Below are 107,528 nucleotides of genomic sequence, written 5' to 3'. Positions count from 1 at the left end.
GGGGGTGGGGGAATGGGATAGACTGGTGATGGGTGGTAAGGAGGGCACGTATTGCATGGTACACTGGGTGTTATACGCAACTAATGGAGCATCGAACTTTACATTGGAATCCGGGGATGTACTGTATGGTGACTAACATAATATAATAAAAAATCATTTAAATTTAAAAAAAAAAAGAAAAGAGTTGCATAAGTGGTCAAGGGAAAAAAAACATTATAAGCAAAGAGAATAGGGGTGCCTGGCTGGCTCAGTTAGTAAAGCATGTGATTCTTGATATTGGGGTTGTAAGTTTGAGCCCCATGTTTGGTGTAGAGATTACTTAAAAATAAAATCCTAAACAAGAAAAAGAAGGGTTGCTTTGGGCGACTCAGTCAGTTAGGTTCCAGCACTTGATCTCAGCTCAAGTCTCAATCTCAGGGTCATGAGTTCAAGCCCCATCTTGGGCTCAACACTGGGCATAGAGTTTGCTTTAAAAAGAAAAGAAAAGAAAAAAGAAAAGAAAAAAAGAAAAGAAAAGAAAAGAAAAGAGAATAAAACATACCTTTAATGAATATCGACACAAAAAATATTACCAAAATATTAGTAAGTCAAATTCAGCAATATATAAAAAGTATAATACATCATACCATGCAGAGTTTATCCCAGGGATGTAAGGTTGGTTAGATATTTGAAAATCTATTAATTTAATTTTTGGTTAGTAGTATATAGGAGAAAAACCACATGATCATTTCAATAGATGCATAAAAGGTGTTTAACAAAATCCAACAGCTATCATGATAAAATTCCCAGCAAGTCAGGAATAGAAGGGAAGTTACTCAATCTGAAAAAGGGTATCTCTAAAAAATATACAACTAATATCACATATAATAATGAGATATTGAATACTTTCTCATTTCATGACTAAATGGAGAATGTTAACTGTCACCTCTTCTACTCAACATTGTACCAAAGGTCCTAGCCAGTTTTCAATGGCCAAAAAGTGACATANAAAGCATGTGATTCTTGATATTGGGGTTGTAAGTTTGAGCCCCATGTTTGGTGTAGAGATTACTTAAAAATAAAATCCTAAACAAGAAAAAGAAGGGTTGCTTTGGGCGACTCAGTCAGTTAGGTTCCAGCACTTGATCTCAGCTCAAGTCTCAATCTCAGGGTCATGAGTTCAAGCCCCATCTTGGGCTCAACACTGGGCATAGAGTTTGCTTTAAAAAGAAAAGAAAAGAAAAAAGAAAAGAAAAAAAGAAAAGAAAAGAAAAGAAAAGAGAATAAAACATACCTTTAATGAATATCGACACAAAAAATATTACCAAAATATTAGTAAGTCAAACTCAGCAATATATAAAAAGTATAATACATCATACCATGCAGAGTTTATCCCAGGGATGTAAGGTTGGTTAGATATTTGAAAATCTATTAATTTAATTTTTGGTTAGTAGTATATAGGAGAAAAACCACATGATCATTGCAATAGATGCATAAAAGGTGTTTAACAAAATCCAACAGCTATCATGATAAAATTCCCAGCAAGTCAGGAATGGAAGGGAAGTTATTCAATCTGAAAAAGGGTATCTCTAAAAAATATACAACTAATATCACATATAATAATGAGATATTGAATACTTTCTCATTTCATGACTAAATGGAGAATGTTAACTGTCACCTCTTCTACTCAACATTGTACCAAAGGTCCTAGCCAGTTTTCAATGGCCAAAAAGTGACATAAATGGATCGATTGTAAAAGAAAAAGTTAAACTGTCATTTCTTTACAGACAGCATGATTGTTTACATAAAAACTACTACAGAACCTACAAAAATGTTACTACAACCAATAAGTGAATCCGACAAGATTGTAGGACATAAGGTCAATATACAAAAATCAATTATAGGGCTATATATTAGAACCAATAAGTAAAATTTTAAATAAATTTTTTTAAATTGAAAACAACTATACATAATCATAAATACAAAACACTTGAGAATAAATTTGATAAAAGACATACAAAAACTCTACATTAAAAACTATAAAATACGCTGAGAAATTAAAGAAGATCCAATTAAATGGAAAGACATACCAAGTTCATAGAATGCATGACTCAATATTGTTAAAAATGTTTGTTCTTCCCAAATTTGATCTCTATATTTAATGCAACCCCAATCCAAATCTCATCAGACCCTTTTGAAATAATTGACAAGATAGAATAGCCAAGATAATCTCAACAATAACAAAATTGGAGGAGTCACACCACCTGAGTTCAACACATACTAGGAAGCTAAAGTAAAAAAGAGAAAGTGAAATTATCATAATCGCCATGCAAACCTACTGAATGATGTAGCTGCATAAATATTTTTTAAGTCTTATTTTAATGTAGCTGATCATTTCTTACTTTTGGACGAGAACAGCTATGGCAATAAAAAGAATGGAGGCAGTAAAGCATAATACAGTCTTTTTCAGAGTAAAAGTCATATATCACTTGTCTGAATATGAATTTAAGTGGTACACAAATACAATTATTTTTTTAATAATCATGTATTTAAAGATCATCTCATGCTTAAAGTTACAAAAAACTTTTTTTTTTTTTTTTTTTTTTTTTTTGGTATAAAACATGCTCATACAGGAGTACCCGGCTGGCTGAGTCAGGAAGGCATGTGCCTTTTTTTTTAAGGTTCTGTTTATTGAGAGAGAGAGAGCGCGCACACAAGTGGGAGGGGCGGGGACAAGCAGACTCCCAATGAACAGGGAGCCCAATGCAGGGATTGATCCCAGGACCCTGAGATCATGACCTGAACCAAAGTCAGACACTTGACTGAGAAACCCAGGTACCCTGAGCATATGACTTTTGATCTCAGGATTGTGAGTTCAAGCCCTACATTGGGTGTAGAGATTACTTAAAATCTGATTTCAGCAAGAAGCCTGCTTAAGATTCTCTCTCTCCCTCTGTGTCTCCCACCACTTTCTCCTTTCTGCTCTTACAAAAAGAAAAGAAAAGAAAAAGAAAGAAAGAAAANTTTTGATCTCAGGATTGTGAGTTCAAGCCCTACATTGGGTGTAGAGATTACTTAAAATCTGATTTCAGCAAGGAGCCTGCTTAAGATTCTCTCTCTCCCTCTGTATCTCCCACCACTTTCTCCTTTCTGCTCTTACAAAAAGAAAAGAAAAGAGAAAGAAAGAAAGAAGAGAAAGAAAGAAAGAAAAGAAAGAAAGAAAGAAAGAAAGAAGAAAGAAAGAAAAGAAAGAAAAAGAAAGAGAAAGAAAGAAAGAAAAAGAAAGAAAGAAAGAAAGAAAGAAAGAAAAGAAAGAAAGAAAGAAAAAGAAAGAAAGAAAATTCTCTTATTAAATGTAATATTTCTTTCTGGGGGCACCTGGGTGACTCAGCCGGTTAAGCAACTGCCTTTGGCTCACGTCATGATCCCAGGGTCGTGGAATCAAGTCCGACATCAGGTTCCCTGCTCGGGGAGAGTCTGCTTCTCCCTCTCCCTCTGCCCCTCCCCCCAGCCCCTGCTTGTGCTCTCTCTCTCTCTCTCACTGTCTTTCTCTCAAATAAATAAAATCTTTTAAAAAAATTTCCTTCTGAAATAAACTTAAGTTTTAAAAACGCAACAGATTTATGGACAAACACAGAAATGCTAACACCTCATTATAGAATTAGGCAGACTGACCTACCCAATAACTGGCAGAGCAGGAAAACCCAGGCTTCCCCTCTCACTCAGAGGCGACTCCTTTTATTGCACAGGAGAAAGTAGCCCAAAAAGCGTGTTTTCCACAGACAGGTTGGCTTCCAGTTCACCAATCCAGTAACTAACGGGTGGGGAGGCAAACCAGGGTTAGAGAGGAACTTCCGCACAGGAACATGAGCGGTCGGGAACAAGTATGTCCCTCCCCAACACACAGGACACAGACATCTCAGTGTCCTTGGTCCCAAATGTCGTCACCGTGTCTCTGTTGAATGTAGTGGCTGCCACCACTCTCATGGGAACAGATTCCAGGTGATCCTGCCTCAAATTCAAAGTTCCAAATCACAGAACTGAAGCTATGACCTCACCCCATGGCTGCGAGAGAGGCTGCGGAAGCAAGACTGTATCTGATAGCGTTTATTTCTATAGCGTCAGTCCTGCAGCGGAACCCTCTAAACAGAGAAAACGGAGGAAAGCTTGCTGGGCAGACAAAAAGCCATACTCTACGGAGGAGAAAACCACGTCCCGGGAAGTGAGGTAACTTGCCAAGGTCACCGGGCAAGCAAGCGGTTTTGCATCACGAGATCAGACACTTTCCGACCAAGTGCTGGGAATGAGAGGCTTCAGGAAGGAATTTTGGTTCTTACATGTGACAGAGAAAATTTGTGGGGGAAAAATAAAAAGAAACACCAAAAAAAGATGCAACCCTCAAGAACCAGAGAAAAATTATGTCCCAGCCTGAATCTGTAGAGCTCTGGGTGGCCCAAGGCTACATGGAGGAGACACTTTTCCCTACTTTTTCCAGGAAGATGGGTTGTACAATGTGCTTTTTTTCACAGTGATGTGAGAATTCCCAGGAAATTGGCTTTGTGTTTTTTCCCTTGTAAAATTGGTGCTTTACTGGAATAATTGCCTTTTTCTTTTAAATTTTTTTTCTTCCTCCCTCCCTCCCTTCCTTTCCTCTTTTCTTCCTTCCTTCCTCCCTCCCTTCCTTCCTTTCTTCCTTCCTTCCTTCCTTTCTTCCTTCCTTTCCTCCTTCCTTCCATCCTCCCTCCCCCCCTCCCCCCCATCCCTTCCACCTCTGCTCCTATACGACTCTTTGACAATGTGGGGCTCTTTCTCTAGTTGTGGAGTCTGTGCAAAGAGAAGGGGGCTCTGTAGCCCAGACCTGCTGGCCGTGAGTACCACCCTTTCCGTAACTCACATTCTGAGTGGCAGAGGTTCTCCCCCGTCATGGGCGTCTGGGCTGCTGCCTGGATCATCTCCACCCAAGTTATTCAGAGGCTGCTTTAGGGATTGCATTGGACAGCTAGTGAGCACTCCCACTTGGCAGGCCTGCCCTTGGGAGTTCTTGGGGTAGAGACAAAAGCCAATGTCCTCAGGACATGCCCTGCTCCCCTGTGTGTACTTTGTTCATTCTGAGACTTAATTTATTCTTCCGGTCTCCTGTTGCACAAGACCTGTACAAATGATCCAGGCCACTTCTTTGTTTCTCCCTGAAATACGGCTTTTGAAACCTTCTATTGTTTCAAACAACTTTTCTGCTGTCTTTTGAGAGAAGGAGAAGATTAGGTCTGTGTCTTCTGGTTGGATACTCTCCCCACAGCTCTACCTGGACCCATCAGAAGTCCAAGGACAGAGCACACGACCAAAGCTCCTACTAGTGATGACACCCAACAGGTTAATAGAGTTAGAATTTATAGTTGAAGCTCAAGGACAGCAACCTCTGGGGAGGGGAGGGGAGGGCAGCAGTGGACAGGAGGGGACTTCAAAGCACATTTACATAACACTTTACACAATAGCTAACAATAGGATCCAACAATAATCCCACCTTACAGATGAGGAAACTGAGAGCCCCAGGCCAAGGTCACGGAGAATAAGGGGTAGAGTCGGGATTCTAATCTCAGCAGTCTGGCTTCAGAGTCTGTACTTGTAACTTCCACGTTGAGAACCTCTTCCCTCCCCCAGCAACCCTGGTCACCATGACTAGAACCTTCCAAGAGAATGCTCACTCTCCAGTGTCTCCCTACCACCCTGCTTTATTTAGCCAGAATGTGCTTCTTGGAGTTAAAAACCCCAACTGCCGTTGGTAGAATGGGAATAATAATGGTACCAGTTTCAAATGGTTTTATAAATTCTAAGCACATGGCAAACAACCAGTAAGTGAGCATTATTATTATAAGCTAGAAAATACTGGCTAAAGATGAGATGTCTCTGGCATCATCGGTCTAGAATTCTCCATTACTGTTTTCCCAGTACAAATACAAACAGGTTGTTCATCATTGTACTTCTGTATCTCACTCCGAATTGCAAATTAAGAAATTTCAGTTCAGTCATTTAGGTGGAAAGAGAACCATTTCTGCCATCCCCACAAAGAAAGCTTGGGAACCGTTGGGTCAGACCCACAAGAGGGCCCACCAGGCAAAAGATCTGTATCTTGGTCTCACCAGTTGAGCTTTGCCCACACACATTAATTCAGACGAATAACAGAACAAAAGAAAGTACACAGTGTATTCTTTCATTAATGGGTTTATTCATCAGGAAAGGAAGCGAAGAATAAACACTGCCAATGAGAATAGCCAGTGTTCAGGGAATTAAAAGACACTTTTGCTTGAACGTGCTAGAAGTTTAAATAACAAATAATAAATTATCTAAGTCAGTAGCTTTTAAAGCATGTTCAGTGGAGCCCTGGAGTTTCACAAAGGCACCTCGGGGGCAGGGCTGAAGTTAGTCATCGTCCCACTGCGTGAATGTTAACTGGCAGAGGAATGGATGTACCAAGGTTCTGAAGCAGGGGAATGACTTTGAAACAGTTGCTCCAGAACCTAAGAGGTCATCAATCCTGAATATGTGTGACCTTGGTCAGGTCACTTCCCACTTCTGGTTTCTGTTTTCTTCTCTGTCCAACAAGGAGAATCAGTGATGGAAAGGAAACAGAATTCTTTGGGTCTAAAACTCTGAGATCATAGCATGACTTGTGTTCCTGACAATGTCTGCTTCCAACAAAAAAATAGTGTAGGATTATCTTTGTACCAGTCTTCAAAGCCAGTACGTCTTTGACATTTCTCAGTGATTGCAAATTCTAGCTCTTCCATTTGTCAATTTGTTCAAAACCAGGTTTGTTTTGTTTTGTTTTTTTCACTCCAGAAGTGTTTAGTGAGTGCCCTTCAAGAGCGAGGTACTGGTCTAGGTGAGGAGATGAATAGGGCCAAACTTCTCTGTTTTCTCCAGGAGCTCCCAGTCCAGTGATGAGCTGGGTAAACCCACTTGTGTCATTTTTTGGACAGTTTATAGATGTCTCCTAGGTCTGGCCCTTCTGACTAGGGATGATTATATGTTTGAGCCAAAGATCAGAGAAACTGCTAGAAAGAGGGAGACCCACGTTCCTGGCCTTTTGAAGGGTTTCCAATAAATACCTTCTGGCTCAGAGACCATAATGCTTGAGCCTGAAAGCAGCCCATTCTCCTATTACCACCTCTTTGGTAAGTGCAAAGTACCTTTGATTCCCAGATCCCTTTGGTGGTGGGCTGGTTGGCAGGAGAACATCGCTCGTAAGGCTCTCTGATGCAGCCTTGTTTAGCAACCATATTTCACTCGGTTCAAATGGATCACTGTGCATAGTTAGGAATGGCAGCCTGTGTAGTAAACTGATTTAGATTAATCTGGACTGAAATTCTAGCCCCATCTAACTGGCTCTGTGCCTTTTGGCAAGCCAGTCAACTCCACTGAATCTTATTCTTCCTGATCTGTAAAATGAAATTGCAGACATCTCATGAGGTTGTCGTACGGGTAAGGACTTACCAATACAGAGTGCCCAGGATCTGTTTATGCCTGGTGAGGACTCAAAGATTGGCGGCTCTTTTTATGATCAGCTCTGCAAAGAGGGCGTGAGTCACCACACTGCCTGTGAATGGAGAGCTCACTGGACCAGTCCTCTTAGATCATTGCTGGAACTTGAAGGAATCACTGTAGCGCTGAGCAGAGGCTTACAGATGTAAACTGGGTGGAAGTCAGGGAAGCCCAGAACCACAGAAGGAAGACGTTGGGGTGAAGCTGAGTCAGTAGTCCGGCCAGATCAGTTGACAGAGCGGAGATCTAAACTGGCTTCAGAAAAGGAACTTTCATGGCCTCACATCAAAGAAGATGTCAATGGTTGACATTAGAACTATTGGAAGGTGAATGGATGAGGCTTTTTTCCCCCCATTGACCTGCTTGATTAAACCAGTGCTGTTTGGAAAGCCACATCATCACCATCTGGAACATTAAGCCAGAAAATCTCAACAGCTGGAGGAGGCCTTTGGTGTACAGAAGAAATCCCGAACTGGAGCTTGGCGAATGCACCCTGGAAAACGGAGGAGTCTTCTTCCCACACTGACATTTGGAGGTTAAAATCTGCCAGCTCAGAGGTTGTCACATCTATTTCAACCTGTACGGCATTGAAGATGAAATTTCACCTCGTTTTCTTGGCTTTTCTCAAACATCAGACACTAGAGCCGCGCTGAACCCACACTCTTCCATAGCAAGTTTGCCAGCACTGACTCTTCAGGGGTTTCAGAGTATTTGCCAACTTTCTCCTCGAAATAATCTTTTCTTCTGGTTTTTGGAATACTGCTCTCATTTTCCTCCTCCCTCTCCACCTGCCCTTTTCCTTTCCGTTTTATACAAGCCCCTCCTCCCATTGCCTCCAGGCCTTCTCAGATCCGCTCCTCTGCTCCCTCTGCCACAGACGACACCTGATCAATCTTTTGAGTGAAGGAGAAAAGCTTTCCCCTTCTTCCCCTTTGGGTTCTTTGGCTCGTCTAATAACTAAACTGACGTAAGACAGATTAACAAGAGAAAAGCAAATTTAATTTTGTATGTACAGGAGCCCATAAAAACAAGATTCAAAGAAGTGACCAAAGCAGGCAGCTTTGTTAAACTTTTTAGATAAGAAAGTAATAATACATGTGTGAGGAATTAGCAAGACAAAAGAGCTTGGCCTTGGTGTAGCAAATTAAGGAACAAGTAACGGGGTTTGTTCAACAACCCTCTCTGCGCTAAATTCCCTCCCTCTGGTGATAAGGATGCCCCTAACCTCCTGGGACAGGGAGGGTACCTTTCACAGGACAGATTTATTTCCTCTTTGCAGGGGGACAAAGGAAGGTCAGAGTGTCCTTTTCGCACTAGCTGTTTCTAAAGTAACTTTGATTCAAAATAATCAATTTGCCAAAGTGGCGTATTTTGGGACAGCGTACTGTGCTGTCCTTCCTTGCGTAGGTCCGTGAGAGATCTACGGCACGTCAGGGACTTGCTGACTTGGGCAGAAGCACCGGATCGTAGGTTCCCGGGTGATATTTTTCTTTCTCCCTTTTATCCTCTAGCTGACCTAGGCTGGTTGTATTCTTAAAATCCTATTGCTCGTTTGGAAACTTACGAAAACACAAAGTTATAAGTAAAGAAATAGAAATCACCTATAATCCAGAGATAACCACTGTTAATATTTTGGTTATTTAAAAGAGAATTCTTTCACTATGCTGATTTCCATCACTATCCTCTCACCGTCATCTTTCTTCATAAACTCATTATCGTATTTACTACTTTATTTCCTGTCTTCTTTGCTATGTGTTGCCCACTGCCCCAGACAATGCCTAGCACACAGGAGGGGTACAGTCTGTTGAATAAATGAGTCTCTCTTCACACACGCAAGAGTTGAGATTGTATGTATACGATCATAGATTTTTCTTCGTTTAGCATTATACTCTCTTCTTGCCACTGACTCAAGCATTTCTCCATCATCTGGGACGACAAGTGCATTCTTTTATGAATTGAGAGAATCCCCAAGGGTCTATCAGTGGCCTCCCATTTACTTCTTCACTGAAGATGAACACTACAGACCTCCAGGCTTATTAGAGTAAATCAAGAGCAAAGCTTTGGGAACTACAAACTTTACTAGCAGGTGGATGCTGACACTATTCTCAACCCTTACAATACTTAGTTTCTCTTAGCAGAGAGCACTCTTACGTTTGCTTTATCCAGGAAAGGCAACCTCCCCTTTGAAATCTTCCAAGAGATGCTATTAGATCCTTTGAACTCTTCCTGAAATAGTGGTGCATTGTCCTTGGAGAATGGAGGCATGCTGACACCAGAATTAATGTCCAGAGAACCAGAGAATGGATGCTACCATTTCTAAACTTCAGTCCCAAATGGGGAGAAAGCTGTCGGGTGGGAAGGTAGTGGCTGAGCAAAAGGAGAGCGGAATCTGTAATGGGCGTGTGAGAAGGGGTAAGGACAGAGAAAGGGAGAAGGTACACTGTAAGGAGCATGGGCTCAGGAGATAGAGCAGGGCTCCCATCCCATTGCCCAGTCACCAAATGTGCGACTTTGAGTGACATGTTTAGAACTTCAGGGCTCAATGTACTCATCTTTAAAGAAAGCAATTACCAATAGATAATAGTGATTACGATTAGGCCTTTCAAGATGTCTGTGCTCAGAAACTCTGGAACATTACAGATGAAAAGCACAGTATCTCAGTATCTGAAAGTGGCTGCTAAAAGGAAGTGGTCTCACTGGAATGAACAGGAGAGGTCCGGGTTACTTTGGATGACGATTATCAGAAGAACTCATTTTATTAAGTAAACTCAAAACATAAACATGTTACCAATATTGACACTGTAAATTATTAACTCTTATCTGCTCTGAGGGTTCCTGGCACTGAGTTGTGGAACTCTTCAATGTGTGTTTCCAAACCCTAAGTTGTCCCCAGATTTACTCCCCTGGGGTAAAATGAAAATAAAGAGAAGACAGAGTGGTGAAAAATTTTTTTAAAAAGATACCAAAGTATAAAGATAGGCAAAATGATGATAAAAATCCAAATTAAAACTAGACCAGAATATTTACATATTTTATTAAATCTTTACAATCAGTAATTATAATCAAATACACAATTATATACAAGGATTATATACATTTTGCCCAGACTTTTACATCACAGTACATAGTTTCCCTTAGAAATATTGTATACGTTTATCACCAAACAATAAAATCCAACAACAGTAGTGTTACAGCACCTGTTAGTACAGACATCTTTTTCATAAATTACATAAGAAAATATACGGCTGTAAATTGGGCTTTTAAAAATGTCTTTTATAAAATCTGAACATACAATATTTCATTCACAGAATGTTTTTTTTTCTATGTTCTGACTGAAGCCTTGTGCATAAAACGACCGGTTGGAATATTTACTAAATCAGCTCCCTCCACCCCCCACCTCCAAAATTATAAGACTATCTGAATTACTTCTGCTGAGCTTCCTTTATGATGAATCTGGCATAGGGTTTGGTGAGAGAACAAATGCTGGTTTTATTGTAAAAAGGGCTATGATGGTAATTTAAATTTTTTTTAAATTCTCAAAATAATTACATTAGAAACTAAAATCAGAGAGCACACAATTTTTCATTTTACTCTCTAATACTGTGAAGAAAAAGGGGAAAGTATAATGTCAAAAACCAATTTGTTCTGAAACAACTGTATTCTTGTTGGAAGCCTACTAAAGGTTAAAAACAAAAAACAAAACAAAAAAAAAACACAAAAAAAACCCACCCACCCAACAAAATATCCCATCCTAAACATATCCAGTAAATTACAATTCTGTCATACCTACAACTTTATGGGAAGATTATTGCAAATTAGGGTGTATCATTTCAAAAGACTTTCATAAGCAGAAAAAACTACAGCTATTTTTTAGTAGGTAAACAAGTTAAGTTTTAAAACTTGAAAATACCTGAATTAAATACTTGCTCTAATATCTAACTTCTCACTTTCAGATAAAATCCTTACTTGATTCCAGGTTTGTAAACATTGTATAAATCCTTCTTAGTCAAACAATTTTATGGCTGTGGTGATCACTTCAGCTCTGTTTCTATGCAGTCAACATTTAACTGAGGTAGACCAGATGTTTCTAAAATTCAGGGTCTCACAGAACCCCCTGAATATTTAAGAAGTACATAAAATGTCTATCAAAGGTATTTAAAAAATAAAACATAAATAAAAACACCTAATGCTGTTGGAATTTTTTAATGAACTCAACTTCATGGCAGTATGTCAAATAAGAATGTGGAGTTAATGATAACGTTGGGAGTTTTGAAGCTGATCATTCACCTTCTTAACTAGGGAAAAATCAAGTATGATTCCTTCTGGGTGTTAAGTATAACTTGTTAAATTTTCCTTTTTTTTTTTTTTATTTTAAGGATTCACTTTTCTAGAAAAGTGAACAAGTTGCTTCTAGACTTCAATGAATGGCAACATCTCCCCCTACTGGCCAAAGGCAGAGCTAGTAAGCTGGCTCTCACACACCATGAGATCTTCGCTGGGAAAAAAAAATTACGTTGTTTTGATAACTTAGAAAAGTTGGATTTAGACAACAATGGCTCTAAGCTACAAATATAAAATCAAATCAATGTATATAAGGCTTCTGTAATCAAAGTCTTAGAGGAACATCTGCTCCTTTTCTCCAAGCCCCAGTCCTATAAATCAAGGCAAGTCAAGTAATTTAAGCTTCAGCTATTTTGGCAGCTTTGCAATTAATATAAACAAAGCACTATGTCTATCCTTCCGTATACTGTATATATTATAGTTCTATCTTCTTACACCAAATTTCACATGCAGAAAGACTAAAATATCCATTTTAGTGTCAGGTTTAATTAAGGGCCAATAAAGGTCTTATAAGACTACTCTTCCCCACCCTCCCCCTCCCAAAAAGTGAATTCTCTATTAGTTTTATTATTCACTGACCCAATTACACTTAGCTGGAATTTTTGAAAGCAGCTATTTATCCCCTTATAAAGAATATGTTTACCTGGGATCTAAGACATACTGTACATGAATATACATAACTACAATACAGCACTGCTCTTCTTTTAACAGCTCCATATACAGTTTAAGTTCCTCAGTACCTCAAAACTGTGTTTTAAGAAAAGATTATTACGTAATGTCACGGTAAAGAGAAAGAAAATTAAGTCTCACAAATATTCCTTTAGAAGTGATTTAGTAAGCTTTAAAAAAATAAATAAAATGAATAAAACCATGATTTTAACTACAGGGCTGTCTACAGGATATCAACAACAGTTTTTAAAACTTAAATGTGGCCAGCACCAGACTGCCACCAAAACAAAGAAGGAAGATAAATTCTCATTAAGCTACATGGCTATATGTTAGTTGCTACTGTGTAAGTTTCTTACACAGGTTACCATAGATTAATTTTCAAGTCTGTAACAGAAGGAATATCTGCTTAAAAAAAAAAAAAAGTTAAAAAAAAATACCTTAAAAACCATGATTCAACAGAAAATGTGACAGACTCCTTAGGTGCATCTTTACAAACTATAGTTTCAAAGAAAAAAAAATAGTAGTTTCCCTAGGATTTTTAGATCACTACCACAGTTTTATTATGGCTCCCTAAGATAGAAAAATGGAACAAAATGTATTCAACCATTGGCGATATGGCCCTTGTGGTTCAAATTGCATACTAAACATGGGATGGAGTAAGGCTGATGGCTAGAGGTAATCCCCTCTAAGAGAAATGAACTGGAGAAGATTTCTAATTTACCCGACAAGGACAGAACTTTAAGTTCCATTTCAGAGTAGTCACGGCTTTCCCTACAGAAGGCCCAATGGCAAGTTCATATTACATTAGAGTTTCTCCCTTGTTCCATTTTTCTTAAGTAACCAATTTCCATAATATATTATGTGACCTTTTTACCTGGTCCCAATGATTAACCTTTACACAGAGAACTCACTGAGAAAGTACACTGGCTTCACCTTTGGTTTAAACGAAAAGGACATTGTTAAGAGAGAAAAAATCAAGTCGTCTTGATCATTTGTTAGACAATGAAGTGACGCGAGCAAAGGCTGTTTTCATCATAAATGCATTTGCTTCAGAACCACTGAGGTCACTCTGAGGGTTTTTGTGAAGGCAGCATAACCAGAATGCCCACAATACTCATGTGTCTTTTCCCAAAAGAGCCTCTAACCCCAAAACCAAGAAAGCCAAGCTTCCTTTAATTAGAAAGCTATACAAATTCCTATTCTCCACTCCACCATTAACTGAATGTGTTTGTCTATCCAGAGACTGCAGAAATCTGGTTCCTACGAATGCCCAGCAACCTTTTCCTGGCCTGAGGTGCTGCAGGGTGGTGCGACGCTGTCACAGGGTGGGGATCAGGGTGGGGGAGGGGCTGTGAGTTTCCATTTCTGATGGGACAGTTTTAAGCAAGGTCAATTCTAACATGGCATGCTCCAGATGCCTATGGTAACCATCTCAGTCAGAACATGGTTGCTCGTCACCAAACTTAACGACTCCCATTAGAGAGCCTATTAGTATCCGGGTGTCTGTGAACCACAGTTTGCCTTTTCTTTTTAAATACCTACCACCAGATTCTTTAGTGAGTCATAGTTCATCTTTCTCCATCATTTCAAATGCTTCTATATCTTCATTCCAGTCTGCTAATATGGAGTCTATAGGCTGGACCTTTTTACCCCAGCTAACATTAGGACTGGAATCTTCCTCAGTTTCTGATTGTTCTTGAAGTTGGTTATCTAAATCTGTACATTCACCATCAAGACTTGCAGTCTCACGGTTTTCCGTGGGGTGAGAATTCTGTTCAGAAGCAGAAACACTTGCAGCATTGTCCGTATCTGCTGGAGATGATTCTGGTTCTGAGTTTAGAGAACTTTCCTCAGGAGACTCTTGATCAACCAAATCAACCTCCTGAGAACTTGATGTAATCTGTTCAGCACTCTGATTCTGAGAATCATTTTCGGAGGATGGTTGTTCTTCATTTTCCATTTCAGGGTCTGTATATGAAAGAAACAAGCTTCATGCTACTTTCCCACTCAAAATATTTACTTTTGCAGTTTTAAGAGCATACTGGTTTTTGAAGTAAAATGAAGAAATAAAAGAGAAAGAAAAGCATTTTAATGAAGAACAGTGAACATTAACATTGAAGAGTAAAAGTACTGCCTTCGAATAATAATGTAATCACATTTTTCCTGTATATGCGTTTTGTAAAATGTGACAGTACAAAATAAATACTCTTCCAAACTGAAAGGAATGACTCTAATAACTGTAAGACTGCCTTCAGTGGGGATTAGTAAATGCCAAGAAATACACTAGATAATATTATTAAAGTGCATATAAATTTGCACTATATTTCTAAAATTTATTATTAAATATCTAAATTCAGGAAGGCTTGTAAATGAAACAGAACATATGAATAAATTTTAAACAGCACTTCTATGTTTTAAGATAATATTCTTTTGAAAAGTGAAATTCCACTCAGTAAGCCATGATAATGCTGATAATACAAAATTATGGATGAGTTGAGGGTATTAATGAGGTTAGATAAAATATCTTCATAAAGACAAGCAAGAACTGAGATTATTTACAAAACTTGTATCTCATTATTATAGGTCTGTGACTTGTAAGATATCATTTTAAAATTCACTGGAAGGCTGAAGAGCAGGTTAACCCTCCTGTACTGAATATACAGTAAACCACTAGAGGCAGTCTGTTTAGTGCTCCTACAAGAAAGCACGTAAATCACACGGATGCCCCCTGCCGCGTCCTCCCAGTCTCTGGCGGCAGTCAGCAAATAGCCCCGAGTGTCCCCTCTCTGTGTGCAAGCACTTTGCAAGATGCTAGGGATAAAATGAGGCAAAAACCAAACACCAGACCTGACCTAATGGATCTTTTAGTCCGGTTGGGGAAAACTTTTACAAATAATCAGACAAATAAATGGAAAACTCTGTAACATGTTTTATGTTGCTAGCGAAGCCTACAGGGAATAGGAAAGAATAAGGATAGTTGAGGGTTTCCTTCAGAAAGTGACACTTGAGCTGAGATTTAGTGTTAATGAGTCAAAGAAGGAAGGGAAGATGGACATATTATAAAACCAGAAAAACTAAAGGAAACAGGCATGCAGGAAGGTACAGACAGGTACGTTTATGTACACGCTGATGAAGTAGGATTACTTGACTAGGGAAGCTTAAGTTCTTGGGGGCTGGGGGAGTCCCCACTCTCTCTCTCTTCTAAGCTGTGGAAAAGGTGTACTTTAATTCAATAATTAGAAAAACCATGGTGGGGACCAAAGAAGAGAAAGCAGGAGCTGGCCACTCATTTATACTAGGCTACCTTAAGTTCAAGGGAAAACAAAAAGAAAAACCTTCAGGTTTTTGCTAGATTGCATTAATCTGGTTTAGAAGAATAGGGAAAAGTGTAATACTGTCTCATCTAGTAATAAAAATTGTGCTTTTGGCAAAAAATTACCCTAGGGATACATATTATGCAATATATTTTGGCAATCTAGCTAATACAATAGGATAAGAAAAAAGAAGAGCCAGTGTAAATGTAGGAGAAGAACAGATCGAATTGTATTCTTAGACAGTGTTGTATACTTAAACTCAAAACAACTCTTAATTTTTAAAAAATACCATTAAGATAATAAAAAAACTTGATACAGAGGGTAAAAATAAGATAAATGGCAAATAACCTCTCTATAGTAACAACTGGTTAGAAATAAAATTAAGTACCCTTTTCATAATAAAAATAAATACTGTAAAACGATTAAATTTATTATGAAAGGTACGAGACCTACATTACTTAACACCATAAAATTTTAATGAAAACATAAAACAAGATCTGATTACATTTACAGGTAAGTGTATGTTCCTGGATGGAATGTTCTTAATATTTAACAAAAACTTATTTATATGTAAAGCATACAACTACACAATTCCAAAATGAACCCCATTTCTAGTTTCTTTTTTTTCTTTTGGGACCAGATAGAACTATTCGGAAGTTCTTATGGAAGAATATACATTGAAGAGAAGTCAAGAAATTTTGAAAAGAATTAGTGAGAAGAGAGTTGCCTTCTCAGGTATCAAAATGCATTCAAAATAGTGAACTTTTATTATTGGCATAGGAGTAAACAAACAGATTAGTGGAAAAGAAGAGCAAGTCTGGAAACAGGAAATCTGTAAGACTATCTGATAGAGAGCCAAGAGGCAGCAAGGAGGAAAGTAAAGATGGTAGAGGGAGAAGCAGGAAAGGCAAGGAAGGAGTCAGGGTCCGTCACACTGTTTCACAGCTGTGCCACGGTGCGGGGCAGCACCCAATATGGCGCACCAGAGTTCTCGAAGCGTTCGCAACTACATCACTAAATTCAGAAACGGTGTATCGGAAACACAGGGAGCAAAAAAAGAATGAAGAAAATCTCAAGATATAAAGACAAGAAATTGTTAAGTTTTAATAATAAAAGGACAAGGGAGCCTTGGCAAAGATTTAAGAGACTGGATGTTCTACCATCATTCATGCATCTGTACGGCCAGCATTTGCTGAAAGCAAGGATTATAGAGATGCAGCAGGTACAGAAGCAGGATGTAATATGAATGTCAAAGTAGAACTATATTAAAAAGACCCCTGGGGCACCTGGGTGGCGCAGTTAAGCGTCCGACTCTTGGTTTCAGCTCAGGTCACGATCTCAGGGTTGTGAGACTGAGCCCCATGTCAGGCTCTGCACTCAGCACGGAGTCTGCTTAAGACTCTCTCTCCCTCTTCCCCTCCCCCTGCTCTCTATCTAAAATAAATAAATAAATCTTAAAAAAAAAAAAGACACCCTTACATTTAACCTATGAGAATAAGAGAAAATTCCATTAAAAGGTGGTATTTAAACTGGGTATGCAGGATGGCTAAATGTCCTCAAAGAGGAAATGGGCCATGGGAATGTGGAGAGGGATGGATAAGCACTTCAGAAAAGGGAAGAGATGTGCAAATGCAAAGATGCATGAGAAAACATGCCAGGTTGTAGAAGGTGTGCAGAAGGGTTGTAGAAAGAAGGGTGAGTATCAATTCGGCTTAACAAGAATGTTTCAGATGCTCCTTTCCAGGCAAAGAGGTCTTCTGCATACATATTAAATTTTGCAGTTCAACTTTAGGGCAGATTCACCCCAATCAAGTTCAGTGGGGGATAGTCTTAGGAAAAGTAACACTGCTAGACTTAAATCTGGAGCAGTTCGAACCACGGGACCTTTCTTTTCTTTCCATTTTCTCTGTCCACCTCTTTATCAGGTAGATATAAATACAGGAGTAGCCCTGAAAACATGAGTGTATAGCTCTCAAGGCACCACAGCCTGCACTGTAACGCACAAGCATGAGAACGTGTGGCACCTTGAAAATGCTGCTTTTCCCCTTGAAAATACTGAGTAAAGGAATTTGATTCTCACTTATAAACTGTTGCAATTTGGATCTAAATGTAACAGCACAGTGTCATTTGTTGGTGAGCACAGGGTTGGAATAATTCTTATCTTCTAGAAAGATGCAACACATGAGAGACATGGTATTAAAACTTCCATGGATAGTACAACTTCTAGAAGTACGACTGGTCTGACCCAAGGAAACAATATTTCCACTCGATAAATTACTAATGCTTTACTTCTGAAGAATATGTAATAAGATACCCGAACATTTTTGCTAGCAGATAGGACTATGGCAGATATTTCTGTATTAACGGCTGGGACTTCTGATCAGAATAAGAAAGTGAGAGTGGGAGTAGGGGCTTGTTCTGGGACTTCTATTTTCTCTACCAACATGTGGAAAGAACTGCTCAATCAAAACTGTGTGACTCTATAAAGGAAGTATGTATATGTGAAATAAGATTTTTAAAGAGCAATCTGGAGGACATGTTACTGTTTGATTTTAAGGATGCTAATTATTGGGCATTACTTATATAATCCTACCTAGTACCCTTGATGGTACAATATGGTTCATATATAGCTTCACATATAAATCATAGCATATGATTAAAAAAAAAAAAAAGGTGCCTTCTTAGCATTCTTCAGTGCTTCTCAAAGTGTTGCTGAGTGTAATTACCTGGGATGTTTGTTTACAATTTCAGATTCTGGTCCCTGCCTTCAGAAAGTCTGATTCAATATTCTGGAGTAAGACTCAGGAATCTACACTTGTAACAAAAGCATCAGCATCAGCTGATACTGAAGAGAAACACTGAGGCACGCAGTAATGGCACCGGACAAATTAATGACAATGCTACAGACATCAACTTCTTAGGGTATTTTCCTAAGTGAATAAGGTAGTTGATTTAATAAAACTATTATTGAGTTTCTGTTACACTGATAATTTTGTTACATTGATTTTGTTAATACAGTTGTACAGTTCCTGAAAGAGCTACATCAAAAGGGGAATTTTTAAAGACTTTCTGCCAAAAGATCACTCTGTAACACATCACAGTTCACTAACCTTAGAAACCAGCAAAACTTAAAAAAAATGTCTCATTTACATAAAGCCCTTTTACTGCATGGTCCTTAAAAGAATACTGTTAGATAATGTTTTTTGTACAGTAATCCCCCCCCTTTCCCACGGTTTCCCTTTCTGACGTTTCAGTTACCCTCAGTCGACCCTGGTCAGGAAACAGATGAGCCTCCACCTCCCGACATAGCATCAGAAGGTCAACAGCAGCCTACCACTAGGTCACAATGCCTGTCATTCCCCTCACTTCATCTCATCACGTAGCATTTTATCATCTCATATCACAAGAAGGATAGGTACAAAAGTATTTTAAGAAAGACCAGATTCACATAAATCTCATTACAGTATATTGTTATAACTGTTCTATTTTGTTATTAGCTATATGCCTAATTTATAAATTAAACTTTATCACAGGTATGTATGCATAGGAAAACATGGTACATACAGAACAGTATACTATCCACAGTGTCCAGCATCTACTGGGGGGTCTTGGACTATATCCCCCACGGGTGGGGGTGGGGGAGAACTACCTCTAGTAGAGTTTATCTTTTTCTCTTATTCTCTTTCTGGTATGAGCAGCACATAGCACATGCTTTACTATAACCTCGTAGTCCTAATCCCATGCACCCCTACACACATACGAGTTTTTAAAACAAGCTATTTTAAATGCATTATATTCAAATAAAAGTGATCAAAATTAATGCATGCCAAAACGTCTTTGTTAGACTGACTCTTACATGGACCAGTAAATTCATCTATATTATATGGATATGTAATTCATAGGATTTGTTATGACAGGATCAATAAAGAATTATTATTCTGGGACAGCTGACTAGACATGAAAATAATCTAATTACATTAATTAAACCAGATATTATCATGGTATCCACTGAAACAAATTATATATATATTTGCACATGCGTGTGTGTATATCTACACATACACACATACATATATACATATATATAACTTAAAGCTTATTAATGCAAGATACTTACTACTATTAATAATGTAGCTTGGAATCATTTTACCTTTTAATATTGCTGCTGAAATTCCAATGGTAGCACAAAATAGGGGGGAAAAAGCAAAGGCATTAACGAGTCATATGGAACAATAATTTGCCTGTGTTTGATGTGCCTAAATGCATGTATGTAGGAAAGAAGATCTGAGTTGAGAAAAAAAGACTCAGGAAAAAAAAAGTCAGGAACACAGGAGGATTTAAGATTAGAAATCCTCTCTATTCTGTTCTGTTTTTATCTATACATCCTTACATAAATTCATCCTACTCACTTCATTGCTCTTAAATAGTGGACGCGTCAAAGAAGAATAAAGTAATACAGGAAGACAAGACAAAACACTGATTTGGCTAGTACTAGATTATCGCAAAACTTTTTACTGTTTCACTTGGAAGTTATACTGAACTGAATCGGTTTCCTACCTAGCTGTCAAACAAACATCCCCAGGGATTCAACAACCCTGCACAAGCCCCACAGCTTCAGCCATTCACGGGTAATGAGAGAAGTACAGTTCTCTCTCCAGATGCCTCCAGTGGATAAGGAGGACTGCTCCCATAAGCGGGATGGCAGTCTATGTCTGATGTGTCACTCCCCCTCACTTCTCCTTATCACTAGGCTTCAAACTAAAAAAGAGTACTAGTAAGACCTTGCATTTATACAATAACTTGGGTTTCATCTGGGTTTCAAAGAGCCTTCAAGTTACTAACAAACATTTTGGTCTAGCGAGGACTAATATATTGTCATGAGTTAAGGCATGCTGCCCTATTCTTCAGACATCAGCCAATTAGCCAGTTGTAACTCTTGTAACTTATAAATCCCTAGTGATAAACTTACAGCTCAGTGGAGAGAACCTGCTAGATTTTTATTGCCTTCACCAAGACAGTGGTCATTTGATAACTGGTGGCCTGCTGAAACCTAACTACTATTATATTGTATACAATACCATTTGATACACTCTTTTTATTCCTTATAAAAGAAATGTAAGATGCAGTACCAGTAGAATTGAATGGTGAACATTTGTGGATGTTTAAATCGGCTCTCTTGATATATTAGCTGTATTTTTTATCACTGGGCAGAACCAGAGCAAAAATGATAAATGACATATAAAAAATGTAATTCTAAAAACATCCTAAGTCAACAAAGCAAAATAAATGTTTTACAACTCTTATTTCCAAAAGAGGAGTATTTTTTGAAGCCATCTCCTATTTTACCAGCGAACCAAAAATAACTTTCTGTAACTCACTTTTGCTATCAAACTAGTAAAATTAATGCTAAACTGAGTAAAAAACACATGATTTTTTACCCTTACCTCTATCTTTTGCTTTGTCAGAAAGGAGCACTTCCACCTCCTCATATTCCCGGATGGCATCCAATATGATACTTCCTTCTTTACTGAATAAGAACAGCATGGGGATCTTGATGTCATCTGTGTCTTTTCCATCACCTGCCATCTGGAACAGAGGGGCAGTATCACTGCTGCTCCCCTCATTGTCATCTAGCCAGAAAACGAATACAGCAAACATAAAAACATCTGTCCATTAAAAAGACCTATAGACCAATCTTTAATACTTTTTCCCTTGTTGGCAGCACTTATTTTATGCATCAAGAATCATAAAAATGAACATACTTTTAGAGCTCACTAATTCTACTCCAGAAATTTATCCTGAGGAAAGAGCTCAAAACAAGCAAAATAATCTATGCCTAAAGTAGTTTCTTGGAGTGCTATTTATAATTGTGAACTGTGAACTATTATAAGCAAATTATAATTACTTGATGGAACACACAGAAACCAGAATATTATTATTACATGAAAAAAGCAGAACACAAAATTCTATGATTATGACTAAAAACTTCCATATGCTTATGAAAAAGCCTAAAAATAGAAACATTCAAAGACTTAGCTTACAATGATATAACTATGAATGAAATTTCACTAAGATTTCCTTTAATGGCATTTACCAAACTATTAACTGATAGTTCTTGTTTCTATACTGTCCACAAAGAATGATGATCGTGGTTTTTTCCTCTATAATAGAGTTGAGGTGAACACTACTGATCTTTTATACCGGTGGGGTAACTGCAGGAGAACTAACTGCTCAATACTGTTTTACTGGCACATGCCAGATGAAAAGACTGCCTGTCCCTTCTTGGAGAGCCTGCTCCGATAGGCCCCGCTAAGTGGAGAATACCATGTAGGACCCGCCTCCTTAGCAACAGCCGATCAGACAAAGCATGGCCACCTGGCTCTAGGTCTGGAGGACCCGGAAGTGGCACACAGAAAGACTATTTCAGTTAGCAGTGGGTAGTTATCTAGTAAGGGGACACAGGCTCAGGGCTGAGGCTGCAATTTTAAAAATGACCGTTTTGGAACTAATGAGCAAAGAGGGAGCAAGCTGGTGAGAAGCCGGAGAATGAAGCAGAACTGCAAAGAGATGCAGAGAAGAGAGTCTAGGAAGACCCAGAGAAAAGAGAGAGACGGAAAAACTCTACTAGCTATCATGGTTCCTGATGATTTTTACTCAGCCGAATTTCTTACTCTTGCGTTCAATTAAAATAATCCAGTTCCAGTAGTAAACAAACCTCCCTTCTTAAACCAGCTTAAATCAATTATTGTCTCTTGCAGCCAAATGATTATTCTAAGATAATTTTTACTTTTAGTGCTTGTGATAAAAAACAACTAAGCCCTAATTTGCTCATTTATATACAATGAAAACCAGCAAAATCAAACAAAATACTTCATCAGAAACAAAAAACATAGGAAAAAGAAGTTCTAATACAAGAATGTTTCCCTTTAAAAATGAAATTTCCGAGTAAGGATCATTGCCTCTTACTTGTTTACCCACTGAGCTCAGCAGAGGATTCTGCCACTAACAGCTACTGAAGAAAACAAACTCGACAAACCTCGCAGAGTACAGAATACCACGAGAATTCGACTTATAGGGAAAATCTAAACTACTTCATATGTGCTCCAGCCTCTATTTTTTATATTTTATATTTTATATTTTTAAAGTCTTGGTAAAGAAGTGTTCAAAATGATAGTGATGACAAGCGATTAAATTCTCCAATGAAAGAAATCTCAGCACGGAAAACAGCCAAGGATGGAGCGATCGTTTAAGTTGAGCAGCAGCAGCCTTTTTCTGTCACTGGTGAGAGTGAGTATTTTAGGCTATGCAGTTCTTCTCTACTCCATTACCATTGCTCGAAAGTAGGCATAGACAAAATTAAACAAACTGGCATGGCTGTGTTCCAATAAAACTTTTATTTACAAAAACAGACAGTGATGTGGACTTGGCCTATAGGCTGTAGTTGGCCAACTGCTGATTTAAGTTATTAAGCAGAATTTTTCCTAGTACTTACTTAACTAATGAAATCTATGCGCTCAGTAAATCAACACCGGAGTGCCCATATGGGATAAGCAAAAGGAAGAGTAAATAGTTACGTTCACTGAAATAAATCCTAGTATTTTATTTTAAATATCTCAATTATTTTCAATGAAGTAAATCCTAATATTTAATTTTAAATGCCTTAATTTTTATTTACATTGAATTGAAAAAGGAAATCTATCCTAGTAAGAAAGAAAAAATTCAAAATAGATTTCCCCTGTGAGAGAAGCTATAAAGCTTAATTTCATAATTAGGATGTGACCTCAGGTCTTGTAGTTCTGAATATAAACTGTACACTTAAAGCACAGAAAAACTGGGGGGACCTGGGTGGCTCAGTCAGTTAAGTGTCTTGACTCTTGATTTTGCCTCAGGTCATAATCTCAGGGTTATGAGATCGAGCCCCACATGGGGCTCCCCATTCAGTGGGGGCGTCTGCTTGAGATTCTCTCTCTCCATATGTCTCTCTGCACCCCAAACCCGCTCTTTCTCTCTAAAAATAAATAAATTCATCTTTAAAAAGAAAAGAAAAATTTATATTTTCCCTGGCAGTCATGGCCTGCTTGTTATAAGTGATTTTCTATGAAAAATAAAAAAGCAAAACACACTGGTTGAAATACAGAGGTAAATGATTTGAGTTTGTAATTTCAGCAGAAAAAGACCAGAGGAAATAAAAATTTGCTAGCAACTAGTGCTTATACCTATGATATATAAGCTATTAGGCTAAGAAATTTTGTATATATTATCTTCAAACCTTACAACCACCTAAAAGATATTTTTTTTTTTACCACTTTCACTAGAGCTCAAAAAAATATTCTACTGAATAAACCAATAAACTAAAGCTGGGCCAACGTTACACCATGATTTTGTGGCAGAGCCAGGAACTGCACCCCAATGTATTTGACTCCAAAGCCTGCATTTTTTGTGGAGGAATGGATATTTTTAATGGCTCCCCACTGGAGGTGGCAGTGTGTAATTCTTGCCCTTAGAGGGCTTTGGATGTCAAAGCACATTTTCTTATCCACGGTGTTGGGTGCTTTGGGGTGCCCCAACGTACACACCTATCCCCACGTTCTTTTATTGGCATTAATATACAGAAACCCAAATCCAGAATTTCAAAAAAGACATACAACACATAGAAATTAAGAAAGTCACTGGATTCCCATCAAGTATGCTGTCTAGTGAAGTAAAAATAATATGATGAATTCTGCTAAAAATTTTGACAAATACAAGGAAAAATCCTAAAAATGATCTCTTCCTAGTCAACACAATGGCACAGAGGATTACTCACCAATAACAATGCCACCAATGGCACCAGCATTCTGAATGTTGCGTGCCTTTTCTGCAAACATGCACTGTCCTCTTTGTATCAAAGCGATTTTTCCCATCACTGCCTCGGGGTTAGTAAGCTCTGAACAACCATTGTATGGTTTACTGCTTGCAACAAATCCTCTTGTCTGTCAGAAATAAAAGTAACTGAAATATCCTTTTATCTTCTCAAATCACTATTCAATACAATTCACTATCTAGAACTTTAAACAGACTATTTCTTTTCTAATGATAACATATCCAATATACATATAGCGTAAGTTTTTGTTTTGAACATTTTGCACATCACAGTACCCAACCAACATTTTACTGGGTTGTGCAGTTTATAAAGCATTTTTACATAAATTACTAAACCTGATCTTTATAACAACTCTAAGAAAAATAATACATATCTCCATTTTACATATGGGGAAACTGAGGCTTGGGTTACATAATTTGCTCAAAGACACAATGTTATCAGTAAGTGGTTGGAATCTGTAGGCAGATTCACCTCATACCCATACCCACACTTAAAACAGCTGGGAACCACTTTTAAACCATCACTTGTAGCCAGAAAAATTTTTGAAAGAGGGAAAAAATGGATTTAGTCTACATAAATCTGCAAGCAGTTCTTCCCAGAAAAATTAAATCCACCAGAGAAGTGATCTCAAAGATACCAACGTAAAGATACTTTACTATCCCTCTCTCTCCTAGAATGCGAACTCCACGAGGGCATGATCTGCACTCACTTTATAAACGTGATAGACAGCTAACATCTAAAATAGTGCCTAGAATATAGCAGTACTAGGACTCAAAAAAGAGTTGAATGGATGAGTCAATCTATAAGCCTTTACAGCTTTAAAATACACACACAAAAAAAGGTCTCAATTAGGGGGAATGGAGTTCAAAGAGCACTGGCTTTAGATTATCAGGCGACTTGGGTCTGGTCCCAATATGCAGCCCAGTAGATGAACTTGTGAACTGTTTAGCAATGTAGGTGTTTGTTTCCTAGGTTAAAACTAAGGGGCTGGGCTAGCTTAGTGGTCTTCCAAGGTGGCTCAGTGGAACTGCAGTGTCACGCTCTCCACAGTCACCTGGCCAGACCATCTCCACTTTTAGCTGTGTTCTACCTTAAGGCTCCAAGTTAGATTTTTGTTCAACAAAAGGTCGTTGTTAAAAAGTCCAAAAAACCATTTTTAAATAAATTAAAGATACCAAATTAGAGAACAGGCCAAGAATTGGACAGTATCTGAACAATATTTTAAGTAAAATTCTATAAGCATATTGTATACAGAAATTATGACTCAAAATTTTCAAGATATGCTTTTAACTTTTAATCTACTTTAATCTGGGAGAACGAATATTTGGGTTTTAGATTAAATATTTAGGTTTAATAAATTAAAACCACTAAATTAGACTAAGCAATTAAGACAATACTTACACAATGCATTCAATTTCAACAAGCATATTTTAAGTATACACACCTCTTTATGTTTAGACAGATCTAGCCCAAACTGAGCTGGTCCAGCAGTCAACACTACCCTGCCAAAAAATGGGTGGGAAACAATTTGTACAGCTCGTGGAGGTAGCTGCTGTTCTTTTTGTTGCTGACTTGACAGTTCAATCATCTCCTGCATGAACCTCAACCCATCTTCAGCATCAATTGAACTAGCAGCCTAGGGAAAAAACAGATTAATTTTATCCTTTCTCGCAATGAAAACTTTCAACTTTTTGATGTCTTAAATATTAATGCACTATAATCTACTCTAAAATTTACCCTTTCAGTTTCAGTCCCTATCAAATATTTATGGCCTGATTTGTCCTAAAAATATTACTTCTGGAAATATTTTCTGAAAGTAACATTTATAATTTTTTCAACGTCTCTTTCACTGTTCTACAAACCACTTCTGATACAAATTGAGAACTGGACTTCCACCAAATGCTGAAATGCTTACTTTATTTTTCCTCTGCTTCCCCTTTTAAGAAATAAACCTCATACTTCCCTTTTTTGGAATTATGAACTAATAATCACACTAAATTCAAAATATATGTATCAGGCGTCTATTAAGATCCCAGCACTTGACTAGGAACTGGGGAGAAAGTCTTTCATTTTAAGAAGTTTGTATCTAGAGGACAGACATGTAAATTTACCTATGATAAAATTCTCAACTGGGAAATTAGACTAGCAGCACAGATAAGGGAATGATTGATTCTGCCAGTGTGGATCTGGGAAATATTTAGAATGATATTTGAATTGAGTCTTAACAGAGGAAAAGCTGAAGAATGCCTGACTTTACTGGAAAAAAGGTAGATTCCTGACACTTAACAAGAAAAGTCAATTGGACTTGACAGGAGTTGGAGGATAAGAGGGAACAGAGAGGAGTTGGGAGACAGAGACAAGTTCAAGCCTATTTGGATATGTCCAGTTTTGGTGACTTAAGAAAATGATGTTAGGGTTTATTGAGATGGCAAACAAAAAGGAAGAGAGATGGACTGAGGGGCAGGAAGAGATAATTAATTCGGGTTTAGACAGACTGAAACTGAGATGCAGACACATGTCATACATATGACAGGCAGATTAAAGCTGATTTTAAGAGTAAAATTAGGAATCAGGGTTACCTATGTATATCTAAGAAATCATGTGTACAAAGATGACAGCTGAGCTTGTAGAAACAGATGTGACTGCTTAAGAAGGATACAGAGAGAAAAACGTATGATCCAGATTCTCTGATAGTGCCTATGTTGTGTGGTTGTGCCAAATAAAGGGAAGTTCCAAAGGAATCCACAAAGCAATGAACAGAAAAGATATATGGGAAAGATATATATGGGATATATAGGAAAGATATATGTTGCTGGAATGCCCTGAAAGTCAAGAAAGGGGTAATGTTTTAAAAAGGGGTCAGTCAACAGTTACAGAAAAATTCAATCAAATAAAGATTAAGAGGCTACTGCGTGGTGTAAGTGAATGTAATGTCACTAGAGATGTCACTCCCACTACTGAGACAGTAAGTGAAACGTAAGGAAGCAGGCAGAAGACTCTTTAAGAAAGGATGGATGTGACAACAGAGATGAGAAAGAAATCAGAGGGGAAACTAAGGCTGTGGGAAGGTTGAATTTGAGATTAAGGGATACCAGGTATGGTTCCATGTTGAAATTCTTTAGCAAAATGTGTTTTCTCAGAATCAATGTACTAATAAGGTGAATAAGGTAAAAAATTAAAAGGCCTCATGTTATGAAAGCTTTTAAAGCGAAAAAAAAAATTTTTTTTCCCAAAAAGGCATGCTATTTTTCCTAGGCATAGACAAATACTTGCAAATTTTGATTTCCACAATGAATAAAATACTTAGATTCAGTAGCTTTTTGGAAATTAAAATACTGTAAACTACAGAGATATTAAAACTAATTATTAGCTTTTAAGATTTGCTCTAAATAGTGGAGAGACAAGGTTCTGAGAAACAGAAAAATCTGGACTTGAGCTCTACATTTGACTCTATTGACTTAAGCAAATTACCCAACCTATTTGTGATTTGATTTATACTATGAAGGGACTGAATTACATGGCTTTCCAAGATACTTCCAAGTCCTAAAATTCTGATTCTCTAACTATAAATCATATATTAAAAGTTTAGAAAGCCAAATGTCATTATCTTATGAAAGCTGATGAGACCAAAAAGGGCAGAGATGGTATCTAATTAGTACAGCAATGGCTTACTTGGATTGCATGTTGAACCAACTGGACTCTCCCATCTTTGAGGTGAATCAAACTCACCCCCATCTTCTTCAAGATTTCTAAATGTTCAGGGTTAGTGGCCATGAAATCTCTGGCTCTCAGAGGGGGTTTAGCTCCACTCCTGAAACTCTCCTCTCTGCTAAAAGTAATTACAGGCAAGGCTTAAAAAACTACAAATCAGAACTGGGGAAAAACCTAAGACAAATAAAAATAATTTTAGATATTTGCAAAATTGCTAGTTTTAGAACTAATGAAACTGGAAAAACTGGAATAGCTATTTTCCCATATATAACTTAGGTTATTAAGTTATACTTAATATACTTTATACTTTACAGTTACCAAAGCATACATATTATCGACAAGATTATATTAGTCAACAGCCTTATAACTATCTAATAGTACAGAATAGGTTGGCTTGGGGATTTGTTATTATTGATTTCTTCCTTGAAAAACAAGGTTCTCTCCCAATATTTTAAAAGCAAAATAATACTTCTATCTGTGAATAATAACACTCACTTAAAAAATTTTTTTTAAATTTCTTATGATGGCCTTTCCAATGTAACTATTTGGGAAAAAATGAACTCATTAAGCCAAAAAATTTAATTTAAAAAACAAGAATAAGTACTTCATCAAAAAATAAAATCAAATAAAACAGAAAAACTATATTTTCACTACATAGAAACCATAGATTAAAGGAAAAATACTTTCTACATATACAAGACATGTGGAAGTATTTGACAAAACTATTCTGTGTAAAAATGAACTACAGAAGTTAAAAACTATTATATACCACCCACTGACTATTAATACTTAGTTCATTAAACAAAATAACCACCAAATTTCCATAACAAAATTTCCATAATAAAAAAGACATTACTGCAGAATAAACTTTGCCATCTAACTTTACCAATGAATAATTTTTAATTAGTAATAACTACATACTTCAGTATGTCTTTGGTCTAAGTGAATGTTTTCTTGGCTGTTATATGTTCTTTATACTCTCTGTCATTTACTAACAATTAACTTCGTTATTAACAAATACAAAATAATACATCTTACACTCTGATGATGCCTCTAGGACAGCTCTTATCCACCACATTTTTCAAGGGTTCACGAATGCTCTGAGCATACAATGGGTCATTAGGGAAGAGAATCTGAGTGTTTGGACAAGTCCAATCAAAATTACTGTCATCCAGTTCTGTATATTCTGAAGTCTACAATATAAAACAATATTACATAAATAAAAATAATTATTTAACACTATAGTTGGTTCAAATGAAACATTAAGTGAAACCTAAGTGTATACAGGATAAAACAATAAAAACAAAACAAGAATACAATAAGTAGTAAGTGTATACAGGATAAAACAGTACAATAAAAGAAAACAAAATAAAATAACAAATGTACTTTCCTCCTACCATACATATATTTATTGAATTCTATTCATGGATTACTTTTCACTTGGAAAAATAAACACATGAAAGAGAATAAGACATTTAATTAAAAAACATAACCTACTGTATTCTTCTTAGAGATGCTTTGATTTGTAGTAGAGAGCCAAAGAGGTAACAGATGAGCTTCTGTTGTAAAAATGTAATCTTCTATGTCAAAAATAATGTCTTCTTTATCCGCAAATAACAGGTAAAGATATTTAAACATTTCAGCCAAGAAGAAAGAATCCATTCTAAAATAAAAGGTCACAAATAAATCTAAGAACATAAAAATATTCAAATGCCAACTCTCTGAAACAGAGTTAAGGTCAATAAACATGTCTATACCAATTTAGATGTCCAAAGTACTATAGAATCTATCTACCCCCAGTGGTAACAGTCTTGACGCCAAGCATATTCCAAGGAAATGAAAAAGACCAGATGGGCTGCCTGCCACACAGGTACACTAAACCTTGTCAACATACAGACAAGATTTTCCTGTTGGCCTTCCAATGAAGGAGAGTTTTCCATTTCTTCTACAGAGAACCAACAGCAGGGAGGTAATACAGATAAACTTTACTACTGAGAGCCACACAAGAACTCAATTAATATTAAACTGGATAAAGTAATACAATTTTGATGGAGTTCATTATGTAGCCATTTAAGTGATAAACAAGGCGGCTTTAAAGGTAAAGGAAATCACTTACAAAAAATTAAATGAAAAAAGTACAACACAAAATCACAGGGACTATCATTATAACTTTGTAAATATTTAAATACCTGTTAAAAGAAATATAGAAGAAACAAAGGAGATAAAAATATATGTGACTTTACAGATTTAATGTTATAATGCTTTAATAAACATTTTAAAGAAAAGCTTTAATAAAATTAAAACTGGCAGAAATAGAGCACAGCTGTTACATGGAGTTAAGGTAAATGGAATTAATTACATTTACTACCTCCCAAAGCATCCTACGTTTTGGCAGTAATAACTTGTAATTTACTGGACAGATTGCATAGTTTCACACCTCCAGCCAAGCACAAGTCCTAGCACACAGTAGGCACTCAATAAACATTTACTAAATCAAAAGCAAGTTTTAACAGTATTACTAAAGAATGAACTAGAGAGGCAATGAACATAGAGGTAAAGAAACGGGCTTTGGGAATAGAAAAGACTTTCCACTGACGAGCTGTGTAATGATGGGGATATTATATAAGGACTGTGAGCTTCAGTTTATTCTTCTGGAAAGGACATAGTAGTAACACATGCCTAACACTGGGGCAAAGACTAAATGAGATACTACAAATCCATTAATTAGCATAGCACCTGGCATATGTAGGAGCTCAAAAACAGAGCTATCATTATTTTTCCTATACATCAATGATGTTTTGTTTTGGAACAACAACTCACCTGTAATGTTTCAAAACTTTTTTGAACATTTTGTATGTTAATCTTTTCAGAATAGATAAAACACTTCCTGTCAACCTGCAATATACTTACGATAATTTAACTTTTTCTGGGGGATAGTTATTATCATGAGCAAATGCTAACTTGAGAAGTATAGACTGAAGAGCAGGGTGTTGATTTTCGGTGAATTCTAGAACTGATTATGAAACATGATTTGTAAACACTAAGAACAAAGAAATGGTAAGATCACTACAGTATGAGTTGGGTAAAGCTAGCAAACTGGGTATCATATCATATAATCGAATTTGTATTAAGAAACCACTAACATATACACAAATGCAAACACATATGCAATAAAACTGTCTGGAAGACTGTCTATCAAAGAGCCAACAGTGGTTATCTTAGGGTGAGCAAGTAGGGAAGTGTCTTAGGGAAGATTTTCATATCCTTTTTGCCATTTATATTCTTTCAGTGATTGTTAAGGAACATACAGATATTTCCATCTTGAAAATAGTGTGTACGTATGCTGGTGAGCCAGGGGATAACACCAGTAGATCTGTAAGGGAATAAGCAACCAGATGCAAAGAGCTTGTTACTTGAAAGCTCTCAAGTGTCACACCATGAGGTACACTAGTCATGGTCCTAATCAGAATTCTTCCCCAACAATTTAGACGGAAATTTTTTAAGGTGTGTCCATCTAAGCTGCAGATCACTGAAAACAGGTAATAGTACGTTAGATGACTGAGATGAAATTCAAACTCTCTTTTAGGCCTAGAAAACACACACACACACACACAAAGCCCAACAAAATCAAATTTTGCTAAGTATAAAGCTCTAAGTTTACACTAAAAAAAAAAATCACTTGCTCAAAAGCAGGATGGAGAATACCCTTTTGTCAGCAGGCCACAATTAAGTAACTGAAGTCAACTGGCCACAAGCTCACTGTGAGTTAAGTATAATAAAGCTGCTAAAATATCTAAAGCACATCTAGTAACACAGAATGCTGAAGATTAGGAGTTCCCAAGCTTCTGCTGGGCCAAATGCAGGAGAGATACAATGCTGCCATGAGGAACGGTGAGCTGATGAAGCAGTGATCCTCAAGTGGATAGAGGGTGTAAACCCATCAGCCGCTCAGAAAATGAGCAACCTCACAACTGTTTTGAACAGTGATGTTTTGCCAGCACATCTTCAGTATGGTTAATTCTGGGCATGATATTTTAAGAGATACTCTATACATTGGAATATAATCAGACTGGGGCAAAGGCAGTGGTAAACGGTCTAGAAACAATGTCATATAAGGAATGTTTGATAGGGAAAAATAGAAGAATGCTAAATTTAGAAAACTGGAACTCTCTAAATAGAATAAATCATGCCTTCCTCTGTAATTCCTCAACCTGTTACTCTTTTTTCTACTACAGCACAAATCATATGGTTGTAATAATTTCTTTACACACCTATCTTCTTCACTAACTACAAGTCAAGGGAGGGCAGGAACTGGTTCTAATTCTTCTTTCCATCCCCACACCTAAGTGCAGTGCCTGGCATACAGTCGGTGCTTAATTATTGTTCCTTGCATGAGTTGCCAGAACAGCATTGTGTTCAAGAGCCAATCTGCCTTGATAAGCATTCTGACTTAACCGTCCTAATCGTGTGACCTTAGGTAAGTTCCCCAACTTTTCTGAGCCTCGGCTTCTTCATCTATACAATGAAGATTGTAATACAAATTACACTTCAGAGGGTTGTTGTCAAGATCGAATGCATTAATAAACAAAGCAGGGGCTTAGTTAGAAGAGTGTCCAGAATGTAGGAAGCAGTCAATAAATGTTAAACACACAGCCTATCTGTTTTCATTTCTTGCTGGTATCTGCCTGCCTACTTCCCAAAACCTATCCATTCTCATCAGCTATGATCAGGGAAGTAGGTCTCAAGCCTCATTAACTATTAACTAAATACTCTTGAGTGAAGGACTAAGGGACAACTCCGAGTAAACGATGAGAGCTGTGTCTCACCTGCCTCTAGTCCCTCTGCCTGAAATTACTTTTACTACTTTTCTCTCATCCTTGCTCATCCTTCAAGATACAGGAGACTCCAGAAACCTTGCAAGGACTGTCACATCCCAAACTTCAATATGTTTCATGGCACATATACAATGTTGTAACGTCTATTTACCTGCCTACTCTCAGTGATTCAAAGATGGAAAAAGACATGTCTTCTATCTTTAATCCTCAAAAACTAGTTAACTCTGGCACATAAAACACTTCATAAACTACCTGTGGAATGAACATTTGGTAACCAAATAAACAAACATTAGTGTTCATTAGAGATGTGTTGCTAGGTTCCGGATGGTTAAAATAACCAGATAAGTAATTCTGGGATAACTGTAATGTTCGTGAATATCACAGTAACCAAAGTATGCTTTTCAAGCTTGAGTATTTCATGCCATCCACATCTATCCAGTATCCGATGAAAGAGAAATTGCCAATGGTCTTCCCCAGCCCTCCAAATCGGCAAGAGAAGAAGAATACACACATTAACCAAGATATACTTTGAGGAATTTTTGACTCAACACAAATTATAATCCAGATCATTCATCATCATCTTGATAATTTCTAACACTGTACATAATATAAAAACTATTAACACAGAACCCCCTCCTCCCATTCCTAATACTCCTAATACCAAGGTTCTGACATTTAACATTCATTTATTCATCTACTTAAAAATCATTTGAGCACCTACTATATGCCAGGCACTATGATGAAAATACAAACTGTTCAAACAATTTTAAAGAGCCTATTCAAGAGTTTAAAAAAATAAACACAATGAACTATGTTTTGCATCTTCAAGAACCTTTTGTAGAAGCATTAAGCTTATCTGAATTCTAAATAAGAGTTGTATTTTGTGTTGTTTCAGAGTTACCCTGAGGAAAGGGGACGTTAGGAATTGTTTTACCTGTCCTCATGACTTCCAGTACGAACATCCTTCATGGCAGCAAATCCGCAAGGCACTCTAGCATATTTATTTAAATTTTCAATAAGTGTTTTCCCTACTTCAAGGTAGTAAGGGTCTCCTGTAGCCTATTAAAAAGGAGAATATATGTATACGTATATATAGCTTATATATTACCATATACCCACTCATTTATCAGATATTTATTGAGTACCTACTAGGTGCTTAGACATTGTATCAGGCACTGGAGCACATGTTACACAGAACTTAGCTCTGGAAATAAGCCATGGATCTGCTTTATGGGATTTCTTAAACACACAACTGGAAAGCTGTCCAACTATGTATCTCAGCCCTTTGATAAAATTTTTAATGCCCAGAAAGGTAAGAGACATGCTTTAGAAAGCAGCTCTAGAATATAACATTTCTCTTTTAAGAAATGTAAATATTTTGAAGAGCCACAAAACTTAGATGTCAACTCTTTTATGGACTAGATGAATGAAAACCATAACATATCCAACCATTATAACATTAAACAAGGACTTTGAAAACCCAATTACTATTATAAGGTAGTGAGATATCCAACAGAGAATGGGGACTAAACAGCAAAAAGAGAGGTAAAATAGCTTACTTTATACAAGAAGTAGGTACTTTCTGCAAATTCTGGTCTTAAAGGATGTTGAGCCCAATGCACCCTGAAATCTGTGGTAAATGCCTGGACAAAACAACACGTAAATAGGTACAGAAATGTGATTTAAAAAATAAACAAGTGGTTCTAGAGTACATAGTAGGACATAAGTTAGATCATAAAAAAGGATTAAAATACTGATAACAATTTTCATCTATAAAATGAAAATTTTCATTCCTTAAAATCACAATTCATTTTTGCCAAGGTGCTATTTTTACCAATTACATGTAATCATTTTTGCAAACGATCATTTTGGCTATTAGGAAAGTTAGAGAAAACTATCAAACTCAGTAATGCCACTACATGGGTCTTTGTGTTTTCTTCTTTTTCCTTATCTCCATTTTTTCCTCTTAATTATTAAGTCCCTCGTTCTCATATTTCTATTTTAGCATTTTAGCATATGCTTTCTTTTATAACAACTTCAAATCCTCTGTGGAGTGAGACAAGGCATTATTTAAAAATAAAACTAGTCTCACTTGAAATTATTCACTAACAGAGCCAACTGGTTTTTTTTAAAAAAAAAAGATTAAAATAAAACCAAAACCTTTATGGGAACCAAATAAAACTTCATCTGTGATATGATGTTTTTAGTCGAACCTTGGTTTATTCTGAGTGATATGAATTTTCTACCATGCACAGTCCTACTTACCTGAAGTCTAACAAAACTACACTTTCTAAAACAAACACCTTAGGAAGCAATCTAAATTGGTGGAAGGCTTAGATATCTCACAGACCATAGTGAATAAGCAGGGACAGAATACATACACGAATTTGGAAATTTTTAATGGCACATTTCTGGAAAGCCAAAATGTGTGCGGTTAAGATTTTGCCATAACAAGCTAGCAAGAATATTTATTACTAATATATAAAAACCAGGCAGTCTATGTGATCAGGAAGAGTATATGTTCAATGTATATCATTTTCATAAAATAATCTTTAGAAAATAAAGAGTAAAAAAGTCTTCTCTAGCTGGTGAATATATGTAAAAGTTAGAATGAGACACTAGGTATGCAATGGCAGAGATTAGAAAAGGCTGAGAAATACTAATTTGGGATATTTTCTTTTTTTTTTTTTTTTTCCATAAATGGTCAGCATTACCTTAAATTAGACTTCTCTTGATCATGAGAAAAAGGAAAAACATATAAAGTATTATATAAACAAAAAACAAATTAAATAAACTATCTAACCAGGAAAAGAAACAAATAAAAAAGAATAAGCCAATCCTGAAGATAACATTTGCTATCTTTAAAAGAGCAATTTATAGTATATGTAAATTAGAATTCCAAAGACGATTTGCTTACCTCTGGTAGGAAATTATGTTTTTTAATCACCTGATATAACATTTCATGAGTTTCAATAGCAGGTCTAATATCCCCCTTTAAGACCTAGAAGTCAACAATAACAACAGAATTACCTAATAAAATATGAAGTGATTTTATCTAGAGTCATTATATAAAAAGAAAAGTGTACATTAATAAATTTTAAAATGTGACTCCATTTTGGTAATTCAATTTGAGAGATCACATATGCACTTAATTGTTCTACATTATTACTTAAAAAGTACGGGGTTTTTTGTGGGTTTTGTTTGTTTTTTTTTTACCTGCAAACCTGGAAAAAAGGCGAGCAAAGCATCCATCCAAGTGCGAGCATTCAGCATTGGCTTGTGGATGTGCACATCGAGTAGCAGAGGCGGCTGGCTGATGTACCTCATTATGGCATCGTAGTGCTAGAAGATCACAGTATGCGTTCATGGAAGTAGATGAAGAAAGACGTATTATTTGAAAAACAGTAATTAAATTGCACTGTGAAGAAAGTAAACCTGAATTTATATATAAATAAATTTATTATTAATTAACTATTTAAATATTTAAATTATTCTATATGGAAATCTTTCTAAAATATATATACACTCCCCTGTGTTAATTCTGATACAGAATATTAAAGACTATAGTTAATATAAAATCTTCTGAAGGGAGATCCTATTGCTGTCTTGTGGGACTGGCCCATGGTTGTGGCCAAGGGATGCTCTTATGTCCTCTTGAAATATAGTTACAGGCTTCTGTATTACAGAATTAGTTGTGTTTTCTCCTGTGTATAGGAAATTTGGTCCCCTCTCAGCTAATGTACTACTCCGGTGCTCACCACTACTTAAATTAATGCATTTGATCATTGTTACCACGCTTACAGTCTGCTACATCTGTCTTTTATGTTCGTAAGAACCTTTTCCCTTCTTTTATCATCTTCTCCTAGATATTTCTCAGGTTTGAAAACAGATTGAGCTGTTAGTCAATCCATGATAATGAGCCAACAAAAAAAACCTGNACTGGCCCATGGTTGTGGCCAAGGGATGCTCTTATGTCCTCTTGAAATATAGTTACAGGCTTCTGTATTACAGAATTAGTTGTGTTTTCTCCTGTGTATAGGAAATTTGGTCCCCTCTCAGCTAATGTACTACTCCGGTGCTCACCACTACTTAAATTAATGCATTTGATCATTGTTACCACGCTTACAGTCTGCTACATCTGTCTTTTATGTTCGTAAGAACCTTTTTCCCCCTTCTTTTATCATCTTCTCCTAGATATTTCTCAGGTTTGACAACAGATTGAGCTGTTAGTCAATCCATGATAATGAGCCAACAAAAAAAACCTANTTCCTTAAAGAGAAACCATTAAGGGGCGCCTGGGTGGCACAGCGGTTAAGCGTCTGCCTTCGGCTCAGGGCGTGATCCCGGCGTTGCGGGATCGAGCCCCACATCAGGCTCTTCTGCTATGAGCCTGCTTCTTCCTCTCCCACTCCCTCTGCTTGTGTTCCCTCTCTCGCTGGCTGTCTCTATCTCTGTCAAATAAATAAAAAAAAAAAAAATAAAATCTTTAAAGTATTCAGTTGGCAACTTATTAGGTCTCTTATTGGTTTTTCCTAACTCATCTATTATTTATTATTGAGTATCTGCTAGATGCTAAGACACTGTTCTAACACTTCACATGCACTAGCTTATTTAATCTTTCCAAGAACTCTATGAATAATACTAGTATTCCCATTTTGTGGATAAGGAACAAACAGTGCAAAGTTACTTGCCCAAAGTCAAAAAACCAGTGGTACACCATGATTTAAACCCAAGCAGGACAACTCCCATACTTTAGCCACTATACCATACTGTCTCACAGTAACGTGGGTGAACCGATGGGTGCACAAAGAAATTCTAAATGATTTCAAAAGAATACAGTGATTAGCTGATTAGTCTGCTATACTGATTTCAATTATACAAAGGCAATCCAATCAGGCTCAATAATGCTCCCCCTTCTCCCCTAAATATACGCCTGTAGTTCTGACCCAGACTTCAAGAGTTATAGACCTGCTTTTGAAATGAATACTCACTAGTTTCTCTACATCTCCAAAGTCCTGCAAACTTGGTGTGCTCAAGGACTAGGCCAAACTTCCAAGATTTCAAAAAGAATTGGAATCCAAAGGAGAAAGATAACATAATTTATTTCAATAATTCTCCTCCTTGTGTAAAAGATTAGGTAAACTCAAATCTACCTAGTCTATGATTTACTGGCAGAACTTAAAAACTTCTGATGAGAGATGAAAACAAAACCATTTTGTAAACTAATTTTTGGAATGTATGTAGCTTTGTCCTGTCCCTGTCCAACATCAGGGAATACTGGTAAAAAAAACTAATACACATTTTAAAAAGATTATTTCTCAGACTGTCACTCAGATAATTCATTTTCTATCAAAATCTGGCACTCAAATAAAATTGGCTCTAAAGTTAATATAAAATTAGATCAACTTACTGTATTAAATCTTTCCAGAAAACTGTCATCTCCAAGCAAGACATAGGCTTTCAATAGATATTCATAATATGAATCAATCCCTGCTCCAACTCCACTATCTATGGAAAAAATACATATAAACGTGACTATTAAACAAGTCTTAAAAACTCTTGACGGTACAAATGCAGGTATTAGTACACTAAGAATGAAACATTAGTCTAAACATAAAACTGTTTAAAGGAAAAACTCAGCATTTATAGAAATATTAACCCTACTTTATGAATAACAATGGTTCCTTGCTGATAATGTTTGTATATTTACAAAAAAAGAATCTTACTTTGCAAAATTGGGTTACATAAGTCTTATTTAAAAGCAGGAGATACTAGTTTTAAGAAGTTTCTCAAAGCTCATTTTCTCAGTGAGGAACTCAAAAAAGGAAATATTAGAGAGGACCATTATGCATTTTTAAAAACATTTAGACCCTTTATCAGTAAGACATCAATCTTTACATTTAGAGTAGATATGATATCAAGACTGCTGCTGTTTGGAGATGCCAATTTTAATTGCTGCAACTAACACGGTTGTTATCTTCTTCCTCCAAGGTCATCACTGAGGACCACAGAAGGAAAATAAGAAAACTGTAAGAAACCTGGCGGCATGGGTAGGGCAGGTCGGGGAGAGGGTGGCTTTGGCCTGGAGCAGAAGGCAGCCAGACATGGCTAAGAAAGAATCAAACAGGAGGGATATGCTAGAGTTTTGCTCTTGCTTCTACCCAACCACTATCTTACGACACATCTCCTCCTACACTTGCTACAACTCAGGTCGGTGCTCCAGGTATCCTCCGGATTACTCCTGGGAACAGGCACAATTAGCCTAATAGACATACTAAGGATCGGGAAGATATTAACAATATAAAATAAGAAGAAAAAAAAACCCTTAAGAAGCTCTATACCCTACATGGGGATTGAACACATACTCTACCAACTGAGCCAGTCAGGCATCCCATGAAGAAAAATTTTTTAATCAGGCAGAAATATATGGACTAAAAAATTAACAGTTAAAATAACAAAACAGATGGGATATATAGCATAAAGGATACAGCTGAGGAACAGAACAGCAAACTGAAAGATCACATGTAGCACTCTTCCAGAAGAAAAAAAAGCAGAAAAAAAAAAGAAAGAAAATATAAAGGTAAAATATATGGAGGACAGAAACAGAAGTGATTTAGAATAGCAGGAACTGCAAAAAGAGAGATTAATAAAAATGAAAAGAATATCTAAAAAATAAGACCAGTTTTCATCAATTAAAAACAAAGATTTTAAATAGAAAGGACCTACAGAATATCAAAAGGAGAGCTAAAGAAAATTCTACACCCAAAATTACAATTACATTTTTAGAAATTTCTCTTTGCTTTTGATATTCTTAGTCTCCATAGAGGAAGAGTAGATCACACACATAAGGGCATAAAAATCAAATCATATCAGATTTTTCATACAATGTAAGAAGACAATAGAATTGTATTTTCAAAGACTTGAAGGAAAAGAACTTAAACAGAAAATTATATACAGCCGAACTGTCAAATACGAAAGCATAATAAAACTGCTAGGCATAAAAGGCCTCAAACTATTAAAAGTTACTGAAAACGGGGATAAATACTTAAGTAAGAAGGGCGACAAATCTAACAGATATTGCAAGCAATATACAAGGTTCAAGTGACCAAATACCTTGACAGTTTGTTACCTTTAAAGAAAGAGAAGGAGGGCTGTACTAAGACCAAAAGAAGAAAGAACATATTCATAGTGAATAAGAACTAAATAACTATGTAATATTAACAAAACGGGGGGTGGAGGCTGGGGCTGTGGGAGAAAGAGATAGGGGAACATACTAAAGTTCATGTCTTACTAGGAGGCAACTATAGGCTTCATTTAATAACAAAAGGATTAAAGAGAAAACAGGAAAAGTGGAACACACTGAAATTACAATTAAGATAGTATAAGTCCAAATATATTAAAAATACAAGTAAATGTAAATGGACTGAAATCACCAATTAAAAGACAAAGACTGACAAATTGGCTTTTTTAAAAAATCTATAAATTTTATAAGAATTACACTTAGAGCATGAGCACGTGCAAAGACTGAAAGTAAAAGGACAGAAAAAAACTTATCAGGCAATTAAGCAAAATGCTGCTGATGTAGCTGTATTACTATCAGATGAAATAGACTGTAAGACAAAGAACATTAGAGATGATCACTGCATAATGATGAAATATTTTAAATCATTTGTATGTTTAAAACAAAACATACAAAAATATTTCTCTCAACTAAGAAGAGAAAGCTATTTTAAATGAATGCACCCAATAAAATAGATTAATGCACCCAAAAATATATATATAAAGCAAAACAACTACAGGGAGATATTAGGAAGTCCACTATCACTGTCAGAAATTTTATCCATCTTTCTTAATTCTTGGTAGGTGAAGCAAACAGAAAATCAGCAAAGATCTGAACAACGTTGACTGAGCAAATTGACATATATAGAAATCTATACCCAACAATGAGAAAATATACACTTTTTAAAAAACATGCAAAATGTTCACAAAAACCAGCCATGACTGTGGCGCCTGGGTGGCTCAGTTGGTTAGGCATCTGACTCTTGGTTTTGGCTCAGGTCATGATTTCAGGGTCCTAAAATCAAGGCCTACACTGGGTTCTACACTGAGCATGAAGCCTTCTTAAGATTTACTCTCTCCCTTCCCCTCTCCCTTTGCTCCTCCCCCCACCCTGTGGGCATGCATGTGCACTCTCTCTCTGTCTCTGGGAAAGGGAAAAAAAAACTGGCCACATTCTGGGCCAAAAAGGAAACGTCAATAAATTTTAATGGATAGTTATCACATAAATCGTTAAGTATCATATAGGTATCAACAGTATTTTCTGAAGTACAACTAACTGAATAGAAAATGGACAAAATACAAGAACATCAATATCAAAAAAAGGGAAACCTATATGACCAATAAATATGAAGAAGTGTTCAACATCATCAGTGATCAAAGAAATACAAATCAAACTACAACAGGAAGTCATTTGTATATCTATTTCATGGGCAAAACTTTTGAGTCTGACATTACTCAATGCAGAGGATGTTGGTCCATGGGATCTCTTATATTTTGCTAGTGGAAGTGGTGAAACAACTTTGGAAAACAGTTTTGAAAACAATTTTGACATTATCTCCTGAAGCTGAACATTAACTTATCCTATGATCTAAAAATTCCACTCCTCCACACGTAGCCAAGAAAAACTCTTATACATATATAACAGGAGAAACATACAAATATTCATGGCACTACCATTCACAATAGTAAAATCCAGGAAACAATCCATTTAGATTGGCATTTACCCAGATTATGGTTCATTCATCCAATAAAATATTATACAGCAGTCTTAAAAAAAAAAAAAAAAGAACTACACCTTCATGCAACAATATGCAATATATTAAGTGAAAAAAGTCTCAAAAGTATGCATGATGTGGTATGATTATATAAGGTTTAAAACAAAACAAAAAATATACTTTTTAAGAATACATACAGATGCAATAAAACTTTATCAAAAGCAAATGATCAGTAGAAAATAAGAATGTTGACTATTTCAGTTAGAGAAGGCAGAGGTATGGGATTGCAGAGGCAGGAAGAGTCAAGGATCATATGCACAAGTGTATGTTGTCATGTAATAGCCCATTTGTGGGTCCTTATTACATTATTAAAAATAAGGGACACCTGGGTGGCTCAGTCGGTTAAGCATCTGCCTTTGGCTCAGGTCATGATCCCAAGTCCTAGGATCGAATCCCATGTCGGGCTCCTTACTCAGTGGGGAGCCTGCTTCTCCCTTTCCCCCCTCCCACTGCTCGTGTACGCACTCTCTCTCTCTCTGACAAATAAATAAAATCTTAAAAAAAAATGACTAAGTAAAATGGNTCGGTTAAGCATCTGCCTTTGGCTCAGGTCATGATCCCAAGTCCTAGGATCGAATCCCATGTCGGGCTCCTTGCTCAGTGGGAAGCCTGCTTCTCCCTTTCCCCCCTCCCACTGCTCGTGTACGCACTCTCTCTCTCTGACAAATAAATAAAATCTTAAAAAAAAATGACTAAGTAAAATGTGCCATGCATGGACCAATGATGAATGTGTTAAAAACCAAGGATTATGATTAATTTAAAATTAATTCTAATTAATTTGCACCTGAGTTCCAAGTAAGTTTAAAAAAAAAGAAAAGAAATGGCAGAATTCTGAAGCCAGAATTCAGATTAGTTTCAGGGACCATTTAAATAAAATTTGGAAAAATCTTACATAATACTAAATAAACAATAAATAAGATAATCTTACTAAGAATAAATATTCTACTATATTTCCATTCATCTATGCACTATAGGGGTGTCTTATAAGATAAAATTATATTCTTTATATAATTCTATATCCTGTTTGTTCATGTAACATTTATCTCATGATTCCAATTCACTTCAATAACATCTAGTGGTAACATTAATAAATACAGATTTCCACTTAATGTGAGATGATCGAGGTATTCTGATTCTCTAGTTCTCAATGAAACTAGTTCTAGTGTTTCATCCATATCTTGTATCTATAATGCAATACCCATTAAGGTATAAAGTAAAACAGTAAGTCTATCTAGAATGAGCGTACTGTTATCTGGTCCCAAAGAAGAAAATCAGGTTAAATTAAAATTCCAGCAATCTGGTGAAAAACTATGCTTTATACTGTCTCAAAGATTATTTTAACAAATGAAAATCCTGTATTTCCCAACCATTCTGAAGATATGAAGGCTTGATTTAAAAAGCCGAACCTACATACCTTTTCTTACCCAATCTCCAGTATGAATATTTATAGTCACACCCACTAAATTACTACTTCGCTGTCTTTTTTCCCAGAGAAAATCAAGAGCTTTTCTTGCATATTCCTATAATTAAAAAAAAAGAAAAACATACTTGAAGAACTGCACATCTCTGGGAAACAGGAAACAAAGAAACAAAAGTCAAAGGCTCACAGAATATTTTAAGGATTGTATAAAATTCCTATGATAATCATTAAAATACATATATACATTAAATTAAATTTCCTTACAAGTCAAATCTTGGCTCTTTTTCAGCCAATCAAGACTAGGTAAAAAGAATGAGTCTAAAAATACTATTTAGTGGCAGGGATCTCACTTTGAGACCATCATGTTCATCTAATACTTCTAGTGCAAGTTCACATTCACATACATGTATTCTTAAATTATATTAATTGCTGCCATAATTAAATGCGCTTGTTAAAGTAATTTCTATCATTTAAATACAAAGTGAAAATCTCCTTACATGCTCTTATTTAGAGAATTAGAAGAGAATTCCAAAGTTGATATGTCATCTCTGAAACACAAACAGGCATTTCAAGAGCCCACTTTTACATAGCATGCAACTTTGTTAGTGAAGAGTAAATAAATTCACCAGTATTCATTTGACAATACCAAACATAACTTTATGACAACGTTTTTCTTTTTTTTTCCACTTATTTTTACCCATTGGCCACTAAAGTAAAATAGTTTCTGATCAAATTCTTAGCTTTCAATAGAAAGATGTTATAAAATATAAAAGCATAAGACATGTAAAGGAGAGTTTCTAAGTTAAACTTAATTTCAGAACATGAATCTATTTAGCACTGGAGAAGTACTTCTACAGAAGAAAAAAAATTAAACCAATTTGCCACTTTGCAGATTTAAGAACAGAGTATAAAATAGTCTTAGCTCTTGATTCAACTTATTTATGCTGATTTTTTAAAACAAAGCAAACTATGGCTTTAATTAAATGCTATAATTTCGTTTCATAAAGATTTCCCTGTTCCTATCTTACAGTTAAGAAAACAGGCCCAGTGAAACAAAGATTTAACCAAAGTTTAAAACTGAATTATAGAACAACTAGTATGAGAATTCCTCACGTCTCTTTATATATTAGACCAAAAGTCAGCAAACTTTTTTTGCCAGGTAATAAGTATTTTAGGCATTATGGGTCCATACAGTCACTGTCACAATTACTCGACTCTTGTCACTTTAGTACAGATGCAGTCATAGTCGCAAATAAATAAATAAGCATGGCTGTGTTTCAATAAAACTTTATTCACAAAAATAGGCAGTGGCTAGATCTGGCCCCAAGGCTGTTGTTTGCCAACCCTGTATTAGATCAATGCTGTCAACTGCATCAGGCTGCTTCTCTCACAATAAATTACTGTATATTCATGAAGTTAAAAAGATCATAATTTTCAAATAGATTTACTCGTAAGTACAAAATACACCAGTGGAAAGAGCATGGGCTTTGAATTTAGAAAGGCATGGGTTCTAATTCCAATTCTACTCATTCACCCATAGCTGTGCATCGTATCCTCTTTGAGTCTCACTTTCCTAACCTATAAATGCATCAGTATCTGAGTTTGTAGTTCAATTAGACAGTGCAAAAGTGACTATACTTTTCAATGAAAGGAAAATATGTCAGCAAAGTACAGAATAAAAATTAAACCAAACGTGATAAATCTGTCCCTGACACTCTGAACATACAGACGCACAAAGACCACTTGACTTGTTTTACTAACACTCAGAGAAAGTCTTTAATGCTAGTATGTGGTCCCTATTTCTGCTTGCTTTATGTGTGCTGTTTGCTGAATTTTTAAAAATTTTCCTAAGTCATATGTTTGAAAAAGAGGGTGTTTTGTGATATTATTGCACACAATAACATGCTTAAACATACAGATAAAATTAAAAGTGTGAAACATAGCTAGTGTACAACAAATTACTTGGGGAATATTAAGTCTTTTGGATAAGAAATAACATTAACCTTGGGGTAAACAAACTTACAGATATGACTTTCTATCAAGAGAAGTGCAAAAATTTCACTATTTCGTGAAGTTTTCAGAAATGCAATAGACCATCTAGAAGTATAACAAATAAAAAGTTTTTCATATAAGACATTTGTGATATCAAATTCCTATAATATGGCTAGAAATCTCCTAAGAATAAACCTAAAAATGTACAGTTTGTGAACAAATGCAAAGTTGTCTTAATATATATCTCACAATGACTTCTAGGTTTTTGAGAAAAACCATATGTGGAATCTAGACAAAAGTTCACTAAAATGACAGTAATCATCCAATTGATAATCCTCATACTTGAGCAATGAAAAAAAGATATAAAGTTAGTTATGCCCAATACCCAAGAGATCAAAGACTATGAAAGCAAACCTCAAATATTGTTGCTCCTGTGAATCGACTTAAAGCTGCAAACTCAAGGATCAAGGTACCTGCACAAGCTGTACAGGTATCTGTCTCAGTTCCCGTCCGCGCTTCTGGCTTTCTAATACCAAACTTTAAATTAATCTAAATAAAATCAGAAGATTATCATTAGCAACTACAGAGAGAAAATGGCTTCTGGGTAAGAGATTATTTTCAATCAAGATTTTTCATCAAATCATGGAAATAATTCACAAAACATCTAAACACTGAAATTTGATGATCCTTGTGACTTTCCAATTTAACATCCAGAGAAGTACATTCTACACATATAATATCCATGGGGTAAATAGTTTTCATTTATTTCCTTCCTCAATTAGACCAAAATTCAGTACCCATATGAGAATTACACAGAGAAAATACCTCCTATAACAATTTTATTCTCTGGACAGTTTGAACTAGTTAGTACAAGAACAGGAAACTAGACTAGCTCTAAAAGAAATTAGATTTAATTGAGAATTTACGAAAAACCAGTACTATATTAGTCCTTCACAGCAAAAAAAAAAAAAATGATTAAGTTACGGTGTATATTTAAAAGGAGATTAAAATTTTGTTTACAGGTTTTAAAAGTTTTGAAATATAGACTATATGGCCTTGCTGACAGGGTATCAAACAACACAAAGAAAATTTTTTCGAAGGAGTATTTTTTTCTTATAATTCAAAGGCAGCCAAATTATACTACATTATAAACTTAGATTAACCAGAACCGAACTGATCAGAAACTGATTAAAATTCGAATGGTCTTCTGCAGTCCAAATAAATAACAAAAAAGCAAGCATATACCCAGGATTTCTCATAACAATAAAAACATCAACTACAAATCATGTTTCCAGATCAGTTATTATTCAGACTCTATAAGAAGCTCAAATAAATTCCTATTTCAACTTATCCGCAGAAATCAATTGCTGGGTATGCCTATTACCTTAACAGGGTCCAATCAACACTCTAGGAATATCTAAACAAGGAGACAGGGATAATACCCACTCATTACCAATAAACAAACAACAAAAGTGAAATGTAGGTGAGACACAGGAGTATCCGGATTGTTATGTTGGCCATTTACCTCACTTTCCAAAATGTCACTTGAGGCATTTTACATCATGTTCCATGTCCTATTAGCCTAGAAGCATCTCTCTATCCCCACTCAAATTCATAATTATCTCTACCATTTATAATTCTGAAAGAATAAATGGCTTTAGGTAGTTCTGCACCAAAAACCAGAATGGAAACCATCCCTTGTCCTCTTATGTCACCTATATCTCTACCAACAGAATTAAAATTGATGTTAAGAATAAACTTTAAGTGGCTCAGTCGGTTAAGCGACTGACTCCAGTGCAGGTCATGATGTCAGAGTCCTGGGATTGAGGCCTCTGTCAGGCTCCCTGCTCAGCGGGGTGTCTGCTTCTCAATCTCCCTCTGGCCCCCCGCCCCCCCACCAATCTGTGCTCCCTCTCTCTCTCTCAAATGAAAAAAATCTTTAAAAAAAAAAAAGAATAAACTTTAAAATGAAGACATCCTCAATAATAAAACATTTACATCAACTGCACTAAGGTAAAGTAATAATTTTTATAAATATTTGCAGTAACAGTCAATAGTGAAAAATATTTTCTGGTTAGTTCTATTAATTATTACAATCAACTGATAAATAGTTATCTACTATGTAGGGATTATTATGTTAAGATACAAAGTAAATGAAAAGATCCTTGCCCTTGGGGAGCTTAAAATCAAGACAGAGCAAATACGACAGATATATATAAATGGAGACGGTAACTAATAATGGAAAGTCATGAATAAATGCCAAACAAATGGAACTAGCAACAAACGCTAAGATCTAAAAATCAGAAGAAACATCACTGATATTTGATAAAAATATCACTGGACTGGGAGTAGCTGAGAGCTAACAATGGCAAAGTCCAGGGAAGTAGTCATGAGAAAGCAAAGGCAAGACAGAAAGCATTTATATCCCACTTTTAGTATCTTTTAACAACAAAAAAAGGAAATACTTTGACTCACTGAAGTTCTGTACATTAAAAATATTTAAGATGGTCGTATACTGCATTATAGTCTTTACTGACCCAAGATGGTCACTACTAAATAATGTAAAAGGACTATTTCTTAATACAACTATATATAGTATCATATCATTTCCATCTCTAGATCTAAAGATCTACGTTATTAAACAATTTCCAAATGCAAACCTCCAGGGGGCACTACCATTTCTATAAGAGGAGGAAAAGGGGTTGAACGTCTTTTTTGCTTATGTTAATCCTCTTGTTGACTTTTGCTCTAGAGGCTGGTTAGATAAGCTGCAGTTGTCCTGACTAGATGTCAGAGGACCAGTGTAGAAAGGGCACTGGTAGGGGCATCTGTCTAGTCATGTAGAAGTTAAAAACAAAGAGCTTATTGCCCTTTACTTGAAAGGCTTCAGACAAAAAGGGTTAAAAGTATAATAAAGGTTTTGAACTTAGAAGGAATTTGGAACCTGGTTTCTTCCTCCTGGTCCTATGTTCCTGGGAATCACAAAGTGGTTCTTTTTTTATTGAAAGGTAGACGTTTAAATTACCTACACTAAATTTATCTACGTTATGTATTTGCTATACCCAAAAGACCCCTAAAATATGTACAAAATCAAAATGGAATTCCCATTAACCCTATGTTTTTTATGGATATAACCATCTATCTGACCTTAGAAATGAGATCTTAAATGAAAAACTGGCACAGTGCTTTTAATTAACTTTGAGAAAATGGTATCACAAAGAGTGAACTACCTCTAGGGCTTATATGTAGTTGTAACAAATGACCATTAACCACTAAAATATCATTTCTGTTCAGCGAATTCTTGAGTTGAAAACATTAATGCAGTACTATCAATTATGTATGCATATCTAAGAGAGACTTAGTAAAACCTCGTAAGTGTGAAGAAGACAGGATAGGAAGACATTTAGTTTCTATCTGTAGTCCTCTTGTAAAAAGCAATTTCAAAAATTTTCTTGATACTTAAGAGTATAAGAAAATGTATTATTTTCTTATTTTACTATTTTACTATAATACTCTCAGTAGCTACTGTTTTAATTCCTCTCCTGTTTCTCATGTTACGACAAAAGTGAAGAAATGCCAGATTCCCCAAAATTTAGCACCTCCAATTACAACAAAAACTAAAAGTATTTACTAAAAGTAAATTCAATTAAATAAACATCTAGGTTATTTGAAATAACTTTGTTTTTAATTTTAATATGCTAAGAAAATAAAAAGATCAACAAACAAGTTTAACCACACTAAAAAGCAAAGAAATTCACATTAAAACAATTTTTTTCTCATTCAACTGGTAAAATAACAAAACACACTGTTGGCAACATATACTATTATAAGTAGAACCTTTCTGGAGAACAACTGGGCAATAAGTACCCAAAGCCTTAAAAAACATTCCCTATTTCTATGACTTACCATTTCCTCTCCTAGTAATTTATCCTATGGAAGAAGTAAAAAGATCTGTATAAAGGTGTTCACAGAAGAGCTATTCAAACTATCAAGAGTGAGAAATTTAAATAAGAAATTTACTAAATACTCTGTTTCACAAAACAAAACAAAAAAAAAGCATAGGTCACAATCCACTAAACTGGTGGGTAAAGTAATATGCTATGACCTCCAGTTTGAAAAGCACTGCTCTAAATTATGCTGGCTCTCCAGTCAAAGGTTTCTTGATGGTGAAAGTGAGTCTTACTTGATTTATACTGGGAGAAAAGTTATTCCAGGTAATGGAGATGACAGGCCTAACAGCATGGAAATGGCAAGAAAAAAAGAAAAACACACCTTCGCTGTTTGGGGGACACTAACAGATTCTTTGGCTGAAATGGAACACGCATTTCATTGGGGTGTGAGGTGCTGAGAGGTCAGAAAGTCTATTGCCAAACCATAATGAATTCTGAAAGTTAAGAGATACTCTGTACAACAGAGAGTCAGTAGAATTTCTGAGGGTAGTTTGATAAAAATTGTTTTAGTAAGATTAATTTTTAAGTCTCTAAATGATGAGGGAGCAGAAGGCTAGCTGAAGACAGAGCATAAGCCTACACCCTGCAACCTCCCCCACCCCCTCACTCCTGGGTGGGCTACGTGATGTTCCTCTAGGAAGTTCCCAACCATCTTCATGTTATCGCCCCGCTAGAGGGAAAAACAACCTTAACTTGACAATGGCCAGGCCTCCAGTATCCTGTGAGTTTTCTTTAACATATGAAAATCCTTTTGAAACCTTCCTTTTTCCTTACCTCCCCCAACCCCAGAGTATATAATCAGCCACCCCTCGCAACCCGGGGCAGCAGCTCTTTCTGCCCACGGGTCTTGTCCGCGGGGCTTTAATAAACCACCATTTTGCACCAAAGACGCCTCGAGATTTCTTTATTGGTCGTCAACTCCGGACTCCACCCCAGTGAACCTCACCTCGCTGATATCCCACAACCTCATCATAAAGAATAAGACAGAGAGAAAAGAGTACGATAGGCATTAAGAATAGTTTAGGAATTATACTGGCTTCAGCTAACATACCAGCAGTAAGAGAAAAATTATCAGAACTTAGTAATGGCTGAGGTGTCTAACTTGGACAAGAGGGAGAAAGCAACAGTATTAATAAAGAAACAAATCAGGGGCACCTGGGTGGCTCAGTTGTAAGCATCTGCCTTGGGCTCCGGTCATGATCCCAGAGTCCTGCGATCAAGCCCTGCTCCCTGCTCTATGGGGGGTCTCTGCTTCTCCCTCTGCCCCTCACCCCGCTCAGGCTTTCAATCTCTTGCGCTCTCAAATAAATAAATAAAATCTTTTTTAAAAAATTAATAAATTGACATAGAAATCTTTTTGCTTTAAATATAACATTTTCTTGGGGGCAAAACAGAACTCCCTCAACTGACTTGGCTGCCACGTCTCTTTAACAACACCAGGAATCTCAAAATGAATGGTCCTGTGTTTTCACCTAGTTTGAACCCTTCCCTCCCTTTTATTCTCCCACATTACATACTTTAAGGATCTGTTTGCATCTAATTCTATTGTTTTCTAAAAACACCTCCTTTTGAAGCTCTAAGATTTCAACACACCATGCTACTACCCTGTGGTTCTCATCCTGAGTCTCTGAACACTCTCTTTTCCAATGCTCTGCTTCCTCCTCATTCCCCTCTGTCCTGTGTTCTCTCCAAATCCTCTCTTCTGGAAAGCCAACACCCACTCTCACTGTTTCAACCGTATCTTCTGCACAAATAATTCTGTGCCCAAATTCTAGTCTGGCGTCTGTTTCTTCCTTCTGCAGCATAATCTTATCTGTTACGTGGTGACACATAAAAGCCTTAAATGAATCTAAACTCTCATACCACTCAAATGCAAAACTGAAATATCAATATAAATGTTTTATATAGTAGCTATGAAGTATTTTTCCTCAGCCTCAAGCAGGTGATGAACAATGGCTCCAATTACAAAACCTCACGTTTGTAAGACAGCAAAGGAAGTACATTAAAACTGCCGTATTTTTCAGAATTACTTACTCTTGGATACGGAAGGCCACTGGTAGTATTGAAAGCTGGTAAAAGTTTGTAACCCAACTGCTTCGCCATTTGGAGAAGTTCATCATTGTACCACTGCATGTACTCTCCTTTTTCTTTCAGCATGATTGCCAATGAGTGTCCACCCAAAAGACCCCTACAATCACAGAGATGAAACATTATCCACTTCTTACAGATACTTAAACAGTATCTAAAAAGATGTGGGTATCTTGTTACCAACAATTTAGCACACATAAGGAAAGATCTTAGAAGAACTTCTTTTTTTTTAACCTAACTCTGACTACTCATTTTATAGCAAAACACAGTACAAAAAAGTTTTAGATGTTCTATCTGCTGTAAAGTGTTCAGCATTCTGAAACACCTTAAAATTTCTTAAAGAGCCTTAAAAAAAAGAAGAGTATCTTAGAAATCACTTATTTTAACAAACCTGACATTTGATTCTAACAACTTTTAAATTAATGATATCATCATGCAATCTTTAACTCTTACAGTATAAATTAAATAAACCTCTTCAACTCTGTATTAAATGTAATAGATTAACAAACTCTGTGAAAAGCTACAATAAATATTGCCTGAACTGAAAAAGATTCACTTTACCTGTCTGACAAAAGGAAATGTGTTACAGTAACATAAAAGTAACCATTAAATACAAAAATTTAATAATGTTGAAACTTAATAAATCCTGTAATTCAGTATTTTTAAATGTTCTGATAGCACTTCAAAATGTTTAGTTGACAGGTAGTATTATACATGTAATTTCATTTGGCCTGAACAGGTGCTAAGATTAGCAAACTACGTAAACTAGCAGAAAAACCTGAGATATGGCTAATGTGCAAATGTTCAACCTCTAATCCTTTTTTAACAACACACAGAGATTACCTTTGATTTGAGTGTGCAACTATTTCCAAAGTCAGCTGCTGTCTGTGCCTAATACAATGCAAGGTCATCCCACAGCCTCCGTTTCATAATACCCCAACTTTTCTTTTAAACGTAAGAAATATCTTGCTTTATTACCATCAAGAAATAAACAGTGTACCCTAGGCTTTTCTGTTATTAAAATTATAGCTTTAGTGTCTTACATACTCACCCAAGAACTCTGATGTTCGTTTCAAAGACTGATACAACTACATCATTATCTAAATTAACATCTCTTAAAACTTTTTTCACCGCATCTTCAAATTCTTTAGTTTTATTTAATACCTAGGAGAAGAAAATTATGAAAATAAAGTTCTTTTCTACCAAGTCAAAGAGAAATAGTGTTAGAATGAACTCCTAAAAGCAAGTTAATACATTAAAACTCTAAAAAGTGACACATACAAAATGTTTCCCTTAAGCCAATGACAAAAACGTGGTATCTAAAATCCCCCAAAAGTAAATGCCTACATTATAAGGAATCTTTATATATTTCTTTTTTAGATATAAGGAAATCATTAAGACTTTAAAAAACAATCATCATCAGAACTGTGAACTGGTTTCTTAATATATAACCCACGACCTAGAGAGCTACATGAGATGAGCTCTAACAGGATTTGGTTTCCAAGTCAAAACAACACAAACATCATCCTATTCACCAACCATCATTTTAAAGGTTGCTCACTCTCAAAAGAGAGCACATCCTTCAGAGAATAACTGATCCTAAACCACACACCACCGGCCATCTTCACCTGCGGCCGCCATGACCCCTAACCGAGGAGGATTATAATGTAATCAAGAGCAAGCTCGTTTTGAACTCTAGTTCTTTCATTCACTACCTGTGTAATCTCCGTCAAGTGACTTCCATCTCTGAGCCTCTTCCCTCATTAATAAAAAAAGAAGTATCTACTCTTATAGGATTGTTTTCTTAAATGAGGTAATACATATAAAGTATTTTCAGTAGAGTGCCTGACTTAATAAGCGCTTAATATCATTACTACTATTGATGAGGGAACAGAAGGCAAGCTGAGGACAAAGCAGAAACTGACACCCTGCACCCCCCCTTGGGATGTATGTGACATTCCTCAGGCACTCCTGGCTGCCCTAAAGGACAAAGAAATAGTTAACCTATAGATACCACAATCCTGCAAGACTTAAGTCTCCCTCAGTTTTACAAATGTCTTTAGCAGTTTAGAAGAACGAAGCATTTCTATCAATAACCTAGCTTCCGGAAGGGAATGTAGATACAATTAAATATCCTTATAATCTGCAGCCTCCAGGAAGTGCCCAACTATCTTCATGTTAATGCCTTACTAGAGCGGTAAACAACCTTAACTTGACAATGGCAAGGCCTCTGGTATCTGTCTTCTTTAACATATGAAAGTATTTCCTCAACCTCCCTTTTTTCTTACCTTCCCCAACCCCATGGTATATAATCAGCCACCCCTCACAACCCTGTGCAGCAGCTCTTTCTGCCCACGGGTCCTGTCCCCATGCATTTAATAAACCACCAATTTTGCACCAAAGATGCCTCAAGAATTCTTTCTTGGTCGTCGGCTCCGGACTCTACCCCACTGAACCTTACCTGTATTCCATAACCTCATCATTTTTTTTATTATTATTATTATTATTATTATTATTAATTATTATTATTATTATCATGAGGGTCTAGAATCCTGACTAGGTTAAGAATTCTGTGGATTCTTGTGATCAGTTCCATGAAGGAGCCAATGCATTACACAGTTGCTTTGATTTTTCAGTCAAAATCAATGCTGTGTCAGAGAGCTCTCTTGCTCAACTACTGACCCCCAAATTTAAAACCAGAACTAGACAAGATCACTTGACTCACACTCTAGCTACAACCCATTGTGCTTATTGCTTATCACACTTTCGAGAGTCACTGACGACACATTTTGTAGTGACCGGAACATTCCAACTGCCAGACCAGAAAAGCCCTGATATCAATGGAATGCCTAGAAGGCCACACCCTACATGTTCCCTTCCATGCCCACCATCATGTGCTGAACACCAACCGACCCCCCCTGCCCATGATCACGTGCTCTCTGCCTGCTCTCTTGCATGTACCCCACCCCCCAACCTCTCCTTATAAAACTCTAGGTGTCCACCTTATCTGAGGAGAGGTCAGTTGTTAAGGCCTGTGCCTGCCAGCTCCTCTAGCTGCCAACACCCGAAATACATCTGTCACCTTCTCTTTTCCAAACCTTCCTCTCTTGAGTTATTGGCTTCTCTTGCCCCAAGTTTATCTGAGTCTGTTCAACAACAGCGTTGGCACACCCAACCAGGAGCTATGCTTCTGATTTGTCCAGCTCCTTCAGCATTCCCCCGGGAGCGAGCAGCTGGCTGGGCCAGGCCCTACCTGTTCATTTCCTGAGTTAGTGGTTGTGATAGACTCTTTCACTAACTGCTACACAATTACATGTTATTTAGACACCAGATCCATTAAAAGTAGTTCTCCTTTACTTGATTGTTTAATCTTTTTGTTTGACAATATTTTATAGTGCTTTTTCACTTGATTTCTCTCATTAAAAATTCTAATTTAAGTATAAAACATTCCATAAGAATATCTAAAATTCAAGTAAAAGTAAAATTTAGGCTAAGTCCTGAGTAAAATATACTATCAAGCCTGCCTTTAAACTGACTGCTTTTCCTTGTCAATCTCTAAATCCATGTAAATTCTGCAAGCAACAAGTGCAGATGCATGTAGCCCTGAATCACTTTTAGAATGAAACATAACTGTGCTACTGCCCACTCACCCACTCATACACTTGTTAGTATCATTTTGTTAATCTTATTCTTCTTCCTAGGTCTACCTCCTGAGAATTACTGCCAAGAAGTATACCAATGTTCTTTGTTTCAAAGGAGAATAGAAGTGGAAGAGTTCTCTTTCCATAATTAGTTAGAAAAATTTATTCCAACTGCTCTATTACTTAATGAGCTTTTTAAGTTCCTAGCTGATAACAAAGATGAATTCAGGTCTCCTCCTTTCCCTCATCATCTTTAATTTGTTTCAATATCTTTCTTTATACAGATTTCATGGTAATATAGAATATAAAGATAAATTTAAATTTAGTTCTTGGCTTCATTACATCAATAAAAACTAGATGGCTAGAATTAGGAACAGATTAAATTCAAAGATCTAACTATGATAACAGAAATCTACTTAACATATTATGGTATAACCAAAACAAAAATAGTAGAGTTGCATGTACTGTCACACATATTATGTTCTATTAATATTTTCAAATAAATAAATCACAAAATGAAAAAAATTATCACAAAGTAAAGGCAAAGTATATTAGAAATATTAATAAGTGTATTAATAAAATGTACCAAAACAATTCCTTTTAAATGTAGGGAAAAAATTTCTAAACTAATTATTTTGTTTAAATTAAAAAGAAATTGTTTAAAATAGTAATAAAAACTCAAAGTGAATTTTTATGTTTCAAAGTTCATGATGATATGTAATAAGTCACTTAGGTTATTCCTACTTGAAGAGACTAAAATTTAAAGAGTTTATAAAGTATCACTCTTTAAATGTAAGACTTTATCAATCTTTCTTAACTCTTCTTGAGGGTAACTTAAAAAATAGGAGTTACTTATCTGAATCTGAACCAAAGATCAATAAGAAATCATACCTTATAGTTAACAGGAAACTTAGATACCTTGTCTAGGCCCTTCTGAGGTGAAAACAGGAGCCCAGAGAAGTTAAATAATTTGACCAAGGTCACACATATTAGTACTGTGTGATCACTTCTCGTTTCTACCTGCCACAAGGAGCCAGAACTCAAGTTTACACCACACATTATGGAGGGTATGGTCTGCTAACCAGCAAGGGCAGCACCACCAAGTGGCAGCTTATTAGAAACGCAGAATCCTGGACCCTACCTTCAGTCTACTGGATCAGAATCTGCATATTAGTCAGATCCCTAGGTGACTTGTAGTACGTTGAAGTTTAAAAAGCACTGCATCATTATACAGTAGTTCTCAAACTTTAGCACACATCAGAATCATCTGGAAGCTGCAAAAAACAGACTGCTGGGCCTCACTCCCAGACTGCCTGATTTAGTATGTCTGGGATGAGGTTCTAGAATTTTGCATTTCTAACAAGTTGTCAGGTACTGCTGCTGCTGCTGGTCCTGGGATCATATTTTGCGAAACAATGCCAAAGTACATAATTGGTATAACCTGAAGGATAGAAGCTTTGTAATTAATGGCTACTCAATTAGAAGCCAACAGATTTCTAAATTTAGGAAAGTTATGCGGCCTGAAACTACCTTTTTTCCTTCATTTCTGATAAGATTTTTTAAAGCATATGATATCTGAGATCCATGTTCAAGAAAAATCAACTTACAGAGAGATGATGGGGAAGTTGCTACATGGAAAGAATAAAGCCAAGCTGACAGAATGAGAAACAAAGTGAAGTTCACCTGTGGTCTTTCCTAACACACAGCTACTGCTCCTCACTTACTCCTCCATGTCAAGGTAGACCTGAGTATAACCCAGCTACAGTTACAAGTACACCACCTAGCTTCTCCCAGGGTGGAATTTGTGCCTCCCAGGATATTTTGTTTACCTCAGTCTTTCATTTATAGAGGAAGCCCTATTCTATAGCAGAACACATAGGACCACTAAACCAAAAATAAGGCATACAAATATTCTCTTATTCTCATAGTCATGATAATATAGTTCCCGCACTCCTTTAATTTCTGAAAAACAGAGTCACAACTTTTGAAACCCTGACCCAACTGTAAAAGTTGTAAACAACTGCAGTCTTCAGAACAAAAAGGTCTTCTCAACCAAGGCTGCATTTTATAAACAAGGAGAAGCTTTAGAGGCATAAATAATAATGCCCAGCCCCACTCCAAAATAATTATATTAGAGTAACTTGGGAGAAGGGGATAGTTTATAAAACTTCCCAGGCAATCCTCCTAAGGTGCTGGTACAGAAGGAAGGAGGGAAGAGAAGGGAAGGGAAAGGGAGGCCAAGGGAACAGGAAAAGAAAAGGGAAAAAAAAAAGAAAATGCCCAGTGAAAAAAGAATGTAGAAACAATATTGGGAAGAAAAGCTTGGTTCTGAGAAATTCCTTCTCCCCAAAGATTTTTTTGTTTTGTTTTTTAAAATATTAATCAGTCCTCCAGAAATTTACTCAAAGTTGAGAATTAGGTCTTAAGGAAAATCCTGAAACAAGCCTACTTTTTATTGTAAGTGATCTCAAAGTAGAAAATTAGACACTGTATTTAGAAATCATGACATGTGGAACCCAATCTTTTCCCTCTGCCATTACAAACCATCCCCAACCAGAATTAATTAAAATAATTTTGTATCCCATGAGATAGAAAAGGATTGCCAAGAAGTGATCACTTGGTGCTAAAAATCACCAGTGGGAAAAAAATCTTTTTAATGAACATAAGAATTCTAGTTTAACGATTTCAGTATCATTGTGGCATACCATTCTGGAACAAGAATATCCGTGGTATTTTCTAGAATTAATTTCTTCCAATAGCTTCAACCTCCTTGTATAATGGGGAAATAACCTTCCTGATTAAAAGTGCCATCACATAAGCTAACATACCTATAAATTATTTCAATATTTCCATGATTTCTGCACACTTTCACTTGATATTCATATAACATAATCAACTCAATAGAGTGAAAGAGCTATTTAGAAGCAAAGCTCAGAACACCTTAAATTCTGACAACTTCTACTTCAGACTTACATAATGACTGTATTCATAATATTCTGAGCGTGCAAATTATGAAATTTATAAAATAAGTAAATTCGAGAGGAATCAAACCTACCACAAGAGTGTCCAAAGAATCAATCAGTGTCAGGGAAAATCTAAGAAACAAGTATAACGAGATACAAACCATTAGAATTCTGAATATTTTATCCATGAATGTATAAGCAGATGTATCTAAGCCTTATTAACTGGAGTTTCTATTAGCTAGTACTTTCATGCATCTATAGTACAATGTAACCTATAAAGCACTGAAGGGACCTGAAAAGGCTTAACATTACATTTAATATTTAGTGTACCTACATTATCTTTCAAAATTAATAGATTCATTAACTCTTTTTTGAAGCAAATAAAAATATTAAACCATCAAGGTGCCTGGGTGGCTCAGTCAGCTCAGGTCATGATTCCAGGATCCTGGGATCAAGCCCTACACTGGGCTTCCTATTCAGCAGGGAGTCTGCTTCTCCCTCTCCCTCTGCCCCCTCACCCTCTGCTTGTACTCTCTCTCTAATAAATAAAATCTTTAAAAAATAAAAATAAAAAACAAATATTAAACTATCAACACTTTATAATGTATCAATGACTTTGTATACATTTCAAAAGTTATACTCATCTTAGCAATTTAACTTTTCACTGATCTAGGAGGAAAACTGACTTTTTATAAAAGATAACATAAGAAAATAAAAGAGTTTAATGTTAATACTTAAAGCAGTCCTTGAAATTTAACCAACCCCCAGAAATACAACTGTAAGCTGCAACGACTTCGGAACCCTGAGATGCCACACCATCCACGTGTTAATACTCACTTTCCCAAGGCATCATCAACATCACCCCGACTTGGCTCCTGGCCTCTAACACGACCTCTACAGGTTAAAGGCATGAGTTCATCAGCTGGGTAAGCATGTTCCTGCAAGGAAAATTATAGTGAGTCACTGAGGAAAATAAAAGAAAGCAAACATCAGTAGAGGACACAACCTTCTTGCAGATATTTTAAAAAAAAAAGTAAGATAAAAGTTGGTCAGAAGTTCTACTATTCTTAGTCTATGGGATCTTCTTTTAAAAATTTAGTTATAAATATAATACACACTTAAGAAAAAAATACTAAAAAATATTTCTTTAAAAATCTGATAATCTGTTTCAGCTCCACCAAATCTCATTCCTTAAAGTAACTACTATGAAGATTGGCATTTATGCTTCCAAATTTATCCACATACATTAAAATACAGGCACATACATAATTTACATTTTATCTACAAACAGGTGCTCATGCCATATGCACACATTGCTCTAAAATTTGTTTACTTAAATCACAGTGGGGTTTTTCCATGCTAGAATTTTATAAACGTATTTTTTAACTACAAAGTGATCATTTAATATTAGCTAATATGTTCTAAGCACTGAGTACTTATGTTCTAAGCACTGTTCTACACAGTTTTCACTTAATTATCACACCTCTGAAACAGATTCAATTATCTATTTTACAGATGAGAAAACTGAGGCCAGAGAAGTAAGGTCACAGAATTAAGCCCAGACATGCAACTAGGAAATGATGAATCCAGAATTTAAGCCCGGCAAGCTGACTCTAGAGCCCATGATCCTTCATGGTACCTGCTCCTCACAGTATTTCAAAGTATGGATACACTAATATTTATTCCTCTATTGAGAAACATGTAGATTGAACTCAATTTTTCACTCTATAAACAATGCTACAACGAACACCTATATGCATATATCTTTAGCACATACGCTTATATTTCTATAGATTAAATCCCCAGAATTAGACCCAATGGGTCAAAGGTATGGATATTTAATTTCTGATAGCTATCAAACTGAAAACACTAACTTACCTCCCTACAATACTCTAACATAGGAGATGACCAATGATTTATATTTTGCCAATCTTCTGAATAAAAAATGGCATCTCAGGTTTTATTATTAATGAGGATAAACATCTTTTTGTATTAATCATTGCTTTTTTTTGAAATGTCTGTTTATATGTTTTGTCCATTTTCTATTGTCTTATTGGGCAAGACACTATACATTATGTTATATATAGTAAATATATTTCTCCTGTCTTTTATCTCTTAACTTTGTTTTGGTGCTTTTTACTTTAAGCTTTAAATATGTAGTTAAGCCTATCAGTCTAATAAAAATATATTATTATAAAAAAATAATAAAGAAATACATAGTTAAGCCTATCAGTCTCTTTCTTATGGTTTCTAGATTTCAGGCATGGTTAAGAAGGCTATCTTGAGCCTCTGAAAACAGCACTGCTATGTTTTTTTATATCTAGAGATTTACTCCCTCTGGAATCTAATTTTCCTTATGATGTAAAATAGGGATGTAACTGTGTTTGCCCCTCAAAACAGCCAATTTTCTAAATGCCACTTTTTAAACCCATCCTCTCCCTAACTGCTTGAAATGCAGCTTTATTAGTTCAAAATTGTCTACATGTTTCTGCAGCCTCAACTTTGTTCTACAGACCCATCTGCTTGACAGACTTAGCTCCTACTCCGACTGCCCTTCAGACCTATTTCCTGCTCCAAACCATTATCTTAATTGTTGTATCTTTGCACCATACCTTGCTGCTTTGTACAGCAATTTACTCCCCCAATTATTTTTCTTCAAGATTTTCTTAACTACTTTTTCAAATTTACTCTTCTGGATAACTTAAAATTTTCTTTAAAATTCCACTGAAATTTTAATTGGAAGAGCCTACTTTGGGGAGAATTGACTTCATTACCAACTGAGTCTTCCCACCTTGGAATGCACTATATCACAACATTAATTCAGATCTTCTTTTATGAATTTGGTTTCCTTCTACAGGTCTCACAAATTTCTTAATAGTTATCAATAGAAATTTTATAGTTTGGGTTACTATTTTGCATGGAATTTTCTTTTAAAGATTTATTTATTTGTGAGAGAGAGAGTGCACGTGCACACATGTTGGGGGAGGGGCAGAGGGAGAAGCGAAGCAGACTTCCTACTAAGCACAGAGCCCTCTGCCAGGTTCACGCAGGGCTCAACCTCACGACCCTGAGATCATGACCTGAGTGAAACCAAGAACTGGATGCTTAACTGACTGAGCGACCCAGGGGCCCCTGGAATTCTTTTTTTTTTTTTTTTTAAAGAATGACCATGACAGAGTATTTCTAATCCAGATAATAATGAAACACATGCAAAAATCTTCCCTCCTATTCATTACAAACAGAGAAATTATTTATCAGTGTTAAATTATTTTAAAAACATAGCTGAGCTTAGGGGCGCCTGGGTGGCACAGCAGTTAAGCATCTGCCTTCGGCTCAGGGCATGATCCCGGCGTTATGGGATCAAGCCCCACATCAGGCTCCTCTGCTAGGAGCCTGCTTCTTCCTCTCCCACTCCCCCTGCTTGTGTTCCCTCTCTCGCTGGCTGTCTCTATCTCTGTCAAATAAATAAATAAAATCTTTTTTAAAAATAAAAAATAAAAATATAGCTGAGCTTAAGAACAAAAAAAAATTCTCAAGTACCAAAAGTGAATAATGGAGTACAGAAGATGAAGCTGCAGTGGCCACGACATGGATATCAGAAGTAAAGACAGACTTCAGGGGAATTACATTAATGCCCAAAGGGTATGAGAGTTGATGCTACTGGTCTTGCATACATGGCCATAAGCCAGAGAAATAGGTTCCTTCAGTTGGATAGTTGGCTTCAGTGAAACTAGACTGGAACATCCCCACCTACTGGCTATAGGTCTTAACAGAAAAGGACAGAAACAAGAAAGACCTGCTGAACTTTGTATTTTCTTCACTAGGGGAGAGTCCCTAAGAGTCCTCTAAATTAATTATATGATTATGAGAAACACTTAGAGATTAGAATCACTGTGCTTATATATTTCAACTTCAGACAACATTCACTGACTCCCTGTCAAGAATAATAAGATTAATACACTCACATTGTCCCCCACTCAACTTAAGATTTTTGTCAATTATGTTATTACAGACAGTCTTCACTCAGCCTGGCTTTGCTGTATACAAGTTTCTACAATCAAGTTAAATAAACCCGCAACAACACGTCTCAAATTTCAGTTACTACTGCATATTAACTGCAAGTAAGTACATAAAATACAAACTTCTGTGCCAGTTCTTCAATCCAGAAGTCACTATGTAAATAACCGACCGCTCATCATGATCAGTGATCAATCACATCACTTCTTTCAAAGTCTGTCAGTGGTTTGATCACCGTGTATCTAATTTTTAGCTCATACACAACAAGCGTGTGGTTGTCTCCTTGTCAGTCAGTGATAACCACACATGACAGTGTGACAATTTACAAGGATGGATAATCAAAAAAGGAAATTAGCCAACAAGGATGAAAGTTCAGCGAAGAAATGAAAAATGAGGACACTGAAAGTGCAATTCGAACCGAACATAAACAGCCTATAGAACAGCTGGCCAGAGACTGCTGCTAACACTGACCCTCGAGAGATGGCAGACGCGCGCGCAGCTATACGAACTGAATGAGGGCCTAATTATCCACACAGATGAAGAAAGAGGTTGCGACATAAAGGGTGAAGATGTCACAAAGGAAATGATACCTGCAAAACACTTCCCATTAAAGGAATTCCCTGAAGTATTTCAGGATACAGAGGGAAAAGGGTAGAATTTTTTCAGCTGATCCAAATTTTGAAAGGAGGAGGACAATTCGCCAATGCTTAGAAAAGAAGCACGCTGCTGTCTTAGGTCACACAATGAGATGAAGGCAAGGGAGGCAAAACTCTTCGATCTTAATGAGTTTTTGCAAAGAAGTAACACTTTGATTTTCAAAGACTCTAATATTTTGAATATTAGTTTTGCTATTTTAAATCTTCTCTGTACATTTATAACCAACAGGAAGAGAATTTTTAAGGTTTTGACAAAGATTTTTAAAAGTTTGTAACATTTGTATTCTGGTCTGTAACCCTAGTTCCCACAGTTGCTAGTATCAGAATTTTACTCAAGTAGAGTCGACACACACCATTTTTCTAATGGCTTCTCCATTCCTGACTTTTTATTTTGATTCAGCTGTTGGTTGCCTGGACTTGTCCTCAGATACATTTTTGTTTCTTGGTTTTAAAAGAGTGTCATCAGTATTGTTATTTCTCTGGTATCCCTGGGTTAGATATCTCTTGTCTTACACTTGAAAAATAAAATGAATGTTTATAAAATGCTTGAGACATACTTTCTTTCCTTCAGAAATTTGAGGATACTATCCCACAACCTTCTTGCATTCACTGAGTATCACTATGGCAAAGTTTCTAAGACTAGTCCGATCCTTCATGCCTTGAATGACCTATACCTCCTATACCTGTATATTCCTATGATTCTTAATTCTTGAAGTTCAACAGAAATACTCCCAATTCCATGCCCAGCTCTATCCTACTGCCTCTCACTAAACTCCATCATCTATATGCCAAACCCACAGTACATTAGCAGCAGAAAAATAGAATAGAGGACAGGAACACTAACATGGTCAAACAGAAAAGACCAAAAAATAGTAAAAATAAAGTAGGCTAAAGAATACAGAAAGCACTGAAGACTGCAACCCTTCAGATATTTAAAAAGTTCAGTGCTCTATAATGATTCATTTCCTGAGGAAAGGATTCCAGACAACTGTTTGTACTATAATTAGAATCCACATGCAGCTACCAAATTCTGAATCGAACATACTGTAATTTTAATATTACAATTTTTAGCATAAATTCCTAATAATTTTTTCATGTCTTAACATTTTAAGTTCCTAACTTCTTTTGCAGTGTTAATTCCAATAGAACTGTGATTTCCCAGAATGCATTCTATTTTTTATTGCTTAAGTTTCATATTTAACACATCTAAACAACACTTATAAGTAATTCAAAAAAAGTGATATTTTTTCAACTTGCTGATGTATTTTGAAACTTTGTAAGATATCGTTCAAATGTTAATTTTTTTTTTAAAGATTTTATTTATTTATTTGACAGAGAGACAGCCAGTGAGAGAGGAAACACAAGCAAGGGGAGTGGGAGAGGAAGAAGCAGGCTCCCAGCAGAGGAGCCTGATGCGGGACTCAATCCCAGGACTCCGGGATCAGGCCCTGAGCCAAAAGCAGACGCTTAAGGACTGAGCCACCCAGGTGCCCCTCAAATGTTAATTTGATTGTAAAGAGTTCCTTACTATCCAAACCACCACCACTTAGAACACTTTATACAATTCCTAGGGCTTTGCAAAAACATACACATGCACAAACACCTCTGTCTGAAATTAAATATGAAACTCAAACCCGAGGCTTATCTAGATAATAAAAATATTAATAGCACTTACAAACAGAATAATTAAATAAGGGAGCTTTGAACAAGGTGTAAAAATGTTTTATGCTCTGCTACTTCAAGATTAAGGATAAAAACAAAACCACAGCTTTTTCTTTGAGTTAACCACAAAGTGAACTACAGTTGGTTTGCATAAATCCAGAGCAATGCCTACGTGGCAAATAAACAGCCATATTACACTTCAAATATCCTGTCTATCTGAGGTACAGTAATATTTTCTCTTCACAATGTATTGCGAGAACAAGGGATAAGTAATTCATATTGCTATGACTCAATCACAAAACACATTTAGTAATTATTACTGAGAAATAAAACTCAGGTGATAAAAAGAGTCCTATGCATATTAAGCAGAACATGTGCCTAGCTAAAAGCAAGAGCAAATGCATAAAACAAAACAGAGTAGACTCCTATTTCTGGTAGAAATTGACACTATGATTCTAAAATTTACACAGAAATGCAAATAACCGGGTCACCTTGGTGGCTCAGTAGGTTAAGCGTCTACCTCTGCCTCAGGTCATGATCTCAGGGTTCTGAAATGGAACCCCGTGTCAGGCTCCCTGCTCGGTGGAGAGTGCTTCTCCCTCTCCCCTCCCCCTCTTCCTATGCCCCTCCCCCTCACATGTGCGCATGTGCGCGCGTGCGCGAGCTCTCTCAAATAAAATCTTAAAAAAAAAAATGCAAAGAACCTAGAATATCCAAAACAATTTTTTAAAAGAACAACACTGAAAGACTTACATTGCCTTATTTCACAACTTAATATCAAACTTAAGACAGTGTGATATTAGTATACATATAGACATATAGCTCAATGGGGAAAAAATACAGTCTAGAAACAGGCCCATGCATAGATGGTTAACTAATTTTACACAGATACCAAAGTAATTCAGTGGTAAAAGGATACTCTTTTCAACAAAGAATGCTGGAATAGCTGGATATCCACATAGAAAAAAAATATACATCAACCCTCACCTCATTTTATATACAAACATTAACACAAAATGAGTGATAGATCTAAATGAACAGGCTAAAATTATAAAACACCTAGAAGAAAACAAGAAAATCTTTGTGGCCTGGGCTAGGGAAATATTTTTTAGGTAGTATATAAAAGACAGGAATCATAAAAAAGGATAAATTGGATTTGATCATAATTTAAAACATTTGCCTTCAAAAGACATTGTTAAGAAAATTAAATGGCAAAGCACAGACAGGGAGAAAATACTGTGATATGTGATATATGTGATAAAGGACTGATATCCAGAATATACAACTCTATATGTGATAAAGGACTGACATCCAGAATATATCACTCTTATGACTCAGCAATAACAGGACAAATGAACTGATTTTAAAATAGACAAGAGATCTGAGCAGGCTTCACTAAAAAAAAAAAAAAAGAAGATATACTAAGCACACAGAAAGATTTTCAACATCACTGGTTATTGGGAAAAGTCAAATTAAAGTCACAACAAAATGTCACTACATATCCATTAGAACAGCTAAAATTAAAAAGACCGAAAATACCAAGTACTGGAGAAAATGTAGCGTAACTGAAACTCTTATACATTGCTGGTGGGGAATACAAAATGTTACAGATACTTTAGGGAAGTTTTACAGTTTCTTATAAAGTTAAACTTATCCTTCCCATATAACCTAACAATCCCATTCCTAGTTGGGAAATATATGAAAATGTATGTCCACATAAAAATTTGCATTCACAGAAAATTTTCACAGCAGTCTTTTTAATAATACCCAAAGACCAGAAACGAGCCAAATACTTATCAATTACTGAATGGGTAAGCAAACTGTGTTCTATCAAATCAACTGAATACTACTAAGCAATAAATAGGAACTACAATAATATCCAACAACATGGCTAAAATCTCAAAACCATCATGTTAAACAAAGAATCGGAATCAAAAGACTACATACTGTATGATGCCATTTATATGAAATCTTAAAAAGGAAAAACTATAGTGCCAAAGCAGATTACAATGGTTGCCAGGGGTCAGAGATAGGGAAAAGGAACTGACTGCTACGGAGCATGAGGAAGCATTTTGATGGAAAAGTATGTCATGACTGTGGTGGTAGTGGAACAAATGTAAACAACTGTCAAAACTCAGAATCATGTACTCAAAATTAAAAATTTTTTTGTCTATAAGTTATACCTAATTAAATAGAAAAACTTTTTCTACTGAGTTAAAATCCTATATAGAGTACCAGAGTGTGATAATAAAATATTGCCAGAGGCTACTACAGAATTTATGCCATTTTGGCAAAGTTTGAGGATGCTCTAAAAGTAAAGGCCAAGGAAACACTCGTTAACAAAAGGTAGTCCCACACTGATCCACACAAAAAAAGACACACAGAAATTTATAATTTTCCTCCTCCCAGCCATTAGTACCACTTTTTAAGTAATTTATTTACAGAATTACTTTTTTTAAAGATTTTATTTATTTATTTGAGAGACAGAGACAGAGACATAGAACATGAGCAGAGATAGGGGCAAAGGGAGGGGGAGAAGCAGGCTCCCCGCTGAGCAAGGAGCCCGATGTGGGGCTCAATTCCAGGACCCTGGGAGCATGACCTGAGCTGAAGGCAGACGCCTGACAGACTGAGCCACCCAGGCGCCCCCAAAATTACTTTCTGATGAACAATCAAAAAGAAAACATTAGGTACAGAGTTTCAAATGGGAATATGAAAAAGTTCTGGAGCTGGATGGTGGTGGTTGCCCAACATGGTGAATATACTTAATGCCACAGAAATGTTCATTTAAAAATGGTTAAAATGGTAAATTTTACATATATATATATATATATATATAATGCAAAGAATTTTTGCAAAGAAATTTTATACACACACACACACACACACATATATTTTAACCACAATAAAAAATGTTCAAAGAAAGTAACTTTAGGGGAAAGAAAGTAATTCTAAGAAAACTTACATAAATCTAGAAATCTATAAGGAAGTTACATTTTCCCTTGGTTTCAATGATAAGGACTAATCTACTGTTTCTTTGAACTGTGCTCTCATAAAATCAGGCTCCAAAGTGGTTAGTAGGTATGATTCTACTAGGTAAAAGAAACTGTGCTTACCAACTCTTTTGTTTAATGCTCTACCTTAACAGTTTTTGCTTATAACAGTTTGAGTTGTTTACAGTAACAGGAAAAACACTGGGAGACAAATATCAGGTCAGGAAGTGCAGATCCAAAACGGTTCTGCATTTGGTGGCCTAAATACATGTCATTTTGTCATCTAAATTAATCTGCAAAGTAACCTCAGCACAAATACTAAAAACATACTAACAGAAGCGCTAAAGTGGCTATGGTCTGAGGTTAAATAAGGCCACACAAGAACTGCCAAAACAAACATCTAATTTCATGTTATTTGAGGGAAAAAGAAAGCCATCTGTGCAATTTACTGTGGATAAATTGCAGTCTGATCTAGGGTAGAGATTTGTCAAACATACTTGTTATAATATTAATATTTAAGCCAATAATTGATAAAATCAGAAAATTCCTGGATATAACAAAGGATGGCAGGGTCGCAGTGCCCTACCTAAAGCTGGCAGGGTATTGTTATTGAAAAGTAGCATTTACAGAACTTGGAGAATCAAAAAAAAAAAAAAGTAAGGAGAAAAAATAACCTCAAAGGGTACATGCCTTGGACAGAAAAGAATGTGTTTTAAAGAGGTTGTATGTACAATCCAAGGAGTTAAAAGCCTAGATGAAGTTTAGGAGGGCAACTTCAATCTCAGGCAGAGAACGAATCATGACAGTAGTGACAGGAGCCGTAAACTCTTACATTGTGCTTCCTATTTGCTGGACACTAGTTTCACGCACTTGAATTATATCAACTTGTTCAATCCTTACAACAGCAGTGTGGGGCAGGCAAACCACTTTAGAGAGATGAGGAAACATGCTCAGGGAGATTAGGTAACTTTCTCATTGCAACCCAGCTGGTAGGTGGCACAGCTAGCTCATGGTGTCCTGTTCCATTTCCAGACTTCTTGCTTGCTCTTAATATTATATTGTCATTTTTGGAAAACCATTGTTCTCCTCGGAACCAAGAAAGTTAAAAGGAATTGCTCTAAATGTACACTAGAATGGAGAGTAATATTAAGAAGGACTAGTGAGAAATGAAAAGCTTTCAACATTTATTAAACGCCCACCATGTGCCAGATATTTACATTTCAGCATGGTAGGCAACCGACTACAACAAAAGAAGCCGACTTACAGATCCCAAAAACTCACCATGAACTTGTATCTTTTATGAAGTTTGTTAAATGATTTCTTTGAATTTAAAAGGCAAAGATACATAATAATAACCAAATGCAAAAAAAATCACTATTTGATTACATCTTCACAAGAATTCAATTCAGTACTTTAAAAAAAATGGTTTTTTAAAAGATTTTATTTATTTCAAGAGACAGAGAGCACAAGCAGGGGGAGGGGTAGAGACAGAGCGGGAGAGAGAATCTTAAGCAGGCCCCACACTCAGCACAGAGCCCCACGCAGGGCTCAATCTCAGGATCCTGAGATCATGACCTGAGCTGAAATCAAGAGTCGGACGCTTAACCAACTGAGCCACCCAGGTGCCCCTCTTTAAAAAAATTTAATAAGTGTTTGTGCACCAGGCATGATTTTGGGCACAAGATATAAAAAGATGAATTTATTAAAAATTAAATAAAATGATCCCTGTTCTCAGGACACCTGGGTGGCTCAGTCGGTTAAGCATCTGCCTTCAGCTCAGGTCATGATCTCAGGGTCCTGGGATTGAGTCCCTCCTGCATCCAGTTCCTTGCTCAGCAGGGAGTCTGCTTGTTCCTCTGCCTGCTGCTCCCCCTGCTTGTACACACTCTCTCTTTCTGACAAATGAATAAAGTCTTTTAAAAATAAAAAATAAAATAAATAAAATGATCCCTGTTCTCAACAATCTTACAAGCTACAATAGCCCTTTACAATTATGCCCAATTTCCATCAGATAGTGCTCAGAGGGGTTAAATGATCTATTTAGGGTCCAAGCTATTAAATAAACAAGACAGAATTTGAACTCAAACCCATCAAACTCCAAAACCTATACACTTTTGCTCTACAGCAAGCTAATACTGTTTCTGAGTATTAAAACTGGAAAAAATTTTCAGGTGACTTCAAATAACAAATACAGAGCACCTGGTCTCTGCCTAATATTTTAGAACTGTTTCAGGTTAGTTTTGAACTTGAAAAAGGGAAGTGAGAATTTAGACTAAATCTTGGGTTACAATCTTCACATAAACTGAGCACAAGTACGTTCCAAGAGTCACTTCTGTTGTAAAATAGTTGAATGTTTAAAAATATGTATTGCAGTGGACTGCTGATGGGTGTGGATCCACTGGAAAAATGAAAGGCAGTGTTAATTCCAGAAGTTCCCAGTCTTCGGGGTTGAAATACCCTTTCCTTTCAATCTTACAGGTAGGGAGGTGTAATACAAAGTTTCCCAGTCAGGGGCCAATAAATAGGAACTGGACCAGGAAGTCCTCTGAGAGCTGTTCTCAGCACCTGCTCTGTCATAAATCCATTTACTAAGTGCATTCTATAATAGGAAAAAATGTATTGATAGAACTTTCTGCTGTTTACCTAAAAAGAGAAGAGATATTAAAAATACTGTGCTTTAGGGGTGCCTGAGTGGCTCAGTTGGTTAAGCGTCTGCCTTTGGCTCAGGTTATGATCCCAGGGTCCTCTGTCTTCCTTTGTCCCTCTCCCACCTTTCTCTCTCTCAAATGAATAAAATCTTTTAAAAATTAATTAATTAATTAAAATACTGTGCTTTATAAAGGGAGGATCCTATTCACGGTGAAATATACTGAACTGATCCAGCTATATACCCTTTTATTCAACTTTGGAAGCAAAGTATGCATTTATGAGATGGCTAAGGTTTGAGGATATAGCATGGATCCACTTGGCCACCACAAAACTATTAGCCTAGATTTGTTCAATTATGCTTGGCCCAAATGGAATTAACTAACCAGAGATAAATAATTTTGAAAGAACTATTAAGGGAATGGCCAAAGTCTTTAGAAATGAATTTAAACCTGTGTTTTCAATATGCTTAAAAATACCCCAAGCTTCATTACCATTATTTTCTAAAAACATTAAGAACTCAATATAGATTCTTAGAAATACGAAATATAAGGAGGAACAAGAATTATCAAATATAAAACATGTTCAAACAATACAAAAATGTGGGGCGCCTGGAGGCTCAGTCAGTTAAGCATCTGTTTAACTCAGGTCATGATCTCAGGGTCCTGGGATTGAGCTCCGAGTCGGGCTCCCTGCTCAGCAGGGAGTCTGCATCTCCCTCTCCCTTTGCCCTCCCCCCCCCCACTCATTTTCTCTCTCACTTGCTCTGCTCTGTGTCGAATTTTTTAAAAATCTTAAAAAACAGTATAAGAATGCATAAAGTGTGAATGTATTTAGATGTTTATAAAGATGTTAATATGAAGATATTTGGGTAATATATAATGAAAAATGGATTCACAGAATCAGTTAAAATATACTTAAAGCAGAACCAATTAAAGTTAGTTCTCTGCCAAACTTTTCCCATCTATATTTTACAGGCTTTCATCATAAAAGAAAATCTGCTGACACATTTTAAAATGTAAAAACATTTTAAAATGTAAAAAACTAAAAACATATTTTAAAATGTAAAAACATATTTTAAAATTCATTAAGAATTCTCAGAATAATTTGATTACTCTTTTCAAAATTACAGAAACTTACACAGAAAATTTTCTTTGAACTCTAAACTTTGCTGCTAGTTCAACTTTTTAGAAATTAAACATTTTTTTCCTGAAGTCTAAGATCATTTTATTAAGGGGCATAAGGCAGGGAGAAATAGAGGGCAGCTACAACCCCCCAGCCCTACTATGTACTATGGGGGGATTAAATTTTTAATTGTGGTAAAAAACATGTAACATACAATTTACCATTTTTAACATTTTTAAATTCAGCAGCATTAAGTATATTCACTGTTGAGCAAGAGATCTCCATACCTTTTTCATCTTGCAAAACTGAAGCTGCTATTTCATCCCAAGTGAACACTACGACATTTTAAAACAATACAGATCAGTGTATCTAGGAAGCAGAATATATTCAAATCAAAGCCCACTATGAGGACATAACTTGGATAGAAACTAGGTCATATTTTGTCTCTGTTCACCAACGGTTTTCTTCGTAGAGTATATAAAGCAATATTGTAAAGTTTTTTTAATTAAGAGAATAATTTCCCCAAAGGCTGGAGACAACATCTTATTCACGTACATCCACAATATCTAGCTATATAAACCACTCACATTGCTGACAGCATCAAAGGAACTACTTAAATACAAAGTTCCATAATGTAATGCAATTTCGTAGCTATCCCAATAAACTCCTTTAAGAACCAATTACCAGAAACACTCTGTTGGCTTACACTTGCACTGTTTTTTTTTAAAAAAACTTCCGTTAAAAAAAAAAAGTGCTATTCAGGTTTCCAAATCTGCAGCTGACTATGTTTATATAACAACCCACTCACATAAATGATGTGTAAAGACAAGGCTTCTACTTACCATATAGTTACCATAAGCATGATCAAACATTTCCAGTACTTGATTCCTAATATTAAAAGAACAGAAATGGAAAAAAGTTAAGTACTTGTTTTTCTAAAAAAGTTAATGCTCCTTGATAAACATACACCAATAAAAAAACAAAAGAAAAAATTAGTTAGAAAAGACATAAACAGAGTCAAGAAATATACCAGTGTTAGTAGACAAGCCTTCATTAACCACATAGAGCTGGGCCAAACTTTTACTATTCCTAGCAATTTATGTAAAATTCACCTTATGTTTCCCAAGAATATTGATAAATGATGTATGCCATGCAGAGAGAAGGAAATCTGATGCTGAAAACCAATTACCTCTTAAGAAAATTATTCAACATATCTGTCTTAAAAGGAAGAATATAGCTGGAGAAGCCCAAAAGAAGTAATTATTATTACTGTTTATTGCTTATATTACATATTCTATCAACAGAAGGGTGGGTATGTAATGATACAAAATAACAATACTCTAACAAGCTTCTTTCATTTTAAATAAAATCACTAATGCCTAGCTTAACACATATCTATTAATACATATTTGCTCACACTTTCAAAAGATACATTTTATGATTTTATGATGTATTCTCTTCTCCTTTAAAAAACTGTCAAAAGTCAAATAAATAATATTCATCTCTAAAATGAGAAGAGATTTGTATGTTTTGGCTATCTCTGTTTCTTAAAATCCCCAAGATGACTATTTAAAATGGAGATTTCTGATCCCCACACCAGATTTACTAAGTCAAAATCTGTATTGTCTGGACCAACAAATCAGTCTTTCAGTTCAACACTCTCAAGTTTGGGGGCTTGAGGACTATACAAAAAACTACAAAGTTAATGTTATGGTTAGACAAGGCCAAATATTTCAATAATTAGCAAGGGAAAAATAGTTCAATAATCTATTAACACTTACTATTGTTCCCAAAGTTCCAGTCACTAATAGCAAGAATTGAAGAAAGTGTTAGAGAAAATGCCTGGGTATAATTTTATTTTACTTCCTGTTATACTACAGTTGTCATTTTAAAAACTGTAATCATGGATGATGAAATACTAGTAATAATAAAGCTAGCAGACAGAAAAGAACTAATTTCCAGATCCTGGCTATGATGACCAGCAAAATCAAGTACATTCAAACTTGTAAACTGAATAAATTAAGTCCTGACAAACTTTTTATGAATAATCATTTTAAAATAATAAACAAGATCTTGTCACTTTGCTAAAACATTAATTCTTTACATGTGTACATATATGATAGAATATGGATCAAGTTATCTCAGAAAACTATGGAGTATCTTAATTCTTCCACACATTTATTACATTGAAGATGATAAATATCTCTCAAATTAACTAATGAACAACCAAAAACAATGTTAAAATTTTCTTTTCAAGCACTGATATCAATAAATGGAATATGGAAATTCTTTTTTCTTTCACTGAAATAGAATCAACACAAGATTATTGCCAAGAAATAGGAATTCCTTTAACTGGAAATGGCAGTGCCTAGTAGACTAAGCCTTAACTTGTTAACCCAAACTTCATAAGCATTCAATTTCCATGAGTACGGATAAGTCAAGATTGTGTACGAGGACACATTATTTTCCAATCCTTACATTTTTGTAGCACATGATCATCAAATTTCTCAACACATACTTCAAAGTGGAGATAATTTAATATCCAGTTGAGCACTTTCTCTTAAACATGTAAGTCCTCACAGTCATATTTAAATACAGAATGGTAGCTTACTCTATTAAACAGAAAAAATGTCTCTATGATGGTTTTATTTCTATTCAACAAGTGAACAGAAATGTATTGGAAATCAGATCCATAGTTCAAAAATTATGTCTTTTTAATTATTTTAAAATAATTTTTATAAGTCAGCTTTTTCTAAAACACATTGCCTGTCAATGTCCTACAGAAACTGGATTGCTTTATATTTCTTTTTTTTAAATGAAAAGATAACATTAACAACTGCTGTAACATGTAAATCACAAAAGCAAAAAACAATGTATTCCAGGAAGGGTAAGACTACATATGACCAAGGAAAACATTCCATAAACTACAAACTGCAAGCAACTGAGCAACTGCTTAAAACTTGTGATAATTCCAGTCTTTATCATCAGTTTGGTTTCGGGGGATAGGAAAAGGGATGGGGCATTTTAGGCTTTTTATCATAAATCATTATTTGGATTTTTTTTTTTTTAAATCGCACAGGTAAACCTAATGAATCAGAGTTCAGTTTCCCGAAAATTCCCAAAGGGGAAAGCAGTCAAGCAATTGTGTATTTGTGGTTTATAACTCCAGACTCTTACTCTCAAAATTTAAGCTGACATTTCAAGCCACTTTGGTTAAACTTTTCCAGTTAAAAATTAACTTTGGTCAAAAATGACTTAACTAATGACTTTTCTTCAAATAAAAATTTTTAATAAAAAAAAAGGGGGGGAAAGAGGAGTGGTAGCCAAGTAAGATACTTTCCATCCTTAACAGACTTGAAGCTTCTCTTTCCAAGTCTTAAGAAGTGCAACATAGCAAAGAGAACATTGGCTCTGAGGTCATACAGACCTGGTTTTGAATACTGACATATTTAATTGTATTCATCACCAAATATTTCATGTTTTGGATACTGTTGCATATGGTACTTTTAAATTTTAATTTCATGTTTTATTGCTAGTAATGTATCTTAACAGTGGTGCCATTTACCCATAAATACATACTTTTCATAATTCAGTGACCTATACATTTAAAAATAGTGAATTTTATTGTATGTAAAGTATGGCTATAAAGTTAGTTCAAGAATAGTTCTGATAGGGGCACCTGGGTGGTGCAGTCGTTAAGCGTCTGCCTTCGGCTCAGGGCATGATCCCGGCATTATGGGATAAAAAAAAAAAAAAAAAAAAAAAAACTATAAAAAAAAAAAAAAAAGGAGGAGGAGGAGGAGGAGGAGGAGGAGGGATGGCACCAAACATATTATCCTACAACTTCCATTTTTTTTTTGTCTTGGCAATTACATCCTGGATAGCCTTCCAATGATCTACCTCCTCCCTAATGTCTGAATATTATTCCGTAATACGGATGCTCCAAGAACAGTTCCATTCTTTCAAAATGCACATCCTTGTACACCTATCTCTACATCAACAGTGCTTTTATTTCTGTAGGATTGATTCCCTGAGATGGAAAAATGAATCAAAGAGTACACACAATTTAAATTTTAGGAGATCCTGTCAGTACATTACAGCAATTTACACTCCCACCAAGTCTTTTCTCACACTTCGGCTAGTCAGTACTCTGTGTTTTGTACTTACTAATCTTTTCTTTTTTAAGATTTTATTTTTAAGTCATCTCTACACCCAACATGGGGCTCGAATTTACAACCCTGAGATCAAGAGTCATAGGCTCTACTGACTGAACCAGCCAGGCGCCCCTGTACTTATTAATCTGATGGCAAAAACAGCTATCTCATTGTTTTAATCTGCATCTCTCACATTTAAGAGGTTGAGTAACTTTTCATGTTTATTGACCATTTGCATTTCCTCTTGTGTGAATTAACTCTTCATGCTCTGCTCATTTTCTTACTGGTTCTTGGCTTTTTTCTTATTCATTTGTGGGACCTAGCATATATTAGGAATATTGACTCCCAATGAAATACTGTAAATATAACTGAGAATTTTATGACACTTTCGAAATTGGTAAAACTACTTTGAGTAAAGTGAACAGATATACTTAATTGAGGCTTCTGAATAATACCATTAAATATTGTTCTATTAGAAAATGCCGTGCAAGAAAACATCGCAAGGAAACGGTAAACGTATAAAGTTCAAATTCCAACGAACGCCCCCTTTTCCGTAACAGGTGTAAAGACTATTTCCTTAACTACTGTGAGATCAGCAACATTTTCCCAGCTGGGAGCTCACTTGTGCGAGAAATCTAACCATGTCCCCGACTAAAGACAACAGCAGGACTCTGACGCGTAGTGGCACGAGCTGTAGCCCCCTTCACGGGCCACTGACATGGCAGCTGCGTTGACACACGGCGGATGGCCTCAAGGAGCCTGCACATGTCACCGACGGCCCAGGCGACACCCCGACGGTCCCCCGAGGTCGCACAGCAGGCGACGGCCCCCACCTTCCCGGACCCTGTCCTCCTGGCAGGGTCCTCGCGGGGCAACAGCCATCCCAATCGCGACAGGAGAGGCCACTGTGCGCCCGGGTCGCAATGACAGGCACCTCGCCTGTGATCCGCCTCCTGAGCAAACCCACCCGAGGCTGCCAGGCATCCTTACCCAAGCTTCTGTCTCTCCTCCCTACTCATGGGCGCGGCCCCCGCCGTCCACACGGACGTGGCCGACACCAGGCAGAACGCGGCCGTCGCCGCCACCAGGCTCCATGGCGCTCGCTGGGGGACCGAGGACCCACAGCCCCGGCCGCCGCCGGCTTCGCTCATGGCCCCACGGTTCCGCGCACGCGCAGCGGCTACGCCCGGCCGGAGGGACACATTGCCGGACGCTGGAGGCAAGGGGGCTGTGAGCCGTGCCGAGGGCGGGATGCGGAGCTCCGCGAGCGGCAGCCGTCGCCGATCTGCTTCCCGAAACCACCGAGCCGGTCCCCAGCGCCAGCGCTGCCACCGCCCTCCGCCCTCAGCAGCCCCGAGCACCTCCCCCAGCTTTCCGGTGTCGTAGTCTAGGAAACCACCTCCCCCAACGCTACTTCCGGGTAGGGCCCAAGGCGTTGAGGCTCAGGACCCAATGGGGACCGGATTGGAGAGGGGCTGGCTCCGGGGAAAGGAGAAGGCATTGGTCGGGAGAAATGAGACGTGGACAAAAGGCGGGACTAGGGAGGGACCTCAGGCTTCGGCCCGCCTCCGGCCAGTGAACTTGCGACTCGAAGACTACAAGTCCCAGCGTGCACTGCTTCCCCTGGCGGGCTCACAATCCGACTCCGCCTGGTTAAATTTCCACCCAGGATGGGCGCGCTGCACCCTGGGAAGTGTGGTCGTCGGAGACTCACGGGCGGTGCCTGAGATCCTGCTTGCCGCTTGCCGCTACGTCTTGCAGCCAGTCCTTCCTCCGGGGTTGTCAGTTGCAGAGTCCCGGGGAACCTGTCAAATATTTATCCCTCTTCCTGTGCTTGACGCTTGCCCGAGGCCTGGCAGAATGAGGCTCACACGTCCCCAGCTCCGTGCTACACCCTTTAGGCACTAGTGTTGGGGTTGTCTTCTGCTCTCGGAGATTACAAAACGGTAACAGCAAAAATGACTTGACCTTTGACGCAATGTGCTGAGAGTTTTACTTGCGTTCTCGCGTGCACGCTTCTCAACTCTTAAGTAAGTACCGCCGTTCCCATTTTGCAAATGAGGAAACCAAGGCTGAAGAGGTTGGATAACAAGTCCTCGTCACACTGCTGGATAAGATGCCCAACGACCCCCTATGACTCAGGAGTCCTTGCATGTAACAGCATCCACAAGGATTAAAGAGGACACGTACTTGATTAATAATAGCTCTCTAAAAAGCTCAACTAAGGAGAGTAGAGTGAGCTGCAAAGAAAATTTAATGAAGAAAATTGGAACTTGCGATTTATTTTGATCACTGAGTCCCACAGTAACTATTGGTAAAATGAGGAGTAGGTTCCTCTCGAAAAAAACACATTTTGTGTGTGTGTGATGATTCGGTAGGTAGGTGAGGAGTTCAGGTGCAGATGGGATCTCCGTGACCGCAGGAAATCCCATACTGATCCTCTCAGCATCATTCAGCTCTATTTCTGGAAACTTTTCTTCCTTGATTTCTGTCACCTTGCATCATCTGCTTCCCTCTCAGACCGACAGTTCCTGTGATACCAGTGACCCTTCCTTCACTCCCCAACTCTACTTTCTTAAAACGCTGGTGTTCCCTGCATTTTAAGATTTTCTTTTTGTCTTTTTTCCTCTTTGTACATTATTCTTTGGTGATTTCTTCCACTCATATGGCTTCAGCCATCATATGCCTGTGGTTCATTTCTAAATCCATATCTGTCCTGATCTTTAGACCCCTTCCACCTTCCTAATAGAAATTCCCTTCTCTCTGGCCCAAGGTAGCTCAAATGTAGTATGGTCACTGGTTCAAATTAATGCGTTTGAATCATCTTCAACAACTCCTCCTCCTCCTTCATGGTCCATGTCTGCTCAGTTGCCAAATTATATAGATTTTACTTCTGCTATCACTACCTGCTGTCACTCCCACTTCCACACAGTTCAAGCCTCATTACCTCTTTCCTAAACCATTGCAATTGTCTCCTAATACCTCCCTGCCACCCTACTTTTCACCCCATTGCTGCCAGAGTTGGCATTAAGGAGATCTACAGACCTTCTGAACATGTCATCTCCCTTCTACCCCTGCCCCGCCCTCAGATTCATGTGATAACTGGCAAATTCACGTCCTACCTTTCTATGCCTTTGCCCTTACCTCTGCTATCCCACCATCTTTGTCTGTAGAACACTTGACCCATTAAATATTGGTTCAGATTCCATCTCTACGAAACCCTTTCAAAAGCTTATAGCCGTTCCCTCCCCTGTTCTTTCATTGTATTCTATGTATATGATCGTGTTTTTCACAGTCAGCCATGTCCACTAGATTGTGACTGTTTGGAGGGCACAGACTTCAGCTTGATTATGTGTATGTTCCAAAACTCCGCACTGTGCCTCTGCCGTTATAGATGCTTAATAAGTGTTGAATGTACTTGTTTCCTTATTCCTTCAGTTTCCTTATCTATAGAAAAAGGACTAATATAGTCCCTTTATCTACTTATATGGAGGCTGTGAAAACACATGAGGTCATTTCTGTACAACCCTATCAGTTCCATCCTGGATCCTCTTTGGCAGCTTTAAGGATGAAGTTAGCTAAATAAATAATACCTATGAATTGTTCTTGGCTCTGGCATAGAGAACATGACAAGTTAAAGGTCAATACCAACCATCCAGTATTTGAAAACTAGGAACATAGAAAATAGAAAAATAGGGGCACCTGGGTGGCTCAGTCGGTTAAGTGTCTGACTTTGGCTTAGATCATGATCTCAGGGTCCGGGGATCAAGCCATGCGGGGCCCATTGTTGGCCCTGGTCAGCCATCGTAGGACCCCCTACCCCAGTCAAACCATGTGGGGCTCCACGCTCAGCAGGGAGTCAGCTTGTCCTTCTCCCTCTGCCCCTCCCCACTTTTGGGCACTCTCTGCTTCTCTCTCAAATAAATAAATAAAATCTTTAAAAAGAAGAAGAAGAAAACAGAAAAATAGCCAATGATCTTCAGTTTTATTGAAATGTAGTTAAGTCAATTATTTGAAGTAGATTATTGGCAGTAACTCAGTTTTCTTTATCGTCCTGATTTCCTTTATAAGAAGTCAAAAATTTACTAGTAACTATCATTAACAAACAATGTTCTCAAGTAGGAGAATGTTTAGCATTTTATGTTTAGCATTTTCCGTCCCCCATTTTGGCTTATTTATTTGTTTTCAGGCTAACACTACATTTAAAAAGTTTGTTATGAGAACACAAACATACTTTTGTTGACTTGCTAAATGATAAGCACTTTTTTCCACCTTTACTGAAACTCAGTTTCTAGCCAGTGGTTGAGTCCATTTGTCACTAATCTCTGCAAAACTGTGAGTAGAAAAGCTTGTGTGGCCTAAAAAGCATTGCAACTTATCATATGTAAGGTGGGACCTGTGGAAGCGAAAGAAAAATATATTCACAATGTGCATTTCAAAAGAGATTCCATTTTAACCCCATGATGGAAATAATCGAGATTCTTAGCTAATTGGCCAGTTATGGACACTAGGAACAATTTACATTCATTATTTACCTATACACTTAGTGATAAAAAAGGATATAGGAGTTAAACAAGAGAAGCCTTGGTGTGTTATACAGGGGGAAAAACACTGGTGGAAAAACACTGGTGGAAAGCATTAAGGAGAATAAGGGTAAGGACTTTTAATCAATATGGAAAAGATTTTAGATGTGCAAAGCCCATTAAAAATGGTAAGAAATGACTACACTACAGAAATAAAAAGCTTTTGCACAGCAAAGGAGGCCATCAACAAAACAAAAGACAACCTAGTGAATGGGAGAAGCATTTGTAACTGGTGTATCTGATAAGGAGTTAATCCCCAAAATATATAAAGAACTTACACAATTTAACACCAAATAATCCAATTAAAAATGAGCAGAGGACATGAATGGACATTTTTCAAAAAAAGACATACAGATGGCCAACAGGTACATGAAGAGGTGCTAAACATCACCAGTCATCAGGGAACTGCAAATCAAAACCACAATGAGATATCACCTCATACCAGTCAGAATAGCTAGACTCAAAAAGGATGGGAAATAATAAGTATTGGCAAGGATAGGGAGAGAAAGGAGCTGTTGGTGGGAATGAAAGCTAGTGCAATCACTGTGGAAAACATTATGGAGGTTCCTCAAAAAATTAAAAATATCATATGATCCAGTAATTCCATTACTAGATAAATATCTATCCAAAGAAAGCGAAAACACTAATTCAAAAAGATACATGCACCACTATGTTTATTGCAACATTATTTACAATAGCCAAAATATGGAAGCCCAAGTGTCCATCCATAGAGAAATGGATAAAGAAAATGTGGTATATTTTATATATATAATGGAATATTACTCAGCCATGAAAAAGAATGAAATCTTGCCATTTGCAGCAACATGGATGGATCTAGAAGATATAATGTTAAGTGAAATAAGTCAGTCAGAGAAAGATAATTATCATTTGATTTCACTCATGTGAAATTTAAGAAACAAAACAAACAAAGAAAAAAAAGAGACAAACAAAAAGCCAGATTCTGAAATATAAAGAACAAACTGGTGTTTACCACAGGCAGGGTGGGGGGGGATGGATACAATAGGGGAAAGGGATTAAGAGCACACTTATCTTGATGAGCACTGAGTAATGTATGGAATCGTTGAATCATTAAAATGTATACCTGAAACTCATATAACACTGTGTTAATTGCACTTGAATTGAAAAAATAAATAAAATAAAGTTGTCAAAGCAAATGGTCAGAAATAAGAGCCATTTGTAAAATGCCCTTTTACCAGTTAAGAGTTTGTTTGCACAACCTTGTAGCTTATGTAAATATGTATGCTCACCTGGTGTTCTCTTTACTTTTCTCCTTGGATGGATCAGGACTTAGGGAGTGGTAGGAGCCCTGGTCAGAATCACGTGGATTCACAAACACAAGGGAGGGTCTCCACTTCAATATGGTGGCTGGGAACTAGTTCCAGGAGGCCGCACGCAGCTGTGTGAGACTGACCGTTACAGGAGCAGTTGCCCCTAAATGACTTGAATTCTTCAGTACAACAGATCTAATTACTCCTAACACTCTAGTGTGGAATTCGAGAGTAGTGATGTTGCCGTTCTTCAAATTGTTTTTCCCATTATTTGATAGTGGATGGAATTTGCAGAACACTTCTTGAGAACCCGATCTTACAAATGTTAAATACAGACAGTACCTATTCTACATGCACAACTATGGACTTTCAGGCCCTAGAAAGACAATTTCATGAAGAAGATTGTTAATGTCGTGGGCTGACTTCAGGCTGGGCTGTCTGACTTAGCCAAATTCCAAGAAAGAGAATGGGAAATACAGAAGATTCACTGCTGCTAAAGATGTCCCTGGGCCTTTTCCTACCTCTTTAATCACGATTCAAGATCTTAAAAATCACTTCACCTTTGGATTATTATCTGACTTCTCTCCATGACACCTGCCGCAGCTCTCTTAGATAAGAGATTTTGCTGCTGTGTCATGTTTCATGTTAACTCAGTCTTGTGGCTGGGTGTCTCGTTTTGTAGCCATTTTCCACTTACTCCCACGTATCAGAAACAAAGCCAAGTGACAGGGCCCTTTCCAAGCAAGTGCATCTTGCCCTTGGCCTCTCTCCTAAATCCCCACTCTGCATTACCAACACAGCTCCCACTTTGTATTTCAGTCTGGCCCCAGGGGTTTAAGTCTGCAGCACTCCACATTTGAAGGGTGCTGACGTCACGCAGTGACCAAGAACAATGGCTCTGCTCTACTACTGCCATGTCATCTTAAGCAAATTACCGAATTTCTCTGTGCCGCAGTTTCCTCATCTATAAAATGAGAATAAGAATAGTTCCTGCCTCAGAGCATTTTTTAGAAGGATAAATGGCTGCAGCGCATGGGTGGCTCAGTTGGTCTAACACCTGCCTTCAGCTCAGGTCCTGATCCTGGGTCCTGGGATCAGCTGCGTTGGACTCCCTGCTCAGAGGGGAGGCTGCTTCTCCCTCTCTCTCTGCTTCTCTCTTCTCTCTCTCTCTCACCTGTGCTTTCTCTCTCAAATAAATAGAATCTTAAAAAAAGATTAAATGGTTTAATTGGTGTAAAACCTTCCTCCTTAGGGACATTGTGGAAGTGGGGAGATGATGTGGGTAAAATATTTAGCACCGTTTGAAAGAGCTCAATAAAGTAGCTATTGATATTCTGGTCATTATGGAGTGCAAAGGAAAAGTCGCCGTTGTTGAGAACTTTGGATTCGGGGGTACGTGCAGCTGTTCCCACAGGACTATGATTCTACTCAGCCCTGAATCTTGTCCTCTTCCTCAGCTTCCGGGCCACATCGTGCTACTGCAGGCTCCCTGTCCAAAAATGTAGCTCTCCTACACCTGCAACCCAAGAGACTTTGGAATCCATGCCTGGTTCCTGGCACAGAGACCTTGCGTAAGCTGTAGAACTTCAGCCACGCTTCAGAGTAAACATACACACAAACGCAAGGTACTTTTCTCCCCTCTTAGAATTGAAAGTGGCCTCATCTGCAAGCCATTTGAACTTAGAGACGTGGAATCGACTTATCGGAAATCTTTTCAGTTTTTGGTGTGACTTTGCTCAGTTTTTTACTTTGTTTTCACAAAGGTGCATTTTACTTCCAATCTCCCAAATCTCCGTGGGATTTAAAAGATAATTGTACAGGCTGATTTAATTATATATGAAACTGAGAATCAAAGTGAAAGAGGCCCAGTTGAATAGGTCAAAAAGCATCTCAGTATTCTGACACTCAAGGATTAAAAATCAGCTATTTCTGGGACACCTGGGTGGCTCAGTCGTTTAAGCGTCTGCCTCCCGCTCAGGTCATGATGGGATCGAGTCCTGCATCAGGCTCTTTACTCAGAGGGGAGCCCTCTTCTCCCTCTGCCTGCTGCCCTCCTCCCCCAGCTTGTGCTCTCTCCCTCTCTGTCTCTCTCTGACAAATAAAGAAATAAAGTTTTTTTAAAAATTAGCTATTTCTGTAGTGATGCAGATTTTACTCATTATCCAAATCTGACATTCTTACTTTGGAGAAACTCCATTTGCATATATAGATACACACGTAGAAAGTTTATACACACCTAATACTGTCTTTCCAGGCTTGCTTTCTCTTATCCCATAATCCTCAGACGGAGTGATCCAAATTTGTCAAACCTTGTCATTTGTTAACCTCAGAGGCTTGCTCTCCATTGAAATAAATGTTGACAGTTCTTAAATATTTAAAATTAGCTACTTCCTGGCTTTCTTCTCCAGCTTAAAGTTGTATGAAAATAGTACTTCTCCAAATGCATTGTGAGATTTTTGTGCTTTTTTTCTGTTGGGTTTTTGTTTCTTGATTTTTTTGTTTTTCTTTTTTTACAAGTAGAGTGTTTAGTATTTTAGGTGATATGTCAAGGGAAGGGAAAATTTATCATGTATAAAAAATAGAATAGTTTCTTTGTAGATAAATTTCTTTGTGGTATTTTAAAATCACTATACAATCTCCAATGCACAATTGTACTTAAAACTTTGAGAGATGTGGGGCGCGGGTGGCACAGCGGTTTAAGCGTCTGCCTTCGGCTCAGGGCGTGATCCCGGCATTGTGGGATCGAGCCCATGTCAGGCTCCTCTGCTGTGGGCCTGCTTCTTCCTCTCCCACTCCCCCTGCTTGTGTTCCCTCTCTTGCTGGCTGTCTCTATCTCTGTCAAATAAATAAATAAAATCTTTAAAAAAAAAAAAAAAACTTTGAGAGATGTGGTTTTAGATACCATTACCCTCTTGACCACATTTTTCATGGCACCAAGCAATGAGGCAAGCACGTCTGCATTGTGCATGGAAATGTACTATTGTTTGTCCACTGCTAATGATTAATAGACCTTATTATTATTATTTAGAGAACTAGCTCTTGGGGCACCTGGGTGGCTCAGTCGTTAAGCATCTGCCTTCTGCTCAAATCATGATCCCAGGGTCGTGGGATCAAGCCCCAAGGGGGGCTCCACACTCAGTGGGGAGTCTGCTTCTCCCTCTGTCCCCTGCCCCCTGCCCCTCCACCCTCCTCCCCTGACTTGTGTGAGCATGCTCTCACACTCTCTCTCAAATACATAAATAAATAAAATATTTTAAAAAATAACTAGCTCTTAAGCAAATACTAACTTCAGAGTCTTCCTAGCCCTTCTCTGGGGGCTTCCACTTGATTTTAGTTCCTTCTTTGGGTTGCCAGAGCACCCCGCATATTGTCTAATGTGTTTTTCTGGTTTTCCTCTATGACACCTCATATCATTTCACTTTCCTTCTACTCTTTCTCTTCATCTGGCACAGGCACGTATGTGCATGCATGCACACACACACACACACACACACACACACACACAACACACACTCTCTCTCATTTGCTTTGTACCCATTCTTGAGCACTGAATTTCAAATGGGACACGATTTGAGTTCTACACCGGGATCTGCCATTTTCCATTCTCATGCAAGTCAATTTCTCTAAGATTTGGGATTTTTTGCTTTGTTTTGTTTTTATCATTCCAGATGGCCAACAGAGGTGGGCAGAAGTTCCAGATGTAGAATCACAGTAATGGGTAAACAGAGAAATAACTGTTGCAAATATTTTAATCATGCAAAATGACTGGCTTATTTTTTGGTAAATAGTGTTAGCAGCCACTGTAGGAATTGGGATGAAAATGAACTATTCTTCAACACCTCATAACCAGTTTTTATTATTAAACTAAATCTCAGGCCAATTTATGTCATACATACAGACATGTATTAAAAAAACATTTGCTAGCAAGCCGAAACAGGTAACACGTACCACCTGTTCTGTGAGTTTGATGAAGTGCCTGGTCTCTTTGCATTTGAGAACTGTAATCATGACCTTGCATGAAAGGTTCGCTGAAGGCAGATGAACAATATTCCAGAGCCAGGATCCTGTCACTCTCACGGTAAGCACCAAACAGTTGGAAGACCTCCATCCCACACACGATCCCTAATGGTCTAGCTTCTTAAAAATGTGTTCATGCACGCATGGGAGTACCTCCAAAATATGTTAGCCAGTCCACACACCCTGGAAATCATAAATTCTATCAATGAGAGCCTAGTTCTAATATCCATTATGAGGACTAGCAAAACACTAATTCCAACAATGAAAAATTCATTTTTGACATTTGTTATATTAAATAGCACAATCTTCAGTCTGAATTCAGAAAAGAAGGAGAGATGTGCCTGTGGTATCTACATCCCGATGAGACCGCTCGCTGCTGTGTTGGAGCGGGAAATCCTGACTGTACCTCTAGTGTACCTTAACCTCATTCATTTATAATCTCATACCATCTACATTGCAGAATTTTAAGGTATACGTGGCAAACATCGTCATGATAATATTTACAAAGGATATGCAATATGTCAGGCACCTCCCCCACTCTCAGCATGTGGAAATTGTTATCCTTCTTTTACAGATATAGAAAATGAAGTTCCGAGAGGTTGTATCACTTTGCACAAGTCAAAGCAGGAAAACGGTACAATCAAGATTTGGATAGAAGTCCAGATCATTTCTACCGTAGTAGGACGACCGTGAATTCTGGTTTTGCCTGTGATAGCCTTGATTTACACTGTCCTGTTGTCTTATCTGAATAGTACCCCCTTTCATTTTCAAAAATGTCCCAATTCAAACAACATATGATCACCCAAATTACATTACATCACCTCCAAAGTCCAAGGACCTTGTCCCCAACCTCCGTCAGATTCTAACAGATATATGAACACACCGCAGCAAGTTCTGGCCCGGCTTCTTGCTCCACCACACTGTTTTGAATAAAAGGAAGAAAGAACAGTATAATTAGGTGGCACAAATTCAAGAAAAGAAAGTCCTGCTAACAGGAAATACAAGTCTCCTCCTTTACTAAGAAAAATGTAATAATGAGTCACCAAGAAATTGGACAGACTGAAGTAATTGATTACAGAATGCAATGAAAATTATAGGAAGAAGAATAAGACGAATACTGATATTAAGCTATATGTCCAACCATATTCTGTCCAAGAATATTCATATTGACTAAATTTGGTGTCTGTCTGTTTTGTCTTGTTTCCATTTATACTTACTCTGAGACACTAAGGGTATAAACAATTTTTGCACCCAAATTTGACCACTTTGGGCATAATATAAAAATCACACCTTTGGTGTAGAGTTAAATTTATCAGTCAGTTGTGGGAACTGAAAAGCACTTCTCTAGGATGCACTGAAAATTTACTCAAAGAGCATTCTTTTTTCAGGAAAAACCAAAATCCCTTATCACTGCCATGACCTTTTCCCGAAATGATAGACGGCTGCCAGTAGATGTAGGCTGAACAATGCTGGCCTTTTCTTGTATGAGGTTCACCATGGCAGAGACACATAGCCATGTGACCCCGTAGGGAACAGGCTTCCGGGACTAAGAAGTGTTCTTGTAAAGGCAGCCGTCTGTCACTCATCATTCCATGATGGGTTGACTATCAGAGGCTCTTATTCTGATGTTTTGCATGGTCCTCTCTCTGAATTTTACTACTCTTTGGAGCTTCTGCACCAAGCTTAAGCTGCAGCCACCCTCTCCTGCCACCTCTGACATTGCCCGAGACCTTGCCAAAGGTGGGCCCTCAGCAGTAACTGGCAGCAATGGCATAGTGAGAACATTTGAGGAGACCAGCAACTCCACCTAGACAACCTGGAATTTTCTGGTTAATTCCTTGCATTGTGCCTTCGATTTGGTTAGATCCAGTCTTTTTCTTTAAATTCGAGAAAGCTTTTTACTGGGGACAGGATGGGGAGTGTGCCAGAAGGAGACGAACACATGGTAAAATCAGTTGCTGTGGTCTAGGAAGGCAAATAGGTCTTTTGAGTAGGGAACGCTAAAATGGACAAAATATAATTCATGTGAAACTTAACACCTATTTGATTTATAATAAAATGTGCTTCAGCTCTTACCTACATCTTAAAAATACCTTCTAGGTATTTGTGGTGTCACGGACAAGGTGGGAGTCATGAGAATGTTTTGAGCTGGGAAAATAAGAGAGATGTTATGTATATCACATTTTCCAAAGTAGAAAATTCCTTTCCTTCCTAATCTAATAAATGATCATGGCCCCCCTTTCTTCTTGTTAGGATTTTAAGAAAATGATGGCTAGTGTCTAATGAGTTCTAACACCATTCTGGGTGCTTTATGTGTATACATTATTTTTTATCCTTTTAAAAATTCTGGGAAGTAAGTCCTATTAGGGTCCTCATTTTCCAGAGGGGGATGTGAGGCACCAAGGGGTCCTCTGCCTTCTAGCCACTGAATGACAAAGCCGGGTCTGAACCCACACCATCTGGCCCTCGAGGCTGTGTCCAACCAGCCAATACCTTGCCTGATAAATTACTTTCTAAGGTGGGTTAACATGGGGACACCTGGGTGGCTCAGTCTGTTAAGCCTCTGCCTTCGGCTCAGGTCATGATCCCAGGGTCTGGGGACTGAGCCGTACATCAGGCTCCCTGCTCAGCAGGGAGTCAGTTTCTGCCTCTCCCTCTGCCCTTCCCCTGCCCACCCCTTGGCTTGCGTGTTCTCTCTCTCAAATAAATATATAAAAACATAAAAAAAAAAAGATGGGTTAGCATGTTCCTGTCTGTGTTAAAGTACAAAACAAAAATCTATAACTTACTTAAATGTTCAGTATGCTGCCCTCATATTGGAAAACATCACAAACTTCTTAATATCACTTACAACACAATTTACTTGACTTATAGGACTTATTTGATGTTACCTTTATTTTTTAATTTTTTTTTTTTTTAGAGAAAGGGAGTGTGAGCAGGGGTAGGGACAGAGGGGAAGGGAGAGATAGAATCCAAGCAGTCTCCATGCTCAGTGTGGAGCCCAACGCAGGGCTCAATCTCACAACCCTGAGATCAAGACCTCAGCCAAAATCAAGAGTTAGATGTTAACTGACTGAACCACCCAGGGGCCCCTGATGTTACCTTTAAATGAGCTTCTTTGATATTGAAAAACATTCAAAAAAAGTATTTACTATTCTCCTTCCAGATATAAGGCACAAAATTGAGTATGCACAGAGTCTGCGAGGGGCGGGGGGGATCTCTATGATAAGAGGTAGGATACACGCACAAATCATGAAATGAAAATAAGTACCATCAGAGAAAAGCAAATAAAGATCTATGGGAATTCAGGGAAGGAAAGCTGCCAAATTTTATGGCCTGAAAATCCAAGGAATGTCCCATCTTCTTGAGTATCCATTATAATAGCTACTGTGTCTAAACTATGATGAAATCTTTGAAGGCATAACAAAGAGCAGCTATTATTAATTAGAGAAGAATTAGAGAGCTATTACTAATTAGAAAGAATTAGGGAAGCTATTAATAATTCAGCATTTCTTGGTCATAAAGTAAAATTAATTGAACATCAGAAAAAATTTATCCCACTTAATATACTATGACTACTCTTTTCTGACAAACCATGTTCCTCATTTCCCTGAAAGTATCATTAAAGTCTAATCCTTAATAAAATCAGTGCCTAGTACTAATAGGTACTTAATAAATACATCTTAATTTGTTTGAAGACTACTTAATTAAACCAGCCTTTAGCACTTTAGTGCACATTGGAACATAGCTCTATCATTCTCAATAGTTATTCTCCGTTGTCTTCATCATACTTGATATACCCTTCCATTCATTCATTAATTTAGTCATTTAACAAACATTTTTTCAGAAGTAGTAATCTGGATTTTATTTCTTTATGATTTGAACAATTTATTGGAATGTGGTGTCACTCACCAAAATGGAAACCATAGGATGAAGGACAGTTGAGGAGAAGGGGGGATAGATGATGAGTTCATTTGGGGCATGATGAGTTTGAGCGGAAGGTTCCTGTTTGACATCCCAATGAGGAATAAAATAAGCAGCCAGATGTGTGGGTCTGGAGATGGAGAGAGAGAGAGATTCGGGCTAAATAGAAAAGAGAGTCATTAAGCACCATGGGTGGCAGTTAAAGCCATGGAAAAGCTGTTCTTAACCTCAGGGGTAAGGACCATTTGAGAGTCTACCAGTTGTTCAGTACGTCTGCATAATCCTATAATTACACACAACAAGTCCTCCCCCTAGAATGGATTTCAGCACAATCTCCAAGAGGTTCATGACTCCAGAAAGGCTAAGAACAATAGGGGAAAAGAGAAGGCTCAGGAAGGAACGTTGGGGAATCTCCAAAATAAGAAGTGGAAGAAGAATAGCAAAGAAAGGAAAGCCAGAAAATTTGAAAGCAAACTAGGGATGAGACACTCAAGTCAAAGGATGAGAGTGTTTGAAGGTAGGAGAAGCCGATAGTGCCCCATGTTGCAGAAAGGCCAAATGACATAGGACTGAAAGGTCCTTATCTTACTTGCAAATTCCCTTAAGATGGGTTCTGTTGCAGGGGATATTCAGTAAATGTTTACAGAAAAATTATTTCCATTAAATAATTTGAGAGGAGTGAAGTAAAATTAATCAAATTCTATGCCAATGGCAGATTTTATTAGGTTTGCCTTTAAATCAACATATGAAAGACATATGCAATTAGACAGTAGCACTTTATTAGGTCATTTTATAAAGTCCCTTTTAAATGATGAACTGAATCAATCTCCCAAATAACTAGAACCAGCTTAATACACAGGTAAGGTAAGCAGCAACTTCCAAGGAGTAACTGAATAGATCTGTGTCTCCGTATACTTCGGTGCCCTCCTCCTCCTAACTTACAGTACCCAAAACAACAGTTATTCTGGAAGCATGTCCATGTTGACTGCATTGTGTCACCTGGGAGGTGGGCCACAGTAGCTGGCTAAATGTTTGTGGAAATATCATTAACCCTCTACGATCATGGATTGCTAACTCGAGATTAACATAATGACTTTTTACTTGCAAACCTTTTAAGTTTATGAAGATTTCATAAATACTATATTGTATCATTTAATACTGACAGTCCTCCCAAGGAAGTAGTCATAGGGCCTTTTTTCAGGTTAAAAACAAACAAGTCCCTGTGTCTTTTTTTTTTTAAGAGTTTCTTTTTTTTTTTTTTTAAGATTTTATTTATTTATTTGACACAGAGAGAGACACAGCCAGTGAAAGAGGGAACACAAGCAGGGGGAGTGGGAGAGGAAGAGGCAGGCTTCCCGCTGAGCAGGGAGCCTGATGTGGGGCTCAATCCCAGGACTCTGGGATCACGCCCTGAGCCAAAGGCAGACGCTTAACGACTGAACCACTCAGGCGCCCCAAGTCCCTGTGTCTTTCAAGGACATATTCTTATATATAAAGATGGTTGAAAGTAAGAGACAGAAGTTCTGAATATAGTACAAATATAGTGATAATGATGTTAAACCGTTTTATGAGTTAAGGTATAAGCCAAGGTCCTGCAAGAAAGAGATCCCACATACAACGATTTGTACAGGATAGAAAGTTGTTTCTCTTCCAGATAACATTCAGAAGCAGGTGAGTGATTCAGGATGGATGGCCAATTCTACTCCATGACGTCATCCAGAAACAGGTTGCTATTCCTTCCCCTGGTAGGCTTCTCTATAGTAGAAGCTGGTTTACCAGCATCACATAAACCTTCCAGCTGGCCTGGATGGGAAAGAGAGAGAGGAGGAGGGGCAGTTGCCTTTATAAAGGATGTGACCAGGAAGGTGCATATGTCACCTATGTTCACATCTCATTGGAAAGGAATTCATCAACTGAAGACACCTGGCTACAAAAAGGGCTGAGATGTTTTTTATCTCTAACTGGGCAGCCATGTGCCCAGCTTAAACTCAAGAGATTGGACAACTAGAAAGGAGACAAGAATAACAAATACTGGGAGATACTTGGCAGTCTATGCCAAACTCTGCTTTGGTGTTTTTACAGTCATGAGCATACTTAAACTGAAGATGCAAATACGAGTTTTTGAAATGTCTATGGATTCCTAAAATGGGTTCACTGAAAAAAATCTGTTCCATTTTACTTTTAATTTTGCTTATGGCATATAGCTTATCAAATTCCTAAATGCTGTAAATAAATAATCGGCTCTCCTTGGAGAAGTGTTTAAAAATGTCATTATTTTGACCAAGCTTTGGGGAAATTTTATAGATATGGAGGTAGCCCAGTTTATCTGTATGACTCTCCTTATCCTTTCTCCTCTCTATAAGATGCACAGAGTACTCTGTTACTGGAAATACTGCAAGGCATCTTCCCTTGAGAGTACTTAAATACCATGGTGATAAGGCACAACTAGTAAACAGTGAAAGCTGCACTAGAGTTCCCTCATATCCATGGGGGATATGCTCCAAGACCTCCAGTGGATGCCTGAAAACCTGGATAGGACCAAACCCATATATACTGCTTTTTCTTTTCTTTTCTTTTTAAGATTTTATCTATTTGTGTGTGTGTGTGTGTGTGTGTGTGTGTGTGAGAGAGAGAGAGAGAGAGAGAGAGAGAGCACGAGCAGGGGGAGGGGCCGAGAAAGAAGGAGAAGCAGATTCCCCTCTGAGCAGGGAGCCCGATGTGAGACTCGAGCTCAGGACCCTGGGATCATGATCTGAGCCAAACGCAGATGCTTCACCAACTGAGCCACCCAGGAGTCCCTATATACTGTTTTTACTGTACATACATACCTGTGATAAAGTTTGATTTGTAGATTAGGCACAGTAAAAGATTTAAAACAATAGTAATAAAATAGAACAATTATAACAATATACTGTAATAAAAGCTGTGTGAACATAGTCTCCCTCTTTCTCTCTCTCAAAATATCTTATTGTAGTGTACTCACCCTTCTTTTTGTGATGTGAGAGGATAAAACGTCTATGCCATGAGAGGAAGGGAGGGGAGTGACCCAGGCATTGTGACCTACTGTTAGGCTATCGTTGACCTTTTGACCACATGACAGAAGAAGGATCCTCTGCTCTGGACACTGGTTGACCACAGGTGACTGAAACTGCAAAAGGTGAAACCACGGACAAGGGGGACTACGTATCAGTAATTGCAGTTGCTCCTGGAATAAAAGAATGAAATATAATAGGATTAACATAAAAGTATTAGAGGGTTGTTATTTACCATTCTCTCTCTCTCTCTCTCTTTTTTTTTTTTTTTTTTGAGGTGGAGACTGTTAGAAGTTTCTAAGAAAACAGTGCTTTGCAAAGTTATTTAATTTACTTAATATTAGGTTTTGGTGACAAAGCAGGGAAAGTATGAGAGGAGTCACCAAAGGAAGTGTGAATGTAGACCAGTTAAACAGAAGTGGTTTCCTATCACTTGCATTCCTCCAGTACGCCAGGGGACCTGGATTTTAGAAACCATTTTTGTGCACTTATGAAGTTGATTCTTTTTTTTTTTAATTCCCAGAAATCTAATTTGTGCTTTCATTAATGGCATATTGCAGAACTGTGCTGTTCAATATGGTAACCACTTGCCCCCTGTGGCTATTGAACACTTGAAATGCGGTTAGTTCAAAAACGTAAATATACACTGGATTTCAAAGACTTGTTATGAAAAAACGATGTAAAATATCTGATGATTTTTAACATTGGTTACATGTTTAAGTGGTAATATTTTAGATATATTGTGTTAAAATATATTAGGAATACTAATTGCACCAGTTTTCACATTTTTAATGTGACAACTAGAAAATTTTTAATTATCTTCTGACTTGTATTATTCTTTTGTTGGATGGTGCTGCTTTAGAAACTGCATAAGAGAAAGGATCTCTTTTTCCAGGCTTGAATTGACCTACTTTATGGCACATTGTCCTAATCCAAAGTTTGCAGTTTTTTTTTTTTTTAAAGAAAAGGGCTTCTTTTTTTTTTTTTTTTAAGATTTTTTTTTTTTTATTTATTTGACAGAGAGAGACAGCCAGCCAGAGAGGGAACACAAGCAGGGGGAGTGGGAGAGGGAGAAGCAGGCTCCCAGCGGAGAAGCCTGATGTGGGGCTCGATTCCAGAACGCCAGGATCACGCCCTGAGCCGAAGGCAGACGCTTAATGACTGCGCCACGCAGGCGCCCCCAAAGTTTACAGTTTTAAACCAACAGCCTCTCCACCCTATACTCTCTCATACCCCAAATCAATGCAAGGACACTGATGATGTGCCTAGAGTCACGGAGGTTGGGTTGAAAAATTTCTAAGGGTGAATGTCTTACTACTCTGCATGATGATCTTTTTCACTTATGGACAATTCTAATGATCGGAAACCCTTTACAGTGGGAAAAAATTTGGCTCTCTGTACTTTCAACTTCTAGGATGTTTTCTTGTAGCGTCATTAAAATAGATCTAATGCTTCTTGCCATATGAGTCTTACCATTTAATTCAACTTAAGAATTGCCACGTACTGAGTAAGGAACTGTACAGCGGTCATGCTCTCTTATCTAACCCCAGCTCAAGTCTGCTCCGCCCCAGAGCAAACAGAACAATTCCTGTTCCTCTTCCTTGTTTGACACATTTCTCATTTGTCAGTAGGAGCTCTTTTGTCAGATTATTCATTCTCCAAAACTCTGCAAACACAAGTGTGTGGATAGAAGCAAGTGATTGGATGAAAACAGTCACTAATGAACTGACCTCTAAAAATGCCGGTCGGCACTCAACCATCCTTTTCAGTTAAACACCGGTGTCCCAACAGATTCTTCCAGGATTTAAATACCAAAGGATTGAGAAGCACCAGGGGAAATTTGATGAAGCCTTTAAAAGGACGATTTTTATGAGAGTGGAGCAAAATTCATATGATGCGAATTGTCTCATCTATCAAACAATTTTTTGGTAGTAAAGGTTTTTTACAAACAAAAAATACCACCACACACATATGATGGGTATGGCCTATCAGATGGCCCAAAGGTTAGATGAATGAATGTATGAGGGAATATCTAGGAATGTAAATTTTATAACCTGGAATGTGCGATACTGCATACTCTTGAAATTCTATTACACTTTGTTTCTCAATTCTGCAGCCTACAATTTCAAAAAGAAAAATCCCAAATCATTACCCTTTTCTCCCTTCCCTCTTGCATCCTCTTGATGTTTTCGAGTACCTTATGATACCTTATAAGGCCTTTTTGTGATCTGAATGGTGGCCCCCAAAAGATATGTCCATGTTTTCACCCCTGTAACCTTTGAGTGTGAACTTATTTGAATAAAGGGCCTTTTCAGATGTAATTATGGGTCTTGAGGTGAAATTATCTGGGTGGCCCTAAAGCCAATGACAAGTGTCCTTACAAGAAACAGAAGAGAAGACAGAAGGAGAATACCGTGGGAAGACTGAAGCAGAGACTGGAGTTAGGCAGACACAGTCCCCAAAACTCCTGGAGCCACCAGAAACTGGAAGAGGCAAGGAAGGAGTTGCCCCCAGGGCTTTCAGAGGGAGCATGGCCTTCTGGACAGCATGATTTTGAACTTCTGTCTTCCAGAGCTGTGAGCAAATAAATTTCTGTTGCTTTAAGCCTCCAAGCGTGTATCAACTTGTTATGGCAGGCTTGGGAAACCAATACAGTCTTGCTTGTGATAAAAAGCCTTAATTTATAAACCAGATGAGGAAAGGGGAAGGAACTAGTTAACTTCTACTCTTTACTTTTGGCCCAGGTCACCATTATACTTTTTCTTGGTGTCCAGGTTGGACTGAAGGGATGAGTAACATGTCAGCCCTAAATCATATTTTGGTAATTTAAGCAAGTTATTTTGTCTCCTTTGGGCTAAGTTTGCTCACGCCCAATATAAAAATTGTAAATTCAGTTAGAAGATCCCAAACTCACATCTTGAGGGATTCTGTTTTGGAGGATGTGAACAGGTGTGCCCCGCAACATCCTTCCCCAAAGTCAGAGACTGTGGGTGGATAATGTTCTGTGTTCAAATAAATTTAGAAAGCACTGGGCTGGCTGTGTTCTATGTGACCTCACTCCCCAGCTATGCTGATTTGAACCAGGGATCTTTGCTTGTTCCTAGAAGTGGGGGATAAGGAAACTCAGGGCTATGAGACAGTGACAGTCCCTGCTGTGTACGGAAACGTAGAGAAGGCTACACTGCAAATTGATGAGAATGCAGCAGATGTGCCAAGAGAAGCAAAAATGGGAGACCAGGTGGCCTCAGAGATGGAGAAAGCCGGAGCAATGATCTCCCGATGAATTTTGGGTTCTTTGGTTTCCAGGAGGAACTTGTATGACTTGTAAAGTCTCTTTTTGCCCAAGCAAAAAGTTTGAGTAGGGTTTTGTTACCTGCCTCCAAATAACATTGACTGAGACAGGAACATTAGCACTTAGTAACTAACATATTGGTGCATCTCAGATACAGAAAGAAGGACACCTGACTGGCTCATTCAGAAGTGCGTGTGACTCTTGATCTCTGGGTCATGGGTTCAAGCCCCACGCTGGGTGTAGGAATCACTAAAAAAATAAATAAATAAACTTAAAAAGTGTGTGTGTGTGTGTATACATATAAATACAGAGAGAAAAGTACTGTAAAACAAATCTAAACTAAAGGCCTAAGGATGGGAGTTAAGGGTCCATGTAAATAACAGAGAAGAAAATGAATTTTACAATTTCACAATTAATTTCATCGATAACATCTCAGCAGTAGTTTAGTTAGTTAGAGGTAACCATAAAATTTAGTGCATAATCCCTGTTCTCAAGGATTTTTACTATAACCCTGCTGATTCTGAACTAATATTTTTCCTAAATAGATTCTTTTTTTTTTTTAAGATTTTATTTATTTACTTGAGAGAGAGAGAGTCTGTGAGAGAGAGAGAGAGCACAAGCTGGGGAGAGAGGCAGAGGGAGAAGCAGACTCCCCATTGAGCAGGGAGCCCAATGCGGGGCTCAATCCCAGGACCCTGGGATCGTGACCTGAGCCGAAGGCAGATGATTAGCCGACTGAGCCACCCAGGTGCCCCCCAAATAGATTCTTGATGACAGCTGTGTATAGTTTATAAAGGGTCACCAGTTTTAAATAAGTGGAACAAAATTACTACTTTCATGATGACTATTGTATAACTAGGAGTGAAAAAATATTTAAAGGAGGGTCTTCCCCCATTTTTATGGGCTTACTACATTTTGAAGAGTAATTATGAGATTGTCTTGTTCATGTAGATGTGTTTAAATGTTTTGTGTTCATGTATTTAATCTCATCCCCTTAATGGAGTCTATCAACTGTATCTTCAGGTGATTTTTACCCACTGAGAGAGTTTCCATCTGTGGTTTTGATCTAGAAACCACTATTTTTCCGAGAATCAAAAAGGACACGTTTACACATCAAAGGATATTCAGGCTTTTCAGACTTCAAATAATAACCATATGTGTGTTTTTCACAGAGCGTCATGTTGTGTTTTAATGAGTGTGATCTCTTTCGTATTTGGAATTTCTTAAGGCCTATCAAGCAAGCAGTAATGGGCTTAAATAAATTCAGTTGTCTTTCACGTTAGACCTCTTGGGGGGATTCCTCAGTACTTTGTGACTGAAAATAGAACGTAGATGTTCCGAACTCCCCACTAGGCAGCCATTAGATCTCGCTGTGCTCACGTGTCTGGCCCTCCGTGGTGGGAAGAAAGTGCCGGCAAGGTGGTCTGGCCGATGCCAGGGCATCAACATAGGGATTATGGGGAGGAAAATTTGAGGTGAGATCAGAACTTCGAAGAAGCAGTGGAGCCCTTCAGAACAGTACTCATCAAATGGTTACTTTAGGGGCTAATTTTAACTTGGCAAAGGTTTCTAGTGACATTTTCCCTTTTGTTTATATATCATTCCCAATTATACACTGTTGTTAATGGACCTACGGATAGGAGTAAATGCACCTGAAACATCCCTTAACTTATGGGATTCTAGAAAAACAGAGGATCCTTTTGACCAATTTAAATTAAAATTTAAAAATATTTTTAAACATTCACATTTTTCTGATTTTGACAGTAATACATCTTCAGTGTAGAACCTGGCCGGGGGGGTGGGCAAGGTGGAGGATACAAAAGACAATAATAAACATGTAAAATCTCCTCAGTCCAAGCCACTGTTTCCATTTCTGCAAAATTTCTTCCGGACTTTTTTGCCTATGCATATATATTTAATCTTCTTGAGATTTTTCTTCTAATTTAAAACCATGGCTAAGCGTTCTCCACATTATTGCAAAGTATTTGTAAACAATTCTTTCCCAGGTTGGTACACCCATATATGTTGAAAATAAAATAGCTCAGCAGAAAGACTTAAATGGCTCTTCTTGGTGTCTTGAAGTTCATCGCAGCTCTGAGTTTGGAGACCTGCAGAGGGAATGGACAGTTCTCTCCTCCTTGAGTTGAGAGGAGAAAGGAGGAGGAGAAACTTCCTTCTTGCAGTTTAAAAGGCAACTAAATCTGCTTTATTAGCTGAGCTATGTAGGCTCTACATGTGCTCATGGTACAAAGTCACCCCCAGGCACAAGTCACATTTCCAAATGGTCTAAGCTACCGTATTTATGATGGAGTGTTAGATCGTGTTGGTAAGTATCTGGTCCCGAACATAATTTTAATGACTATTCTATCAGTCCAGTTTCTTGGTTACAAGCAACACTCCAGCTAATTAATTAAAAATTTAAATATAGTTAATAATATTGTGGTAACATTGTTTGGTGACGGATAGTGACCATACTTATCATGTAAACATTGAGTGATGTATAGAAGTGTTGAATCAATATGTTGTACACCTGCAACAAATATATGTTAATTATACCACAACAAAAAACGAGTAAAATTTAAAAGCCATGTCACATTAAAAAAAAGAGAGAGAGAGAAGATTTGGGGATATTTATTCTGGGAAAGGATATCAGTTGTTTGGAGATTTGAAATCTGTCCTGTGGGAAAGAGCTTAGAATATTGTATATGGCCCTGATAGAAAGAATGGGCTCCATGGGACAGAAATTATAGTTGATGACATTGGTGGAGGAAAAGTGGAGAATGAAAGAGTAAAATATTTGCTCTTTAACCATCAGAGTTACCTGAAAATGGAATAATCTTTAGGAGATAGTGAGCTCCCCAACCACAGTGGATGTCCACTTAGCTGGAAAGTTTTAAAGGGGAAAATTCAGGTGCTATGGATACATTTGCACAGGGTGAACACCAGGGTATCTTCAACCCTAACAGTCTATGATTCCATGAGTATACTGAGTATCTAGACATGTAGGGAAAACTCTCCTCCAAAAGTTATGAGTCAAAACACTTGGGAAATCATTAAAAGTTTCTTGGTGGTGTGTAATGAAGTGCCAACATCAACGTTAACATAATAGCCAAAAGAATTCAGAGAAAGAAGGCTTAAAACTGATGGTAGGAGCGGAATGATGTGGTCCTATGTGTTGGATACACAGGAAAAGAAAGAACAGTCTTGATGAGATGGTATACCACAAGGTTAGAGTGAAATTGTTGTAAGCCCCAAAACCTTGTATTTAAAATTTTAAAAGACAAGTTTCTAGCAAGAAAACTGGAAGGGCAAAATCTGATACAAGTTCTTTGAAAAATGTTATATCCTGAGGATCATATTTTAATAGCAAAAGGAGAGGGGTTAGGAATATTTATAGATCAGTTACCTTAGAGTTACAAGGAATTAAGATGGGATAAATGTGTTAAGTAAGATTTATCCTTATTTGTTTGGTGGCAGGGAATAGAGTTTCTAGCTAATTTAACATTTTTTGTTTCATTTTGTTTTACTTTTGAGAAGGCAAAAGAACTTTCCCTCAAAGCGTTGAGTGGAGTGGGTGTGTGTTTATAATTACCTCCCAAGGACTGTAACGTTTTCTGAAGACTATGATTGTTTGCTATAGAAGACTGTTCCATTACTGGCACGTTTGTTGCAGAAAATTGTGTTTGTTTTTCTGAGGTTGTATACTTTGTCACAAGTCAAATTTTCTCACTCACCTTGAGATAATTAACATGTTGATCATGACCACTGACCTTGTTATAGTTGATCAAAACAGAATATAAACAATGTGGATTCTGCTGCTAAGATAGGGAGAAAAATCCCTTTTAGACCTTTCTTCTTAGTTTTAAAAAATATTTTTCAATGGAAGATTCATTTTCAAAACCAAGCAAGAATCAAGATTCTTAGATAGATGAAAGGATTTGAGTTGGGAGTGATCATGTTTTGTTCACCAAATGGTGAGTGGGGCTAGAGCAGCACATGGACGTTGGGGAAGTATGTGACGGAATCAGTGTTGTCTGTGTGTTTAACACAGTAACACAGTGTTAACACTGTTAACACAGTACAGAGGCAAGAGTATGGGTTTTGTTCATAGTACATTTGAATCCTGGTGAGGTCAGCTGATTGCATTGATGGCCCCAGTTAACAGCTTCCCTGGATTCATGCCCAATGCAATGTGACTCTGCAGCTCTTCCCATCTGTTGAATCTTGGCCAGTCTTGTGACTTGCTTTGGTCAGTAGAGTAAGGCAGAAGGGATGTTGCACCAGTTCTGAGCCCAGGTCTCAAGAAGCTTTTGTTTCTCCTCCTCCACCCCCTCTTCCTCCTTCTTCTCTCTTTCCTTTCTCTCTCTCTCTCTTCTCCTCTTCCTCCCTCCTTCCCTCTCTCTCTCAACCTTGCTTGCACCACGTGTATAAGCCCCAACCAGCCTACTGAAGGGAGAGAGACCACATGGATTAGAGCCCCGTTGTCCCAAACACCACTAGGCTAGACTGACATACAGCCAGCCCCCAAACATGTTGAGAAAGCCAGCCAAGATCAGAAGAACTGTCTACCTGATGCCTGGCTTGCAGTCTTCTGAGCAATAAATGGTTACTGTTTTAAGCCACTGAGTTTGGGAATGGTTTTGCTTTGTAGCAATTGCTAAATGATGCACCTGGTTCAACTAGTTATTAGCTGTGTAATATCCAGGAAGTTGCTTAACTTCTCTGAGTCTCGTTTTATTCATCTGGGCTTAAATTACACATGATCTCTTTTAATCTTTGTCATAACCTTGTGATGGGTACCGTTGTTCCCATTTCACAAACTGGTTCTTATAAAGGTTAAATAATTAGCCCAAATTCACACAATAAGTTGACAGCCACGCAATTTTCTCATAAAGGACCTCAACGAAAGTAAATCAAGTTTATAAGCAAACCTAATGAAGAATCCTACAATGTGATCTGAAAGGTGGAGAGCCTCATTTATGTTTAAGAATATTTCCCTTAAGTTGAGTAACAGAAATTTTCAGTGCAGAAAAGATAACCCAGAGTCTGAATGCAGTGGGGGGAGGGCCCTGCCACTCTGTTCCCAGGGCCTAGCATTACTCCGTAAATGAATCCTGATGTTGCATGGAAAACATCGTTTATCCTAAGACCTGAATCAAAAATTGAAGGGTTCAAAACTTGAAGCCTCTGACAGATAGAAATGAAAATACCTTCCTTTTTCCCCACATGATCTCCCTCAAACCAATGTACCAAAAAACTGTCCCCCACATGATTCAGGAAGCTGAGTAGAATCTGGAGGACAGGGGGAAAGGGGGTTGGTTAAGTATCATCACCAAAAGCTGCCCCTTAGCTTCAAAATCACTTCAGTAATTTGGAGGAATTCCCCAACACATAAACCCACTTCCCTACCCCAACAGTTCCACTTAGAATTGCTAAAATAAAGAGAGGCCTCACCACTACATGTATGAGTCCCTTTGTATAGAGACCAGAGGGGGAAATTAGTCCATAAATTTGGATTCCGTGAATTAAACCACAATGGATCTGCAGAAGGTCTGGATCAACATCCAGAAAGGATGCAAGATTCCTGAAAAGAGTGTGAAGGTGTTGGTATACAGAGGTGTTGATACAAATGTTCTTCAGGGTATCTGTAGGCAGCTAGAGTTTGGATTTAAGTCCATAACAGAGAAGACGTGAAGGAGGCTGGACATAAAGGGCAGGCTCAATAGGTTCAAAACCAAATGTGAAATTTCTTGAGCAGAGTCTTTAGTTTGCTTCCTTTGTGCTGCCAGAACACTACCTCCTCTGCCTGCAGAACCACCACTTGCTTCTCTGTCTTCCCCACTGGACCCCGTTCCCTAAAAGCAAGGACCACAGCCTCTTTCCTGCTCCTTGCCCAATCCCAAGAGGAAGGATCGCCAGAAGGCCGATGCTCTCCACGAATTTCTTGGGCATTTTCTCATGTCTCATAGATTTGGGTGGAATTCAAGGGTAAACTTCTTAAATTTTACCTTGTTGACCTCATAGGGACCTCAGGAAAAACCAGTGGAGGCTGCTTTTCTGAAAACTAGGAGTGGTTCATACTAGCTAGCTTGATGTGGGGGTGACGTGGCTCCGAAGCTCTCTCCCAGAGGGACAGGGGTGCACAGACATGTGATGAAATTCCATCATGAAAACAGAACTGTCTCAGTAAGCTGAGGGTGAGTAGTCACCAGCCTCACAGACCATTGCACTGTGCCAGGCAATCATCAGCCACCTCTCCACTTGTCTCCTACTTCTGGGATTGGTGATATTTATTCATTCGTTCAACATTTATTCAGAGCTTTCTGTACACAAGGGTGTATACTCCGTTAGGGACACAAAGATTGAAGACAGGGTGCCACAGAGATGGTAGATGGCTGCAGTAGAGCGAGAGAGCACAGAGAGAGAGAGGGGGAGGGAGAAGCAGACTCCTCACTGGGCAGGGAGCCTGATGTGGGACTCGATCCCAGGGCCCCAGGATCATGACCTGAGCTGAAGGCAGACACTTCACGGACTGAGCCACCCAGGCGCCCCATCAGCAAAGTGTTATGGGGGAGGGAGAGGGGTATGTCCAGACTTGTCCGGACTCTTACAGGAAAAGTGGAAATTGGCCAGATTGAGAAAGGAGGGTCAGAAGATCTTGGAAAGGGGAAGACTATGGCAACGGTCGAGAGGTGTTCAAGCAGGAGTGCTCCAAGCATGGCTGACAGAAGAGCTTTATTTAGTTGACTCCTCCCAAGATGTCCATTAGTTCCACCCAAACCACACCAAATAAACATACAATCTAAGAAAAAATTTCAAATCAATGGAAGCTCCAGTTGGAATCGGAACCCCCAACTCCAATCTGATCCTTGGCCCTAAAGAGAAGTTCTGGAGGAGCCACTCTGGGAATGATTCTTGCATATTGGGGGTTTGCTATGGAAGGAGCGGTAAGTTTGCTATAGAGGGAGTGGTAAAGTCTTTGCCACACCCAGTGTCCCCATCCCTGCTAGACTTGATTTCTCCAATGTTTCTTCCTTTCCTGGCTGGAGCTGTCGGCATACATCGAGTTAAAACTGTTATAGACAAGTCAAATAAGGAAGCAAAATACCCATTCTGGACTCTCCCTGGCCATGTCTACCATAATTTGAGTTTGCTGATGTCAGGGACCATAACCACCCTGTTCACCTCTGCTTCTCCAGTACCCACTAGAGGGCCTGCAGATAATAGACACACAGTCATTTTTTCTTTTGAATGAATAAATTCATGGAGGAATGAGTAACTGTGGATGTTGGTGAGTAAATATCATTTTATTTATGATTATAGAAAGAAGGAACGTTTTGCTTAATGTTATCCATTGAAGATAAACTTGTTTGAAAAGTAGTTCAATTACGTCAGGAGTAATTGCCCGTTATTATAGACGTATGCCAATTCCTAGAGAAACAAGCATAATTTTCAAAGCATAATTACATCTGACATTAAGTGACTTCTCTGTGGACTCCCTTCTGACAACAGAAAATTTAAAGTTCCACAGTGCAGCAACGGTGACTCACCTTTCCATATGAGGGCTGTTCCTCCCAGCTCAAGTATGACGTTGGCTTAAAAGATGAAACCACTCCCATTCTAAATGAATATGACATTTGGACAACTCTTCAAGGATGAACATTTTATTGGAATATAGGCACTTGGCAGAGTAAATATGTGGTTACAAAGTGCTTTAAGTCTATTTGCTTTATATAGTGACCAGAAAAACCCATCCACAGTGTAGATTTTTTTCTTGAAGTTCCGACTTCAGAAGGCAAGTCCCCAAACGCGCTTACTTCTAGTAAAGTACGAAGACACATGTAGCGAACTTTTCTACCTAGTGAACCTGTGTTGTTTTAGTCAGTGATGTCCTTCCCTTCCCCAGATTAAAATTGCTATGTAGCATATAGCATTTAGCACTTTTTATAAAGAATGAAAATCCCTCATCTGGCAGAGCTGTGAAACCCTTGAAAGTCAGGACTCCAGTGGGGAGGGTGACAAAACCAAACTCGAGCATCTTTGCAATGAAACGTAGAAGGTCAGGCCAAGAGACCTGCTGTTCTTCACGCTCAGCCTCTTTATAAAAGCTTTTGGACAGACTGCAATCTTAGCCTTGTGGTTTCCAAAAGACTTTTTTTTTTTTTTTTTTTTGAGACTTTTCTCTGCATAATTCAAGGCACCACTGTCTCCACTCTAAGCTGTAAAGGGAAAAAAAAAATGACAAGCTAATTTTTTTTCCAGGCAAATATTCTCTTTGTAAAAGGTCAATAGTAACATAACTCCTTTAAAGTCATGGAGTTTTCCCCAAAAACCATGTCCTGAGGTTTTCTGTGTTACTAGTGGATTTGCTGGGAGAGATTCCCCAGAGCAGCCTGCAGACACTTCTGCATGCTGCTTATTTAAATGACAATAACCTTGCTCTAACCTGGAAACCACTAAAGCAATGATTACAGTCTATCAAAAACAAGACAAGCTCATAGTAATATGAAGTGACTCCATTCAACGTGTTAAAATGAATAAGGAATATTTTTAATGAACTTTAGTTTCCTGTTCCATCTTCAGATGGAACAATAATCCCGCTTAGTCTAGTGAACTTGTCTTTTGTGAAATATGTACAGAAAAATTCTTTTGTTCTCAAGTATGTCCTACCACGTTGTGCCCAGTACCCTCTGGCCTACAAGATGGGTAAAGGGAGGGCACTGATAGCCACCCATCCAATGCACATGTACTTTCTTTTAGGGTTGGAAAAATTTCTTAATTTTCCAAGGAGTCCAAGAAGCCCTGAGGTGAGCAAAGGAAGTAAGCTGGGAAGCTCCAGCATGGGCTCGAGCAGGGCTAGGACCTCCTTGCTCGCTGACATTCTCTTGGAGAGAAGGGCAGTCCTTGGTGGGGCTCAGCACTACTCCGTTGGCTCTGAGCCTTACTGGGCAGTGCGTCTGACCATCTGGCTGTCTGCCTCTTGGACTTTGGACTTGACCTAAGGGAAGGCTCCCCAAGGGCAGAAAGCCCAATTAAAAAATCTCTCCCTGCCTGGCAGCAGGCCCCAAATAGCCCCAGCACAGCAGCGTGGCGGGTATTCGGGTCTTACATGCCTTGAACAGCTCAACACCTGCCAGTTCTTGTGCGAGGCTCTAGGGATATAAAAGGGACTTGAGAAGGCAGGGAGCCATTATCCGAGGCTGTGTATCTCCAGCAGGAAGCACATATGAGTAATAAACCCCAGTTCCTGTCCTTGAAGAGTGAGGCCCCAGAAGAGATGGGAAGTAAACACAATTTCAGTGCTCTGTGCTCAACACTCTGTGCTCAATGCAATGATATGAGTGAGCACTGGGGACTGCAGGGACGCGGGGAGTGGCCTCTACCTTCTTCTCTCTAAGGAGACCCCTCATAGATGTGAAGATCTAAACACTCTAAGAGAAATTAAAATGATTCAATATGAGTCAATAATGATACTGATTATTATTCATTCTTTATCACCTAAAAATTCTTCATGGGGAGTTGGACAGAGAAAGATTTTAATTCCTGGTAAGAGAGTTAAACTGTGGGACAAATTCTCTAAACAACTGATATAAACTTGCTGGTGATGATCAAAACAAGCTTTTAGGACAGTATGTTGGGATCTAATATTAAAATTTGTGGACGGAAATGTCAAGAGGTACTACCTGGGACTGAAGCTTTTAGGAAATGATATGGTATTTTTTGGAAGGATAATAAAATACAGCTTTTTAATCTTCTGCAAGTAAGTTTCTTAACATTAACATTTCTAGGTCATGATCCATTGCGAAGATATATCTGTGTCTATTTCCATGAAAGTGTAAGTTCCAGGAGAGGAACGGAGTCTTTTTCACTGTAGTATCTCTAGCACCTGGGACATCACAGGGACCCAGTTAACTTGCTGAATGACCAAACAAATGATTTCCACTTTTGGTGACATCTTTAGAACTTGACTGGAACTTGATGATGTCCATCTTGGCTTTTCATCTTCCCATCTTTCTTTCCTTCCTTCCTTCCTTCCTTCCTTCCTTCCTTCCTTCCGTCCCCATTTATTCACTTTATTCCCCTTCTGGGAATGAATCAGGACTGTTTCAATGGATAGACAAAGTTGTCATGGTTTGAAAATTGGCGTATTTTTTTCTTTAAATTCCTGTAGGTCTTTTAATTTATGCCAAAGCACCTTCTCTTTTCTTGTTGTTGTTGTTGTCGTTGCTGTTGTTACTATGCCTAGCACAGTGCGAGGCATACAGCAGCTGTTGGAATAATGCTTGTTTAACTGGTAGTCTTTTATGCTCAACAATTAGCTAAGGCCCCAGTGCACAGCCTAAGGCTAATTTGGAATTCTTTCAAGCTTAAACATGCCAAGGAAATTTTCTTGCCTCATCTGAATTTCCCCAAAAGGTGATTAATTAATAAGAAGCAACATGATTAATTAACAAGAAATTGATAGCAGAATTAGTACCAGGCTCAGACAGCCCCACAGACCACAACCTTCCTCCGTTTGCGCTCAGCTTCCTCTGGGTTCTCTCAGGCATAATCTCTCAGGGGCTGCGGGGCTGCCCACAGCCGGGTGACCAGTGTTCACCACCAACCCTTCCCTGCGGTCTGACTATAGACGAATGCCGAGTCCTTCAGAGACAGTGAAGTTGCCCTAATGGATGGTGAAGCTAGATTTACAATATACATTTGCATTCTTACCAAAAATTAAAAAGCTTCAAGCACATTAGAGGAAAACGTGCAGTGTATTGGAAATTATGCTCCTACTGTCTTCTTCATCTTTGCTGGAACACCTCCCTTAGACATGCGCAGCTGCCTCTCACCCCAAACACTTCCTATTAAAATGCTAGAGCGGTAATTCACGGTAGAACAGTTCAAGTCCACAAAGGTCTGCCTCAGTGCGCATGCCCTGTGTGCATTTCCTCTGGTTTCATTACACACATTAAGGAAGTACTTCTCTTTTTTTCTTTTCTTTTCTTTTTTTTTGGTAACAACTTGCGTGCAACCCCTAAGCATACCCATAACTATGAACCTTTGGCTGAGTTTGTGCAAAGAAATACTTATGCCAAATTGTCCCTTTCACTCTTCCGAGGGCTGCCCTGGGGTACTCTCCCCTCCATCTTGTGAACCTAGCAGATCGAAGTTTGGAGCATTCTCCACCACCCACTGGCACTCGTGAACACCAGCAGCCTTAACCTCTTCTGTATCCACACTGGCAGTAGCCTGGGCCATGTTGCTGCTCCCTCCCAGGGTTTCTTCCACAGAACCCTGGCTCTCACTGGGGCAGGTGGGGTGAGCCCTGGAAATGCAATCTTCTTCTGGCCTGTCCTCAACCTCCACAATGGCCTCAGCCCCTCCTCCTTCCTGGGCATCCAGTCTGGAAGCCCCCCCTGTGAGCTCCTTCTCAGGGGACTCCCCAGCCTCTGCTTGCTGCTCTGGGGGGCCAGGGCTGCTGGCACCCTGGGTAAGCCCTTCGCAGGCCAGCTGAGCCCCCAGGAACCCCCCCAACTCCTCCCTGCCGGCCTCCGCCTCAGCCTCCCGAGGGGAAGAGCGGGCCTCCCTCTCACTGATTTCACCGCCTTCACAGCTGTCCTGACTGGAGGCAGCTGCTTGATCGGCCTCTGTGTCGATTTGGGTTGTTGCCTCTACTGTTTCAATTTCTTGGGGAGCAAGGGTCTCTTCATTCGTATCTTTCTCAATCTCGAGGGAGGCCGATTCCACTGGCACTTCAATGGTCACCGTCAACAAATTTCTGAGCTCCTTCAAGGAGCCCGAGGCAGAGCTGGATTCTGGCTTTTCGTAGCTGGGTTCTCTGTCCGCAGGAGCCCCTCCAAACTCCAGCTCCGACGAGTGTGTGCCCAGGGCTCCTGCCGTGTCCTCTGCAGCCACGAGAGGCACAACAGGGCCATCCACCCCTGAAAGAATCCCCTGTCCGGTCCCGTCTGGGGGAGGGGTAGGGACAGGGAAAGATGGACTTTCTCCTTTGG

The 107,528-nt window shown here is 37.8% G+C and overlaps 2 protein-coding genes across 3 annotated transcripts in view; both read right to left on the bottom strand.

Annotated features, from left to right (window-relative positions):
• Positions 1–10,531: 10,531 nt before the first annotated feature.
• On the bottom strand, positions 10,532–76,779 carry EDEM3 (ER degradation enhancing alpha-mannosidase like protein 3). Of its 2 annotated transcripts, none has more exons than XM_019801374.2 (20): positions 76,383–76,779; positions 72,081–72,126; positions 58,977–59,077; positions 58,232–58,271; positions 52,587–52,699; positions 51,482–51,635; positions 45,912–46,046; positions 43,500–43,605; positions 38,662–38,759; positions 36,468–36,593; positions 36,169–36,252; positions 34,811–34,894; positions 34,186–34,310; positions 29,914–30,079; positions 29,455–29,609; positions 28,378–28,534; positions 26,150–26,341; positions 24,649–24,814; positions 21,287–21,472; positions 10,532–14,496 (listed from the first exon to the last, which is right to left on the bottom strand). In XM_019801374.2, the coding sequence occupies exons 1-20, from the start codon at positions 76,541–76,543 to the stop codon at positions 14,090–14,092; spliced, it is 2,802 nt and encodes a 933-aa protein (XP_019656933.2). In that variant the 5' UTR covers positions 76,544–76,779; the 3' UTR covers positions 10,532–14,089. The 2 variants fall into 2 exon arrangements, with proteins under 2 accessions (XP_019656933.2, XP_002920894.2); XM_002920848.4 differs by having other exon boundaries at positions 28,378–28,531; positions 76,383–76,778.
• A 26,398-nt stretch (positions 76,780–103,177) lies between these two features.
• Positions 103,178–107,528, bottom strand: part of LOC117803423 (protein Niban 1-like) — a 7,515-nt gene continuing 3,164 nt past the window's right edge. Inside the window, exon 2 of the mRNA XM_034666807.1 lies at positions 103,178–107,510. Coding sequence (XP_034522698.1) covers positions 106,621–107,510 — 890 coding nt within the window. The 3' untranslated portion in view covers positions 103,178–106,620. The remainder of the gene's footprint in view (positions 107,511–107,528) is intronic.

Source organism: Ailuropoda melanoleuca, chromosome 8 (assembly GCF_002007445.2).
Source record: "Ailuropoda melanoleuca isolate Jingjing chromosome 8, ASM200744v2, whole genome shotgun sequence".
NCBI classification, from domain to species: Eukaryota; Metazoa; Chordata; class Mammalia; order Carnivora; family Ursidae; genus Ailuropoda; species Ailuropoda melanoleuca.
This window is presented reverse-complemented; position numbering and strand designations above follow the sequence as displayed.

What these genes read in the sequence shown, in the direction of transcription:
- EDEM3 (XM_019801374.2), bottom strand. Translation starts at nt 76,543, where the DNA reads ATGAGCGAAGCCGGCGGCGGCCGGGGCTGTGGGTCCTCGGTCCCCCAG. An exon ending in ATGCTTATGGTAACTATATG is followed by an intron (nt 59,078 to 72,080) that starts GTAAGTAGAAGC and finishes TTTTCCTTGCAG; the next exon opens with GAACATGCTTACCCAGCTGA. An exon ending in ATTCTTTGGACACTCTTGTG is followed by an intron (nt 52,700 to 58,231) that starts GTAGGTTTGATT and finishes TTCTTCTCCTAG; the next exon opens with GTATTAAATAAAACTAAAGA.